Genomic DNA, 144,179 nt, shown 5'->3' with positions numbered 1-144,179 from the left:
ATATATATGAAGAGGTGGGCTTTCTCCTACCCCTGTGATGTTCCCAGTGTCCAGTATCTTCTAACCAACAAGAGAATGGATTGGGAAAACTTTCTGTCAAAAGAACTCACAAATAGCTCCCAATAGCAGGCTATAAAATTCCAGATGTGATTTATTTGTTTATTGTTGTTACTTTTTGCCTTTTACATATAAATAATTATTCAAAACTAGTACTTTTATAACAACATAGACACCTCCTCTGAAACACATGTATGGGATGAGAAATTGTTCTTTTATGAGATTAAGATTCTCTTTGAGGTTCTGAAATGTAGTGTCAGTAATCACTTGCGGCGATTGAGTTTTTAATGTTTTTGACATTTTTCTAAATGCATTCTTCTCTGCTGTCAAAACTGGGATAGTAGCTTGTCTTACCATGTCTCAGGTCAAATGTCAAGGAGAGAATATCCCCCAGGTAAACCCTTACGGGGTTGTAGGCAATAGGATGGAGGCAATTGTGAGGGGGCTGCCAGACACAACCAGCCCGCTATGATCATCAGGTCACTGAGCAGCATTCGGAGCAGCCAGCGTTCGAGCTGGCTCAAGCTGAGCCCCTGGCCACCCAGGCAGCTTCCTTGAGTATATTTTTGAACGAGTGACCCAGACAGCAGCTGCAGAAAATTTGGGGACCCTTTTCCCTTTGAGTGAGCATTTCCAAAAAGAAAAATAAATAAATTGTCAGGGTTTGTTCATCTCCTTGGCAAGGCAGGCTCTCCCAGTCCTCTGAAGAAGGTTGGTGGAGGAATGTTGTGGTTTCTGGGATTCAAAGCTGGAGACAGAGCACAACACACACCTTCTTTGAGAGCAATTCATATCATACATTTTAATAAGGCAAAAACCAGAAAGCAAGCTTTGTTTTCAATCTGTGTTTCCTTGGCAGTAGTTACAGGAATTTGGTGTGTGGTTCATTATGGAAATGCTGTGGGTGGCAAAAGCTATGGACTACAGGTACATGAAATATTTAAATTGAGTGGTTTACTGCGGCTGTGTACTCTGTGCCTAACACCTGTACTCTGGTGATGACAGGGAAGCCTCTTTTGGGGTAATTATGTGAATCAAAGGATGTCCAAGCTGGCAGAGACCTTACTGAGCAAACTTTCTGCACTGGTCCAGACAGTAAATATTGCAAGCTTCGCAGTATACAGCATCCATCACAACTGCTCACTGCCATTCAATTCTGTCATTGTAGAACAAAACCCATCATAGACAATCCATAAACAAGTGAGTGTGGTTGTGCTTCCATAAAACTTTATTTACAAAACAAGTGAAGGCTAGAATTGAACTCCCTGGCTGAAGCTTGCTGACTCCTAGTTTAGAACATCGCATTCCTCTACAAATGATGAAACTGAAACTCAAGGAGTTTAAAAGGGTTTGTCATTGTCATGGGCCAGATAATGGCAGGACATAAAACATCAAAATTCCATGTTATGTTCTTTTTTATTAACATGCAAAAAAGTCCCCATGCTGCCTCAGAAGCCTCAAGAAGTACACAACTGTTCACTCTGTGCATTGCCTTAGTGGAACTAAATGTCTCAACCTATGAATGCTACTGTTCTTTGAAAATATAATCAAAGAAAAAAACTATCATGGAATAGACAGTTATGAATATGTTTATGGAGAACAAATGTGCATTTTAAATGCAGAATTTTTTAGAAAAATCCATAAAAGAGGACATCATTTTTAAGAGAGGAGGAACAAATGATGTAGATACTAGTAGTCTATTTCTGTGCTCACAAACCTGGTGTCCTGAAACATAAGAACTTCCTTCATATTCTCTGCTTTAGTTTGACCAGCCCCTCTCTGTGCTCTGAGAGGCTGTGTGTTTTGCAAAGCTCTAGTTGCCTGAGACCTGACATTTCATACAATTGATTTCATACTTTTACTGTGTAGTAATGTATTACTCTGATGATATCATGGCCTACTTCATTTTGCTATTTATGTTTTAATTTATTTTTTGTAATGGTTGATATGGCAGTTAGAAGGGATTGTCACTTTGATTGGATTTGGAATTAGCCTTGGGGATTGACAAAGTACACTTCCAGCAGTATCTGGATAAGTCATGGAGGCATGGCCTTTGGGTATATGTCTGGTCCCTCTGTCATTCCTCTCTGGTACTGTTTCCCTGCTCTGCTTCCTGGCTCCCATGAAGTGAACAGCTCCTCCCACTATGCTCGTTCACCATGACGTTTCTGCCTTGGAACCAGTCAGCCATGGACTAAATCCCCTGAACCATAAGCCAAATCAAACCTATCTTACTTCAAGTTGCGGGCGTCAATCATTCCCTCCAACAATGGCCTAATATAGTTGATAAAGGAGAATTAGGTAGTAAAAAGAGGAAAAGAAGATAAAGCAAATAATTTTTAATGCTAGAATGAGAGGAAGAGAGAGAAAATAGAAAGTTTTCAATGGAAACATCACTTGTATCTTTTCTTTCTGTTAAGATAATGGGTAATGTGAGTTATGGCCCGGAACAATTATGCTCTGCTTTGGTAAGTTCTAGTTCAGATCATTTTAGTCAGGGCAACTGTGTCATGAAACCCTTCAGTGTGGTGGAGTAAAGAGTACCTGTAAAGGCAATGAAAAGCACAAAGTGTCTTCCCCTCGGCTACACCTGAGTGGATGTGCCCTGAAACCTTACCTAAAGGTTATTCTTCCAGTGGATTCTATAGATCATTAATTCTGAAATAAAATGAACCTCAGCCACATGGACTGAAATGCCACATTTCTCATTCAATAAGTTAGGGAAACGTTGGCACTATACATACTGGCACAAGGCTCTACAAGTTCCTTATATTAGGACTTTGCCATGCCTTTGATGAACCATTGTATATTAGAAATCATTAAGATAGGGCATGTGGTGGCTTCCTAACCTGTTGGATCTTTGAATCATTGAAAACAGAACACATAGTGGGAAATGTCCTTCAGAACACATCTGGGAAATGCTGAATTGTTACATAAATTATTTGGCATCAGAAGAGGCTCACATTCTCCACTGGCTGACTTAACATGTGTGCCCTTCTCCATGTTTGTCTTGGGAACTCTTCAAAAGTCAGGCAATATTACACAGGTGCCCACTAGATAATGGTTGATGGACCACTAGGCCAGTGTACACAGTGAGAGTTAGACTGCCTACACCATATTTACTTTTTTATTTCTTTCCTCAAGTAGTCTTCCATTCTACCCTTGTCTTTCTTCCTGTGTGTAATGCCTCCTTGTCCTTGTTGCCTCCTCCTAATGTACACAAAGTCACAGGACACATTTGGCAGGACACTGATGGCACTGGTGACCCACACAGGTCCTCTGCTTCCTGCTGGACTTTTACATTGCATAACCGAGCAAGACGGTCTCTCAGGAAAATGTGTTTAGCTACTGAGTTAGTCTGTGGCTTCCTTATCACATTCCTGGCTCAGGGCTTTTGTCCTGCTGTTTCTTCCTGTCCTTACTCTTCTTGTACCCAGCAGTCCTTGTTTCCCTTCCCTGCTTTAATTTCTTTTTCCACTTATTCATATCTAAACTATACTATTTATGTGACCCTTAACCCAATTGGTCTTTTCAGTGAATTTCATATATATTTTTTAATTAAATTCTTTTATTGGTACATTGTAGGTATACAACACAATTACATTTCTCATTGGGAATTGTACTTTTACATGATGCATCTTGGTTCTTATTTTTTCCCCATTCCTAGCCCTCCCTTCACGCCCTCCACCCTTCCCTATTTACAAAGACTTTATTTCCATTTTTTCCATTTCTCAGCATTTTTCCTTTCCCTTCTTTCCTTTCCCCTGCCCTTCCCACTACCCCTACCCCTTTGGACCATTTCTTCCTATTTTGCATTATCAATTATTCATTCTAATCATTGGTACATTTTAGGTATACAATATAATGACATTCATCATTGGAAATTTGCACTTTACATAGTCTCTCTTCGTTCTTATTTTTGACCCTTGCCCAGCCCTCCCTTCAACCCCTCCAGTCCTCCCTATTTACAAAGATTTTGTTCCTAGTTTTCCATTTTCTCATATTAATCCCATTCCCTTCTATCCTTTCCCCTAGCCCTCCCACTTCCTTCCCCTTTGCCCCTTTTCTTCCTATTTCACATTACCTATTATACATTTAGTCCTTATTTACACTTTCAGTTTCTCACACCAGAGAAACTATTCAGAATTTATTCATGTGTGTCCTATTTATTTCACTTAAGAGTATTGCCTCAATGTGCATCCAATTAGATATAAATGTCTCTAATTTCTCATTTTTTATGGCTGAGTAGTACTCCATTTTATAAAAAAAAAACACATTTTCTTTATCCAGTTCCCAGTTGATGGGCATTTGGGCTTTTTCCAGGTTTTAGCTATTACAAACTGTGCTGCTATGAACATGGGTGCACATATATCACTTTGGTATGATGCTTTTAATTCTTTGGGGAAGATCCCCAGCAGTGGAATAGCTGGGCCAAATGGGACTTCCAGTCCTAGTTCTTTGAGGTATCTCCATACTGATTTCCACCGTGCTTGCACCAGTCTACACTCCCACCAGCAGTGGAGCAGGGTTCCTCTTTTCCCACAGCCCCGCCAGCATTTGTTATTGGTTGATTTCATGATAGCAGCCATTCTTTCTGGAGTGAAATGGAATCTCAGCATTGTTTTCATTTGCATCTCTCGAATGACCAGTGATATTGAACATTTTTTCATGTATTTATTTGCTATTTCTACTTCTTTGTCTGAGAAATGTCTGTTCATTTCAGATGCCTATTGTTGGATTGGGTCTTTAAATTTGGGAGGTCTGATCTTTTTAAGTTCTTTATAGATTCGTGATAGTAGACCTTTGTCTGAGGAAGAGCAGGTGAGAATTCTTTCCCACATTGTGGGTTGTCTCTTCACACTGCTGGTGGTTTCCCTTGCTGTGCAGAAGCTTTTTAATAAGAAGAGATCCCACTTGTTGATTGTTTGTGTTAGTTTATGGGCAACTGAGGTTTTGTTCATAAAATCTTTTCCTACACCGATGTCTTCAAGGGTTTTACCTAACCTCTGTTCCAACTGGTTCAGAGTTTCTATTTTAATATTTAGATATTTAATCCATTTTGGTTTTAGTTTAGTGCATGGTGAGAGATAGGTCTAGTTTTAATCTTTGGCAAGTTGAGACCCAATTTTTCCAGCACCATTTATTAAACAGGCTATCTTTCCTCCAGTGAGGGTGCTTGGCTCCTTTATCGAAGGTGAGATGGCTGAGTGTGTCTGGCATTGTTTCTGAATCTTCTAATCTGTTCCACTGGTCCTCAAGTCTGTTTCTTTGCCAGTACCATGCTGTTTTTATCACAGTAGCTTTGTAGTAGAGTTGCAGGTTGGGGATTGTGATACCCCTGCCATGTCTCTGTTACCTAGAAATGCTTTTGCTATTCTGGGTCTCTTCTTGTTCCAAATGAATTTTTGGATTGTTTTCTCAAGGTCCATGTAGTATCCTGCTGGGATCTCAATTGGAATTGCATTAAATCTATATAGCAGTTTTGGAAGTAAGGCCATTTTCACTATATTAATCCTTCCTACCCAGGAGCAGGGAATGTCTGTCCATTTTCTGATTTCATCTTCAATCTCTCTTTTCAGAGTGCCATAGTTTTCAGAGAAGAGGTCTTTGATTTCTTTCATTAGGTTGATTCCTAGGTATTTCAGTTTTTTGGATGCTATTGTGAAAGGAATTAATTCCCCTATTTCTCTCTCAGTGAGTCTGTCATTTGTGTAGAGGAAAGCTATTGATTTTTGTGTGTTGACCTTGTAACCAGCTACTTGACTGAATTTGCCTATTAAGCCTAGAAGACTTCTGGTGGAGTTCTTGGGGTCTTCTATATAGAGTATCATGTCATCTGCAAATAATGACAGTTTGACTTCTTCATTACCTATCTTTATTCCTTTTATTTCTTTCTCTTATCTAATTGCTGTGGCTAATGTTTCCATAACTATATTGAATAAGAGGGGTGATAGAAAGGAAAAATGCTGAGAAATGGAAAAAATGGAAATGAAGTCTTTGTAAATAGGGAAGGGTGGAGGGCATGAAGGGAAGTCTAGGAATGGGAAAAAAATAAGAACCAAGATGCATTATGTAAAGGTATAATTCCCAATGAGAAATGTAATTGTGTTGTATACCTATAATGTACCAATAAAAGAATTTAATAATAAAAAAAAGAGTGGTGATAGTGGACATCCTTGTCTTGTTCCTGATTTTAGTGTGAAGAATTTTAGTTTTGGACCATTTAGTATCATATTGACTGTTGGTTTTTCATAGATGGCTTCTATCAGTTTGAGGTAGAGACCATCAATTCTAATTTTTTAGGGTTTTTATCATAAATGCATGTTGGATTTTGTCAAATGCTTTTTCTGCATCTATGGAGATAATCGTATGTTTTTTGTCCTTGGCTCTTTTGATATAGTGTATTACATTGATTGATTTGTGTATATTGAATCATCCCTGCATCCCTGGGATGAATCCCACTTGATCAGGGTATATGATCTTGATGATCTTCTGCATTCTGTTTGCCATTATCTTATGAAGGATTTTTGTATCTATGTTGATTAGTGAGATTGACCTATAGTTCTCCTTTTTGGTTGGGTCTTTCTCTGCTTTGGGGATCAAGGTGATGCTTGCTTCCAGGAATGAATTTGGGAGTATTGCTTCCCTTTCAATTTCATTGAAGAGTTTAAACAGTAGTGGCAGCAGTTCCTCTCTAAATGTCTTGTACAATTCATCAGTGAAGATATCAGGGCCCAGGCTTTTCTTAGTTGATAAGTTTTTAATTACATTTTCAATTTCAATGATTGATGTTGGGATGTTTAGAATTTTGAGTCTTCTTTGTTCAACTTTGGTAATTCATATGTATCTAGGAATCTGTCCATTTCTTTTGTGTTGTCCATCTTATTGGCGTATAGGTTCTGGAAGTAGGTATTGATGATCCTCTGGATTTGTACTGGGTCTGTTGTAATTTCACCGTTTTCATTCCTAATTGCATGGATTTGGGCCTTTACTTTCCTTTTTCTGACAAGGTTGGCTAAGGGTTTGTCAATTTTGTTGATTCTTTCAAAGAACCAACTCTTGGCTTCATTGATTTTTTTTGTATCATTTTCTTAGTCTCCATTGCATTGATTTCTCCTCTGATCTTTATAATTTTCTCCCTTGTATGAGCTTTGGGGTTGTCCTGCTCTTATTTTTCTAGAAGCTTGAGGTTCAGCATCAGGTTGTTTAATTGGGCTTGTTCTGTTTTCCTAATATGTGTATTCACTGCTATGAATTTCCCTCCTAAGACTGCTTTCATTGTGTCCCATAGATTCCGATATGTTGTATTGTCATTGTCATTTAATTGAAGGAACTGCCTAATTTCTTCTTTAATTTCCTCTCTGACCCATTGGTTATTCAGAAGTGTGTTGTTCTATTTCCACGTTTTTATGAATATTTTTGAGTTTCTTTGGCTATGGATCTCCAATTTCATCTCACTATGGTCTGATAATATACAAGAGATAACTTCAGTTCTTTTGTACTTACTTAAACATGTTCTATGTGTGAGTATGTGGTCTATTTTGGAGAATGATCCATGTGCAGCTGAGAAGAATGTGTATTCTGATTTTGAGGGGTGGAAGACTCTGTAAACATCTGTTAAGTTCATTTGTTCACGAGTTCAATTGAGTTCTAGTATTTCATTATTTATTTTTAGTCTAGTTGATCTATCTCTTTGTGACAGTGGGGTGTTGAGGTCCCCCACTACAATTGTATTAGTGCATATATGACTTTTCATGTCCGTTAGTATTTGTTTTATATAGTTGGGTGCACTAGTGTTTGGTGCATAGATATTTATGATTGTCATCTCTTCCTCTTGGATTCTTCCCTTTACAAGGATGTAGTGTCCTTCTTTGTCTCTCTTAATCAGTGTTGGTTTGAAATCTACTTGATCTGCAAAGAGGATAGCTACTCCTGCATTTTTTCAGGTCCTGTCACATGGAGTATTATTTTCCACCCTTTAACTTTCAGTCTATGAGTTTCCTTTTGAATTAAGTGTGTTTCTTGTATGTAGCATATTGTTGGATTTTGCTTCTTGACCCATTCTGCGAGTCTATTTGTTTTGATGGGTGAATTGAAACCATTTACGCTGATTGTTATAACTGAAACATAGTGACTTGTCATTGCCATGACTTTTTCTTTTTGTTGGGTTTTCCCCCTTTACATTTAATTTCTTGTCATGCCAGATGGGTGCATTCTGCTTTGCTTCCTGGGGTTGTGATCCTCAATGGCTGTTCCTAGGATATTGTGTAAAATTCTTTGGAGTGCTGGTTCCATATTCACAAAGGTCCTAAGGTGCTCTTTTTCATGAAAGTATCTTTTTTCTCCATCAAGTTTGAAAGATAGTTTTGCAGGGTACATCAATCTGGCTTGGATGCTGTTTTCTTTTAGGGCTTGGAATCTGTCACTCCAAGCTCTTCTTGCCTTGATGGTTTGTGTTGAGAAGTCTGCTGTGATTCTAATGGGCTTTCCTTTGTGTGTGATTTGTTTCTTTTCTCTAACTGCTTGTAGAACTTTGTTCCTCTGTTGTGTTTCTGGAATCTTAACAATTGTATGTGTATGTGTAGATTTTTTTTGATCAAGGCTATTTGGAGACCTATATGCCTCACTTACCTGTATGTCAAGCTCTTTTCCCCTCCTTGGGAAGTTTTCTGCCATTATTTCTGTGAAGAAATTTTTTTATGTCATCTGCACTCTCTCCTGTTTCTTCATTGGCTGCAATCAGTCTTATGTTATTCTTCTTTACATCATCTAGCAGCTGCTGGATTGTTTTCTCATGTTCCCTTATAATTTTGAAGCAATTTTTCTTTTCCTCATCACTAACTGCAATCTTATCTTCTATATCTGAAATTCTGTCCTCACATTGGCTCATTCTGCTGTTTAGACTTTCAGTTGAGTTTTCCTTGTCCTGGAAATCTATTTGCATCTGTTTTATGGATTCCATTTGTTTCCTATGTTGGGATTCTCTCATGTTCCTGAGCTCCTCTCTAGATTTATTAATCATGTCTTGCACTAGGTGCACGATTTCTCCTGTTATCTGAGAAATTATTTCTGATTTCATTTTTTCCAGATCCCCTTTTGTTGCCAGTTCAGTGGGTCCAGGTGGTTGAGTATCAGAGTGTTCCATCTCATTTCCCTTTGAGGTTGCCAAAGGTGATCCGGAAGTCTGGTTTTGAGACTTATTTATATGTTTTCTCATTTTGATTGGGGCGGGGGGCTGTTAGTGCCTTCACAGATTACCTCCTCTGAGCTGGGAGAGGTGGGACAGGGGCCGGGAGCAGTGGTAGGGATTGTGGCCCAAAAGTCCTTTCCTGTGGGCTGGGAGCTGCAGAATGATGGTGGCTGGGAAGCCCCTTCCTCTGAACCAGGAGCAGTGGGACGTGGCTTAGAAGCCCCTTGCTCTGGGCCGGGAGCAGTGGGACTCAGTACCATGGTCTGGTGGTCCGGTGTCCTCTGGGTCTTTGTAGTTTGGACCCAGGTGGCTGCCTTTCTGCAGCGGGGTGATTCGTAGTCTTCCGCATGACTCAGGACCTCGGTAGGGCATGCACAGATCTGCCTGTCTGCAACGGGCTGATTTGGTATGTTCCCTGTGACTTGGGACCTTGGTAGGTCATGCTGAATTTCATATTTTGATGATGGCATGTTAAATTTTTCAATTCTCTCAATTTTTTGGTATTAATCTGATCTTGTTTGATGACTATAAAATTATTTTGAAGTCCCTTATTTGTCTTCTATTCATTTCCCACATAAATGATAAGTGTTCTTTTTGTATCTCTTATATGTAACTTACTCTAAAAGCCTTTTTCCTTAATTATAGCCTTGCCTTTTTTCTGCCCATATCTCTAGACCATCAGGCAAGCTTAGGGTACATTCATCTACAAGCTATGATACTGAGTAATGATCCCTTTCTCCACCACTCCTGTTATGTGCTAGGTAAGTTCTGGATTTGCAAAGCTTGATTATGAAGAATACATTAATTTGTCATCAGCTTAATAGTTGTCTCACTTTTAATTGCACTAAACACACTTTAATAGATTTTATAATCCAAGGAATTTCATGTGCTTCAGGAGAGCCCCATGGTAAGGCAGTAGTAGATTATCCAGGAACAGAAAACAGAACTATTTTTGCTTTCCTGGGAAATTTATGATTCCATAAAACTATATAATTAACTTTGGTCATATTTCAGGAATTTGGAAGTATGCAATTGTGCAAAAACATACTTTATTTCCTTCTATCTCACCTCTCACTTTATCTAGACACCTTGATTTCACTGCTGTTCCTCCAACATATTGAGGACAATCCAATCAGAGAATTCAGAATTAGCCATTTTCTAAGCCTGTAAATCTTTCCCCTGCCCCATATTTACTTGAGTTTTATGTCAGTTCATTTGGGCTGCTATACCAAAATACCATGGGTTGGGTAGCTTATAAACAAAAGAAACTTAACTTCTGATAGTTCTTGAGACTGGGAAGTGCATGATGAAGACTCTGGAAGATCTGGTGTCTACTGAGAGCTCTCTTTCTTATCAGTGCCCATCTTTTGCTGTAACCTCACATGGAGGAAGTGTGAGACATCACTCTGTTGCCTATTTTATAAGGGCATTCATTCCAATCAGGAGAGATTTATTCTCATTATCTAATCACCCATGGATGCCCTATCTCCTTATAGTATTATATTGGGGTTTAGGTGTAATGCATGAATTTGAGGGCAACAAAAATATTCAGACTAAAGCACTGTAGGTCATCCATTAACTTTCTTTAGGTGAGGACTTCCAGTTCGTTCTTCTAATTAAAATGGAAATGACCCATTCCACACTATACTTCCTAATGATTTTTGTTTTATTTTCTATCATACCACCAGATACAATAAATTCATTTTTTCTTTTGTTTACACAGCTGGAATGACTAAAATGTAACTCCCATGTGACATAATTACACTAATATCTCTCCCCTTTATACTGCTACTATATCCCTAGCATCTAGTACATGGTAAGTTTTCTAGGAACATTTGAATCAATGACTCTGGAAAGTAGGTTTTAGAGCAACAGGCTATAAGTCAATTGTGCTGTAAATCTCAATCAATACAACAACTTAGCCAGGGGCTGGAGAGGCAAGTTGAGAGAGGAAATGATAATTTCTTCTGCTGACAGTAAGAGAAATTGTAACCTGGAAGGAATATTGTGTTTGGGTTACCTCAGCTAGGGCTTTGTTGGAGACAACCCAGAGAGCAATCTCAGTGATTTTTAAAAAAACAATCATTAGATCATGACACTCCTCCGCTAAACCTTCCAATGTCTTTCTACCTAACTCAAGTAAAATCTAAAATCTTTAGTGTTCAATGCTCTGCATAGTCACCTTACTTTTCTATCCATTTTATTCTCTTGAAAGTAATATAAATAATAGATTTCTTAAAGTATACTCTATCTCTCCTCTCCAAACTTTTCTATGTTTTGTGATGAACAAGTCATAAGTTGCCTCTAAGTGTAGGCTGGGGTGTACCTAATTTAATAAATAAATATGTGACTTTATAAATATGCAATATTTTCCTATAGACATTAGTGGGAACACATATGTCTACCTAATGTTACCTACCTCTTTCAACTATCTCAGATTTATAGCTCTTTCAATTTACCGTGTTTCAGTAGAAAATAACATCATCTACTTATTTAAATATTTTTGAGAATACACTATGGCTAGTCTTTAAAGTGGATTTTGAGGTGAACTCCTTAATATCTCTGAAAGTATATTTACTTTAACAAGATGTTCCAGATACATCTTGTTTTATTTGTCCCCAATGTATGTCCAGTTATCACTAAAATCAATGACTCTTTCAAATGGATTAAAATGTAAAATGTGATGCTTAGTTCCTTCAGTCCTTAAAGACTGGAGTGTATACCATGTAACCAATTGGGTATAGCTTATGTGATTTTAATAATATCTCAGGGTGTCCTCATAATTATGAGTGAAGGGGGACATTTTAAAACTAATTCTATGTGAATTATATCAGTATTTTCAAGGCAAATTTTATCTTCATTGCACCTATAACTTGTTATGTGTTCCATGTTCCTACTTTTTAAAAAAATAGTGATTTTGGCATCTTTATGAAACATATTACAAGTGCATTACAGAGAGTTGAAATAGTACAGAAAAGAAATCTTAATACTTACTAACCCCAAATAATCATGGAATTAGCATTAGGTAGTTGTAAAGCTAGAAAGGAATAAGCTTGATCAAAAGGAGATGATCTAAGAAATGTTTTTTACAATGAGATACATTTATTTTAATTTTACTTCTCAACAAAAGAAAAGGAAACATGCAAGCTAAAGGAATAGTTATGGTTGCTTTTCATCACAAACATTATTAGTCTGTAAAATATAAATAAAAATGATTATGAGAGACATTAAGATTATATTATTCAGTAATTTTATCATTTTATATTGTGCTCCAATGTAAAGGGCTCCCAATTCACAGATTGAAAAAATAAGCTAAGCATATTTTTTCACTATGTATTTTCTCATCAAACCATGTAAATCATAATTAATAAGTTATCAAATTTCAAACCCTTTCCATATACTCAGACTTTTTATGAATATCAAAAATCAGTACTCATGGTGCAATCATTTTTATATTTTATTGGACATTTAGACAAGAACTCAAAATATAGCACACCGAGAGAAGCTCAGCCGGTCCCAGCACCCAGATGGAAGCTCCCTGCCTCCATCCCAGGCTCCTAGGGCAGAGAAGCTCAGCTAGTCCCAGTACCCAGAAGGAAGCTCACTGCCATCCCAGGCTACTAGGGCAGAAAAGGTGAGCTGTGTGGGCGCCAGAAGCACCCCCCCCCGGAAATGAGAAAACACATAAACAAACCTCCAAAACAGACTTCTGGATCACCTACAGCAACCCCAAAGGGAAATGAGATGGAACAATCTGATACTCAACCACCTGGACTCTCTGAATTGGCAACAAAAGAGGTTCTGGGAAAAATGAAATCAGAAATAATTACTCAGATAACAGCAAAGATTTTGCTCATGGTGCAAGACATGATTAATAATCTAGAGAGGACACAGATCAAAAAAATACTACAGGATCTGAGGAACATGATGGAATCCCAACATAGGAAATAAGTGGAATCCATAAAACAGATACAAACACATTTCCAAGAGATTAAACACTCCATCAAAAGTCTGCACAGCAGAATGAACCAATGTGAAGATAGAATTTCAGATATAGAAGATAAGATTGCAATTAGTGATCAGGAAAAGAAAAATTGCTTTAAAATTGTAAGGGAACATGAGAAATCAATTCAGCAGCTGCTAGACCATGCAAAGAAGAATAACATAAGACTGATTGGAGTCAATGAAGAAACAGGAGAGTGTGCAGATGACATAAAAAAACTGTTCACAGAAGTGATGGCAGAAAACTTCCCAAGCAGGAGGAAAGAATTCGACATGCAGATAAGTGAGGCATATAGGACTCCAGCTAGCATTAATCAAAAAAAATCTACACATAGGCATATAATAGTTAGGATTCCAGAAATCCAACAGGAGAACAGAATTCTACAAGCAGTTAGAGAAAAGAAACAAATCACATATGAAGGAGAGCCCATCAGAATCACAGCAGACTTTTCAATGCAAACCCTCAAGGCAAGAAGAGCTTAGAGTGACATACTGAAAGCCCTAAAGGAAAACAGCCTCCAACCCAGACTGATGTACCCTGCAAAACTATCTTTCAAAATTGATGGAGAAATAAAATACTTTCATGATAAAGAGCACCTCAGGAACTTCATGAATACCAAACCGGCACTCCAAAAAATTTTAGACAATACCCTAGGAAAAGACAATGAGGATCACAACCCCAGGAAACCCAGCAGAATGTATCCATTGGGCATGACAAATTAAACACAAAGAGGGAGAATCCAACAACAACAAAAAAGTCATGACAAGGCTTTTAAAACTTTTTACTTCATCTCCCTAATGAGTGTACAATTCAATCTTATTATTGTACTGATTAGTATTTTTCTGATTCTAGAGTTGCACACCGTTCCTTGTGCTATACTGGCTATTTATCATCTTCTTATGTCTACATTTTAATTGGATTGTCTATTAATGAGCTCTAAGAATTCTTTATATATTCTGCTCATAGGTTACATGTATTGTAAATATGGTCTGTTTAAGGACTACTTTTCATTTTAATGATGTCATTTAAAGTTCTAAATATTGCTGGAATCTCATTTATCAATTTTTTTTTCTTTTATACATCATGTCTATTGTATCCTAGGTAGTTCTTGCCTACCCTGAATTCATATATATTTTCCCTTATAATTTCTTCTTAAACTTCCATATTTTTAGGATCCCTTCAAGTTATTTTCATGTATGGAAATAAAGGGTTGAGATTAATTTTTTATATGCAGATACCAGGTGTTCTAGTGCCGTTTGCTGAAGACACTATCTCTTCCTTGGCTCTTGAATTGAGTTTATATTCTATAAAATGCTAATGTTAAATAATCTTTCAAAACTCAGTGGACCATATATATGTGGTTCTAGTTCTAGATTCTCTGTTTTATTCAAATGATCTATATATCTTTCCTTACACCAACACTGCCTTGATTACTGTAGCTTTAGAAGAAGTCTTAAAATTAGGTATTAAACGTCTTCTAATACTGTTTTTGTTTTTGTTTTTAACTTTTCTAGGTCCTTTGTACTCCTACACAACTTTTAAATTTCAATATCCAATTCTTCATTTATAGCAAGTATACACAGACCTGAATTTTTATATATACCTTGTGTCTGCTAATCCTGCTAAATTCAAGTACAAGTTCTAGGAGCTCCTAGAGATTTCATAGGATTTTCTCTGTAGATGATCATTTCATCTACATATAAAGATTTTGCTTCTGCCATGCCAATCCTATCCTAGTTGTGTCATTTTATTGCTGGACTATTTTGGTGGGGCCTAGGTTTCAAAGTTTAATGGACAAATAAAGAGTAAACATACCTGCCCTTGTTCCCCATCTTAAGGAGAAAGCATTGTATCTTCTCCATTCATATAAGGTGTTCTCGCTGGAAGTATGGAGTACATGTCTTTAATTTGTTGAGAAGTTTCTGTTCTACTTCTAGTCTGATAGCTTTTACCATGAACAGCTGTAGAATTTAGTCCAATACTTTTTCTCCAACTAGTGACAGGATCATATGGCTTTTTCCTTTCCTCTGTTAAAATGATGACTTTTGGGGGTGGATCTTCCAATGCTGAACCAACACTGCCATCCCTATAACAAAAACCACTTTCTACATCCTGCCAGATCTGACTTCTAATAGTTCTTTTTGTTAAACAACTTTCTATCTATGTTCATGCTTTTTTCTTCTATTATCTTTACCCAGTTTTAGTATTAGCACAATGTTGAGTTCCTAAAATGAGAGGAGAAATGTTCCTTCTTTTTTCTGCTTCAATTGTTTGATATAATTTATCAGTTAAAATGTTTATGAGCCTGCTGTTGTCATATAGGTAGGTTTTCAAGCTAGGAATATACTTTCTTTATAAGTGCTATTCAAATTTTATCTTTCCTCCAGAGTTAGTTTCATTAATTTGTCTTCCAAGGTACTTCTTAGAATTTGTCAAATTTATTTCAAAACAGATTTTTGAAATATGTTTTCTATATCCTTTTAAATTCTGTAAAATCTGTGGTAATGTCTCCTAGATCTTCATATTGTAATTTAAAAAATGTATAACTGATATTGTGTAACAGGAAGAAAAGGTCTAAAAGAGCAGGGGAATTGGGAGGGGTAGGGGAAGGGAAAAAAGGGAAAGGAAAAAGTATGAGAAAAGGAAAAAAATGGAAACAAGGTCTTTGCAAATAGGGAAGGGTGGAGGGGGTGAAGGGAGGGCAAGGGAAGGGGAAAACAATAAGAACCAAGAGACTCATGTAATGGTACAAGATCCCAATGATGAATGCAACTATATTTTATAGCTAAAATGTACCAATAAAGTTAATGGGGAATAAAATACAGCACACCTGGGTATAAGTTTGTCATTTTATATCATTCCGTGAACCCTGTCTTTAACATCTTAGAGTGATTAAGATCAGTAGTTTTCAGACTTTAGTGAGCAGCAGAATCACCTATCCCCACAAAGCTTCCGGTTCTGTACCATTTCTGGCAAGTTTCCTGATTGTATCAATACCACCGGTCTGTGCAGCCTGATTTGAGTTACATGGTTTGCATGGTTTTTGATATCTTCTGGACTTAGCACTTCCTGCATCAAAACACAGAGATGCACCTCCACTCCCACCATGCCAGGACCCTCTTTGATATCACAAAGCAACTCTTAGTGGAAAATAATGAATAACAGACAAACACAAGTTTTGAATACAATCTTTCCATTGCTTTATATTACTTTGGGCCAAGATAGAGACCTAATGTTTTCAACCTAAGCCTTGCCATATTCTGCATATTTTCTTTGTCTTGTAACATTATTAATTCTGTTGTTTATTTATAAGAAGTTTGATTTTAAACATTTCTTGGAACCCTGGGCTATATTCACAGACTTATTTTTTATTATTATTGTGTTTTTTTTTACAATTGCCCAATTTACAAAGGCAAGTTAAAAAGGACATATATATTTTATTAAAATATTAGCAACACATATTGTAAACATCAAAACACCATTCAGAAAATTCACAAGAAAAGACTTGACTATGGTCCAGGTAATATAATACTCTCAGGATTCCTAAAACCATCACTGTAGTAGTTAAGCTTAATTGTGTCAATTTGATTGTTTTGAGAGGCACCTAGGAGATTAATAAAGCATGCTTCTGAATATGTTTTGGGTAGGTTATGGAGGTGTGACCTTGGGTACTAAATATGGTCCTAGGTCCTTTCCTCTCTGTTCCTGTTTCCTTCTCCTCCTTCTTGTTGCCATGAACTAAGCAGCTTAGCTCCACCATACCCTTCCATCATGATGTTTTGGCCTTGCAGCCAGCCAACCTGTGTATTGAACCCAACAAAACCATGAGGAAGATTGACACTTTCCTTTAAGTTGTGGATGTTAGGTATTATATCCTAGGGATAGGCTAATATGACCAATTGTTTAATAAGTTTCCCAGGTTTATATGCCATATGTAGGAGTCCTTCCTTTTTTACCACTGGCTATTTTCTTTACTTCAATTCTGGGACTGTTAATGTGAGAGTTGATCCAGGAAGTGAAGGAAACTTAAGCCTTGTGATTGTGTTATGGGAGCAGTTTTGGAACATTATCTGGTAGAGGTATTTTCAATGAGGTGACAGTAAAAGACTTAGAGAAGAAGGAACAGGAATTTAAGTAGATCCTGATAAGAGCTTGAAAAGAGTCTCCAGAAGAGGACAAGAATTGAACTTCTTCCAGTTCAGTGGAATTTTCTTTTTTGTTGCTGTTTCTGAATCTGTTTTTATCATTCCTATTTCCCTTTCGGCCAATGTAATTGATTATTTTTTTTTGTCTGTTCCCAATCTTATTGTAGTACCTGTCAGGAGAATGAATATATAATACTATTCTATCCTCATTACCATCCTAATATTGTCACTAGAAATAACTAACATGCCATTTTGTATTATTAACAGATTTGTTCCATGAGCAATAAAGAACTAACATCCCTTACCTCATTCTATAGCCCCATTTTCCTCAGGAGCTGGTTCAAATAAAAATTAGCTTTGTGCTTAAGTTGAATTCATTCTGTGAAGTGACACTATTTCAAATGCATTATAGGAGGATTCCCTTGTTTTAAATTCTGATGTGGGAGGATTTTTCTAATGTAAAAATGCTTATGAAATATAAATGGTAATTTCAATGCATTTAAAAGAATAAGATAGGTCTGTAATAGAATTGTTCTTTTTATATGATATGAAATGAGGAAGATAGGACAAAATCTCTGTCATAAATTAAAGACAAAATTATGGGAAGTTGAGCCAGGAATATGTGTGCACATGCATGCTTATATTATGTTTTTGTGTCCTTTACAAACCAATTAGTCTTCTAGATTTAGGCAGCCATGACAAGATCATGTTAAAGGAATATATCATTACCTTCCACGGTTCCTACTGTTGACATAAAACGTAAGCATAGAAACTTGGGGATTATAGAAACTGACTTGTAAAATTTGTTTGAAAGACGTGTTGCTTACCTAAAGAAACCCTTCAGCCCACAAAAATGGGGGAGATTTATATTTAGGGTCCAGAAAAAGGTCAAAAGTGCTGGCATCCAGAACTTTTGGAAGAATAGTTGTAAGTATGGGTGGTTTTGGGTATTTAAACAATACCAAGAATAACCATGTATAGACTGTTTACTAGCCTTGATGATTACTTTCAGTCATGACACACACGTCTCCTTTTTCTTTATGAACTATGTGGAGGAGGATTTTATATCCATATTTTACAGGTTAGGAAAAGAGCACAGGGAGGTTAAGAAACTTCCTCAATGTGAAACAACCCTCAGAGGACAGAAGCATAACTGAAACCTAGTTCATTTAGCTCCAAGTCAGTGCATTTTCTCTTCAGAGATTTTAAAAGCAAACATGCTTCTACTAGTGAGTCATGATAATGAGGACCATGTTAGTGTATGAAGAGTTGGAGACACATACAGATTTATAACTTCTTAGCACATAGGGTATATTTTCTGTACTGTAGTTTTCTTCAATTTTTTCATTATAATCATCACATATTAAATATTCTGAATATAGCACCTAATAGAATGTGCTGACTAAATGATTCAATTGTGTTGCTGCTACTGTTAATAAATTATCATTTTTCATATAAAGGTCAATTCATTTGGTGAACTTTTGGTAAATTAGTCTTGGTGTTTAACAACAACAAACTGTAAATACAGCAGGTAATTACATTTGATAAAAGCCTAATCTACCAAGAAACAGGGATCACTGTGATGATTTTATAATTACAGAGAGGTTTGTGTGGACATTGCATACAGACTTTAATGACTCAAAGATAATAGATAATACTTATTATATAAAACTAGTTAATTCAAAATCATTAAAAGATGGTATAATTCCCAGCCAGACCTTTGTCCGGTGATATTGGGTCATTTGGATATTTCAGCAACAAAGTTTAGGGGTGTCGGTCTTGACTTTTAGATAGTTATAGAAATTAAGGCCCAATTAAATTACTCCTTGGCATGAAACTTTCTTGAGCCAGGCAGACTAATTACTGTAGGGAATGATGGGAGAGCCACATGCTAAATCATACTCTCTGACCTCAGAAGGAGGAACATGTTGGTGCTAAGAACACTGCTATGGAGGACAGTAAATGCAAAGGCATAAAATTTACACCGATGTTAAAACTTACCTACCTGAGAGTGCACTGAACAATACCATATCTCATTCTTGGCTCCATTTGATAGTTGTGTGAAGGTTGAATGGGCATAAAATGTTCTACAAATCCATGAATCTAACACGTAAATCCTTACTCTATTAATATTTGGAAGTCATGGGCCGGGATTTAGCTCAGTGGTTCTGCCGCCTGCCTCACCATCGCAAGGTCCTGAGTTCGATCCCTGGTACAAAAAAAAAAAAGATATCCTATAACAATCTTATATCATAAATAACTGCCTGGAGTGGGTTTTCATCTAAAGGCATGAATTTGGCTTGCCTTATTTGATGCTGAATATTCTCTTTCATCTGCTATATTCTACTATGGTATCATCACATACAAGAAAGGATCACAGAATATTCTTGAACATAATGAAAGATAAAAACTGACATTTTAAATGATTTACATTTAGAGGAAGAACCTATATATAATGTTAGTTCTCATAATTGCTAATTAATATCTATATATTTTTGTTATCTTCCTGAAAGCTGACCTGCTTTTTAGTTCGTATTGCAAAGGTCGGTGTTATCTTTGTAAACAGTAGAGAAAGCTGTGTGGCTAATGTATAACACAGGGTTGCACACTCAAACATGCAGATATTATGTCATTCTGTACAGGGAAAAAGCGTTAAATTGGATTTTCTACTTTAGAAATGACATTTCTGACTTTTGCAAACAGGTAGATTCCATTCAGCCTGGTCTTTTAAGACAGTAACTAGATATTCTTTAACTAAGGAGTGTGGGGAATGTAAAAAGACATTTTTACAATTTTACAAATACTATATTTCCCTTTAAAAGTAAGATAGCTGTATATTTCTTTTAGCTATCAGCTGGTTGACTTTACCTATTAAAAAATGATGAATTTTAAACTGCATAGCTTAAAAAACTGTTGGATATTTTTGTTCAGTTCTGTAGAGTATTTGTTGTTCTATGAGAGATTATCTGGATGCTTTGTCTAACCGCTTCTTTTTTTTAGGGCTCAATTACTGAATTGTATCTGCTGTTCAAAATGGTAGCCACCAGCCGTGTGTGCTGTTGAGTATATGAAATGTGGCTAGGGTGAAAAAAGAAATAAATTAAAAATTTTAATTTTAACTGATTTATATATAACATTTGTGGCTAGTTGCTACAATATTGAGTAGTGTAGCTTTAGGGGAAATTATAAAATTCATCTACAAAATTGGTTTGGATTCTATCTGTGTAGAGTTGTTATATATTTTAAGCTGTACTATTAATTTTCAATGTAATACAGTGATAGTGACTTTGAAAAACAATGTATATTTGTGTATTGTGTGTGTGCCTGTGTGTAACTGACTTTCAAGGACCTATCAATATTGATAGAGACATGAGAATGTTTATTTTTAAAAATATGTTCATCAGTTAAAGGATGCTTAGAAGACAAGATCGTGGATATTTCTTTACAATCTAAGGAATTTCACCTGAACTTCTGTAATCCACAAAGTTTCTGGCATGCTACCTATAAAATTGCATTCTAAAAAGTACCACTTAAACTTTGTGATGGATTAGATGCCACACAGTAATGCATTGGTTGCTTTAAAACAAAGATTCTAGAGGACATTATGTGAGTGAAATAAGCCAGTCAGGGAAAGACAAATAATGCATGATCAGCTAATGTGAAATTAGAAACAAAATAACTGAACTCATAGAAGCAAAGACAAGAATGTTGTTGAGGATCAAGGAACAATGGGAAAATGTTGGTAAAAGAGTAGAGAGTTTCAGACAAGATGAATAAATTCTGAAGATCTATTGTAGAGTAAGTGGCTAAAGTTAATGATGAAATCTTGAAAATTGCTGAAAGACTAGATCTAAAATGTTCTCAAAAGAAAACAGGAGGATAACTATGTGAAGTGAGGGTTGATATATTAATAATCTTTATTGTGGTAATCAATTCAAAAATACATCAAAATGTCACAGCATATATCATATATATATTTGTCAATCGTACCTACTATGATTTATATATAGATATCACCCAAGAGCCTCATGTGCTCATAGGTGTAGTTTTGGAAAGTAATTGGATGATGGGCTGCTATTGCTGACTTGCTGTTAGGAGGCAAGACCTGGTGGGAAGAGACTGCTCACTATGGGCATGGCCTGGAAGGTACCTACCCTTCCCTGCTCCTTCCCGGAGACTCTTCACATCCTGGCTGTCATGAGATGAGCAGCTCTCCTCCTCCATGTGACTGTGCCCTGCCATCCTGCCTTACTATCAGCTGATCATGGACTGAAACATGAGGCAAAATAAACCTCTCCTTTAAATTGCAAGTGTTGGATATCCTGTTGCAGTGAAGAGGAAAGTGACTAAATCCCTCACTAAAGAAAATTTTAAACTGTTTGATTATATAATGATCTGGACTCAGCATGGTACTTTTCTATTTTCTTACAAAAATGATAACACCAATCTAATATCACTGTTTGAATTTTGCATAAAATTCTACCATTTTTGGTACTTGACATATGGAAGATAACAATGATCATCATAAGCGTTGTAAATCTCTTGGTATGTGATAAGTAGTTTATTGAATTCCCTCCTGGAAAGAATGTCCAAATCATGTATCATACCATTCTTAGGTGAATGTGAGTTTTCCAATGAGTTAGAAAATACTTATTTTACCTATCTGTAATAATTTTTAGATGTTTTCACTGGTTTCCATAATAATGTAACATGTGATTACGGTAGGTTTAAAAAATAATGAAATAGAGGGTTTAGGAAAATGTATTAGGCATTGCAAAAATATATTCATTTGCTACTATTAAAAGATCTTAATAGACTAAATATAACATGGAAATATTCCTTTTAATATAAGTAATAAATTCTATGTTTATTTTTACCACTATTATTTTTCTGGAGGTACCGCAAAGAGCAGTGAGGTACAAGACAAAATAATAAATAAAAAGATACACAAGTTTGTATTTGCAGTGAAAATAATTATTCCTATAAGAAATTTTAGAAAACAAATTGAAAATACCAAGCAATTTTAACAATCTGATGGTAATTTACTATATGCCAAAAACTGTAACATATTGACTGGGACTACATGTTTCAAAGTTAGGCTGGTTGAGACATAACAGCACCACTTTGGGTAAGTCACTTATATTCACTATGTTTCAATTCCTTGAGATATTAAATGAAGATAAAAATAGTATTTACCTTATGAGTTACGTGGGGAAAGTGTTATGTTTCATGTAAATTAGTAAAGTGTCTAGCATGTAGTAGATGTCCAATAAATTCTAACTTGTTAATAAATTAATAGCTATTGTTCTTACTCCTTAGTACATATAGTAGAGGGAAAGGACTTCACTTTCAGTAGTAAAAATAAGAAAAATTAGGAAAATCTGTTAATTCAAAAAGTGGTAGTGATTAATTGAGAATGTTTCTATGTAAGACAAAGAATGTAAATTATGTACATTGTAAACTCTACAACAAACACTTTTTTAGAAAGATGTTTCAGTAATGAGCCAAGGTAGAGGAAAATGGAATAATTAATACTGAATTCATTTAAAAAGCTAGTAGACAGGAACAAAGTCAACAAAAGTCACAGAGAAAGAGTAGAACACAATATTAAAATAGTACATATAAATCCAATCATATAAACATTTACATTAAATGCAAATTATCTACCTACACATTTAAAAGGTTGATCTTGTCAAATTGAATAAAATGCAAGACATAACTGCCGAGATTTAACTCAGTGGTGTTACCACCTGCCTTGCAAGTGCAAGGTCCCGAGTTTGATCCCTGGTACCAAAAAAGATCCAAGACACAACTATAGGATATTTACAAGAAAAAAAGGAAACCACATTAAATACAAAGATGTAGACATATTAAAAATAAATTATAATGAAAACATATTATGAAAGATTAATAAAAAACAACAGCAATCATACTAATATAATATAAATTGCAATTCAGAGAAAGAAAAATTACCAGAAATAAAAACATTAAATACGTACCATGGTGCTAAAATAAAAATGAAAATATGATTATATATATATATATATATATATATATATATATATCTGTAGTTAACAAGAGTTTCTTTTATTCAAATTTTATTTTATTGGTACATTTCAGGTATACAATATGATGACATTCATCATTGGAAATTTGCACCTTTACATAATTTCTCTTGGTTGTTATTTTTCCACATCCCCTGCTCTCCCTTCAACCCTCCATCTTTCCCTATTTACAAAGACTGTTTCCATTTTTTCATTTTCTCATATTAATCCCATTCCCTTCTTTCCTTTCCCCTACCCCTCCCACTTCCTTCCCCTTTGCCCCTTTTCTTCCTATTTCACATTACCTATTATACATTTAGTCCTTATTTACACTTTCAGTTTCTCACACCAGAGAAACTATTTGGTATTGATACATATGTGCCCTATTTAGTTCACTTAAGAGTATTCCCTCAATGTGCACCCATTTAGCTATAAATGTCTCTAATTTCTCATTCTTTATGACTGAGTACTACTCCATTTTATAAAAAAAAAACAAAAAAAATCCCAAAACCAAAAACTAAAATGCATTTTCTTTACCCAGTCTCTAATTGATGGGTAATTGGATTGTTTCCAAGCTTTAGCTATCACAAACACAAACTGTGCTGCTATGAACATGGGTGGACATAAATCACTGTGGTATGATTCTTTTAATTCTTTGGGGAAGATACCCAGGAGGGGAATAGCTGGGTCAAATAGGACCTATAGTCCTAGTTCTTTGACATACCTCCATACTGATTTCCACAGTGGTTGCACCAGTCTACACTCCCACCAGCAGTGGAGCAGGGTTCCTCTTTCCCCACAGCCCTGCCAGCCTTTGTTATTGGTTGATTTCATGATAGCAGCCATTGTTTCTGGGGTGAGGTGGAATCTCAGTGTTGTTTTCATTTGCATCTCTCAAATGACCAGTGGTGCTGAACATTTCTTCATATGTTTCTTTGCTATTTCTAATTCTTTGTCTGAGAAGTGTCTGTTCATTTCAGATGCCCATTTTTGGATTGGGTCTTTAAATTTGGGAGGTATGATTATTTTAAGTTCTTTATAGATTTAAGATAGTAGACCTTTGTCTGAGGAACTGCTGGGGAAAATTTTTTCCCCACATTGTGGGTTGTCTCTTCACACTGTTGGTGATTTCTCTTGCTGTGCAGAAGCTATTCAATAAGAAGAGATCCCACTTGTTGATTGTTTGTGCTACTTCAAGTGCAACTGAGGTTTTGTTCATAAAGTCTTTTCCTATGCCAATGTCTTCCAGAGTTCTTCCTAAACTCTCCTCCAGTCAATTTAGGGTTTCTGTTTTAATATTTAGATCTTTAATCCATTTAGATTTTAGTTTAGTGCATGGTGAGACATATAGGTCTAGTTTTAGCCTGGCAATTTGAAACCCAATTTTTCCAACACCATTTTTTTCCCATTAAGTTTATTGGTACATTTTCGGTATAAAATACAGTTACGTTCATCACTGGGATCTTGTACCATTACATCAGTATCTTGGTTCTTTTTTTTCCCCCCATTCCCCTGCCCTCCCTTCACACCTTCCACCCTTCCCTATTTGCAAAGACTTTGTTTCCATTTTTTTCCTTTTCTCATATTTTTTCTTTTCCTTTTTTTCCATTCCCCTACCCTTCCCACTTACCCTGCACCTTTAGACCTTTTCTTCCTGTTACACAATATCAATTATACATTTTTAAAATTACAATATCAAGATCTAGGAGACATTACCACAGATTTTACAGAATTTAAAAGTATATAGAAAGCATATTTCAAAAATCTGTTTTGAAATAAATTTGACAACTTCTAAGAAGTAGCTTGGAAGACAAATTGAAATTAACTCTGGAGGAAATATAAAATTTGGATAGCACCTATTAAAGAAAGTATATTCCTAAGTTGAAAACCTACCTGTATGACAACAGCAGGCTCATATACATTTTAACTGATAAATTATATCAAACAAAGCAGAAAAAAGAAGGAACACTTCTCCCCTCAATTTAGGGACTCAACATTGTGCTAATCCTAAAACTGGATAAAGATAATAGAAGAAAAAGGTATGAACACAGATAGAAATTTGTTTAACAAAACAAACTCTTAGAAGTCAGATCTGGCAGTATGTAGAAAGTGGTTTTGTTATAGGGATGGCCCTGAAAAAATACCATTTATTAAAGAGGCTATCTTTCCTTCAGTGAGGGTGTTTGGCTCCTTTATCGAAGATGAGGTGGCTGAGTGTGTCTGGAGTTGTTTCTGCATCTTGTAATCTGTTCCACTTGTTGCCAGGTCTGTTTCTTTGCCAGTACTATGCTGCTCTTATCACAGTAGATTTGTAGTGTAGATTCAAGTTGGGAGTTGTAATACCCCCTGCCTTGTCTCTGTTACCTAGAATTGCTATTGTTATTCTGGGTCTCTTCTTGTTCCAAATGAATTTTTGGATTGTTTTCCCAAGGTCCATGAAGTATCCAGCTGAGATTTGAATTGGGATTGCATTGAACCTATGTAGCATATTTGGAAGTATGGCCATTGTCACTATGTTGATCCTTTCTGCACAGGAGCAGGGGATGTCTTTCCATTTTCTGATATCATCTTCAATCTCTCTTTTCAGAGTGCTATAGTTTTCAGAGAATAGGTCTTTGATTTTTTTTGTGAGGTTGCTTCTTAGGTATTTCAGTTCTTTGGATGCCACTGTGAAAGGAATTATTTGCCCTATTTCTCTCTCAGTGAGTTTGTTCTCCATGTAGAAGAAAGCTACTGATTTTTGTGTATTGACCTTGTATCCTGATGCTTTACTGAATTAGTTTATTAATTCTAGAAGACTTTTGGTGGAGTTCTTGGGGTCTTCTATATAGAATATCATGTCATCTGCAAATAATGACAATTTGAATTCTTCATTTCCTGTCTTTATTTCTTTCTCTTGTCTAATTGCCATGGCTAATGTTTCCAAAACTATATTGAACAGGAGTGGTGATAGTGGAGACCCTTGTCTTGTTCCTGATTTTAGTGTGAAGGATTTCAGTTTTTGAACACTTAGTATGATATTGGCTGTTGGTTTTTCATGGATGGCTTTTATCAGATTGAGGTAGAGACCATCTATTCCAATTTTTTGTAGGGTTTTTATCATAAATGCATGTTGGATTTTGTCAAATGCTTTCTCTGCATCTCTTGAGATGATCATATGGTTTTTATCCTTGGCTCTATTGATATAGTGTATTACACTGATTGATTTGTGTATGTTGAACCATCCCTGTATCCCTGGGATGAAACCCACTTGGTCAGGCTATATGATCTTCTTGATGATCTTCTGCATTCTATTTGCCAGTATCTCATTAAGGATTTTTGCATCTATGTTCATTAGTGAGATTGGCCTATAGTTCTCTTTTTCAGTTGGGTCTTTCTCTGCTTTGGGGATCAAGGTGATGCTTGCTTTCAGGAATGATTTCAGGAGTATTGCTTCCCTTTCAATTTCATTGAAGAGTTTAGAAAGTAGTGGCTGTAGTTCCTCTCTAAATGTCTTGTAGAATTCAGCAGTGAAGCCATCAGGACCCAGGCTTTTCTTAGGTGGTAAGTTTTTAATTATGTTTCCAGTTTCACTGATTGATATTGGGTCATTTAGAATTTTAAGTCTCCTTCGTTCAATTTTAGTAATTCATACATATCTAGGAATCTGTCCATTTCTTCTGTGTTTTCCATCCTAATGGTATATAGGTTCTCGAAGTAGGAATTGATGATCCTCTGGATTTCTGTTGGGACTGTTGTAATTTCATCCTTTTCATTCCTAATTGCATGGGTTTGGGCCTTTTCTTTCCTTTTTCTGATAAGGTTGGCTAAGGGTTTGTCAATTTTATTTATTCTTTCAAAGAACCAACACTTGACTTCATTGATGTTTTGTATCATTCTCTTAGTCTCCATTGCATTGATTTCTGCTCTGATCTTTATAATTTCCTCCCTTATATGAGCTTTGGGTTTGTCCTTCTCTTCTTTTTCTAGAAGCTTGAGTTTCAGCATGAGGTTGTTTAATTGGGCTCGTTCTGTTTTCCTAATATGAGTATTCACTGCTATGAATCTCCCTGGTAAGACTGCTTTCATTGTGTCCCATAGATTCTGATATGTTGTACTGTCATTGTCATTTAATTGAAGGAACTGTCTGATTTCTTCTGTAACCCATCATTTATTCAGAAGTGTGTTGTTAAATTTCCATATGTTTATGAAATTTTTGCAGTTCTTTTTCCTATTGATCTCCAATTTCATTTCACTATGGTCTGTTAATGTACAGGGGACAACTTCAATTCCTTTGCACTTACTTAAATATGTTCCATGAGTGAGCATGCAGTCTATTTTGGAGAATGACCCGTGTGCAGCTGAAAAGAATGTGTATTCTGATTTTGCAAGTGAAACACTCTGTATGCATCTGTTAAATTCATTTGTTCAAGAGTTTGATTGAGTTCTAGTATTTCATTGCTCGTGTTTTGTCTAGTTGATCTATTTGTAACAGTGGGTTATTGAGGTCCCCCACTACTATTGTATTAGCGCTTATATGATTTTTCAAGTCAATTAGTATTTGTTTTATATAGTTGGGTGCACTAGTGTTTGGTGCATATATATTAATGATTGTAATGCCTTCCTCTTGGATTGTTCCCTTTACAATGATGTAATGTCCTTCCTTGTCTCTCTTAATCAGTGTTGGTTTGAAATCCACTTGATGTGCAGAGAGGATAGCTACTCCTGGTTTTTTTTGGGTTCTTTCACATAGAGTATTATTTTCCACTCTGTATCTTTCAGTCTATGAGTTTCTTTTTGAATTAAGTGTGTTTCTTGTATGCAGCATATTGTTGGATATTGCTTCTTGACCCATTCAGCCAGTCTTTTCTTTTGATTGGTGAGTTGAGACCATTAACATTGATGGTTATAACCAATACATATTGACTTATCATTGTCATGATTTTTTCTTTTTGTTGGATTTTCACCCTTTGCATTTAATTTCTTGCAGTGCCCAATGGATTTATTTTGATGGGCTTCCTGGGTTTGTGACCCTCATTGTCTTTTCCTAGGATGTTGTCTAAAATTTTTTATTGTGCTAGTTTGGTATCCACAATGTTCCTAAGGTGCTCTTTGTCACAAAAGTATCTTATTTCTCCATCAATTTTGAAAGATAGTTTTGCAGGGTACATCAATCTGGGTTGGAGGCTGTTTTCCTTTAGGGCTTGCAGTATGTCACTCTAAGCTCTTCTTGCCTTGAGGGTTTGCATTGAAAAGTCTGCTGTGATTCTGATGGGCTCTCCTTCATATGTGATTTGTTTCTTTTCTCTAACCGCTTGTAGAACTTTGTTCTTCTGTTGGGTTTCTGGAATCTTAACAATTATATGCCTATGTGCAGATTTTTTTTTTGTTCAAAGCTAGTTGGAGTCGTATATGCCTCCCTTATCTTTATGTCAAGTTCTTTTCTCCTGCTTGGGAAGTTTTCTACAATTACCTCTGTGAACAGTTTTTTTTAATGTCATCTGTGCTCTCTTGTCTTTTTTCTTTGACTCCAATTAGTATTATGTTATTCTTCTTTGTATCATCTAGCAGCTGCTGGATTGATTTCTTGTGGTCCCTTACAATTTTAAAGAAATTTTTCTTTTCCTCATCACTAATTGTAATCATATCTTCTATATCTGAAATTCTGTCCTCACATTGTGTCATTCTGCTGTGTAGACTTTCAGTGGAGTTTTTAATCTCCTGGAAATCTGTTTGCATCTGTTTTATGGATTCCATTTGTTTCCTATGTTGGGGTTCCATTATGTTCCTCAGCTCCTCTATTTTTTTTATCTGTGTCCTCTCTAGATTTCTTAATCATGTCTTGCACTATGGGCACAATCCCTGCTGTTTTCTGAGAAATTATTTCTGATTTCCTTTTCTTTATATCCTCTTTTGTTCCCAGTTCATGGCATCCAGGTGGTTGAGTATCAGAGTGTTCCATCTCAATTTCCTTTGGGGTTGCTGTAGGTGATCTGGAAGTATGGTTTTGAGACCTGTTTATGTGTCTTGTCATTTCAACAGGGGGGTGGTTGCTATTGGCACCCATGTGGCTTACTTCCTCTGGGTTGGGAGTGGTGGAAAGGCAGGCCAGAAGCCCCCTCCTCTGGGCTGGGAGTGGTAGAACTGGTTGATTTCTGGATGATAGCCATTCTTTCTGGAGTGACATGGAATCTCAGCAGTTTTAATTTGCATCACTCAAATGACCACTGAGTTTGAACATTTTTTCATATATTTATTTGTCATTTCCACTACTTCATCTGAGAAGTGTGCATTCACCTCAGATGCCCATTTTTGGATTGGGTCTTTAAATTTGGGGAATCTGATTTTGGCATTCTTTCTATATTCTAGATATTAGTCCTTTGTCTGAGAAACAGGTGATGAAAGTGTTTTCCCACTCTATGGGTTCTGTCTTCAGTCTATTGGTGGTTACTTTTGCCATATAAAAGCTGTTTAATAAGATGAGATCCCAGTTGTTGATTCTTTGTGATATTTCCTGTGTGATAAGCATTTTGTTCATAAAGTCTTTGCCTATACCAATGTCTTTGAGAGTTCTACCTATTCTATTTTCCAGTAGATTTAGTATTTCTGTTTTAACATTTAGATTTTTAATCATTTTGATTTTATTTTAGTGCAAAGTGAGAGATATGTGTCTAGTTTTAGTCTTCAGGATGAGAAAAGACAACTTTTCCAGGACCGTTTATTAAAGAGGCTATTTTTCTTCTAGTAAAGATGTTTGGCCCCTTTGTCAAAGACAACATGGCTGAGTATATTTAGAGTTGTTTCTGCATCTTCTATTCTGTTCCCTTATTCCTTGGGTCTGTGTGTGTGTGTGTGTGTGTGTGTGTGTGTGTGTGTGTGTATGTTAGAACAATGCTGTTTATTTTTAATCACAGTAGCTTTGTAATATTATTTCAGGTCAGGGATTGTGATGTCTCCTGACTTGTCTTTGTTGCCCAGAATTTCTTTTGCTATTCTGAAATAGTTATTTTGCTATTCTCTTTTGGTTCCAAATGAACTTAGGATTCTTTTCTTCTGTGAGGTATGCTATTGATATTTTGAATGAGATTACATTAAATATGTATAACTTAGGTGTCTGGCCATTTTCACTGAATTGGTTATTCCTACCAAAGAACAATGGATATCTTTCTATTTTCTGATATCCTCTTTGATCTTTTACTGAGTACTGTAGTTTTCAATGCAAAGTTCTTGTACTTCTCTTGTTAGGGTGATTCCTAGATATTTAAGTTTTTTGGATGCTACTGTGACAGATGTCATTTCCTTAATTCTCTCTCTGTGAGTTTGTTATTCATGTACAGGAAGGCTATTAATTTTTTAATCTTGACTTTGTATCCAGCTATGCTACTGAATTTGGTTATTAAACCTAGAAATCTTTTGGTGGAACTTTCGTTGCCTTCTCTGTAGAATATCATGTCTTCTGAAAATAATAATATGGTTTTTGATTTCCTATCCTTATTCTTTTTGTTTCTTTCTCTTATCTAATGGCTCCAGCTAATGTTTCAAGAACTACATTGAATAAGAATGGTAATAGTGGCAAGCTCTACCGAGGTCCCCAATTGCACGTAACATGCCGAATCAGCCTGCTGCAGATAGGCAGCCACCTGGCTCCACACTACAAAGATGCAGAGGACACCAGACCACCAGACCAAGGTACTGAGTCCCACCGCTCCCAGCCCAGAGGAAGGGGATTCCAGGCCACCATCACTCCCACTACTCCCAGCCCAGAGATTGGGACTTCTGAGCCACCATCCCACTGCTCCTGGACCAGAGGAAGGGGCTTCCTGGCCTCCATCCCTGCCACTGCTCTCAGCCCACAGGAAAGGGCTTTTGGAACACCACCCCTACCACTGCTCCTGGCCCCTGTCCCATCTCTCCCAGCTCAGAGGTGGTAATCTGTGCAGGCACCAACAGAGCCCCCTCCCCGCAGTCAAAATCGGAAAAGACCTAAATAAGTCTCAAAACCAGACTTCCAGATCACCTACAGCAACCCCAAAGGGAAATGAGGTGGAACACTCTGATACTCAACCACCTGGATCCATTGAACTGGCAACAAAAGGGGATCTGGAAAAAATGAAGTCAGAAATAATTTCTCAGATAACAGGAGAAATTGTGCCCCTAGTACAAGACATGATTAATAAATCTAGAGAGGAGCTCAGGAACATGATGGAATCCCAACATAGGAAACAAATGGAATCCATAAAACAGATGCAAATAGATTTCCAGGACATGAAAAACTCCACCGAAAGTCTACACAGCAGAATGAGCCAATGTGAGGACAGAATTTCAGATATAGAAGATAAGATTGCAATTAGTGATGAGGAAAAGAAAAATTGCTTCAAAATTATAAGGGAACATGAGAAAACAATCCAGCAGCTGCTAGATGATGCAAAGAAGAAAAACATAAGACTGATTGGAGTCAATGAAGAAACAGGAGAGAGTGCAGATGACATAAAAAAACTCTTCACAGAAATAATGGCAGAAAACTTCCCAAGGAGGGGAAAAGAGCTTGACATACAGATAAGTGAGGCATATAGGTCTCCAAATAGCTTTGATCAAAAAAAAATCTACACATAGGCATATAATTGTTAAGATTCTAGAAACACAACAGAGGAACAAAGTTCTACAAGCAGTTAGAGAAAAGAAACAAATCACACACAAAGGAAAGCCCATCAGAATCACAGCAGACTTCTCAACACAAACCATCAAGGCAAGAAGAGCTTGGAGTGACATATTCCAAGCCCTAAAAGAAAATAGCCTCCAAGCCAGATTGATGTACCCTGCAAAACTATCTTTCAAAATGGATGGAGAAATAAGATACTTTCATGACAAAGAGCACCTTAGGAACTTTGTGAATACCAAACCAGCATTCCAAAGAATTTTACACAATATCCTAGGAACAGCCATTGAGGATCACAACCCCAGGAAGCAAAGCAGAATGAACCCATCTGGCATGACAAGAAATTAAATGCAAAGGGGGAGAACCCAACAAAAAGAAAAAGTCATGGCAATGACAAGCCAGTATGTTTCAGTTATAACCATCAATGTTAATGGTCTCAATTCACCAATCAAAGGAAACAGACTAGCAGAATGGGTCAAGAAGCAAAATCCAACAATATGTTGCATACAAGAAACACACTTAATTCAAAAGGAAACTCATAGACTGAAAGTTAAAGGGTGGAAAACAATACTCCCTATGATGGGAACCTGAAAAAAAAGCAGGAGTAGCTATCCTCTTTGCAGATCAAGTAGATTTCAAACCAACACTGATTAAGAGAGCTGAAGAAGGACACTACATCCTTGTAAGGGAACAATCCAAGAGGAAGAGATGACAATCATAAATATCTATGCCCCAAACACTAGTGCACCCAACAATATAAAACAAATACTGACAGACATGAAAAGTCATATATGCACTAATACAATTGTAGTGGGGGACCTCAACACCCCACTGTCACAAATAGATAGATCAACTAGACAAAACATAAAAAATGAAATACTAGAACTCAATTGAACTCTTGAACAAGTGAACTTAACAGACATTTACAGAGTCTTCCACCCCACAAAATCAGAATACACATTCTTCTCAGCTGCACATGGGTCATTCTCCAAAATAGACCACACACTCACACATAGAACATGTTTAAGTAAGCGCAAAGGAATTGAAGTTATCCCCTGTATATTATCAGACTATAGTGGGATGAAATTGGAGATCCATAGCAAAAGAAACTCAAAAAATTTCATAAACACGTGGAAATTGAACAACACACTTCTGCATAACCAATGGGTCACAGAGGAAATTAAAGAAGAAATTAGACAGTCCGTTCAATTAAATGATAATGACAATACAACCTATCAGAATCTATGGGACACAATGAAAGCAGTCTTATGAGGGAAATTCATAGCAGTGAACACGCATATTAGGAAAACAGAACGAGCCTAATTAAACAACCTGATGCTGAACCTCAAGCTTCTAGAAAAAGAAGAGCAGGACAACCCCAAAGCTCATACAAGGGAGGAAATTATAAAGATCAGAGGAGAAATCAATGCAATGGAGACTAAGAAAATGATACAAAAAATCAATGAAGCGAAGAGTTGGTTCTTCGAAAGAATCAACAAAATTGACAAACCCTTAGCCAACCTTGACAGAAAAAGGAAAACTTGGAAACAGCCCAAATGCCCATCAACTGGAGACTGGATAAAGAAAATGTGGTTTTCAGTGTGGGAAAAAATCTTCACCTGCTCTTCCTCAGACAAAGGTCTACTATCTCAAATCTATAAAGAACTTAAAAAGATCAGGCCTCCCAAATTTAAAGACCCAATCAGAAAATGGGCATCTGAAATGAACAGACATTTCTCAGACAAAGAAGTAGAAATAGCAAATAAATACATGGAAAAATGTTCAACATCACGGGTCATTCGAGAGGTGCAATTGAAAACAATGCTGAGATTCCACTTCACTCCAGAAAGAATGGCTGTTATCATGAAATCAACCAATAACAAATGCTGGCAGGGCTGTGGGGAAAGAGGAACCCTGCTCCACTGCTGGTGGGAGTGTAGACTGGTGCAACCACTGTGGAAATCAGTATGGAGGTACCTCAAAGAACTAGGACTGGAAGTCCCATTTAACCCTGCTATTCCTCTGCTGGGGATCTTCCCCAAAGAATTAAAACAATCATACCACAGTGATACATGTGCACCCATGTTCATGGCAGTACAGATTGTGATAGCTGAAACTTGGAAACAGCTCAAATGTCCATCAACTGGAGACTGGATAAAGAAAATGTGTTTTTTTTTTAATAAAATGGAGTACTAATCAGCCATAAAAAATGAGAAATTAGAGACATTGATAGCTAAGTGGATGCACATTGAGGCAATACTCTTAAGTGAAATAAATAGGACACACATGAATAAATTCTGAATAGCTTCTCTGGTGTGAGAAACTGAAAGTGTAAATAAGGACTAAATATATAATAGGTAATGTGAAATAGGAAGAAAAGGGGCAAAGGGGAAGCAGATGGGAGGGCTAGAGGAAAGGATAGAAGGGAATGGGATTAATATGAGAAAATGGAAAAATGGGAACAAAATCTTTGTAAATAGGGAGATATGGATGGGTTGAAGGGAGGGCTGGGCAAGGGTGAAAAATAAGAACGAAGAGAGACTATGTAAAGGTGCAAATTTGCAATGATGAATGTCATTATATTGTATACCTAAAATGTACCAATGATTAGAATGAATAATTGATAATGCAAAATAGGAAGAAAAGGTCCAAAGGGGTAGGGGTAGTGGGAAGGGCAGGGGAAAGGAAAGAAGGGAAAGGAAAAATGCTGAGAAATGGAAAAAATGGAAATAAAGTCTGTATATAGGGAAGGGTTGGAGGGTGTGAAGGGAGGGCTAGGAATGGGGAAAAAATAAGAACCAAAATGCATTATGTAAAGGTACAATTCCCAATGAGAAATGTAATTGTTTTGTATACCTACAATGTACCAATAAAAGAATTTAATAAAGTTAATAAAAAAAGAATGGTAATAGTGTACATCCTTGACTTGTTCCTGATTTTAGAGTGAAAACTTTTGGGTTTTGACCATTTAATAGGATGTTGGCTGTTGGTTTTTCATAGATAGCCTTAATCAGGTTAAGATAAAGACCTTCTATTCCAATTTTCTGTAGGGTTTTTATCATGAATGGGTGTTGGATTTTTTCAAATTCTTTTCTGCATCTATTGAGATGATCATGTGGTTTTTGTCCTTGGTTCTGTCTATATGGTGTATTATATTATTGATTTGCATCTGTTGAACTATCCCTCCATCACTGGGAAGAATCCTACTTGGTCATGTGTATAATTTTCTTGATGATTTGCTACTTTCTCTTTGCTAGTAACTTATTGAGCATTTTTGAGTCTGTGTTCATTAAGGAGATTGGCCTGTCACTGTCTTTTTTGGTTGGATCATTCACTCTCTAGTTTTTGTATCACGGTAATTCTTGCTTCTAGGAATGACTTTTAATTTCATTAAAGAGTTTAGGGAGTAGTATCATTAGATCTTCTCTAAATTTCTTGCATAATTCATCAGTGAATCCATCAGGACCTGGGCTTTTTTTGTTGATATGATTTTAATTACATTATCAATTTCATTGACTGATGTTGAATTAGAATTTTTATATATTCTTGATTCAGCTTTGTTAATTCATTTATATCTAGGAATCTTTCCTTTTCTTCTGTGTTTTCTATCTTATTAGAATACAGGTTCTCATAGTTGGTATTAATGATATTCTGGATTTCTTCAGGATCTGTTGTGATTTCACCCTTTTCATTCCTAATTGTGTAGATTTGAGTATTTTCTTTCCTTTTTTTGATAAGATAGGCTAAGGGTTTATCAATTTACTTAATCTTTCAAGGAACTGACTCTTCATTTTTTTTTGTATTGTCTTCTTAGTCTTGATTGCATTAATTTCTGCTCTAATTTTTATAATTTCTTCCCTTGTATAAACTTTGAGTTTGACTTTCTCTTCCTCTTCTAGAAATTGAAGTTCAACATTAGATTATTTCTTTGAACTAGTTCTGTTTTTCTCATGTAGGAACTCACAGCTATAAAATTCCCTTGTAGGACTGCTTTAATTGTGTTCCATAAGTTTTGTATGTTGTATTGACATTACCTTTTAATTGTACAAACTGTCTACTTTCCTCTTTAATTTCATCTGTGACCAGCTGATTTTTTTTTGAGGGAGTGTTATTTAATTTCCATGTGTTTATGAAGTTTTCATGGTTTCTTTTGCCATTGAGTCCCAAATTTATTGCACTATGATCTGATAATATCCATGGGATATTTTCAGTTACTTTGCATTTACTTATGCATGGTCATTGAGCTAGTTTGTTGTCTATTTTGGAGAATGTCCCATGTGCAGCTGAGAAGAATGTCTGTTCTGATGTTGTCAGGTGGAACACTCTATAGACATCTACTAAGCCCATTTGTTCAAAAGTTTGGTTCATTTTTTATATTTCTTTTTTTGATTTTTTTGTCTAATTGATCTATTTGTGAACATTACATCTTTTATGGAAAACGTTTGAGGTCCATCAATTAAACTTTGTGGGTTGGCTTGTGGATGCCCTGAGGGTATATGAGAATACAGAATATAATAAGAGCACTGAAAATTATTTTGATGGAATATGTTTCTACTGACATAATAAAATCAAGGTAGAATCTTACTTTAATTTAAGCACTCAAGTGATTCCAGAGTGCTAAATGGAGACTGTTTCAAAATTTATGTACTTTATCAAAATATGATAGTTATAATACAATGTTTTACTACCCAATATTCCTCTATTTATCCCTCATATAATGTATGAACAAAAGAAATATATATTCAATATATATTAACAGGTTTGGGTGGCATTGAGGGTAGCAAGTGCCATAGTACCACTCCTCTTGCCCTGTGAGTGGCATGAGAGAGGGACTTGGAACTTGGATGTGGCTGCAACAAGTGGGGCAAGCTGCCTTGGGCAGTGGGGACAAGGAGTGGGAAGTTAGCACTTCCTGTCCTGTGACCGGCAGTGCGAGCACCCTTGGGCTGGGAAGTCGGCACTTCTTCTGACTTGTGACCAATAATGCATGCAGCCTTTGGTCATGGAGGTGGGACAGGGGGGCCAGTGCATGAGAGAAGCCAGTGGTGTGAACAGAGGCGGCTGAGCAAGTTCTGTAAGGGCCACCTGTGCATGGGCCTTGGAGCAACCTCAGGCTCTCTGAGGGGCCACGGCAACTGGGAGAGCAATGCAGAGACAAACAGGGCAAGTAAACACAGGCAGGCCAACCAGAAGGGGGCTGGCTGAAGCCTGGCCTTAAGCCCCACCTCTGGAGGCCAAGATCAGCCCTGTACCTAGCACTAATCCTACTGCAGACTTGGTGAGGTTACCCAGCAGAGATTGGGCTCTGACTTGGATGCTACCACAGAACTGTGGACACCAGAAGAATATTTTTTCTTCTTTCTTTTTTTATTAGTTTCATTTTCCTTTTTGTTTTTTTTAATGGGGGGTTATTTAGGTTTTGACTCTTATTGTTAGTTTTGATTTACCTCTTCTGTTTCTCTCCTCAACTGTCTTTCTTGGTATTTTGATATTTTCAAGTAAATGAAAATTGCCATTAGTCTTTCTGGTTTGCTTCAATATTCTTTTGCTTTCTCCTTCATTCTTTCTCTTCTGTCTTCTCCAGTTTCCCAAAGCTTGGGTGATCATCTGTCTTTCAGCCTTGTTTTTACCATATATCTTTTCAGTTCTGACTCTGTTTTGTCCCCTATCCCTCTTAAATACCCGCTCCCCAAGTAAAATCACTCAAGGAAAACTCACTGCATATAAGTTCCTGATTTATGTTGGATGATTAAAAATCTAAATATTAAAACAGAAATACTAAATCTACTGGAAGATAGAATAGGTAGAACTCTCAAAGACATTGGTATAGGCAAAGACTTTATGAACAAAAACCCTGATCACACAGAAAATATCACAAAGAATCAACAACTGGGGTCTCATCTTATTAAATAGCTTTTACATAGCAAAACAACAACCAACAGTGAAGAGACAAGCCACAGAGTGGATTTTCATCACTTGTTTCTCAGAGAGAGGACTAATATCTAGACTATATAAAGAATGCCAAAAAATCAGAACCCACAAATTTAAGGACCCAATCCACAAACGGACATCTGAAGTGAATGCACACTTCTCAGATGAAGAAGTAGAAATGACATATAAATATATGAAAAAAATATTGAACATCAGTGGTCATTTGAGTGATTCAAATTCAAACCATGCTGAGATTCCATGTCACTCCAAAAAGAATGGCTATCATCAAGAAATCAACCAGAGGCCCTGGGATTAGGCTCAGTGGTTCCACCACTTGCCTCACAAGTGCAAGGTACCAAGTTCTATCCCTGGCATCCCCCCAAAAAGAAATAAACCAATAACAAATGCTGCAAGTCCATGGAGAAAAAGGAACCCTTCTCCACTCTTGGTGGGAGTGTAGACTGGTGCAACCACTGTGGAAATCAGTGAGCACATTCTTCAAAAAATTAAAACTAGAGGTTCTATTTCACCCAGCTATCCCCCTTCTTGGTATCTTCTCAAAAGAACTAAAAGCATCATACCACAGTGATATATGCACACTCGTGTTTAAAGCAGCCCAGTATTTAATAGCTAAATCTTTGAAACAACCCATATACTCATCAGCTGAGGAATGCATAAAGAAGATGTAGGGATTTTTATAGAATGGAGTACAAATCAGCCATAAAGAATGATAAACTTAAGACATTTACAACTGAATGGATGAACCATGTGACCACACTCTTATGTGAAATTAATTGGACACACGTGTTCAAATATTGTGTAATTTCTCTGATGTGAGAAACTGAAAGTGTAAATAAGGACCAAAATGCATAATAGATACTGTGAAATAGGAAGAAAATATTGAAATGCGAAGGGGCACAAAGGAGGGGAGGGGGAAAGGAAGGAAGGGAAAAGAAAAAATAAGAAAAGAAAGTTAAAATGGAAACAGAACTCTTGTAAATAAGAAGGTGAGAAGGGGTAGAATGCAGGGGAGGGGAGTGGGAAAAAAGAAAGAATCAAGTTATATCATGTACAGGTACAAATTTTGTCTGATTCTTGTGAGCATTATGTGTATCTAAATGTGCCAATATACCTAATTAATAATAAAAAATAGCTTACCAGGTACCGTTTATAGAAATTTTATATTTATAACAAAATTGAGTGGAAAACACAGACCTCTCACTTATCCTCCTTCTCCTTTCCACACTTACACAACTACCTCTACCACCAGCATCTCACATTAGCATGCCACATTTGTTGCAACTGATAAGCTGACAAATGATTATTCACCAAACCCCATAGTTTACATTAGAGATAATTCATTGAGTCATACCTTCAATGAGTTTTGACAAACGTGTAATAAGATATGTCCACACTTGGTGTGCTAGAGAATGGTTTCACCGCCCAGACATAATCTGTTCTCCACTTATTCTTTTTTATAATCCCCAAACTCTTGTCAATGGCTCTGTTTCTTTGATCTACAGCAAATCCTTGGATTGCAAGTAATTTGTTCTGCAAGTGTTCCACAAGATGAGGAAACTTACCTAAAAATTTTTAAGTTGATAAACAAATGATGTCTTGCAATATGAGTAGTGCATGATGCCAAGCATCATATGATCACAATTGTGTCAAAGGTTCTTCTCTTTCTCTCACTGTAGGATTGTGGGTGATCATCTCCCAACAGAAGCAGATTATGGAGATCTCATCTGCCGAGGTGGAGCAGAAATTAGCAGAGGAATCTCTTACTTCAAATGAGAGTAGGGAGATGTGTAAACTGTGGAAAACAGTGCAAAGTTTTGCAGAAAACACTATTCAAATAATGCTGGAGCAGTGCAAATGATAAATTTGTTTTATGATAATGCAATGTCACATTTCTGTGAAATCTTCAAAAGCAGGCAAAATAAGTATCATTGGAGAGGATCCTTGTGAAATTTGCCCCCCCCAAAAAAAGATTCCATTGAGCCAACAGATGGTAGTGATTCTGTTAGTGATAGTGAAAATTGTCATAGAAAATAACTCTTCTCTCTTTTATCTCCCTCACAACAGCTGCAAAGATTTTCAATGGAAAGTGAAGATTATTTTTATTTATATTTTCTTTATTATTTTGTGTTTTGTTACAGTATTGAAATAATTTTATAAGAACAATTTTGGGTTGTGGATGAATAATTTGAGTTTCTACTATTCCTTATGGATAAATTCCATTTGATACACAAGTGCTTTGGATTACAAGCATGTTTCCAGCATGAATTATGCTTGAAAACCAAGGTTTTACTGTATTTGTTTATTCTTTTATCAATGTCACACTCTTTTGGTGACTGCAGCCTTACTAGTTTTTATGTAAGATAGAATCAGTCCTCTAACATTGTTCTTCTCATTTAATGTTGTATGGCTACTCTGGTTCTTTTGCTTCTCCATATAAACTTTAAAATTTGATTGTACTACAAACTATTTTGCATGAGATTTTGATTGTAATTGTGTTTGATCAATTGACCAATGTAGATTTAACAATATTGAGTCTTCCTAGCCATAAATATGCAATGTGTCTATTTATTTAGTTCTTTTAGGCTACTCTTATTAAAATTTTGTAATTTTTCTCATGTCACTTTCTATAGGTCTTATAAAATTTATATTTAAGTATTTCATTTTTGAGAATAGTACTAAAATGGTATAATGTTTTAACTTTCAAATTTCAATTCCCATTTTTTTATTGCTGATATATGATATATACATGTGTGGAATCCCTGTTAGGAGTTAGGAAGATCACCATGAGTGTCAAGCCAGCCTAGGCTTGATATTGAATTTGAGAACATCCTGAACTATATATACTCATAACCTGTCTCACTTCACCTGACCCCCTTCAAAAAAAGCAGACTTGATGTAATAACTTTATCTCGTATAACCTTGTTATAGTCATTTAGAACTGGGAAATTTTTTGATGATACTTTAGAATTTTCTACATTATCACATCATCAGCAGAGGAAATGTCTTCCTTCCCCTTCTCATTCCCTTTCCTTTAATTTTCTTGTCTTATTGCATTAGCCAGAACTTCATTTACTTTGTCGAAAAGTAGTGGAGATATAGAACATCCTCATCTTCTTTCTGGAGAGCGAGATTATAGGTACAGTGGTACCTCAGTTCACAAATTTAATTTGTTCTACAGTTTTGGAATAGATGGCCACATTTGTGTTTGTGTGAGAAAGATGACTGCAATTGTGTTTGTCATCCAATTCAGGGTTTGCAAACAAAAACAAAATTTTGTCAAACACTTCTGTTTATGAACCAAATTGTTTGCAAAAAAAAGTGTTCATGAACTGAGGCATCAATGTACTTACCACTAAATATGACATTGCTATACAAATTTTCATAGATATTCTTTGTCAGACTGAAGTGGTTCCACTCTAGTTCTAATTTGCTGAGAATTTTTGTCATGAATGGGTATTGGATTTTGTCAAATGCCTTTTCTTCTTCTAGGATGTGATGATTATGTGATTTATCTTCTTTAGTGTGTTGACGTGAAGGGTTATATTAATTTGTTTTCGTATGGTTGAATCAGCCTATCATACCTAGAATAAAACTTATTTGATCATGATAAATTTTTATAAAAATTTATATTTTTGTTATTTTGTCAAAAATGTTTTATCTACAGTTATGAGAGATATTGATTTGTTTCTTTCTCTTTTTGTAATGTCTTTTATTTTGGTATTAGGGTATTTCTGGCCTTATAGAGTGAGGTTAGGTAGATTGAAGAAATTGGTAAAATTTCTTCCTTAAATATTTGATAAAAGTGGGCTGGGGATTTAGCTCAGTGGTTCCGGCACCTGATTCACAAGCACAAGGTCCCAAGTTCAATCCCTGGTACCAAAAAAACCAAAAAACCCCAAAAAATTTGATAAAAGTGACCATAAAACCCATCTGGTAATGGCTTTTTATTTGCTACAAAAGCAAAAAATGCTATTGCCACATGGGTTTATTAAAAAGATGCAGGCCAATTTACATGTTTTATCTCTAAGTGAAGTTTTATGCATTGTGTCTATTAAAGAATTGGCCCATATTATCTAAGTTATCAACTTTGGGAATGAAGAGTTATTCATAATATTACTTTAGTATTTGATTAATATACATAGGACTAGTAAAAATGTCTCCTTTCTATTTCTGTTTGTTGGATCTGTCAAACATTGATACAAGGTTGAGATCTTTATTATAGTGAAATCATCTATTTATCCTTGCAATTCTATCAATTTTGCCTCACGTATCTTGATATAGTATTTAAAATGACTCATTTATCATTATGTAATTACTCTTTATTCCTACTAATCTTCTTTGTTCAGAACTTGTTTTGTCCAAAATTCATATAGTGAGTGCAATGTTTCTAATTAATTTTAGCAAGAGCAATATATATTTCTATATCCCTTCACTTCATAGGTAATCATTATATGTAAAGTGGACTTTTCTAGATTAATAACCATTATGATTTTTAAAAATCAACCCTGAGAGTTCCTATGTTTTAACTGCTTTTTAGACAATTGACATGTAAGAGGATTATGATGTACTGAATTTGTATTTACTATATATTTTTATCATTTTCTGTTTATTGGCTTTTTTTCCTATTTTGTCAAGAATTCTTGTCTTACAGTATTTTTGAGCCTTCTTGCTCTAACTGAATACTATATACTGTATAATTAATTTCCTTCCCTTTCACAATATAGCATTTATACATTTACTTTTTTAGTTATTTATCTAGAATTTGCAATATACATTTATAGCTAATTTAAGTACATTGCAATATTTTGTAATTGTGTTCTACAGTTATGCTGGCAGAGTTTTCTCACTGTCTTCTAGTACTTAATTTGTTGTAAAAAGAATTGTTTTGCCACATGCCACACTAAACTGATCCAGCATAAGAATAAGTTCTAAAATGCACTCAGAATAACACATAATTTATAATTTAAATAATCAGCAAAAATAGTGACTTATACCTAGTACAAGAAAACATTGTGCTGTGTAGTAAAGGTCTATCTATCTATATATCTGTCATCTATCTATCTATCTATCTATCTATCTATCTATCTATCTATATATTAGTAATTTACTTCAGTTTATAACATTTTGGGGGATATAGGGTTTGCCAGGTACTAAGTGATAGATATTCAAAGTAAAAATAAATATAGATTTAGCTTTGCAAACTTCTTACTTATTGAGAGAGCCAGATACATAAGAGATGCCTCAAATTGCCATAGTGAAAGGATAGTTTTTGACAAAGATGTTGAAGATTCACAGAGGATGTATATTCCAGAATATTATTCTAAAAGATAATAACTAACTATATAGATGATAACTAAAATGTCAAAAATGCATTGCTGATGATGGTAAATTTCATTTGTTTTAGGCTTAATTTGTTACTTCTTAGAGTTCTCCTGGGAAAGGAAAGAAAATAATCTCACTTTTAATTTTACCAAAAAGGAGACAATTGTTGGCGATGTTTGGTGACTTTCTCAATAGCATATAAATAGTATGCTACAAGTCAGAGACTAGATCTGAGTCCAAATAGGACATTCTCATAACAATGAAAGGGGAATTCATAAATTTGTAGTAAAGTAGAATGTATGTAAATATCAAATGCAGATATCTGACATATAAAATTATAGCCCAAGTTAGAAATCAGAGAAAGCTTTACTGAGAATAAGAATGGAAAGGATTGGAATCAGCAGAGAAATGGTGGAGAGCAGTCTAAAAATAAGGAATCATGTGAAGAATATAAAGCAGACTGTTCGGATTTGTTTTCAGGAGACAACAAATATACGTGTTTGATGAACTGGCACTTTCATAAGAATAAAGGTAAGAAATGTAGTAAAGATTATGACAATCAATTGTAAAGAAAAGTGTATTGCTTTTGAAGGCTAAGTCTGTTGTACCTCAGGAACAGTTTAAATATTCAGTCTGACTTCAATTGCTGACATATCTGACCTAGTTTATTCATGCTGTCATTAGTAGACTAGTTGGCTTAGTGATTTTATCCATAACAAGGGATACATCTCCATCCACTTGGATGAGTATAGCAGCATTTAGTCTCTTCAGTAACATCTGCTTTTTTTTTGGTATTGGGGATCGAACTCAGGACCTTATGCTTGCAAGGAAGGTGAGGAACCACTGAGCTAAATCCCCAGCCCAACATTTGCTTTTGTAAATACTTCCATACTGAAGGAATATTTGCTTCTTCTGCAACCATCTGCAGAAAAGCAGATGTGTTTTGTCCTTTTAGTTCTAAGGATATTGTCTTTATCCAGAGAAATCCATTTTGGTATCCCTGAAATAAAGATATAGTGGAGAAAGTCTAGCTGCAAAAAATGCACCATTGGAGACCACCTTTCACATCTGGAGCCCCCTTTCAGTCTTCTTCACCAATATACATCCTCCTTTTCTACATTCCAGGTTTCTTTTGGGTCTAGTTTTGTATCAAGCATCCCTTGATCACACAATATCATGATTACAGCAGCTATATGTATTTCTTCCCTGTTTCAGACTTTGACTACAGACATGAATGATCTTTATTCTATTTAGTGATGTTTATGGTCCAGCCACTGATCTCATAGTCAAGAAACATTGTCTTATGATCTGTTCAGTTGATGATAGAGCTCAGCAATTGAAATGGGGGAAAATATTTGTAGTTGCAGAGCAGGTCTCTTACATCTCTCTTTTCTCAAAGCAGAGAACATTTTGGAGAACATGATATATGAGATTCAAAAAAGAAGATTAGCCTCGATCAATTTTACACTTAACATTTCACCTGATACTTAATGTTAAACTTTTGCTTAAGCCAATAATTATCTTCTTGACCCATCACTCAAAAAATATAGATGAAGATAATTGTTCCTTTGATAAATTTTCAATTGGATAAAATTGATACATATAGTTATGGAAGAAGAAGATAACTTTGTTGTTAATTGGATGCCAGCACTGTGGAACTGTGTACCTCTGGGAATTTTTGCCTTAGTAATAAGCTGTGTCTACAAACAAAACTTTACCCTCTCAGTCAGCTATGGAGAAACCCTGTGCTCTACTGGGCAAGGATTTCTTGACTCACATCTCCTGATATGTCTTGATGGATGGGCTGAGTATACGTAAGGAAAGATGTACTCTACTCATCTTCTGAGAACATGAACTCATGATTCTGCTCATCAAAATGCTTCCTATGTTTCCAAAAGAAGCACATTAGAGATTTCTAAACATAAACTACTGTGGGGACTCTATGAATTCCAGGTTACTGACTTGTAACTCAGTTGGTCTGAAGATAAACCAAAATTTGAGTTCTGGATAGGAAGGCCTGAATTGTGGTATATAGGCTCGGCCAACTTCAAGTGGGGGTTGGTGACTTTCTTGCCTTTGAATGCTATGGAAAAGCTCCTGACATTCAGCATGAATCTAAATGATTCGATTAAGCCTGTGTAGATGTCATCAAGTGGCCAGAGTGGATTAAATGACAAGTATGTCATAATTTAGATGTTGAATATTCCCAGAGGCTCACATGTTAAATCCTTAGTCCCCTGTGTGGTACTGGGGGTAGATGGTGTAACATTGAAGATGTGAAACCAAGTGTGAGTTTTTCAGTTATTGGTAGCTTGTCCTTGCAAGGGGTTGCAGGAGCCTGGCCTTCTCCCGTCCCTCTGCTCCTTAGCTTATGAGGAGAGCAGTTTTGCTTACCACATGCTTCTTCCATATTTCTGCCTCACCACAGGTCCAAAGAAATGGGCACGAATTTTAAAAATTGTGAGCCAATATACACTTTTTCTCTTTATAAGTTAATTATCTCAGGTATTTTGTTATAGTGCCAGAAAACTGATGCACAGGCAAAATGCTTAGAATTCAAAGCTTGAATGCTTAGAATTGTACAACTCCATTTGAAAGAGTATGAAGATGGCATATAAATTTTTAACAGAACAATTGTAAATATATCCAACCTACAATCAAATTCAAATTATCTTTAGGACCACTTTAAAATTAAGTTACTTCTAACTTTTACATTTTGGTATTAAAAATGTATAGACTGACATTTCCACAGGACAATTAGATAATATGAATTTAATATTTTATATTCTAAAGTATTTTTATGTATGTATGATTTTTTAAAAAAGTAAAATGGAAAAGAAAAAACTCAGTTATGTTTCCATAAGTAAATAACAGCTGATCTGATTTAACACATTGTAGGGGAAAATATTGGCTATTGTTATGAACAATTTTGTTGCAATTAAATTGCAATAATGCAAAGATGAAGTTTTCATTATGTACCAAAAGTTATGTAGGCAATGTAAATTAAATACATTTAACTGTTTCAGTGTAATATTTGCTTAAGTGAATCTGTAATACATTAAGTCTAAATGCCAAGGTGTGTGAAAACAACTAAAGATTCCTCATCAAAGTTGTTCTCTGCAAAGTTATTTACTAAGCTACATTAATTTAGATCAACTACTAGAACACCCTTTGAAAACTTTGGCTGAACTTTAAATTTATTATGGAAATGAATATGATCACTTTTTACACAAATCTAGCACATAAATGAATTAGTCAAATAAAGTAGTACTTAGTATATTTTGTGTCATGACCCTTTTTGATAATCTGATCCTCTCCCAGGGGAGAAATACACACATATAGATGCCATTTTACACCTAATTTCAAGATATTGAAAGGAACTTGAAAGTCCTGGTTCCAGGTTAAGACTCTTAGTCAAATTAATTAAATATCTGATTATAAATCAGCAAATTTTGATTTGTATCTGACTTTAATGCTGATGAACTTGTGACCTTGGGTAAATTATATATTTTTTATGTATTAAAGCTTTCATCTATAAATATAATTGCTACTAATAGCAATAATTTATTCTTTAAAATAAAGAATATTTTTGGTTCCCTTTAGGCATATCACTACATAAATCCAAGATGTTATCATTATTTGAGGAAATGTATGGCTTGGATATTGTGTACATTGAATAAAGGGAATTTCATTTATACATATGTATATATACATACCTATATATACATACATTCATTTTATTTTCTACATTGGAAGAAAAGCCTCAGACTAATTGGTTTTGGGAGATTTCTATTTTTACTGACAACTTCCTATGACTAATTTTTTAAAAAAATCTATTTTGATATCTTATTAACATATAGGTGATTAATAACATCCATACTTGAGTGTCATTAACAGTTTCCTAAATCTTGGTTTTAGAAAAAAATAATGCCAAAAGACTTTCACTAAACTGCCCTTACAGAACCTTATCAAAGGTTTTCTTTGGCTCATTAAGAGCGATAGACCTTATTTAAAACAGAAATCAAGTGACTCCATTTAGCGAATTCCAAATTGATGCCAGACACCAGCTTGACTCTAAATCATTTCATTGGAAATGATGCTTTACTGCATTTGGTCTCAATTTTCTTATCTGTGTGAATCTCGGTCAAAGGGTGGCTGTGGCTCTTTAAGGTCTCGTGTGTGATTTAACACATGCCTGGAGTCTTTACTTGTTGTTCAGATCCTAGAAGACAGCTCTATTGCTAAGGTCACCACCTCAGTTAAGTATCTTTATTGACTAAATTATGACAAGTAGAGATGAAAATTGGAGTTGTTAATGCAACAGTCGATCAGTAAGAATAATGCAAACCAGCAAATTTAGTGGAACTGGAGATGGTTTGTGGTAGAACGTGAATCAAGATTTGGCTGGACTAGCTGGTCATTTTGGAGGAATGAGGTATCAACAATCGTAAGCGAGAGGTTTGAATGTTGAAATCATTTTAATGCGCTATTAACAAATCCCAAGTGCTATAAAAATCATTGGTAGATATGAAAGTGTGGTTTAAGGGTGGATGGAAATGATTCATTCTTCCTTTGTGGTTCTTGAAATGCTGCAGGCTCAATGGCAAGCTGCCTGATTATTGTTGGAACATTCTATATTTCATTTCAAATAAGGATAATAAACCACAAAGTAAAGACTATATTCTACAAACTTCCTCTGCATGAAAAACTGCCAACATATGCTTTTCTCTGCTATTACAATGTCAAAATATATTAATAGTATTATCCCCTAATTTTACTGAAGAAAACAAAGGGGAAATGTTCTCTTATGATTTTTTCCTGATTTTTAATGTGTCTCAATTTTGAAGTATTTACTATTTGAAACAACATCTTCAGAAAAAGAAGATTTGGCACTTATCTAGTAATATCATTATTTAAAGTCTCAAGATTATTAAATTATTTTGTTCAAAACTCAAAATACGAGAAGGGTCATCTTATCCTAATAATGTGCAGCATGTTTATAATTCCAAATTAGATGTAACAGACTGAGTTCTTTCATTGTAACATTAATTAAAAGTGTAATATAAGAGTTTACAGTGTTGCCATTTGTTTGATATTTTTTTCTCACTGAAAATGGTGATGTTTATGGTCCTAAGTCTTCTAGAACTTATTATTCTCAACAGAGGAATATTTATTGACTGATAGACGGATGTTGAATTTTTCCACCTTTTAAGACAAAATCCCATGGAATGCAGAATATAATTTGGAAATAGAGCCTAGATACCAAATAACAAAACAATGTCTTGTAAAATTATTTTATAAAATTAATTTATTATATGCATTAAATTTGCCCTTCCCAACAGTATGCTCTGCCTACATAATCTTCACATGGTATTAAGATATATGTGATTTATGATATATTCCTAGTGAAACTTGGCCCTTTTAGAACTTGACCCCTGATCTGGAAGGACATGCATAAGTCACCCAGTGAGAGCATTTTCATGTAAAGTCAGCATTCATTAGACGTACCGTACACACCTCCAGTTTTATTGATGACCATGCCGTGTATGAGGAGACTGTGGATGACACTCTTGTTTCAAAATTTACAGCATTCTGTACTTGTTTAGGTATGTTTTCTAACACATTGACACCTTTTTCACTGGGTATTGTCTGGGCTTCTTTGGGTTGTCTGTTGCGTTTACATTGTTTGCACTGTACAATGACTTGACTTAGGTTTCCTGATGGTTTTTTTGTGTCCCTTGATTCCACACTGTCCCCTTAGCGACCCCAGGAAAGCATGGGACCGGGTCCCTTTACTCCATATGGGCATGAGCCTCAGGTGGCATTAACTTTAGTTCAGGTACTTTTTCAGCTTTACCTTGCAAGCTGGGCATTATGTCAGTTTTGTCAAAACCTTTTAATGTATTTTCCCATTTCATCTGGTGAGAACTATTTTTTGATTTGTCCCATTTTTCCAAAGAGTACATGCAAATCTACCGTAATTTTAAAACATGTTACAGTATAATAAGTATAATAAATGTAAAAAATCTTCACAAGTGGTCCAGATAAAGACAAGGAATTCTTCTGTTCCTGTGGTTTTTACACAATTATAAGAATAATGTTGTTTTATGAGTTCAAATTCTTAAGAGCATAAAGACTGAAGATGAAGTAGTAATTGCCAACTAGTAAGTGATAGATTAAAAGCATATGAGAGTTTCTAAAGTGCCTTGATGTATAAAATAATGAACTATGGTATTAGTGTAAAAAGAAAATTGCTGAAATTATGCTATTTTAATTCCGCCTTAGAAATAGCTATCACAGTTGAATCACTAATGTTATGTTTCTTTTTCTCTTTTTAGATGAATATGGCATTATTTTTTTCAAAACTCTTCAGATGGTGTAACAAAAAGAATCATCCAACAAAAATGATCTGTGACATTTATCTGCTAAAGGAATAGAAAATTGTGGTCTTTGGTGGTAAATACATGTATCAAAAACTCCCTTGATTATAAAAGGGCAAATCTTTGTGCAGGGAACATAATTAGAAAAGAGAGGTTCAGAAGAGTAGGGAATCACCTATGTGTAAGTAAGTTACTCCTTTTTTCTTCCTTAACTATTTTTTAGACTGATTTTTGAAGTCTCTTTTAGACTGATTTTTTCAGCTAAGGAATTTGTTTTGAATTTTTAAGCCTGAAATTAGATAAGAATGCCTCATGCTCTTTGGCAATGGTATCAGCTGTGACCCCCTCTTTTTGTAGGAAAGTCAACATGAGAACTATAATGTAGAGTAATACACTATGTCTGCTACTCTATGTAACTAGTACAAATGCTACATGTAAATTACTCCATTCTTTGAAAAGTTTATTCTTTCCCTAAGGATAGGTTAAGGGCAATCATAATTACATCTACTCTAAGCTTACTTTCTTCTCTGATAAAACAGAAAGAGAAAATTTGGAACACAGGGATATTTCTGTCCCTGATGTATTCTATCTCTATTACCAAATTCAAAAGAGATTTTTGAGTTCATAATTTTCTACAGTTTAAAATAGCATTATCTGTGGGAACTTTCCTAAGCACCATTTTTGCAAGTGTTTATCCTCATCCTACTCAAAGATTGTGTCTGTGACTCAGTGTAACACTAGCTTTTCACCTAATTACCTCCTAGAGGAAAGATTGTTCCTGATAAATCATTGCCAGCAATGATCTACAGTTCATCAAAAATATATCTATTAAAATACAATGTTATAATGCAGCAATTAATTCAATTTTTAAATATTTGCACGTCTCATAGTTTAACCTGAAATGTTTATAGCCAATTTACTCTAATAAGCACTTATGAAGCCCTGAAAATATATCTAGTAATATATTAAGAAAAAAATACAAAACAACAGATCCACTGTGGTTTAGAATTTGGAGTCTGGACTATGGCTGGTCATATGTCTTTATAATTGTTACCACTCTGTAGCTTTGAGATATACAGAGTTTAATTCTCTACAATTTAATATCTAAAATTTAGTCTTCTTTCTAAATTTATCCTTAGTGTAGATTAACTTTTACTTACATACTATATATCTCTCTTATATATATATATATATATTCTTTAAAAATTTGTACAAAAACATATATGTAATTACATAGTAGCATAAAAGAAGGCATGAAAGTTTGCAATGAATTATTTATTTCTACAAAATATTGCTGCGAATATCATTGATTATAGTTAAAAGATGAACAAATGAATTTTAAGAAAATTTATACCTTCCTTGCCATACACAAACCCTTTTCTTTTAGCTAAGATAGTCTTAATCAGTAATTATGTATCGTGCAAAAGTGTTTTTATAATTTTGGTGAGTGTGAGAGACAGTTATCTCATATCACCTATTGTATTAGACATGAAAGAGTTATTTTCATTAAATTGTCATTCAGATGAGTCTCCTGAGATATTGTTGAATTATCATACACTGTCAGCTCTATACAAGGTGCACCTAAGTGTTCTGTAGGTGTCATATTACCCTGAAATAGCTGTTCGCTGTCCATTTGTCAGAGAATATCATATCACTTATTCATTTGGGCATGTAACACATTAGTTATTATTAAGACTAAGTTGTAAATATTTTTGTTTGCTTGACTTCCCTAAGGGAAAAAATGTGAGATTCTACTGTGTGATACAGTACATAAATAAACTGCAAAAAGGCAAAATAAGCTGTAAGTAAAATATTTTATTTGGTTTGAAGTTATTCCACCAAATCTATATAGTATGGTTGAGGGAAGCACTTGACTTACGTTTTACAGAGTTTAACTTTGGAGAAAATTGGGAAATTCATTTATCAATCAATGGTACTGTCATTTCAATCTGACTTTTAGGAGAGCTACAAAGTAGGATATGCACTTCTTACAAGTGTCTTAAAGTTAATTAAGGTAAATTTAAACGTATGACTAGTAATAACTGGAAATCAGTGTGGGGTACAAATAATTATGAAATCAAATGTGAAAGTATTTTAGAGAGGTCACTGATAAGTGAATTTATTCTCTGGATATAAAATAACTTCTAACAATTTATTTCCTTTTAGTTGCATGAATGACACATTTAAAATGATGTCTAGTAAATGCACATTTTGAACAGTGGAAAATTAAATCTCCATAAAAATGTTTTAGAGTGAGTTATGAGTATCTGAGTTCCCTGAGTGTTGTTGTAACTCCAACTGAACTAGATCTAAGTCAAGTTTTGGAAACACATTTCCCCCACAAGAACAGCAAGGATAGACTATAAGCACTAAATATAATTATTGATGTTGTGTTGGGATTTATTTATCTCACTTAGGTTTAAGGAACTTGTGACCAAGGGAACGCATTTAAAATAGAAAATAAAAGAAATCATTGAAAATCATTGAAGGTACTAATGCATCATACTGTAATTTAAATAAATGTCAACCATTTTACTCACTGTTTGATAAGATCTCTACAATATTTACAAAATCCTTTAATCCTTCTTAGTATTATAAGGCCATTTTGTATAAAGAGTTCCTGTGTTCCCCTATAATTCCTTTTCGATTTAGAGAAAAATGTCCTTTTCCTACTAAAGGGTAATATGAAGCAATGATTGGATCTGTGTTACATCAGTTCTTTTGAAAATATCTCAGTGATTTAGTCCACATATTTCTCTGCTTGGGATGGTATAATAGTATAATGGTTTCACCTCAATTCCAAAATCTTCACCAAACTCTTTCCTACTCTACTTTGCAAGAGAGAATAGAAGCTTAAAGGAACCAAGCTTCTTGCTTACAGCATAGTTTACAGGAATATGGCAATAATTTTACAGAGTTTATAATCTGGTGAAAATTTTTACATAAAAAAATACAACATAGCTTTGTTGGTTCCAGTTGCTATAGAGAAAAGTATGGAACAAAAGACTATGTGTGCTCTTATTAACTACTGCAAGATACAGAGACATCATTCCCCCAAACATTCTAAATAGAAGTAATTTTGCTCTGAGCTATACAATCTCCCTAGATATTTAATCAGCATACTCTTGAATCTTCACTCTGTATTTTCCAATCCCTACAGCAATAGGTGCTTCAATAATAAAATGAAGAAAGGACAGAGAATATATATTCTAATGAATAATTGGTAAGCTAATGTTATATGAATGATTATAATTAGAAAACTTTCAATTTTTGAGCAACATACTCATTGTTCTTATACTAGATGGGGTTGGGGTTGGAAGCAATAAATGGTAACAAACAGTATACATGAATAATATTTGTGAAGGACTTTATCTTAAGCTACTTACTTAAGGATATCAGGTTGATCATTAGACTGCCACAAAAGACGAATGTTATAATAGTTGGGAACACTCTATAACAAAAATGCAATGAATTTCTTGTGAAATTTCATGTTTAAAAATTAAATGTTATGTCCCTCAATAATAATAAAATCTTATGAAATTCTTACTTTTATGTTTGCTGGATAATTTTACAACACATTTAGTCTTTCATAAATATGGCAGTTTTCTTCTCAAAGTCCTGTTATACTTGTTTTATTATCCTGTAGTCTTATCTTTTTAGATTGGAAATCATTCATGATAATAAATTTGGATAGGCTAGTTGACCCCAAAAGTTTCAAAAGATCTGAAATAATTTTGGATGCAGAGACTATTTAAGTATTAGCTCATGGACTATATTAGGTAACTCCCTGTCATTGTTTTTACTTTTTGTCAGTTTTCAAGTATTTTCTTTTTCTGTCATGTTTATTAGTTTTTGTTCTTATGATTGACAAATAACCATTTCACAAAGTATAAGAAAAAACCACAATGAAGAATTGTTATTTTTCCTCTGTTAGCAAGTAATTTTTATTCATTTTACTGTGTACTTTTTCTATGGGTGAACTATGTTTTATTTATGTTGACTTTATACATAAAAAATAGTCTTGCTGAGTCACAATTTTCCCAAGACCTCATTCATTGAAGATTTTAGCTTTTGTACTGCCATCTTTTCCACTTCCTCTACCTGGCCATTAATCTGGGTGATGTAAATGATCTTGAATTATTCATCTCTAGTGATCTTTGGTTTAACCATTCTGTAACCATTCACACATTTCTCATCACCTCAAATTGCTCCAACTCTAAAATGTTATATAAGGATATGGTTAAAAATATAACCACTGCTGGAACAGGACGTTCTTTTCTCCCTCTCATTTATATTCTCCCTCCTTTCTATTTATCCCTCTTCTGTTCATTCTCTTTCTCCTTCCTCTCTCCTCACTTGATAAACTTCTGCTTTTCAGCCTCACAGAAAACTTGGTGATTTGATCCTCTCGCTTTTCCCTTCTGCCTCACCTTGATTCCTGAACCATTGACATTCTCTATCTCAGCACAATTCTTTGTCGTAAGTGGTTCTTGTGTGTATTGTAAGACATGTAGGAGCATTTCAGAGTTTCACTTTTATAGAAATAGCCCCTTCCCAAATTCTGACAATCAGAAAATTCCCAGAAATTGTCAAATGTCCACTGGGGAGCAAAATTTCCCCTTATGAAAATCCATAAATGGCCGCAAGCAATTTTAAAAATGTTGCCTGTATTATTATTTATATTTACCCGCTATTTGTCAATCACAATTGCCTGGACACATGCCAATTTTTAAAATTCCAATGGTCCAGTTCTTTATCCCTATTTCTGAGTTTCTGAGCATCTCTTGGGAAAACCACAAAATGATTTTCAACTTCATTTCTGCCTAGCAGTCTTTCTCTCTGTTTTGCTCTTCTATTTCCATAGCATCTGTTTCAGTATTTATCCATCCTTTTTAGGATCCCAATTGATTTACCTCTTGTTCTACCTTGTACTGTATGGTGAAAAATAAAGCCATCTGCAAAAAGTCTCTCAACTTTCTGCCCCTTAATCTGAAAACACATCTACCTATCTTTTCTCCTTTCTCATCAGTTACAGGGGAAGAACGGGTCCTCCTCTAGCCAGTAATAATATTCCCATATGCCAACTCTAGTTCTGACCTTCTTAGATCCTTTGCCTTTTAATTACCTTGTTAACAATGTTCAGGCAGTTTCAAACATGTCTGTACAACACAGTTTCTCTTGCTAATTATTTGCATATCTCTTCCTTTCTTTTTTATTTTTTATTAATTGGTACATTTAAGGTATACAACATAATGACATTCATCATTGAAAATTTGCACCTTTACATAATCCATCTCGGTTCTTATTTTTTCCCCTTTCCCCTGCCCTCCCTTCAACCCCTCCATACCTCCCAATCTACAAAGACTTTGTTTCCATTTTTTTTCTTTTTCTCATATTAATTCCATTCCCTTCTTTCTTTTCCCCTACCCCTCCCATGTCCTCTTCCCATTTGGTCCTTTTCTTCCTATTTCACATTATCTATTATACCTTTTAGTCCTTATTTACACTTTCAGTTTCTCACACTAGAGAAACTATTTGGCATTTGCATGTGTGTCCTATTTATTTAACTTAGGAGTATCACCTTAATGTGCATCCATTTAGCTATAAATTAGCAACTTCTGAAACAGTTAGATTTTGTTGTCAATACTTGAATACCATTGAATATTCCTCAAAGAGCCCTCAGTTATTTATTTTTTTTAACAACTTCTCTAGCCAATATCTTGTGATTTATAGGCCATTAACATTTACCAAACTCATATACCAAGAGCTGAGCAAATCATCTTATGACATAAACAAAATATATTTTTCAACTTACATTGAGGTTACATACTGTTAAACCCATCAAAAGTTGGAAGTTATTTTCTTTTAGGGCTTGAAAAATATCTCACTCCAGGCTCTCTTTGATTTGAGGGTTTGTGTTGGAATATCTGCTGTGATTCTGATGGGCTTTCCTTTGTAAGTAATTTGTTTCTTTTCTCTAACTGCCTGTAGGATTTTGTTCTTCTGTTGGGTTTCTAGGATCTTGACTACTGTATGTCTAAGTGTAGATTTTTTGTTGATCATGGCTAGTTGGAGTTCTATATGCCTCACTTATCTGTATGTCCAATTCTCCACCTGTCTGGGAAGTTTTCTACTATTACTTCTGTGAACAGGTTTTTTTTATGTCAATTGTACTTTCTCCTGTTTTTTTTGTGGAATCCTATCAGTCTTATGTTATTCTTCTTCACATTATCTAGCAGCTGCTGGATTGATTTTTCATGACTCTTACTATTTTTAAGAAATCTCTGTTTTTCTGGTTCTTAACTGCAATCCTGTCTTTTATATCTGATATTCTGTCTTCAGATTCCCTTAATCTTCTCTGCATGCTTTCAATGGAGTTTTTAATCTCCTGAGTATCTGTTTGAATCTGTCCTATGGACTCCATTTCTTTCTTATGTTGGGTGATCATGGCTTCCATTTCTTTCTTATGCTGGGCATTCATGGCTTCCAGCATGTTTCTCAGCTCATCTATTTTTTTTTTTTAATCTGTTTCTGTTCTAGAGCCTCTAATCATGTCTTTCACTCTGCTCACCATCTCTGTAGTTACCTGGGAGGTTATTTCTGCTTTGAATTTTTCTAGAGCCTCATTCATCTGTTTTGTTACTTCCTGTGCTATCAGTTCAGGGTGTCCAGGTGGTTGATTATCAGACTTTTCCACCTCTTTTTCTCCAGAATTTGCCTTTTGTGGGGTGGAAGTCTGAGTTTGTGCCTTGCTTAAATGTCTTCTCATTTTTGTTTTTTGGTACTGTCCTTGGTTTAGTTCCTGGGTTGATATTTTGAAGTCGCTTATTATAAGTGTCTTTGTTGATGTATTAAGAACACTTATGGAATAATTGCTTCTCAGAGGTGTCTTCCAGATATAGCTGATCCTTAAGTTTTGAGTCTCTAATGGCTCTGAGGCTATCTTATTTTCATTATTCCAGGAAGGACAACTGATTAGATCAATCACAACACCTTCGCCCAAGTGATACAATCAGCAACCCAATAGCATTTTAGAAAATGATAATTTGTCATGGTTATTAACCTATCACTTTTAACTTTGTGAATTAAATCAAGATCAAGGACCAATCCAACATGTTTATAGTGAATAAACTCCTCAATATATCAACTTTACCCTTTGGGATGGGGAGTTAGAAGGATTTGGGGAGGGACGAATAGGTAGGTAAAGGGATAGAGGAAGGTTAGCAGTGAGGCCAGAGGATACAGGTGAGAGAAGGAGAGAGAAGAAAAGAAAAATAAAGAAGAAATACTAATTAGGGCCAGAACAGGAACACAAAGGGAGATGAAGAACAATGTGGGATAGCAAGGGAGTGGGGGAGAAAGAAAGAGAGAAAGAAAAGAGAAAAAGAAAAAAAGAGAAAAAGAAAAATGTTAGAAGAGTAGAAAAAGAAGGAAAAAATTAAAAATAAGAGCAAAAAAATAGTGGTAAGTTTGAAAATAACAAATAAAAAATAAAAATGAAGGGCCTCCTTCAGGGTATGTCTCTGCTGTCACAATTAAAAATATGGGCAGCAGTGTGCAGTTATAAGTCAATGAGTCTCAGTAAGCCAGTCACAGACCCATGAGATTCAGGCTGATTTCTAGCTGCGATTCCCAAGTTGAGTTCCCTATCCTTCTTCAGGGTTGAACTCTGCAAGGTTCTATTACAGGTTCCAGCTGCCTTTCCCCTGAAGATAGTCCAGGTTCAAGTGGGAGGTGATGATCCCTCCAACTTACCAAGTATGGTGGTCTGGTGTGCCTTTATTGCAGAGATTCTCTTCACCTTTCCAGTGGGATTCAGTGTTCATCAGGGAGCCTGAGAGAGGACCTCTGTTGTTCATTTCTGCAACTCAGAACAATGGCATTTATGTCCCCCTGTGCCTCTGGAGTGTGGAACCAGGTATCTAGACAGCCAAGAGGCCAGAGGCCAGGGCAGGGGGGGAGGGCTGTTGTTGCCGGTGGCCACACGGCTAAGCTGGTGGCTGGTGGGCCTGCCCCGGAGGTGTCCTCACCCAATAGTTGAAAATATCACTAATTTGAAAAAGAATTTAATTACTAACTCACTAAATATCATAGGTTAGCCTTGCGTAATTTAAGTTTGCTTTGAACACATAGCATAGCTTAGAGTTAGATACACTTATCTAACACAGACTTATAATAATATTGAATATCATGTAATTCATTGAATATGCTATTGAAAGTGATAAACAATGATTGTAAAAGTACTCTTTCACACTGTAAAGTTGAAAAATTAGCTAAATCACTGTCGGTCAGGTACTGTCTATTCAACATATTTTAGAACTGATATTTTCACACTCTTAAGCAGTAGAAATATGACTAAAAAGAGACAACTAATGGGTCTAATGGGGAAGATGAAGTTGATAAACAAATCAGAAGCAATAAGGGTTATTATGAAATGTTTTGTTGTTTAATTACAATTTTTCATTGCTATAGAGAAGCATAGAGTGTAGTTACTCTGACGTTATATTCTTGTAGCCACACTGCTTATTGATACTTCCTCCCAAATGTAGCTTATGAGTCCATATCTTTCTGCTTTTAAATGTTTTATCTCAAGTCATCTTCATTGCTTTTGTCTTTTTCTTTTTGGACACTTATACAACTTCTTCACTATCCTGCAAGACTTCTCTAAAATTCAATTTTGTCACTTTTCTCTTTAAAAGCTCTTTTTAAAAATTCTATTTGGGCCTGGGATTTAGCTCAGTGGTTCTGGCGCATAAGCAAAGGTCCTGAGTTCAATCCTGGGTACAAAAAAAAAAAATAGCTATTTGTAGAGTATTTACTATGCCTCACACACAATTGTCAGAGACCTCTCATTTCATCTTTACCACTTTATTAAGTGTTGTGATTGTTTCTATTCTAGAGATGAAAGAACTAAGATCTCCAGTAAATCTGTATCATAACCAAAGTCACATAATAGACGGTTGAACCAGAGAAAGAATGAAAATTTCTCACAGGTCAATCTTCTGCTGAATGTCTTTCAAATGTCATTCTTGCTGTAAGGATGAAACACAAAATAGCACCTATCATACAAGCATTCGTCATATCCTGACTACATTACGTCTCTCCCTCTACATCCTGAGGCTGTGTTGAATGAACTCTATGATTTAACTGCAGTGAACTTATTTCACACTTACATATGCCAGATTTTTCCTCACGTGTGGGATTCTGCTTCTATTTACAGGGAAAACCCCTCCTTTTAAATGTAAAGCTGCATTTGTATCCCCCATTAGAACATTCCTTCTTAGTCCTTATATGGCTCACTCCAACTCATTCCTCTAGGATAGATGACCTAAGACAGTTTTCCAAATCCATACTTGGGTTGCTGCCACTTTTTCCCTTTTCTGGAACATAGTAATTGTATAGTCATTGTTTAACTGTCTTCGTTCTACATCTGAATAAGTTTCCAGGCAAACATCGTACATTTCATGTCAAAAGCTTTACAACATTGCACTACTCAGAACTTGTATCAATGGTGAACAATTTTCTAACTTTTGTTTTGTCCTTGATGAATGTGAGATTCCTCAAATGTCTTTTGAAATTATTTTTGCTCATGTGCCAGTCTATTCTAAGAGCAGGTCTCTCTTTTTCTAATAATTTTATGTTTGGGAATGTAACTAAAACTGTGTTTTCATATGTGGACAGGAGTCTTTCATCAGTCTTCTGAATTTTACCTCATGATGTCTTTGAGCTTTTAAGAAAACATTTATGTGTATTTACATTCCACAGAACATGAAACCAGGATCTTTGGGTAATTTCTGGGGATTACAAACTTAGAGACATTTGTCTTATCCCTTGTCCAGAGGTATGTATTTACATACCAAGGGGGTAAGAACCAAGGGATCACTCCCTTCAAGGAGAATATTCTGACCTTAGAGAGAATAGTTCCTCATGTCTCTGGAGGAGGAAACATCATCTGTGTTAAGTCTCAGATTCCTAATTTCAGAACTCTTTTCTTGTTGAATGATACTTATACATATCAGTCTCTCCAAATAGGTCTCATTGCACCACTGCTGAGTGGGTAAAGGAATGGTGTGTGGGGAAGTGATGCAGTTAATGGGTAAATAATAATAATATGATTTGATCCAGTATCCTCATATTTGCATTCATAATATAGGAACAAATGCAAATATTAAAAATTATCATTTTTTTCTTCTTTTATTAACAGAAGTTGTATTCACTTGAATACTACTGAGGATTGTAAACAATTTTCTTTTTTTGTTGTTGCTGTTTTTAAATTCTTTTATTGGTACATTTTAGGTATACAAAAGAATTACATTTCTCATTGGGAATTGTACCTTTACATGATGCATCTTGGTTCTTATTTTTTCCCCATTCCTAGCCCTCCCTTCACGCCCTCCACCATTCCCTGTTTAAAAAGACTTTATTTCCATTTTTTCCATTTCTCATCATTTTTTCCTTTCCCTTCTTTCCTTTCCCCTGCCCCTCCCACTACCCCTACACCTTTGGACCTTTTCTTCCTATTTTACATTATCGATTATTCATTCTAATCATTGGAACATTTTAGATATACAATAAAATGACATTCATCATTGGAAATTTGCACCTTTGCATAGTCTCTCTTGGTTCTTATTTTTCACCCTCACCCAGCCCTCCCTTCAACCCCTCCATTCCTCCCTATTTACAAAGATTTTGTTCCTATTTTTCCATTTTCTCATATTAATCTCATCTCCTTCCATCCTATCCCTCCCACTTCCTTCTCCTTTGCCCCTTTTCTTCCTATTTCACATTACCTATTGTACATTTTAGTCCTTATTTACACTTTCAGTTTCTCACACCAGAGAAACTATTCGGTATATATACGGGTGTGTCCTACTTATTTCAGTTAAGAGTATCACCTCAATGTGCATCCACTTAGCTATAATTGCCTCTAATTTCTCATTTTTTATGACTGAGTAGTACTCTGTTTTATTTAAAAAACACATTTTCTTTATCCAGTCTCCAGTTGATGGGCATTTGGGCTGTTTCCAAGTTTTAGCTATCACAAACTGTGCTGCTATGAACATGGGTGCACATATATCACTGTGGTATGATTCTTTTAATTCTTTGGGGAAGATCCCCAGCAGTGGAATAGCTGGGTCAAATGGGACTTCCAGTCCTAGTTCTTTGAGGTATCTCTGTACTGATTTCCACAGTGGTTGCACCAGTCTACACTCCCACCAGCAGTGGAGCAGGCTTCCTCTTTCCCCACAGCCCCAACAGCATTTGTTATTGGTTGATTTCATGATAGCAACCATTCTTTCTGGAGTGAGGTGGAATCTCAGCATTGTTTTCATTTGCATCTCTCAAATGACCAGTGATATTGAACATTTTTTCATGTATTTATTTGCTATTTCTACTTCTTTGTCTGAGAAATGTCTGTTCATTTCAGATGGCCATTTTTGGATTGGGTCTTTAAATTTGGAAGGTCTGATCTTTTGAAGTTCTTTATAGATTCGAGATAGTAGACCTTTGTCTGAGGAAAAGCAGATGAAGATTTTTTCCCACATTGTGGGTTGTCTCTTCACACTGCTGGTCATATCTCTTGCTGTGGAGAAGCTTTTTAATAAGAAGAGATCCCACTTGTTGATTGTTTGTGCTAGTTCACAGGCAACTGAGGTTTTGTTCATAAAACCTTTTCCTACACCGATGTCTTCAAGGGTTCTACCTAAGCTCTGTTCCAACTGGTTCAGAGTTTATATTTTAATATTTAGATCTTTAATCCATTTTTTGATTTTAGTTTAGTGCATGGTGAGAGATATAGGTCTAGTTTTAATCTTTGGTAAGTTGAAGCCCAATTTTTCCAGCACCATTTATTAAAGAGGCTATCTTTCCTCCAGTGAGGGTGTTTGGCTCCTTTATCGAAGATGAGATGGCTGAGTGTGTCTGGCTTTGTTTCTGCATCTTCTAATCTGTTCCACTGATCCTCAGGTCTGTTTCTTTGCCAGTACCATGCTGTTTTTATCACAGTACCTTTGTAGTATAGTTGCAGGTTGGGAATTGTGATACCCCTTGCCTTGTCTCTTTTACCTAGAATTGCTTTTGCTATTCTGGATCTCTTCTTGTTCCAAATGAATTTTTGGATTGTTTTCTCAAGGTCCATGTAGTATGCTGCTGGGATCTCAATTGGAATTGCATTAAATCTATATAGCAGTTTTGGAAGTATGGCCATTTTCACTCTATTAATCCTTCCTACCCAGGAGCAGGGGATGTCTGTCCATTTTCTGATATCATCTTCAGTGTCTCTTTTCAGAGTGCTATAGTTTTTAGAGAAGAGGTCTTTGATTTCTTTTGTTAGGTTGATTCCTAGGTATTTCAGTTTTTTGGATGCTATTATGAAAGGAATTATTTGCCCTATTTCTCTCTCAGTGAGTTTGTCATTGGTGTAGAGGAAAACTTTCGAATTTTGTGTGTTGGCCTTGTATCCAGCTACTTGATTGAATTTGGTTATTAAGTCTAGAAGACTTTTGGTGGAGTTCTTGGAGTCTTCTATATAGAGTATCATGTCATCTGCAAATAATGAGAATTTGACTTCTTCATTTCCTATCTTTATTCCTTTTATTTCTTTCTCTTGTCTAATTGCTATGGCTAATGTTTCCAGAACTATATTGAACAAGAGTGGGGATAGTGGACATCCTTGTCTTGTTCCTGATTTTAGTGTGAAGGATTTCAGTGTTTGACCATTTTCTATGATATTGGCTCTTGGTTTTTCATAGGTGGCTTCTATCAGTTTGAGGTAGAGACCATCTATTCCAATTTTTTGTAGGGTTTTTATCATAAATGCATGTTTTGGATTTTGTCAAATGCTTTTTCTGCATCTATGGAGATAATCATATGGTTTTTGTCCTTGGCTCTATTGATATAGTGTATTACATTGATTGATTTGCATATATTGAACCACCCCTGCATTGCTGGGATGAATCCCACTTGATCAGGGTGTATGATCTTCTTATTAAGGATATTTGCATCTATGTTCATTAGTGAGATTGGACTATAGTTCTCCTTTTCAGTTGGGTCTTTGTCTGCTTTGGGGATCAATGTGATGCTTGCTTCTAGCCACGAATTTGGGAGTATTGCTTCCTTTCAATTTCATTGAAGAGTCTAAACAGTAGTGGCAGTAGTTCCTCTCTAAATGTCTTGTAGAATTCAGCAGTGAAGCCATCAGGGCCAGGGCTTTTCTTAGTTGATAAGTTTTTAATTACATTTTCAGTTTCTTTGGTTGATATCGGGTTGTTTAGAATGTTTAGGTCTTCTTCGTTCAACTTTGGTAATTCATATGTATCTAGGAATCTGTCCATTTCTTCTGTTGTCCATTTTATTGGTGTATATGTTCTGGAAGTAGGTATTGATGATCCTCTGAATTTCTGCTGGGTCTGTTGTGATTTCACCCTTTTCATTCCTAATTGCATGGATTTGGGCCTTTTCTTTCCTTTTTCTGACAAGGTTGGCTAAGGGTTTCTCAATTTTGTCGATTCTTTCAAAGAACCAACTCTTGACTTCATTGATTTTTTGTATCATTCTCTTAGTCTCCATTGCATTGATTTCTCCTCTGATCTTTATAATTTCCTCCCTTGTATGAGCTCTGGGGTTGTTCTGCTCTTCTTTTTCTAGAAGCTTGAGGTTCAGTATCAGGTTGTTTAATGGGGCTCGTTCTGTTTTCCTAATATGCATATTCACTGCTATGAATTTCCCTCATAAGACTGCTTTCATTGTGTCCCATAGATTCCAATATGTTGTATTGTCATTGTCATTTAATTGAAGGAACTGTCTGATTTCTTCTTTAATTTCCTCTGTGACCCATTGATTATTCAAAAGTGTGTTGTTCAATTTCTACGTGTTTATGAAATTTTTCCAGTTTCTTTTTCTATGGATCTCCAATTTCATCCCACTATGGTCTGATAATATACAGGGGATAACTTCAATTCCTTTGCACTTATTTAAAAATGTTCTATGTGTGTGTATTTGGTCTATTTTGGAGAATGACCCATGTGCAGCTGTGAAGAATGTGTATTCTGATTTTGTGGGGTGGAACACTCTGTAAACATCTGTTAAGTTCATTTGTTCAAGAGTTCGATGGAGTTCTAGTATTTCATTACTTATTTTTTGTCTAGTTGATCTATTTGTGACAGTGGGGTGTCGAGGTCCCCCACTACAATTGTATTAGTGCATATATGACTTTTCATATCCGTTAGTATTTGTCTTATATAGTTGGGTGCACTAGTGTTTGGTGCATAGATATTTATGATTGTCATCTCTTCCTTTTGGATTCTTCCCTTTACAAGGATGTAGTGTCCTTCTTCATCTCTCTTAATCAGTGTTGGTTTGAAATCTACTTGATCTGCCAAGAGGATTGCTACTCCTGCTTTTTTTCGGGCTCCTGTCACAAGGAGTATTGTTTCCCACCCTTTAACTTTCAGTCTATGAGTTTCATTTTGAATTAAGTGGGTTTCTTATACGCGGAATATTGTTTTATTTTGCTCCTTGACCCATTCTGGCAGTCTGTTTCTTTTGAGTGGTGAATTGAGACCATTAACATTGATGATTATAACTGAAACGTATTGACTTGTCATTGCCATGACTTTTTCTTTTTGCTGGGTTTTCCTCCTCTACATTTAATTTCTTGTCATGCCAGATGGGTTCATTCTACTTTGCTTCCTGGGGTTGTGATCCTCAATATCTGTTCCTAGGATATTGTGTAAAATTCTTTGGAGTGCTGGTTTGGTATTCACGAATTTCCTAAGGTGCTCTTTGTCATGAAAGTATCTTATTTCTCCATCAATTTTGAAAGATAGTTTTGCAGGGTACATCAATCTGGTTTGGAGGCTGTTTTCTTTTAAGGCTTGGAATCTGTCACTCCAAGCTCTTCTTGCCTTGATGGTTTGTGTTGAGAAGTCTTCTGTGATTCTGATGGGCTTTCTTTTGTACGTGATTTGTTTCTTTTCTCTAACTGCTTGTAGAACTTTGTTCTTCTGTTTTGTTTCTGGAATCCTAACTATTATATGCCTATGTGTAAATATTTTTGATCAAGGCTATTTGGAGACCTATATGCCTCTCTTATCTATATGTCAATTTCTTTTCCCCTGCTTGGGAAGTTTTCTGCTGTTACTTCTGTGAAGAGTTTTTTTATGTCATCTGCATTCTCTCCTGCTTCTTCATTGACCTCAATCCGTCTTATGTTATTCTTCTTTGCATCATCTAGCAGCTGCTAGATTGATTTCTCGTGTTCCCTTATAATTTTGAAGCAATTTTTCTTTTTCTGGTCATTAGTTGCAATCTTATCTTCTATATCTGAAATTCTGTCCTCACATTGGCTCATTCTGCTGTGCAGATTTTCAATGGAGTTTTCATCTGGAAATCTATTTGCATCTGTTTTATGGATTCCATTTGTTTCCTATGTTGGGATTCCATCATGTTCCTCACCTCCTCTCTAGATTTATTAATCATGTCTTGCAGTAGGAGCACAATCTCTCCTGTTATCTGAGAAATTATATCTGATTTCATTTTTTCCAGACCCCCTTTTGTTTCCAGTTCAGTGCATCCAGGTGGTTGAATATCAGAGTGTTCCATCTCATTTCCCTTTGGGGTTACTGTAGGTGATCTGGAAGTTTGGTTTTGAGATTTATTTACATGTTTTCTCATTTTGAATCAAAGGGGTGGGGAGTTGCTCTTGGTGCCCACGAAGATCACCTCCTCTGACCTGAGAGAGGTGGGACAGGGACCAGGAGTGGTGCTAGGGATGGTGGCCCAAAAGCACTTTCCTCTGTGCTGGGGGCAGTGGGAGGGATGGTGGCTAGGAAGCCCCTTCCTCTGGGCTGGGAGCAGCAGGAAGGATGGTCACCAGGAAGCCCCTTCCTCTGTACCAGGAGCAGTAGGATGTTGGCTCAGAAGCCCCTACCTCTTGGCCGTGAGTGGCAGGACCCAGTACCATAGTCTGGTGGTCCGATGTCCTCTGCTTCTTTGTAGTGTGGAACCAGGTGGCTGTACAGAGGAGTGGGGGGGGGCATGTCCAGTCAACAAACAATTTTCTTAAGCTTTCATTTTACCATTTTCTCTGGAATCATCCTTCACACAGATAGGTAAAAGTAACATTTTGCCTTGTGAGTTCCAGCTACCTCAGGCTCTGTCTGGCTACTCTATGCCATCCATTTGTGTCACAGAACAGTGGTTAGTAATTTTGGCTCTAAAAAATAATGTTGAATGATATTTATTTGTCCTTATTTTGCAGACAATATAGCCCAATTCATTGCTGTTTCTGCTGTTTTAGTTTTGTTTTGTTCTGAAGACAGATTCTTGAGTGAAACTACCCTTGCAGATGAGGTGTGAGCCACAGAGAGAGTTACATGTCATCTTCAGCCTATTCTGCTGCCTACTGTCTACAGTTTCCAGATGAACTTGAGGATTTATCTCCCAGAGTATGTTGCTAATGGTCATCTGTTTTTGCCTTGAGTTTCTTCCTTCTTTTATTTTTGCCATTCTTTTATTCCAGCCAAATTATACTTTTATTGATAATCACCCTACTTAAGATTGCCTTGTATTCAAAATCATTTGTACTAGAAAAAAGCAGATGGACCAAAGTACTACCAAAATAGAGCTAGAGGATCTTAAACTCTTAATATAGAAATAATTCAAATTTTGGATATACTTAATGTAAATTGTCATTCCAAATACTTTGATGTACAAATGTTTCTAATTGAAAGCACCATTTTGCCTAAAATTAAATAAAATTGTTCTTATCTTGTACTTCATGTAGAAAAGTTCTTAGAATTTAAAAAAATTCCAAATGTGTCACAATTTATTTTCAAAGAACCCAAAATTACAGTGAATCATATTATAATTTAAAAGTACTTCATAGTGCATTTTAAAATCAAAATGCAGTATCACTACTTTCAAAATCTGTCATTATCAGCTTAATAAAAGAGAATTAAATGATTCTGCTTCATGTTCCATTTAAATTTTAGGAAGGTTTTAAATATCTTATTTAGAATTAGAAATATATGCTGTTAAAGAAAATGAATATTATTTATAATAATTGAATGGTGAGCATTCATTAGAAAATATTTATTAAGCTTTTATTTGGGAAGGTAACATGCGAGGAGATTCTGGAATATGAACATCAATATGGAAAGTCAAGAGAGAAATATATACATCAGGAGAGAAAGGGGATTCCTTTTGTTTCCTATGCTAGGATTCTCAAAAGAATTAAAAGAATAATACCACAGCAATATATGTGCACCCATGTTTATAACAGCACAGTTTGTAATAGCTAAAACTTGGAAACAGCCCAATTACCCATCAACTGGAGACTGGATAAAGAAGATGTGGGTTTTTTTTAAAAAATAAAAATAGAGTACTACTCAGCCATAAAGAATGAGAAACTGGAGACATTATAAGTAAATGGATGCACATTGGGGCCATACTCTTAAGTGAAATAAATAGGACAGACATGTAAATACTGAATAGTTTCTCCAGTGTGAAAAGCTGAAAGTGTAAATAAGGATCAAAACATATAATAGATAATGTGAAATAGGAAGAAAAGGGGCAAAGGAGAATGGGAAGTAAGAGGGGTAAGAGAAAGGAGAGAAGGGAAATGAATAAATATGAGAAAAGGAAAAAACAGAAATAAAATCTTTGTAAATAGGGAGGGATGGAGGGGTTGAAGGGAGGGCAGGGGAATAGGGAAAAAATAAGAACCAAGATATATCATGTAAAGACACAAATTAACAATGATGAATGTCATCATATTGTATAGATAAAATGTACCAATGAACTTAATGAATAATAAAAATATATTTGGGGAGAGTAGACCAAAGAGCATGAGGAATTCGTAACTATGTGAAATTAAGCAGACAACTCTACACTGAGCTACACCTCCAGGCCCTGCTTTAAAATTCTGAATAAGAAACTCATTTTTTGTAGGAAGGAAGAGTTCACTGTGGACCAAAGATACTGTGAAAGGGTGAAATAAAAGATAGATTTGATTTGAATGGACTCAGAGAGTGAAGGAATCTAAACAGGGAATGAGACCAAGGTAAGAATAGGATTTTGAGAACTCTTTGAAATTTGCTATAGGTGTATGAATGGGAGTGAGAAGTGGAAGATCAATAGACCAGGGAGAGAGAGGTCTTCTTGGAAGGGAAGAAAGAATGATGTTAACTTCTCTGACTGGGACAACAGAGGGAATGAGATCATTTTCCAAAAAAAGAAAACTCCATACTCAGCACATACACCCATCATCTTCAGGTATCACGACCTTCTTTGCCTTTGAACTTTTCTCCCATGTTCTTCTTTAATATTGTGTTACTAAATTTCTTATCTTCCATTTGATTCTTCTGTTCAAGTGCTTGACTACTGAATATTTTTCATAATGAATATGAATCGGCCTCTATATTGGTTGAAAGTTAAAAAATAGTTGAGGAGGAATGATTTATGGAAAGCAGAATTAGGGAAAGAATATATTAAATAATCCTAAAAAGTAATAATGATGATGGAATGAAAATGTTTGAATAGACTGAAATATCCAGACTTAATATTTTTGTAGTTTAGTTTTCATTTTCTGTTTGTCACTTTAAAAAAATCTTTTGTTGTTGTTGTTCATAAGATACTTTTCCCAAGTTTTCAAGTCATTCATTTCTTCCATCTCACAGGGCTTTAGTTTCTTTTACTATATAGCTTTTGCTATTTTCTAAATTACAAAAAAGATAGTGCTATCCACCTATCTAATTTCCTCTGATTTCCCATTTGAGGTCCTTATGTATAAAATTTTTATTAAACTTTTGTATCACCATTTCATTTATTTTATTTTTTCATGTTATTTTCCCATTATTGTTTTTCCCATGGGAAAGTAAATTAAATAAATTTCTCCTAAAGGAAAGATGTTTCTTAAGGTGAATACAATTGTCTTCTAAAATACACAATACAGGGGATTTAGCTCAGTGGTTCAGCTGCCTCCCCTGAGTTCAATCCCTGGTATAAAATAAATAAAATAAAATAAAATACAGAATATATTAGAAAATTATGAATATGATTGTACACATTATTTTGGTATTAAGAGGATGTGTATTATAATGAGACAAGGCACACACAGAATTTATCTTATACAAGTATTCTAGTAAATGCATTTATTTTTGACTAAGGTATTCTACTCTTAAACCTTTGAATTTATGATCCTCTACTGAGGGCAAGGCTTGTCGCACACAAGTGTCCTCTTTTTAATAAATTAATGCTAAGCCTGCTTAGCGCTTTGGGGATGTAGTTTTAGCAAAAGGGAAATTGGCCTTATTTATTGCCTTTCTTTTGCAGCCCTGAGTGGATTTTTTTGCTTGTGAAAATGAAACACTGACAGCAACCAGAATTAAAAGGAGGAGGATAGTGGGCCCATTTCCTCCTCTAACTCTGCTAAACCAATTTTACCAATAAGTCTTGAGCCTCTCCTGTGCAGAAAATTAGGACAACATCTGAGGAGGTCTAGGACAAGGGCAGCTGTCCACCAGAGACCAAAGTAAGATTGGTAAACCAATTTTCACTTGTGAACAATGCCAGAATTCAGCCCGTATGTCTCCCATGGTGAGGCACTGTAGTGTGTCATTAACCCACTGTGCCACTTAGCAGATTCCCTCTGCTTGCTGTCTTGTGAATTAACATCTCGGCTTCGGCTTCCACCACACCAGACCCCAGGCTTATTTCTGCGAGAAGGCTTGCTGAATGAGTAGCAGTTCTCTGTAACAAGGGATCAGGACATAGCTTTTTCAAATTTTCAGCTGAAAGCAATAGCAATTTGCCATTCAGTCCTATCTTACCATCATAATTAGGATAGGAAATCATAATCTGAAGGTTCTTGCAATGTGCTGTCAACCTTATATCTTATAATTTTAATATGTAATACTGTGCTTAATAATTAAGGGTTCCAACTCTGTAGGTGGGATCTGAATTTGTTTCCAAAAAAAGAAATCCCTCTGAGCTATAATATTCTTTGAGACTCCAACATCTTATGAAGTTTCTTCTCAATCAGCCTCCTTGCCTTCTTATTTAAATGATCTGCCATATAATGAACCTGGATCAAAAGCTGCAAGTTTAAAATGTACAACAAAAAGCTGCTTCTGGATGAAGAGTTTGGATCCAAATCAAAATGCTTCTGTGGCCTGGCCATTATCACATGCAGTTAACTGGTGGGAAATACTGATGTTCAAAAGATATGGGGGAGAAAGGCACCTGCTTTCTCACGCTGGTTCATGTTTGTGATCTTGATAAAAATGCAAGGCAGCATATGCAGAAATTGTGCGGAAACACCATTCACATGGTAATTCCTTTGTATTTGAATAATTTCTTTTCAGGTGCTGGACTGAATACCAGACTCTGGGAAGATTTGAGCATCTCCCTGCCTTAAGTTCTTCCCTGACCATATTTTACTGTCTAGCTCACTTTTTTTTCAATCAAAGAAGATTACTTTGTTGGATCTTGAGAAAGGAGGTATTGCCACTGAATTTTCCTGAATCACAAGCTATGACATGGAGAAATTTGTTACATTTTGTCAGATGAATTTTACTAACAGTGTAGACATGGAAGAAACTGTAGTTCTCTCAGCCAAAATCTTTTAATTAAAAGCTGCTTAACAATGTTTGGGGAAACCTTCAATGAACCAAGCCCATAGTAAATTTGAAGGATATTCCCTTTGGCAAGTTCCAATTATGTTCTGTTTTTCCATAATATTCAGTGCACTGGTTGCTTGCTCAAATAATCTTTACCTGTCCCATGTTTAAATTTAGAAACTGTGAGCAGTAATCTAATTATAGCAAGAAAACCTTAAGTTAGTTAAACAGTAATTTTGAAAATGTGGGGGTCAGCATTCCATTACTGGAACAAAATACCTGACATAATTGACTTACATAAAACATTTATTTTTGCTAACAGTTTCAGAAGTTTCCATCTATAGTGGGTTGGCCTCATAAATTTTGGGACTGTGGAGAGATGGCACATTATGTGTGGTATGAAATGTGGATGGAGCAGTGCTCCTCATCTCAGAGCTGGGAAGCAGAACAGAGCAGCAGGAAAGGGTTAGAATCTCAGAAATATCTAATATTCCATGGCATGAAGACCTCAGTGGCCCCACCACTTAAAGTTTTTTGATCCTAGTTGCTAAGCCAGGAACCAGACTTTAACACATGGGCTCTGGAGAACATTTCAGATTCCAACATGCATGATGCATACAACATTCCTTAGAAAAGCTGAAGCATATTGAACACAAGAAAGAAAATATATATATAAATGTATGAGATATTAGATGAGAGATAGCTTGAAGGCCTATCTTATATTCAATTACAACTAATCACTTGTAGTTTTATGTTGAAAAAGATGGCGAGGCTATGGTCAGCCTTCGAAAGTGTAAATCATTAATGTCTGTCATTGGTGTAGAAGGTGAGAACATCACCCTTATGCTCATTGGTTCTAGTCTGACACTGGAAGGCCATCAGTGCTTGGAATGAAGGGAAAGTGCACATGGCAACCAGCTGGTAAAACAATATTACAAAGGTCACAATATCTCCTTTTCAAGATAGTGTTCTCAATTCCCTAGGTTCCTTTATATGTAGCCAAGTTATTCACGTTTCCAATTCTGCCTTCAGTGATGTCATGTTAGTGATTTGAAATTGGCACAGTGGGAGTGTTTACCTTAAACAAATTGATGAACACAAAGAAAGAGTATAATTTACTGTTTTATTGATTTCCCAGGCCAACAAATTGGCCAGAACAACAAACTTCTGAAAGAGGCCAGAAAGTAAATATTTCAGGTTTTTCTACTGTATATTTTGTCTTTGTTGCTACTATTTTATTCTTGTGTGAAGCAGTCACAGACAATACATATATGAATAGGTGTGGCTGTGTTCCAAAAAAACTGAATTTTCAGAGCTTAAAAGTCAGCTCACTGGCTGTAATCTATGTATGTCTGTTATAAAATAAATAAAGCAATAGAAACATGTTAAACATATCAATTAAGCTTAACAGTACGTCATAGTTGTAGCCATCACATAGCAAGTAGCATAAAATTTGCTATTTATTAATTCCATGTTTGAAAACTATAATTTGATTTAGTAAAGACATATGTCAAAAGGACTCAGAAGCAAATTTGAATGACCTTACACTTGTCAGAATAGAAATTTTGAAATTATTAGATATAGTGCATTGAATTTAATTGTACCAAGATTTACATCCATGTATGTAGAATACTACCAAAGTAAGTACTTGTAGATGATCTATGAGAATGCTAAGAGCCTACCCATTATTTTGAAAACTTCAATGTAATGGAAAACCAGATTTTTTCTTTATGAAATACACTTTGGGGTGAGAAACTAGTTTGTATGTTTACATGTTACACTATTGGATTATTTCAGCTGTTAAGTGAAGAAATGACAGAGTGTCAAAATTTTATAACTCCTATTAAATTAATGGAACTCAGCAATTATCATAGATGGTTGAAAACATCAAGGAGAGAGATAACTCCTGATTTATTTTGTAATTTCTGACTTGATCATACAACATCCTCTATAAAAACAAATTGCCCTAATAATCAAACCTAAGTATGATCAAATCACTACACCTATCTGTAAATTTATTTTAAGAATAAAGTAGACAGAAGCATATTTTAAATTCACCATGGGTGTACAATTCAAAATTCATACTGTGGCAAACCACATAAGATGATGCAGTTTCTTCAACAGTCCTGACAATAATTGCAGGGAAATATAATGAGATGGATAAAGAACTATAGAATTAGTGACAGTTAATCAAATTATTCACCTGCATAGTTGTCATGTAAACTGGATTCCAATTACAGAAAATAAATTGGTGAAATGTGAACAAGTAGTTATTTAACATAAAGTTCACTGCTATTATATTTTAGGCATGTGATTATGGAATGTTTATACAAATACCTGCCATGTAGAGATACCTATGGAAAAATTTGTTTTTAAATAAAATGATATACAGGAAATAGGAATTATATATATATATTTTTTCTACATTGAATATAGTCTCTCTCTATATATTCTCCATATATATATATTCATAGTTATATGTATAATTAGCCTTGAGTTGATAATTATAGAAGCTGGTGATGGCTCCATAAGCATTATACTATTATAATGCCATGATACTACTATACTATTTCCTCTACTTTGTGTATATTTGAAATTTTCTATAATAAAACAGAAAGGTTTAAAAATGCAAACTCTCATACTTTAGTGAACTTAGGCTTCTCATAGCTCTCTGATCTTGAGGGTGGAGTTTCAACCTTTTTCAGCAATGTTCAAACCAGTTTGTTAGGCAAATTTTATGAAATATCAGTAGTTTATTTATTCCTCTTATTTCTTAAGAACCATTAATACCTTATCTTCTTGTCTTCAAAACCTCCTTCCTCATCCTCACTCTTAGCTTATAATATTTACAATTCATAGAAAGCCTGTAAGCACTTACCACCATACTCCCATCTAACGGAGCCTGTATCGGCACACTGGTCCTTCAGTGTTCCTATTTAAATGCTATTCTTCAACTTGAGCATTAGTTATCAACATCTGAAGCCTACTCAAAGCAATGTATTTGTTCCCAATTGTCCCCTTCTCTCTGATGTTATTTTCCCTTAAGTCCATTATTTTATGCTGTCATTTATCTTATATTAAACAGAAATTTATTCTCACTTCCCTTAAGAGCTGCCATCACATTTTTCTGCTTTCTTTTACAATAAAACTTTTTAGAAGATATGCTATGTGTATCACTGCCGATTTTTCTTTTCCTGTAGCCTCTGAAATCTACTCAGTTTGGGCTCCCCCTCCAAGATTACTTCACCAAAAACTGATATTTCTGAGGTTGGCTACAGCTTCACTTTAACTAGACTACGGGTCAGCTTTTGTTTCTTACAATACTTGATGTACTATAGCATTTGACAGGGTTGATTGCTGCATCTTCCTTAATCAAGTGGTCTTGTCTGTGTTCTCCACACTAAACTAGTCATGGGCTTCTGCAACTCAGTCAATGGCAACTGCATTCTGATTGTTGAATTCAAAACTCTTGCAGTCACTTCATGGCCCACGTCCAATACATAGGACATTTTGTTGGGTCTGCCTTTATGATGTATCTCAGGTCTGACTGAGTTCACCTGGCTATCACTCTGGTTTGAGCCACTGTTATTTCTCACCTGAGTTACTTTGATGACTCTCAACTTTTTTACTTAGGGAAAAAAAGTCTGAGTCCAGAAATGCTCTGAATTTCTACTCTGCCCCAGCTACTCGCCTTTCACCTGCTAAGTACTACAGAGAACCTCAACTTTCTTGTTCTTGTCCCTTGTTTCTTTCCTTCCATCTGTTGCTTTAGCTGTTCCTTCTACCTGAAAGTTTCTTTTCCAAATATACTAATTTGGATAGCTTCCAGTCTTTGTTTAAATATCATTTTCTCAATAAAGTCTTGCCTAACCACTCTATTTTATATGGTAGCCTGCATCCTGCTTTCTGCATCCTGCTTTCCTCAACTCTTACTCTTCATATTTCATTCCCGGCTTTTCTTTTCTGTATGTAGTATTTTTCATTTTTTATATAATTTAATAGTTTTGTTATCATGTTTATAGTTTTTTCTGTCTCACTACTAGAATATGTCAAAAAAATCACTTTTGTCTTTCTGCACACATTTATCATACCTACATATTTATCATACGTACTGCTCAACAAATTGTTAAAAATCATTAGATTGAATTTTCAAGTCTTGACAAAAAAATTCAATCAAAAGTCTATTGAGACCAAATGTTAAGTGAAATAAATCAGTTACACAAGCTTAAATATTACATGGTTTCTCTTGTATGAAAAACCCAAAGTATAAATAAAGAATCAAATAAAAGAGATAATAAGAAACAAGGAGATAGATCTTTTGCAAATGGAAAGGGGACCAAGAGTCAAAGGGAAGGTTAGGGGAGGAAAGGGGATGTAAGAGGAATTAAAATGTGTTATGTATATGTATCAACTCCCCAAGATGGATGTAATCATTATGTGCTGCAAACATGTACTAATCAAAATAAAACTTAAAAATATAAGAACAAAGTAAAATTTATACTAAAACAATCCAAAACATTCCATAGTTGTGTTCTTTTCCATGTAGTCATTTTATAGCAGTCTTCCAAATAAGAAGATATACCAAAAATAATTTACATTTCATTGAACAATTTGTTCTGTATTTTCTTTACAAAGTTTATTTTCTAAGGTAAGATTTTAATCATGATTTATAATTTATATGTATTTCCTATGCACGTGGTAATTGGAAGTCAGGGAAAAGAGGTTAGAAGAATATTAAATGTTTGGGCAAGATCTGGCTGCAGAAAGAAATATTTGTTTTAAAGAGTTGAGAAATAATAATATATGGATGACACATTTATGATGCCCTTCAAAATAGGAGAAACGGGGACTGGATGAGAGAAGTCACGTTAAAATGAATTTTTAAGGTACTTCACTCATCATCGCCACAATTTTTCTTGAGAAACTTCTGATTGCAGTGGTTTGCAATGACTTAAGGATTAAAAGTTCTAACACTTTTCTTACAAGATTATGTCACAGTTATATGAAGTTATTAAATTTTAAAACTCTCTTCAAACTCTTTATATTATGCTGGAGATTGCTACTTATACCACAATCATCTAATGCAAAAAAGAGCAGGATCTGAGAACTGGGGGACATACTTTAAACCCTAAATAGAATAGTGTTCAACGAGTATGTGGGAGATATTTGATAAATGAGAAGTGAAGTCGATTGTTTCAAGATACTATCTTTTCATAACTGAAATGATGATTGATAATAGTACTGTAACAATTTTATAAAGCTTTTTCTACTTATAGTTCCCTAAGTTACCTTAGCTTCATGGTAAAATATGGGACTGTCATTCAGCATTTGTTATCTCCTTGGAATGTTGGTTAGATTAGCTCGAAATAGGGCAACCACATTTAACTACATGAAATTAGATATTATGTCTTGTAAAATTGGTTGGATATCAAACTTCTAAGATTGGTTGGATATCAAACTAGTTAGCAGGCATATGGTTAGCCAAATTGAATCATAAATGGAGAAAATGTTTGGTAATTGCTTTGGCAATATTGTGTAGGAATGGTTGTTTAGGGTTTGGCTCTCCATAATAATGTCTTGGAGAAAAAAGTGTTTGCATCCTATGATTACAGTCTAAGCTCTACACCAAGATGTGCTTTACATTTTCAATTTCAATTTCTGTTGGAATACTTACTGTTGCTTTATATTTTTCAAGATTATCTGTGAGAATCCTGCATTTTAATGCCAATTAGATGGATTTCCTAAGCTGTAGTCTGAAGAGAAAGAAACAAATTGCAAAACATTAACCATAATAAATAGATTTTATAAAAGTTTTAAATCCCACTACAGTTAATCAGTTTGAACAAGACATTTAAGCTATAAATAGCATTTTAAAGTAAACAGAGCTTTACATAAAGTGACAGCTAGAATTACATTTTCTGCTTCTGAGTGTGAGGAAATTAATGTACCAAAAAAGTGCCTACTATTTAAAGACATCTTGCTCCAGACATATTTAACAACTGAGATTTGCAGTGGGTAGACCACTGAAGTGTCTCGTCATTAAATGATGCGCTGTACATTAGAAACAGATGTACTCTTGAAAGTCTTCCATAACAACATTATTTTGCAATTTTCCAATTTAGGCATTGTTAAAACTGAAAGCAGAACTGAACCAACAGGTCAACTGTCTTACCTTGGTCTTGGAGAATTAAGGTGGTAAATTTTAGGAAGACCTACTGGTTTTCATTGGTATTTTTATATAAACTTCAAAAGCTAATCTTTTACTTTTTTCTCCAATATCTAAGAAATTCACAAAGTTATTTATTTTAATTATCACCCAAGTTTTAGAACATTTAGATTTTAACAGATAATTTTCATACACTACTTGGAATATTTAATTACAACAGAAATTTTACAAAGCAAACAAAAAATCAGTGAAAAAATTATTTTTTAAATTAAGTGAGAAAATATGTAACTCTGAATGCGTACTGTAAAGAACAAATTAAGGTAACATAAAATAGTAAGGAAGCATATTTATTGGGATGCTATGGGACAAAATACAGTGGTACCAGTTGAAAAACTTAGTTCTTTCTATGGCTCTGGTCCCAAACTGAATTGGACGAGAAATGAATAAAATTTTCCCGTAAGGTCAACATTGAACCTAACATTGAACTTGATTTGGTTCTCATCTGATTTGTTTTGTGACCACAGTAGTGGAAAGAATCAAGTTTGTGAACCGAAGTACCAGTAAGCATACGAGAAAAGGGGAGGTTTATTTACTCTCAATATTACTGCTGTGGTTCACATTGGATGTGATAGTATTGTTATTATTAACCAATTGCCAGTCCAATTATTTAAACACAGGATAACCAAAAATCACATTTTTCATTAATTTTTATAAGATAATATAACAGAAAATTTTAAAATGGTAATTTAATTTATTCAATAATTTTTCTATGTATGGTACATCTTAAAATATTCAATACACAATGCAACATGTTGTCTCTAGTCTCTTTCCGAATTTTTTTTCATTACTATTTTTCTTTGTACAACATGCTTTACAATGTTGTGTTGGCCTCTTAGTTTTTTCTGTGGAATGTCTGCCCACTAAATGTAATGGTGAAGATGTCGATGATGGATGTTCTGGTTGGTATTTCACTATCCTGTATTTTTCAATTATTTACTCTATTAGGCCTAATCTAAATTATAAATGACTTTTGAACCCCCTTGTTTTGAATAAATAACAAAGGAATTCCATACTGTTTAGTACAGAAGGTGCATAAATATTTTATACCAATATTTTTTTCTTGCTGTTTGATTATAGGATAGCTTGTTAAATGTTGGTCAACTCTGTCAACACCACCCATAGAATTACTATAATCATTGACCTCTATTGGAATTTTTTTTAGTTTTGCTTTTTTCATTCACATTCTAGCATTTCTGTATTATGAATAGTTAACAAGATAGAGACTTCTTTTTTGTCTTTCCATTTCATAACACAGACTTTTCCTATTTAAAATGCGAATATTTCTCCCTTTTTCAGTTTTTTCTTTTGCAAATCATTTGGCTTCCTTCCTAGTCAGTCTCAGTATACCAAATGTATCCACTTTGCATTGTAAAAGAATATCATTGAGTTTTGGAGAAGTATAAAAATTATATCTAATGTACTTACAATAAGATTTTTTATAGATTATAGCACAATATTATAGATTATTCTCATAAATAAAATAAACATGAATTAGTAAAAGAAAATAACCTGAACTATTATAGATTTTGCTAGAAACAAACATCAAGGGTAACTACACTGTTTTGAATAAAAAATTGTGCAAAAATAGTAGCTATAAAACAAATAAACAGATGTATGAGTGTATCTCATGCAAACAAAAATCAACTGGTTGAAATGACGCCTGCCTGAGCGACACTGGGGAGTCAATATGTAAACAAATGCATTGCCTGAGTGAAGCTCGAGATAAACTGTAAAGTGGTTAATCTTATTTTATTAACTACAAAGTGTTCTGCTGTTTTTTGAAAATAAAATTTTAATATTCTAGTGAGCTCCTCTCCACAATTTGTTTATAGAAAAAATTATATTCTGACTACTTCAATCAAATGAACATTTTACTGAATCAAAGGGGAAAGAAAAGCTGCAAATTGTGCTTATCTATGGTTGTCATTTTCAAATATGAATCAAGGAAAATTAATTTTTCCAATTTAAAAAATTATGGATCACACATTCTTTTGGCCAACATCTGTTAATTTTCATATGAATTTCTTCTCTAGGAATTTTGAGTTTCAAATAAAGTTCTAAAGTTGTTCTACATCCACAGTAGTTTCCTTAGATCTAAATATATGCACTTTAGATCCATAAGTATTGGGTCTAGAAATGCACATTATAAAAGGATAAACATTCCAAGATATCATTTTCATTAAGAAGATGGGTGATTTTTCAAAATGGCCTGAGATGACTGATTCCTTGATATTCACTGCCCAGTTGTAAATCTTCATGAAGGAAGAGAGAAGGAAAATATTCATTCATTTTTCTTTCCTCATAAACACAGGTTGGAACAGTCTACAACGAGGGAAAATAAACTTAGGTCATATTTTACTACTTTTCACTTTGAAGTTAGGTCAAATGAAAAAAAATTACCCATTCAATTAGTTTATCCTTGTCTAAGTTTTTTTGGATGATTGCAATTTTATTAGTTAAAAATACTTTCAGAAAGGGTTGAGGTTTTTATGGGGAGGGAAAACATACATAATATTATGAAAAACAGATGTATACTTAAAGCATTGACATTTGTTTTACATGAACTGAAAAAGGATGACACATCTATGTTTTGAAGTCTTCAGTCTTCATGAATTACTTTATAAATTGTATGATAAAAAAATCCCTCAAACTAATTTTTCCAGTACTCTATTCCTGTGATCTTTATATTCAAGCATATATTAAGGGAAACTAAATCTTTAAATTTCAAAGTTACATTTTGAGAACTTCATCCAAAAAAGTTCTAGGGCTTGTTATTGTTTTTATTCTACAAGCCTTTTGAATATTTATTTATATATTTGTTTAGAGAGTGCTTTAAATCTATATTTCTTACAGAGACTGGAAATTGCGGAATCAGTACCAAACACAAAAGTATCTTCTGGATTTGGGTCAAATTTCCAAATCTATGAAATTGAATAGTTTCTCATATTTGGAAAATCTGTTCCCAACCATACTATCAAAGGAAAAAAATAAGCCAAGTAGTTTTAGAATTTTTGCCATGGACATATAAATATAACATGATCTTTTTCTCAAAAGTAGTTACTATAGGAAGTTCAGCTACATTTAATTTCAAGCATAATTGATACTTGATGCACTCATTGGCTGTTCATGATTAAAATATTACAGAAAGTCCACCTATTATGGGCAATCTAATAATTATGGTCTCAGTTGGTAAATGATGCCAATTCCATGAAAATCATATTACCATAGTTAGACCCAGGCTAACCACATAGAGCTCTTTCTATATTCATAATTATAAAATTAGATTATTTTTATCTTAAAGCATACTATAAGAAACATTTTCTCTAGGTATATTATTGGAGAATCATGTTTTCTTAAGGTCTCTTTGTAAGCCAAGAAACCCACATGTTTTTTATTATAGAAAAAATGGTTTTCATGGGTAAGTTACCATCAAACTTTAAGCCAAGGTCCAGGAATTATATTACATATTGAAAATGATATTTAGAAAGTGGAGAGAATAAAATTGCAAAATAAACTTTCCTGAAGTAATTGATGAGAAATGATATTAGATGCTAAGAAAAACATGTTTTTATTACTTTCAGTGCTAAACCTGCTCTCTCATGAGTGGAAGTCAATATTTAGGAAAAGACTGAAAAAATACCTTCTATATAGGAATATCATCTACTAAAGAGGAAGGAAGAAAGGAGGCAGTCTAGTTCTTTCTTATGTTTGGTTTCTTTCTTTGTAGACTATATATATATATATATATGTGTGGATTTGTAGGTTTTATATATATATATATATATATATATGCTAAAGAGATAGTCAAAATACATGAACAAACAAGCTTGACATACAAGGTTTGTTATCTATGACTGTGAACTCTGGTAAAATATTTATATTTCTTGTGTTTCTTGTCTTTTACTACACTAGAAATGGCAATTTGTCCACTCCACACTTGTGACAAGAAATGAGTACATATGAGAACCAAAGACACAGTTCATGGTAAGGACAGTGAGCTCAGGTGTAAGATTACTCAACCAAACAGACAGCACTAGTGCATAGCAACTCATAAACAGCTGTGATTACATTTAATTTATATTCTGTGGCACTCATAGGTAAATGTTGAGTTTGAAAAAAGAAAGCCTTTCCATGAAGAACACAAAGAATCTACTATGGAAGGATGTTTGTTTTAGATTTTATCTGAATCTACCAGTGGCTGAATTTCTTACCTATTCTTTTTCATGTATATTTTTGCTTTGTGAAGATCTACAATGGATTTTTGGATAGTTATTCAACCTACTTCTTCTCCCAATACTCAAATACAGCGATAACACAGCTAGAGTAAGATATTAAATTTGTCCTTAGTTCTGACATGCAATGTCTCAGCTCTTCGCAATTTTACTAGGGAGAGTGTTAGAAATAGATATAGTAAGTACCAAATCACTGTTTCATGCTCTATGCTGACTTGATCCATGGAGTCACTGATATCATGTCTTTTCACTTTTAGTAAATTTTCTTTCACTAGCTTTATTGCTTCTCTGTGATACTGAACTTTGAGCATAGGCACTGAATCCCCTGAAAAGCATACTAGGTAAGCTGCATTTGATGTTAGCCTTTTCACTCTAAGAAGGCTTGTAGGTTCATGACACAAATTTGCTCATCCTCATTTCAATAACTTAGAGCCACATATCAAACATTAACATTAGATTTCACCTCTAAGTTAACAAGTAGTTGGCTGTGTAATGAACTTCATTTTGGATTAGGTGAACTTTGACATACGTGGTGATAGATCGGGAAGGTGACATGTGGGTAGCTAATGATGTCCCTCTTCATCTTTTTCATGCACTTTGGTCCTTATATACACGTTCTCTAAGTTGGAATAAGAAATTAGTATAAAATTTAACTATAATTTTATAACTGTTGTTGTGTAATATCTGATGAAAAATGGAATAGTTTGTTTGGGGGGCTGAGACAGGGTCTTGCTTTGTAGTTCAGGCTGGCTTCAAACTCATGGTGATCCTTTTCTCTCTGCCTCCCCAGTGATGGGATTTACAGGTGTGTGCCACCAGGCTCTGCCCAGAAAAATGGAAAAGTTTAAATACTTTTTTAAAAATTCATTTTTCTCATAATATTGAATAGTAAAGCATAAGATAAATGCTATCTTCTGTTTGCGCTCAAGGAAAAGGAAGGATTCCATATGGTTTAACCTATTCTTCTGTCTTTCTTAAATAAAAAATTATAGCCTCACTTGGTAATAGACAAATTCATATTTTCAAAAGGAAAGGTCAGGTATATTTCTTGGATTTTCCAGCTTATGAAAAAACAAAGAGAAATGTTCTAGTTCCTGACTGGCATCTAACTTTGTATTTCCTCTACTGAACACAAATTATAAAAATACATTAATATTATTTGATTATTTTGATAATTTTATCAATATAGACTAACATGGATATTGTAGATGATGAATGTGATCAAGAATAATCATTATTGGTTATTAAGAATTATCAGACAATTATAATTTCCAAATAATGTTTTCCTAATTTGCTAGGGTGGTCACGTGTCTAGCTGTTTGTTGTAAGTGGGAAAAGAGACATCTTCACAGTTTCATGAAGAACTAACTGCTGTACAAATGAACTATGATTAAAAACTGGAAAAATACATGCCAGGAGAGCATTCAGGCTTTGGACTTTTAACAGCACAAGATCATGAGTCCTGAGTGAAGAAAACACATTAAATAACCATGAACACTACTCCAGCTTGATGATCAGAGACACAGCACAAAGGCTGAAATTCAAAAAGAACTGGTGATCTCATAAAGTGAAGAAGACAGAGAGATGAGCTCTGAAAGATTACAGTAGCAACAATTTGTGGTGCAGAATATGAGAATGGATGAAGTCACACAGATAGAAAGGGCCAAGAAATACAACTGACTTTTTGACTAACTACAGGTATGTTCAAAATATTCGGTAAAGCTCCATGAAATTGTAGCAAAAGTAATGGTAAAGCCAAGGGTGAAGAATCTTTGGATTTACATGGAGATGAAAATAATTTGTATTCACAAGAGCCAGACTGGTGAGACCTCAACACACTTGGGGGTATTGGGTAAAGTTTTGTGAGCTTTAGTAATAAAAATTAATTAGCCTTAAAATCAAAGCTTCTCTGGCACATTAACAAAGGTTGAAAAAAAGATTTGTATGTGCTCTGTATTATCACATATCAGGGAAATGGAAATCAAAACTACTATGAGATACGAAGTCACACTCCTTAGGAGGGCTATCTTCAAAATGTCAAAAGATAACAAATGTTGGCAAGGGCATGCGAAAAAGAGAACTCTTCTATACTGTGAGTATGAAAGCAGATTGGTAAAACCATCATAGGAAGCAATATATGGGTTTCTAAAGAAATTTAAAACAGAATTACTATATTAATAGCAATCTCTTTTTTGGGGCATTCACTTGAAAGAACTGAAATTGCTAACTTAAGATATCTGCATTTCCATGTTCTACAGCATTGTTTACAATAGGTACAAAACATAGAAGCAACCTAAATATATACCAGGAATGAATGGATAAAAAAGTTCAGCCCTAAAACAATGAGTTCTTATCATTTGCTACACACATATGAAATTGGAAGACATTATGCTGGTGAAATAAGACATAGGAAAAAAACCAATCTCAGTTACATGTAGAATCTAATTTTTAAAGATTGAGGTGCACAGAGATAGAGAACAAAATAATAGTTATAGGAAGATGTGGGTCAGAAAATGCAAGTAGAATGAGTAAGTCTAGAGATCTATTGTACAACATGGAGGCTATAGGTAATGCAATTATACTTGAGGTTCTTGCTAAGTGAGTGCATTTTAGCTTCCCTTGCCACAGAAACAAGAATAGAAACAAAAGGGCTTCATACAAGATGATGGGTGTGTTAATTTACTTCAGGTGATAGCTTTACTATTTATATGTATCACGTGATTTCATGTTGCTAAAGACACACAATAAAATTTAACTAAAATAAAATAAAATTTTAAAAATTATTGTTTTCTTAAGAAAAAATAAAAGACTGAAATGATCAATACAATCAACATTTAAATCTAGATTAAAATACACGAATCTTTAAAGTAATGCAAAAAGTCCTTACTGTACAATAAGAAATTCATAATGTCCAGTATCCAGTCAAAAGTTATAGCCCTAGGCAGGGGAAGAAAAATATCAATTTTCATTAGGAGAAAAAAATTCAACAGAAAAAAGTGTACAAATGAGAGCCATAAAGGAATTACATAATACACAAAAATCTTTAAGTAACCGTAACACTGCCAGTTTCCAGTAGCATTTAGAAGCTTTCCCTTCATCCTTACGCTTCTGCAAATAAAACAAACAAACAAAAAACCAATAATTTTTTGTATCTATCAGATAACTGGGATCACAAGGAAACCCCAGAACAATTTTAAAACTGAAGACAGAGTTATTTGTTAAGAATCATAGCTTACTAAGAGAAGCAGCCTTCTGCTGGGAACACTTTTCTAGGAATACTGAATTGTCAGATGCTTAGGGTGGACTATCTTGAGAGTTAGAAATTGTGGCAGAACCCAGCCTTACAGCCTTATGGCCTCATGAGAGTTATACACTTAGTAGTTCTACAAAGTTTTCAAGGTGAATGGTGGGGAAAAGTTCCTTCTTGCTTTCAACAGCTTGAAGAGAAAATAAGTGTTTTCAAATATGCCCTGAGAATTTGGTGCTCCTTTTAATAAAAGTCTGCCCTCAAAATAAACCAATGTAACACAGCCAAACCCAATTTGGGTTTTTCTACAGCCTAGCCATCTCAGAGGATGGGAAATGTCTGTCTCCAACTTCCTCTAGCCTTTGAAGTGGGAGAAAGGAAATATTCAAATTCAAAACTCCCTAACCATTTCATCTCACCTAAGAAGGAGACTGAGTATATTAGAAGCCAAAGGCACAATGTCAGTAAAAGACTGAGATTTAATCACAGGATTTGATTAGGATTTGTCCACCCTCATAATTTCTACCATGTCAACAGACTTCTGTATAAGAAAAGTGGATTGGAGCTAAAAGAAATAAAAATTTCAGGCCCTATTTTAAGAAGACTCTCAAGGAGAACACAAACCAGGATAAATACTGAAAGGGTTACACAAAGCATATTATATTCAACCTGAAAAAAATCAAAGAAAAGAGAATCTTGAGGATTCAGAGAAGGGAAAAATTCTAACTACAGAACAAGGTTAGGGACTACACTGAACATTTATTTAAAAGCAGAAAGGGAGTGGAATGAAATATTTAGTGTTGAATGAAAGTTTCACTAACCCAGAATTCTGTACCCTGTGAAATTATCCTTTAAATTTCATAAAACCAAATACTCTCTCAAATAAATTAAACAAAGTTAATGGAATTTACCAGTAGTAGATCAATCTTGCAAGAAATATAAAAAATGTGAAGTGGTAATATCCTAATGTGCACTCTGACAAGTTAAATGTATGTATGCCAAATCCTAGAGCAATCACTGAAAATAAAAAAATGGAGTAAAAATAACTACAGATATGATATAATCATAAAATTAGTATTTTGCACTTAATGATCTAAAAAATAATAGACATGTATTGGAAAAGAAGAACAGATTACAAATAAATATAAGATAGATGAAATGATGATATATTTAACATTAACAGTATTGATATGCACATTGGATATAATGTGTTGTCCAATACTAAGTTACATTTGGCTATTATATACATGATTTATTGCTAGATCAAACTGAAACTTGATAGTAGTGTAAAATATGAAGCAAATTCCTAACACTGAGTATACTTCAGAATATTGACAAATATCTCATTCATATGTATTTTCATTAATTTATATGTAAATGATAATGATTTTTATATTTTTGGGTAAATAAAATGTATTGAAATACTATTTCATCCAATTTTAATTGTCTACTAATATTTCATATATTACATATGAAGATATTTATGGCTCACATTTTTAGTAGGTATCACCACTTACAAAATTCCAATAAAGTAATTCTTTTAAAACACCAGTACATCTTTAGTAATCTTTGTTTGTGTCTTATTACTTAAGATATATAGATTTAAGACAAAGAATAATTCCAGTGATAAAGAGAAATATTTTATAATAATAAAGAGGTCAAATCCTCACAAAGCTATGATAATAAATACAACCAATAAGAGAAATTCATAATATATATATAAAAATTAATAGCAGAATGGCTTTTTAAGAAACACTAAGTCAAGCTAAATCAGTGTACTTAATCTAATGGAAAATAATACCAGCTACAAATTGTATTCTCAGGAAGAGAAAAAGAACACTAGAAATGGTAAGTGTCCAGATAAATAAAAAACACTACTTCCCTATACGTGTAAAGCAAAAGTTGTAACTGATTGGATTTATTTTGTATATATGTTTTTATATATATGTTTTGTATATATATATTGTATATATATATTTTGTAGCATATATATTATAATATATATATAACATGGAAATAACATGCATGAAAGCCTTAGTAGAAATAATGGAGTCTTTGACTAGGGGGTTTAAACATTTGCACTGTTTCTACAATTTATAAAAGTGACACCATATTCATTCCATATTGGTTATTAAAAGTGATGTATTTGCTCGTGAATACCTAAAATAAAAGAAGTCTAGACATCTATAGCTAATACATAAAATTAAATTAAATTAAGTTTCAAAAATACTCAGTGCCAGTGATGCTGGCTTGCATCTCCAGACTCAGCTACTTGCAAGCTGAGGCTGAGGTTAGCTTGAGCTCAGCAGTGTGAAGTCAGCCTAGAAAATATGAGACCTCTAAAAATGTAAGTAAAAAATAGGTACATAAATAATCAAATACTAAAAAAAAAAAGGGTTCAATGGAGGAACAAAACCAGTAAGTGGTACAGATGGAAGTCAAACAATAAAATGGCAGTCTAAATTCAACCTTTACAATAATTACGTTAGTTATGAATGAACTGAGCATCCAATTTACCAAGTGAGTTCAAAGGGATTGAAGCAAGACTGAACTATATGCTGTCTGTCAGAGATGTATTTGAAGTAATAATATATAGAAAATTTCAGAAATTCTAAGACAAAGAAACATGGCCCAATGATACTATGTTGTTTAAAAGCATATGGATGGGTGCCCTGCCAGAGACCCTGGTCGCGCGGACACCAGCAGCCCACTGGACCACACAGCGCAGATGCTGCACCCCAGGACATCCGAATCCTCACAGCAGAGGTGCCAGGGGGAATATAAAGGCCATGGTTATGATCCCCAGAAGATAGAGCAGAAGTGAACAACAGAGAGGGCCTTTCTGAAGCTCCTCAACGAAAATTTGAAGCCCACTGGGAAAGTGAAGAAAAACTCTTCAATAAAAGCACACTGGACCATCGTGATTGGTAAGTTGGTGGGATCAGCACCTCTCATAGAAACCCGGACTCACACAGAGGGGAGGACAGCTGGAACCTGCAGTAGAACCTTGTAGATTTTAATCCTGCAGGAGGTCAGATACCTTAACTTGGACCTTGCAGCCAGAAATCAGACTGAATCTCAGTAGACTACAGCTGACTTGCGAGACCAATTGACTTAGAACCCCGCAGTGCTGCCCACATTGCCTACAGCAGAGACATATCCTGAGGGAGACCTTTTTTTCTTTGTTTGTTTTGATATATATATATATTATATAATATATTATATATTATATTATATATAATATATATTTTATATATAAATATATTTCTTTTCTTTTTTTCTTTCTCTATCCCTTCTGGCTCTATATTTCTCTCCCTCTTTGTTCCTGTTCCTGTCCCATTCTGAATGTTTTCTCTCTCTCTGTCCTCTCGACTGTCACTTTTATAGGAAGGGAATACAAATTTTTAGCTTCCCTGTTGTTGTCAGTTTGTTCTGTTTTTGTCTTTATTCTTTCGCTCTGTCTTCTCCTCCTGTCTTCAACAGATCCCTGCAATTTGTGTGATTTTCCTGTGACCTCTAGCCTCACTTCTAACCTTTCCCTTTCCTTCTATCTCTCTACCTCTCCCTCCCCAACCCTTGCTAAATCCTTATCCCGAAGGATAAATTTGCCATATTTAAGAGTTTACTTAGTATAAACATATTTTGGGCTGGGCCTAGATTTTGATGTAGCTCGCACAGTTAAAGATGATAGATTAGCTGCTACCAGAAATTGTCATTTTCTAAACTGTGTTTGATGTTGATTGTGTCAATTGGGCTAAGGGGTTGTGATTGATCTCATCAGTTGTCTTCCCCGGTATACTGAAAATGAGATTGCCTAAGAGTCATTAGAGACTCAAAGCCTAAAAAGTCCAGCTATACCTGGAAGATATCTCTGAGAAGCAATCACTCCATAGGGGCTCTAAACACCAGTAATAAAGATACTCAAAATAAGAAATATTGGAGTATCAGCCCAGCAATTAAAACAAAAAATGGCACCAACAACAGAATTAAAAAAGGGAAGACACATTGGCTGGACACAAACACAGACTTCCTGCTCACCAAAGACAAATTCTGAGGGAAACAAGGTGGAAAAATATGATAACCACCTGGACACCCTGAACTGATAGCACAGGAAGTAACAAAACAGATGAATGAGGCTCTAGAAAAATTCTAAGCAGAAATAATATCCCAGATAACTACAGAGATGGTGAGCAGAGTGAAAGACATGATTAGAGGCTCTAGAACTGAAACAGATAAAAAAAATAGATCAGCTCAGAAACATGCTAGAAGCCAGGAATGCCCAGCATAAGAAAGAAATGGAAACCATGATCATCCAATATAAAAAAGAAGTGAAATCCATTAAACAGAGTCAAACAGATACACAGGAGATTAAAAACTCCATTGAAAGCATGCAGAGCAGATTAAGGGAATCTGAAGATAGAATATCAGATATAGAAGACAAGATTGTGGTTAAGCACCATGAAAGAGGAGGAGATTTCTTTCTTTTTTTCTTTCTTTTTTTTTTTTTTTTGGTACCAGGGATTGAACTTGGGTTCTTGTGCTTGCACAGCAGGGGGCAAAGCCACTGAGCGAAATCCCTGGCCAAGTAGAGATTTCTTAAAAATAGTAAGGGACCAGCAGCTGCTAGATGATGCAAAGAAGAATAACATAAGACTGATAGGAGTCCATGAAAAAACAGGAGAAAGTACAATTGACATAAAAAAAAATCTGTTCACAGAAGTAATAGTGGAAAACTTCCCAGACAGAGGTAGAGAATTGGACATGCAGATAAGTGAGGCATGTAGAACTCTAACTAACCATGATAAAAAAAATCTACACATAGACATATAATAGTCAAGATCACAGGAACCCAACAAAAGAACAAAATCCTGCAAGCAGTTAGAGAAAAGAAACAAATTACCTACAAAGGAAAGCCCATCACAATCACGGTAGACTTCTCAATACAAACCCTCAAGTCAAGGAGAGCCTGGAGTGAAGTATTTCAAGCCCTAAAAGAAGATAACTTCCAACCTAGACTGTTGTATCCTGCAAAATTATGTTTCAAAATCAATGGAGAAATTAAATACTTCCATGACAAAGAACACCAGAGAAATTTCATGAACACCAAACCAGCACTCCAAATAATTCTAAACAATATCCTAGAAAAAAACAATGAAGGTCACAACTCCATGAGGCCCAAAAGTGGGAAGCCACCAGGTAAGGTAAGAAACTAAAGGGAAAGGGAGAAAAATAAATAAAAGAGCCAACAAAAGTAAAACATCATGACAAGGTTGAATCAATATCTTTCAATTATAACCATCAATGCTAATGGCCTCAATTCACCAATCAAAAGAAATAGACTGACAAAATGGATTAAGAAGCAAAATCTAACAATATGCTGCATACAAGAAACACAACTAACTCAAAAAGAAATTCATAGACTGAAAGTAAAAGGATGGAAAACAGTTCTCCATGCTACAGGAACCCAGAAAAAAGCAGGGGTAGCAACCTTATTTGCAGACAAAGTAGATTTCAAACCAAAACTAATTAAGAGAGACAGAGATGGTCACTACATCCTTATGAAGGTAACCATCCAAGAGGAAGGGATGACAATCCTAAATATATATGCACCAAATATGAATGCCCCCAACTATACAAAAGAAATATTAATGGACATGAAAAACCAAATAAGTACTAATACCATTGTGGTGGGGGACCTCAATACCCCACTATCACAAATCGACAGATCATCTAGACAAAAAATTAGCAACGAAATTCTAGAACTGAACCATGCTATTGAACAAATGGACTTAATAGATGTTTATACTGTTTTCCACCCCACAAAATCAAAATACATATTCTTTATGGCTGCACACAAGTCATTCTCCAAAATAGACCACATGATAGCTCATAGGACATGTCTAAGTAAGTGTAAAAGAATTGAAGTTACCCCCTGTATATTATCAGACCATAGTGCAATAAAATGGGAGATCAATAACATAAATGGCAAAACCCTGACAAGCACATGGAAACTGAATAACACCCTGCTCACCAACCAGTCAATAAATTAAAGAAGAAATTAAACAGTTTCTACAAGTAAATGATAATACCAGTACAACATGCAGGAATCTATGGGACACAATGAGAGCACTTCTATGTGGGACATTCATAGCAGTGAATGCCCATATTAGGAAAACAGAGAGAACTCAAATAAATAGCCTAATGCACAACCTCAAGCTCCTAGAAAAAGAAGAGTATAATAAATCCAAAGCTCATATAAGAGAGGAAATTGTAAAGATCAGAACAGAAATCAATGCAAAGGAGACTAAGAGAACAATACAAAAACATCAATGAATCAAAAAGGTTGTTTTTCAAAAAAATAAATAAAATCAATAGACTTTTAGCCAACCTTATCAAAAAGAAAAAGGAAAGAAAAGTTGTAAATCCATGCAATTAAGAATAAAAAAGGTGAAGTCACAACAGATCCAACAGAAATCCAGAGGATCATCAATACCTACTTCGAGAACCTCTACTCCAATAAAATGGAAAACATAGAAGAAATGGGCAGATTCCTAGATACATACAAATTGCCAAAATTAAATGAATAAGATATAGAAATACTAAACACCTCAATTACAATGAGTGAAATTGAAAATGTAATAAGAAATTTACCAACAAAGAAAAGTCCAGTTCCTGATGGCTTCACTGCTGAATTCTACAAGACATTTAAAGAAGAACTAATACCATTACTCTTTAAACTCATCAAGGAAATTGAAAGGGAAGCAAGGCTTCCAAATTAATTTCTGGAAGCAAGTGTTACTTTGATTCCAAAACCAGGAAAGACCCAACCCAAAAAGAGAACTACAGGCCAATCTCCCTATTTATGCAAAATCCTCAACAAGATACTGGCAAACAGAATACAGAGTATCATCAAGAAGATCATGCACCCTGACCATGTCGGATTTATCACAAGGATGCAAGGATGGTTCAACATTCGTAAATCAATAAATGTAATACACCATATTAACAGAGTCAAGGACAAAATCCATATGATCATCTCATAGATACAGAAAAGGCATTCTATAAAATCCAGCACCCATTCACGATAAAAACCCTACAGAAAATTGGAATAGAAGGTGTTTATCTCAACCTGATTAAGGGTGTCTATGAAAAATCAACAACCAGCATCATACTAAATGGTCAAAAGCTGAAAACTTTCACGTGAAAATCAGGAACAGGACAAGGATGCCCACCATCGCCACTCCTGTTCAATATAGTTCTGGAGACATTAATCACAGCAATTAGAAAAGAGAAAGAAATAAAAGGAATAAAGATAGGAAAGGAAAAAGTGAAACTGTCATTATTTGCTGATGATATGCTACTTTACACAGAAGACCTTAAACACTCCACCAAAAGACTTCTAGACTTAATTGACAGATTCAGAAGAGTAGCTGGATACAAGGTCAGCACTCAAAAAACAGTAGCATTCTTGTATACAAATGACAGACTCACTGAGAGAGAAATTAGGGAAACAATTCCTTTGACATTTGCATCCAAAAAATGAAATATCTGGGAATCAATGTAACAAAGGAAGCAAAAGACCTCTACACTGAAAACTATAGCACTCTGAAAAAAGAGATCGAAGTGGATACAAGAAAATGGAAAGACAACCCTTGCTCCTGGGTAGGAAGAACCAATATAATGAAAATGGCCATAGTTCCAAAACTACTATATAGATTTAATGCAATGCCTATTGAAATTCCAACAATATACTTCACAGAACTAGAGAAAACAATCCAAAAATTCATGTGGAACCAGAAGAAACCTAGAATAGCAAAAGCAATTCTAGGCATCAGAGACATGGCAGGGGTATCTCAATCCCCAACTTGAAACTATACTACAAAGCTACTGTGATAAAACAGCATGGTACTGGCAAAAGAACAGACCTGAGGATCAGTGGAATAGATTAGGAGATTCAGAAATAACTCTAGACATTTTCAGCCACCTCATCTTTGACAAAGGAGCCAACCACCCTCATTGGAGGAAAGGTATCCTATTTAATAAATGGTGTTGGAAAAACTGGATTTCAACCTGCCAAAGATTATAACTACACCCATATCTGTCACCATACACTAAAATAAGATTGAAATGGATTAAAGATCTAAATATTAAGACAGAAACACTAAACTTGCTGGAAGGTAGGTAGAACTCTTGAAGACATTGGCATAGGAAAAGACTTTATGAATAAAACCTCAGTAGCAGGGGAACTAGCACAAAGAATCAACAACTGGGATCTCATCTTGTTAAAAAGCTTCTGGACTGCAAAAGAAACCACCTACAGAGCTAAGAGACAATCTACAATGTGGGAAAAATTTTTAGCAGTTGTACCTCAGACAAGAGACTACTATCTAGAATATATAAAGAACTGAAAAAAATCAGACCCCCCAAGTTCAAAGACCCAGTTCAAAAATGGGCATCTGAAATGAACAGACATTTCTCAAAGAAGTAAAAGCAGCAAATAAACATGTGAAAAAATGTTCGACATCACTGGTCATTCGAGAGATGCAGATGAAAACAACACTGAGATTCCACCTCACCCCAGAAAGAATGGCTGCTATCAAGAAATCAACAACAACAAAAAAGGAAAATTATCCCAGTCCCTTGGGAGATGGACACAAGAAGATTTTATGTCTGAGGCCATCCTGAGCAACTTCACAAGACCCTGTTCTGAAAATGACAGATAAAAAGGGCTGAGGACGTATCTCATTGGTAGAGCACCTGGGTTCAATCCTTAGTACTACAAAAAAAAAAAAAAAGGTAAAAGAGTTTCCGCTGTCTGCTTTGCAAGCACAAGTTCCTGAGTTCAATCCCTGGTACAAATAAATAAATAAATAAATAAATAACAAAAATCACTATTATCCCAGCCTGATGTATCAACCCCTGGCATAGGGACATAAGACAAGTGTCCAGTCTAATTAACTATCCAATGATAGAAAGTTTGCCAGTGGTGAGCCAGACCTTGCTTGAATATCTGCAGAGAGGAGCATCTCACAGCTTTCTAAAGAAGCCCAGACCTTTTGTGGACCATTGAAGTTTTAGTACATTGTCAGTTATGCTAAGCCAAAATGGCTGTGTAAGAGAATGTCCAGCTACCGGTTTTGACTTTAGCATCTGGGAACATGTTGAACAAGTGTGGTCCCTCTCCAGTGTCTTAGTGACAACCCTTGTATTTTGCTAAATCTTCTCTCTGATGGGCATCACATCTGTCCCATCAAGTTCATTAAATAACCTATAAAAGTTCTTTAAAAAAAAGGATATGGAGGCTGAATCACCCCGCCACAGACAGGCAGGTCTGCCCACGCCCTACTGAGGTCCTGAGTTGCACAGAACATGCTGAATCAGCCTACTGCAGACAGACAGGTCTGTGCATGCCCTACCGAGGTCTCAAGTCACGTGGAAGACACCGAATCACCCCACTGCAGACAGGCAGCCACCTGGTTCCACACTACAAAGAGGCAGAGGACACCAGACAACCAGACCATGGTACTGAGTCCCGATGCTCCTGGTCCAGAGATAGGGGCTTCTAAGCCACTGTCCCACTGCTCCTGGTCCAGAGGAAGGGGCTTCCCGGTCACCAGTCCTTCTGCTGCTCCCAGCCTAGAGGAAAGGGCTTTTGGGTCACCTTCTGTCCCGCTGCTCCTGGACCAGAAGAAGGGGCTTCTGGGCCACCATCCCACCCACTGCTCCCGGCCCAGAGGTAGGGGCTTCTGAGCTGCCATCCCACTGCTCCTGGTCCAGAGGAAGGGGCTTCCCAACCACCATACCTGCCGCTGCTCCCAGCCCACAGGAAAGGGCTTTTGGGCCACCATCCCTACCGCTGCCCCTGGCCCCTGTCCCAGCTCTCCCAACTCAGAGGACATAATTCATGTAGGCGCTAACAGCACACCCCTGCCCCCCCCAGTCAAAATGAGAAAACACGTAAATAAGTCTCAAAACCAGACTTCCAGATCACCTACAGCAACCACAAAGGGAAATGACATGGAACACTCTGATACTCAACCACCTGGACCCACAAAAGGGGATCTGAAAAAAATGAAATCAGAAATAATTTCTCAGATAACAGGAGAAATTGTGCCCCTAGTGCAAGACATGATTGATAAATCTAGAGAGGAGCTCAGGAACACAATGGAATCCCAACATAAGAAACAAATGGAATCCATAAAACAGATGCAAATAGATAGCCAGGACATAAAAAACTCCATTGAAAGTCGACACAGCAGAATGAGACAATGTGAGGACAGAATTTCAGATATAGAAGATAAGATTGCAATTAATGACCAGGAAAAGAAAAATTGCTTCAAAATTATAAGGGAACATGAGAAATCAATCCAGCAGCTGCTAGATGATGCAAAGAAGAATAACATAAGAATGATTGGGCTCAATGAAGAAACAGGAGAGAGTGCAGATGACATAAAAAATCTCTTCACAGAAATAATGGCAGAAAACTTCCCAAGGAGGGGAAAAGAGCTTGACAGACATATAAGTGAGGCATATAGGACCCCAAATAGCCTTGATCAAAAAAAATCTACACATACACATATAATTGTTAAGATTCCAGAAAGACAACATAAGAACAAAGTTCTCCAACCAGTCAGAAAAAGGAAACAAATCACATACAAAGGAAAGCCCATCAGAATCACAGCAGACTTCTCAACACAAACCATCAAGGCAAGAAGAGCTTGGAGTGACAGATTCCAAGCCCTAAAAGAAAACAGCCTCCAACCCAGATTGATGTACCCTGCAAAATTATCTTTCAAAATTGATGGAGAAATAAGATACTTTTATGACAAAGAGCACCTTAGGAAATTCGTGAATACCAAACCAGCATTCCAAAGAATTTTACACAATATCTTAGGAACAGATATTGAGGATCACAACCCCAGGAAGCAAAGCAGAATGTACCCATCTGGTATGACAAGAAATTAAATGCAAACTAGGAGAACCCAACAAAAATTAAAAGTCATGGCAATGACAAATCAATATGTTTCAGTTATAACCATCAATGTTATTGGTCTCAATTCACCAATCAAAAGAAATAGACTGGCAGAATGGGTCAAGAAGCAAAATTCAACAATATGCTGCATATAAGAAACACACTTAATTCAAAATAAAACTCATAGACTGAAAGCTAAAGGGGGGAATACAATAATCCATGTGAAAGGAACCTGAAAAAAAGCAGGAGTAGCTATCCTCTTTGGAGATCAAGGAGATTTCAAACCAACACTGATTAAGAGAGCTGAAGAAGGACACTACATCCTTGTAAGGGAAGAATCCAAGAGGAAGAGATGACAATCATAAATATCTATGCACCAAACACTAGTGCACCCAACTATATAAAACAAATATTAATGGACATGAAAAGTCATATATGCACTAATGCAATTGTAGTGGGGGACCTCAACACCCCACTGTCACAAATAGATAGATCAACTAGACTAAAAATAAGTAATGAAATATTGGAACTCAATTGAACTCTTGAACAAATGAACTGAACAGAATTTTACAGAGTCTTCCACCCCACAAAAACAGAATAGACATTCTTCTCGGCTGCACATGGGTCATTCTCCAAAATAGACCACACACTCACACATAGAACATGTTTAAGTAATTGCAAAGGAATTGAAGTTATCCCTTTTATATTATCAGACCATAGTGTGATGAAATTGGAGATCCATAGTAAAAGAAACTCAAAAAAATTTCATAAACATGTGGAAATTGAACAACACACTTCTGAATAACCAATGGGTCATAGAGGAAATTAAAGAAATCAGACAGTTACTTCAATTAAATGACAATGACAATAGAACATATTGGAATCTATGGAACACAATGAAAGTAGTCTTAGGAGGGAAATTCATAGCAGTGAATACGCATATTAGGAAAACAGAATGAGCCCAATTAAGCAACCTGATGCTGAACCTCAAGCTTCTAGAAGAAGAAGAGCAGGACAACCACAAAGCTTGTACAAGAGAGGAAATTATAAAGATCAGAGGAGAAATCAATGCAATGGAGACTAAGAGAATGATACAAAAAAATCAATGAAGCCAAGAGTTTGTTCTCCAAAGAATCAACAAAATTGACAAACCTTTAGCCAACCTTGTCAGAAAAAGGAAAGAAAAGGCCCAAATCCATGCAATTAGGAATGAAAAGGGTGAAATCACAACAGACCCAGCAGAAATCTAGAGGATCATCAATACCTACTTCCAGAACCTATACGCCAATAAGATGGAAAACCCAGAAGAAATGGACAGATTCCTAGATACATATGAATTACCAAAGTTGAACGAAGAAGACCTAAACATTCTGAACAACCCAATATCAACCAATGAAATTGAAAATGTAATTAAAAACTTATCAACTAAGAAAAGCCTGGGCCCTGATGGCTTCACTGCTGAATTCTACAAGACATTTAGAGAGGAACTGCTGCCACTACTGTTTAAACTCTTCAATGAAATTAAAAGGGAAACAATACGCCAAATTCATTCCTGGAAGCAAGCATCACCTTGATCCCCAAAGCAGAGAAAGACCCAATTGAAAAAGAGAACTATAGGCCAATCTCACTAATGAACACAGATGCAAATATCCTTAATAAGATAATGACAAACAGAATGAAAAAGATCATCAAGAAGATCATACACCCTGATCAAGTGGAATTCATCCTAGGGATGCAGGGATGGTTTAATATATGAAAATCAATCAATGTAATACACGATATCAATAGAGATAAAGACAAAAACCATATGATTATCTCCATAGATGCAGAAAAAGCATTTGACAAAATCCAACATGCATTTATGATAAAAACCCTACAAAATATTGGAGTAGATGGTCTCTACCTCAAACTGATAGAAGCCATCTATGAAAAACCAACAGCCAATATCATACTAAATGGTCAAAAACTGAAATCCTTCACACTAAAATCAGGAACAGGACAAGGATGTCCACTATCACCACTGTTGTTCAATATAGTTCTGGAAACATTAGCCATGGCAATTAGACAAGAGAAAGAAATAAAAGGAATAAAGATAGGTAATGAAGAAGTCAAACTGTTATTATTTGCAGATGATATGATACTCTATATAGAAGACCCCAAGAACTCCACCAAAAGTCTTCTAGCCTTAATAACCAAATTCAGTCAAGTAGCTGGTTACAAGTTCAACACACAAAAATCAATAGCTTTCCTCTACACCAGTGACAGACTCACTGAGAGAGAAATAGGGCAAATAATTCCTTTCACAATAGTATCCAAAAAACTGAAATACCTAGGAATCATAATAATGGAAGAAATCAAAGACCTCTTCTCTGAAAACTATGGCATTCTGAAAAGAGAGATTGAAGATGATATCAGAAAATGGACAGACATCCCCTGCTCCTGGGTAGGAAGGATTAATAGAGTGAAAATGGCCATACTTCCAAAACTGCTATATAGATTTAATGCAATTCCAATTGAGATCCCAGCAGCATACTTCATAGACCTTGAGAAAACAATACAAAAATACACTTGGAACAAGAATAGACCCAGGATAGAAAAAGCAATTCTAGGTAACAGAGACATGGCAGGGGTATCAAAATCCCCAACCTGCAACTCTACTACAAAGCTACTGTGATAAAAACAGCATGGTACTGGCAAAGAAACAGACCTGAGGACCAGTGAAACACATTAGAAGATGCAGAAACAATGCCAGACACACTCAGCCATCTCATCTTCGACAAAGGAGTCAAACACCCTCACTGGGGGAAAGATAACCTCTTTAATAAATGGTGCTGGAACAATTGGGCTTCAACTTGCCAAAGATTAAAACTAGACCTACATCTCTCACCATGCACTAAACTAAAATCAAAATGGATTAAAGATCTAAATATTAAAATAGAAACTCTGAACCAGTTGGAACAGAGGTTAGGTAGAACCCTTGAAGACATCAGTGTAGCAAAAGATTTTATGAACAAAACTTCAATTGCCTGGGAACTAGTACAAACAATCAACAAGTGGGATCTCTTCTTATTAAAAGGCTTCTGCACAGCAAGAGAAACCACCAGCAATATGAAAAGACAACCCACAATGAGGGAAAAAATCTTCACCTGCTCTTCCTCAGACCAAGGTCTACTATCTCGAAACTATAGAGAACTTAAAAAGATCAGACCTCCCAAATTTAAAGACCCAATCCAAAAATAGGCATCTGAAATGAACAGACATTTCTCAGACAAAGAAGTAGAAATAGCAAATAAATACATGAAAAAATGTTCAACATCACTGGTCATTTGAGAGATGCAAATGAAAACAATGCTGAGATTCCACCTCACCCCAGAAAGAATAGCTGCTATCATGAAATCAACCAATAACAAATGCTGGCAGGGCTGTGGGGAAAGAGGAACCCTGCTCCACTGCTGGTGGGAGTGTAGACTGGTGCAAGCACTGTGGAAATCAGTATGGAGATTCCTCAAAGAACTAGGACTGGAAGTCCCATTTGAACCCGCTATTTCACTGCTGGGGATCTTTCCCAAAGAATTAAAGAATCATACCACAGTGATATATGTGCACCCATGTTCATAGCAACACAGTTTGTGATAGCTAAAACTTGGAAACAGCCCAAATGCCCATCAACTGGGGACTAAATAAAGAAAATGTGTTTTTTTATAAAATGGAGTACTACTCAGCCATAAAAAATGAGAAATTAGAGACATTTATAGCTAAGTGGATGCACATTGAGGCGATACTCTTAAGTGAAATAAATAGGACACACATGAATAAATACGAAATAGTTTCTCTGGTGTGAGAAACTGAAAGTGTAAATAAGGACTAAATGTATAATAGGTCATGTGAAATAGGAAGAAAAGGGGCAAAGGGGAAGGAAGTGGGAAGGCTAGGGGAAAGGATAGAAGGGAATGGGCTTAATATGAGAAAATGGAAAAATAGGAACAAAATCTTTGTAAATAGGGAGGAATGGAGGGGGTGAAGGGAGGGCTGGGCAAGGGTGAAAAATAAGAACTAAGAGAGACTATGTAAAGGTGCAAATTTCCAATGATGAATGTCATTACATTGTATACCTAAAATGTACCAATTATTAGAATGAATAATCGATAATGCAAAATAGGAAGAAAAGGTCCAAAGGGGTAGGGGTAGTGGGAGGGGCAGGGGAAAGGAAAGAAGGGAAAGGAAAAATGCTGAGAAATGGAAAAAATGGAAATAAAGTCTTTGTAAATAGGGAAGGGTGGAGGGCGTGAAGGGAGGGCTAGGAATGGGGAAAAAATAAGAACCAAGATGCATTATGTAAAGGTACAATTCCCATTGGAAATATAATTGTGTTTTATACCTACAATGTACCAATAAAAGAATTAAAAAAAAAAGAATCATACCATAGTGATACATGTGTACCTATGTTCATAGCAGCACCGTTTGTAATAGCTAAAACTTTGAAGCAGCCCAATTGCCCATCAACTTCATTCTGGATAAAGAAAATCTGTTTTTTCTTTAATAAAATGGAGTACTACTCAGCCATAAAAAATGAGAAATTATAGCTAAATGGATGCACAGTGAAGTGATACTCTTAAGTGAAGTAAATAGGACACATGTGTAAATACCGAATAGTTTCTCTAGTGTGAGAAACTGCAAGTGTAAATAAGGACTAAAAGGTATAATAGATAATGTGAAATAGAAAGAAAAGGGGCAAAGGGGAAGGGGAATTGGGAGGGGTAGAGGAAAGGAAAAAAGGGAATGGAATTAATATGAGAAAATGGAAAAATGGAAACAAAATCTTTGTAAATGGGTAGGGATGGAGGTGTTGAAGGGAGGGCAGGGGGATGGGGTAAAAATAAGAACCAAGATGGATTATTTAAAGCTGCAAATTTCCAATCATGAATGTCATTATATTATATACCTAAAATGTACTAATAAAATTCATCTTAAAAATGTAAAAAAAAAAAGGATATGTATAAAGATGAAAAATATGTGCCATGCAAATAATGAGGAAAAAGAAGAGTATGATGGATATATTAATTATAGATATAAAACCTCAAAGCAAAGAATTTTGCTAAAGATAGTTTTTAAAATAATAAATTTCTTTTCAGTAGAAAAACATAGTATTCTCTACTATGTAAATGTTAAAATACAGAATTTTAAAACAAATGAAGTAAAAATTGACAAAACTAAAGAAAATACCCAAATAATTCCAAAGGAAAATGAATTTTAATAGAAAAAGGTTTTCATTTCTCTCAGAATTAATAAACTAAAATTTAAAAATAATTTACGTATACATATCTGACCAGTATCAACTCATTGACCTAACTGACTTTGATAGTGCACAGCCAACAGTTAAAAGTATTCAGGATTCATTCAACAAAATAGATCATGTTCTGGGCCATAAAATACATCTTAACAATTTAAAAAAGATTAAATTAGGACAGACACCTATTAAACCCCTTTTATAATGTTATAGTCTAATACCACAGTAAAAATCAAAGTGGAAATAAATAGCAATGAGGTGTCTAATAAAACTCAAATATTGGAAAGTAAATGCAACCTGTCTAAGTAGTACATGGGTGAAACAAAAAATACCAAGAGAAGTCAGAGGGTATTTGACCTTGGCTTCTTCTTTCCCAAACTCCTACCTGATATGCCCTAATTTCATAGATTTTGCAATGGACCTCTTCCCTGCCTAGAACACTCTTCAACAGACATCTGTATAGCTCTGCTCTCTCATTTCCTTTAGGGTAGTGCTCAGTGACCATCTCAGTAAAATTTTCTTTCATAATTGTTTACAACTGACTCCTTAGTGTTTTCTATCTCCTTTGACAGCTTTATTTAACTCTGTAGTACTTGACATCATCTAATATACTATATTGGTTTTATTTTAATTTTTGTTTGGCTATTCAAACAAAATTTTATAGGGCCAGGGGATTTTGTCTGTTTCCTTCTTTGGTATATTCTTTCCTTTCTAGCAGACTCTTAATAAATTAATGAATATAGACATATGAAAAATATACAATATTTTTAGATACAATATTTTGAGGTGCAGAGAACATAGTCAATATGAAATGTATTCTTCTTTCCTGATTATCTGCATTTCCTAGTTCTTTTATAATGAACACAAGTCTCTTGTTCAATTGTTTAAAAAGAAAAATGTCTCATCTAGAAATATCCAGAAATAAACTGTGAAATATACATTTCCTAGCATTTAACATGCAGGAGAGAGAGTAGCAGAAGGCATAAAATTCCAGAAAATCTTTCTACATAATATCATGATCCCCAGTGAAAAGATTTTTCTACATATGTTATGCCAAGTATATAGTAGGTAGATAGGTAGGTAAATAACAGATAGATAGATGAATGGATAATATCTGATCAGTGGTACAAAAATATTTTGATTTTCAATTGCACTACCACCTTTGTCTTGTGGATGAATTTACCTTACAATGCCTAAGCAAGTATAACCTTCACTTTGTCTCCAATTTTCTTTTGTTCAGGCCACCTTATTAGTTAGTAGTTAAAAGTGATTGGGGTCTATCAATGACATTATAATTGCCTTGTAGAGCTACAACTGTGCTAACTTTTCTTCTTGTGTCCTTCTACAATGAAGATTCATGCACATACCTATCATCCATTCAGAACTTCAAAATTTAACACTAAAACCAATTCAGTTTCAAGGAGACTGACATGCAAAGTAGTTCAATATAACCATGTGGAGATATGCAAATAAAAATGAATCTTCAAAATGTTGTTCCTCAATTCTCCCTGTTAAATAAAAGAAGGTAACAACTCTTTTATGTAAAATTTCAAGAATTTGATTTGTCCTTTTTTACTTGAGCTCTTTGTAAAAAGCTCTTTTCTATTTTATCTTTGAGAGCAAATATCCATCATAATGACAAAATGAATAACAAAATGTGACATTTTATGAAATCTCTTGGTAAACTAGGTAAAGCCACCTTTGCTCAATAATTTTATTTAAAAGTCAGTGGCAAATATACAATTAAAAGTCTCAATAGCTGAATGGATAGTTTATATTTCAAGATGAAAATTACCAAAAGTACAAATTTAAAATCTTTTAGGAATAAAAATATATTTTTTTTTATGTCTTCCTGTCCAGCTGGAGTGTTTGTTTTTAACGAGTTAAGTCTGGGATGCATCTGATGGCTGCAATGTACCATGAATATTTCATATGGGACAAAAGGAAAACTTGATTATTGTACAACAGTCAGCATTCCAGGGCATGTCAGTCGGCAAAAAATGAGAAAATATATTTTTCAAAAATGTCACCAATGGGCATAAGGATTTGTGGGCCTGTGCTGGTAATTAGGCCCAACATTTGTACAGTTTTCCTGTAGCCTGATTTCTTTTCTCTTATCTATGTGGTTGAAACAAAACTACCCTTTCCTTTCTTTCCCCAGCTTCTCTCCTGTGCCCTTTGAGAACTGGTATTCCTCGTTAGATTTTTGTTGTTGTTGTTGTAGTTGTTAAAGTTAACCTGTTACCAGTCCAGATTCTGGTATTATTTTTGACAATCATTTTAACTGGATTTAACCCAAACATGTTAAAGGACTGAAGTAAATTAATTGTGCTGCCTATTTCAATAATGGAGTCACTGCAGCCCTGGAAACACAAACAGGCTATAACATTAATGGCCAATTTAAAGGTTCATTAACAAATACCAGTGGTAGCACTGTAATTCTTAATCTCTCATCACTCACATATTAAACAATGGGCATTGGAGACACCAGAAAAGAGGCTACACAATATTTAACAGATTCAGTTGGCTCAGATTATTTACTTATCATTATTAGCATACAAGTACAAATTAATTTTCAGCTCCATTCCATATTATCAGATTTAAATGTGCCCCTGAATGATGGCAATATTAAAGATTTTCTTTCTTTTTTGTAAATGTTTTCTCCTTTTGTCTTTTCTGGCCAACACTTCTCTTGACTTCTCACTTTCTTTTTTATTACATTTGGTTTTAGTTGTTGAAGATGTTTGGCATAATTTGAGTAGGATTTGGAGTGTCAACTTTGTTGCAGCGAGATAGCTGATAGATAGATGTAGAAGAAACAGAATGTAGAAGGTGACAGAATATTGTAGAATTGACGCATTGTTTCTGTTCTTCCACCTGGGCAGAGAAGAAGGCCTTAGCTACTTTGATTGACATCTTACAATAATATTCAACTGTAACTGTGTACAAAAAAGAATAAAATTTAAAATGACTACAAATAGTCATACAAATAATTACTTCTCTACATTTTCCAAGGATTCTAAACATATATATATAGATATATAGATATATATATATTCTTTAATCAAAAAATATTCATAGTAATTTTAAAAATTAGGAATCTAAGCGAGGCAGAGTTGAATCATATCTTATTGTCTACTTTTACTTTTGAGCATTTAATGAAGCTCCTCTGGACTTCCTTCCTCATGTGCAGGAGTTCTTTGAGATCAAATTTGGACAATAAGTAAGAAATTCATTTCTTGGATGTAGAAATGGATAACTTCAAGTAAGAGTAGTAATGTTTATGGGTGCATCCTTGTTTGGGGGAAAAATTGGACAACGGAACATATTTCTAGATTCATAATGTAGCCATTCACACTGCCTATACATATTTAGGTTTTCTATAAAAAGGAAGAAAAAAACTTGGTAAGAATCCACAGTAAAGAAGATCAGACTTCTCCTTCATACATTAATTAATCAAGTAAGAAAGTGCTAATGAAAAATCAGTGCCAACCAGAGGTACCACGTGGAGACAAGAATAAAGATGCCAGGAACTCTTTTCAAAAGGTTATATTTTTTAGCCCAATTATATTTTTCCTTATGAATTGCAGAAAGATGAGAGAGAGAGAGAGAGAGAGAGAGAGAGAGAGAGAGAGAGAGAGAGAGGAGAAGGAGGAGAAGGAAGTGAGGAAAGGAGAGGAGGGGAAAGAGGGGAAAGAGGGAAGGAGAGGGGAGGGGAGGGGTGGGATGACGCAAGGCGAGGCCAGATCATGCCTACTCCACAGCCAAGGTTCATCTTATTAGGGAAAGTCATACAAATTTGACATACAAGTCTATAAGACAAATTTCACGGTTGAACATTACATTTAGCTAATCACAAATTTGTCAGGAGGTGGAGCCTGGTGGGAAGAGTGCTGTCACTGGAGCATGAAATAGAAGAGTACATTCTTGTCCGTGGCTCCTCCCTACTCTCTGTGCTTCCTGGATGTTGTGGGTTGAGCAAGTATCTTCTGCTATGCCCTTTCATCATGGCTTGGAGACAGCCAACCACGGACTGAATTCCTTCAAACCATAAGCTAATTACACTGCTCCTTTTTTAAGTTGTAGGAGTTCAGTAAAGTCTCAGTAGTGGGAAAGCTGACTAATACAGTTGGTGGATTTGTTTTTCCTGGCTTCAGGAGCCTCTTTTGAAAAGAGAAAGTGCACTTGGAGTCCTGGAAACCTTTATTTTCTCCAGTACACTCGTCCGCCTTTCATGGCTCAGGTGGCAGAAGTGGTGGACAGTATCATCCATAGCACATGTGAGTAGAAGAATTCTCAGCAAAGAAGTAGAGACCTGTTTGAAAGCCCGGTTGTTGTAAATGACAGACCCCATTTCGCACTATCTTTTCCTCTTTTGTTCCCATTTTGTTTTTTTAAAAAGTGTTCAGTTGAGAGGCAGGCAGCAGAACCACTGAGCTAAATCCCCAGGAAGGGAAGGGGAAAGGAAAAGAGGGAAAGGAAAAGAAAAACTATGAGAAAAGAAAAAAAATGGAAATGAAATCTATGTAAATAGGCAAGGGGGGAGGGAGTGAAGGGTGCACAAGTAATGGGGAAAAAATAAGAACCAAGATATATCATGTACAGGTACAAGCACCCAATGATACATGTAAACGAATTGTATACCTAAAATGTACCATTAAAAGAACAACAAAAAAGTGTTCAGTTGAACAGCCCAATTATATTGAACTGTAATTTACATAAAAGAAATTCTTCAGTTTAAGTATATAGTTTGATAAGTTGTGTCAGATGTAATCATCGACATGAATAAAATTAATTAATTGATTTTTCAATTAAAGTTGATAAGTCAACTTTGCAATCTTGTTAGAAATTCAACTTCCTTGAGGTTTATTGTCCTTGCATTGTTAGATTACATTTTTTACTGTATTTTAAGTACTTTTAAGCCTGAGTTATATTAGACTGAAATATATTAGACTGTGGTTTCGTGACTTACAGTGTCTGTCTCAGTTAAGAATCAGTGTAGTAGACTAATTAAAATCAATTAGTATCAATCAATTAGAATTAGTAGACTAATTAAAATCAGGCAGGAAAGATTCCTTTAATATTTATTTTTCTTAAAGTTTTTATACTGTTTTGCCTTGAAAGTTTGATAGAATGCACCAAAAATAATCATAAAGCCTGGAATTTTCATTCTAGAAAAAGCTATAGAAAGATTTTTAAATAAAAATTCAATTTCTTTAATAGATATAGGTGTTATTTTTTCTATTTTGTTTTTAGTCATTTTTGGTAATCAAAATTTTACAAAGAACTTGACAAGTCATCCAGTTTGCAAATATGTCAGCTTAAAGTTTTCATAATTGTATTAACATTTGTAAGTTCTTTAGTTATATTCTCTATCTAATTCCGAAAAAGTGAAGTTTGCACCTTCCCCCACTGTTTTCTTGATGTATATAACTGATGTTTTTTCAAGTTTATTCATTTTTTAAAGTACTGATTGGTGGCTTTGCTGAACATCACTATTTTTGCTATTTACTATTTTGTTAGTTTACACTATTGTCTTTATTACTTCCTTCTACCAAATTTGTATTTCTTGGTCCTTTGTTCTTTTCCCTCTATAAGGTAAAATCTTAATGTCATTGGTTTTATACTTTTTATACTTGTATATTTATACATAGATAATATATAAAATCTATGAATTTCCCATTGAAGAGTGATTTAGCTGAATCCCACATATTTTACTCTGTTTTTAAATTTTCTTTCACTTTAAATTATTTTCTAATTTTCATTCTAGTATTTTCTTTGGCCAATGAGGTATTTTGAAGTCTAACATCCAAAGTTTTGGGGTATTTCATATATCCTGCTTTGTCCATCTCTGGACAGTGATATTATCCATATTTTCTATTGCATTAAGTTCATTTTACGTATCTCCATGTCTTAGAGTTCTCCAGTTTTTCCTCTAATACTTTTTTTTTTTTTTTTTTTTTTGGTACTGGGGATCGAACTCTGGACCTTGCGCTTGCAAGGCAGGCAGCAGAACCACTGAGCTAAATCTCTGGCTCCTCTAATACTTTTATTGCCAGTTATTTTGTGGAATGTCTCATCACAGTGTGTCTGATGTTTCTTCATGATTAAGCTATTAATTATTTGAGGGAAACAAGGTTATTATGTCTTATTCAACGAATTATATAAGAAACTACTCAAAGTTAATTTTTTTCTTGTATCGATTATGTATTTTATTAGTACATATTTATAGTACATAATGCTTACATTTATTGTGGGGAGCTTGTACATGTACATAACACATTTTAATTCCTTTTGGTCCTCTTACCCTCCCAGCCCTCCTTGTTCCTTCCAACTCTTGATCCCCTATTAATTTATATTATTATTGCTAGTATTAATTTTGATTTCTTGTTAAGGTGATAACTCCACTGTAAAGTTAGTATTTTTTAATTAAGTATCTTGTGGGAAGATACATTAACACTATGTTAATACCTTGCTTCTCAACATATCTTCACCCCCAATTTTTTCAAATATTATTATTATGATGTGTACAAAATGGTGACTTTTATAATTTCTTCACATCTACATTTAACAAATTTTAATTATAAAAAAGATCTACCTTTTTTGTAGCTCCTTAGTTTATATTTTCAACTATTTATTTATGTCAGTATGGATTTATGGATATTTATCTTCTGTAGATTATAATCTCTCACTATTATTATTTATTTTACTGCTCAAATTTTCCAAAATTTTTCTATAGAATTGCCTTCAACTTGGGATCTGTGTCTTTTCCACATCTCTCCATCAGTCTATGAATCTTTCCTTGCTCTCTAGCATAACAAAATGTTCCAACCTAATTCTATATTTTCCCTGTCCAAACTTGATCTCAAAAGTTTCTCCAAGGAGTCTGGATTTCTTCTAATAGGAAAATGTTAACATTGTTACTGGGATGTCACTATTTCTAAACCCATTTTTAAAAGAATATGGAAATATAAGCATGTGTATTCACACTCATAGACATCTATATTTTTTACATTTATCCATTTGTGTGTGTACTGAAGACAATGCTGTCATACCAACACCTTTGATTCCAATCCAACAATTCAGGATAGGTTATAATTTTTCCTCTTTCTCTTTTTTGTAACTCCATGTTGTTTTCCAGTAGAAAATCTGGCTTCCATTATGCTCAAAATATTAAAATTTTCTCAGTCAGTATGCACAAGGCAATTTCATATTTTTAAAGTCATACCTTTTCAAAAACACACATAAACTACAATATGTTGTACACACAGTACTTTTTTGGTTGTTGTTTTGAGCCTTACTACTATGGATGTTTGTTTTTAACTTACTTTAGTTCACTCTTTTCTACCCTACTTCTATCAGTGTGGTTGTAATTATTTGCCATAAAGTTCATCTGTTACTTCTTGTATTCCGTTTTGTATTCCCCCACATTCTGGTTGATTTTAATTATTTCTTTGTTTGGGGGGTATGTGAAACCATGTCATAGATCCAAGCATCAGAACTCAGAAACTCTCTACAGAGTGAAGTGCTCTTCCCTTCTCTCTACTATCATATTTGCATTTCTCCGATGTTTCTATCCCATTCCTTTGGACTCTCTGTAGCGAAGTAATCACATTTGATTTCTGAACTGTTTTTCCTTCAATTCTTTTGTAAAATGACGTAGTGTGTGCATATTTTCTTAAACACTATTCTTTCTTACACAAAGCATAATACACTATAAAGACTCTTGTACTTTGTGCTTTGTACTTGCTTTCATCATGCTATAGTTTATTATATTTACTTTCTAAATAGTGAAACATAGTTTTATGATTTCTAATTCTATTGTTATTTGAGAGTGCCATGGTCTTCTCATTTATGATTTTGTATCTGTTGTCTGATGCGCTCCTTCTCTTCTTGCCATATCTTGTCTTTTATTTAAATTCTGGAATTGTAAATGACTGCATTGTTTTCTTTTCCTTTAAAGGATGATGTATTTTCCTCTGGCAAGCATCAGTTTGATCAATTTAAAGGTTCCCTTTAAGTTTTTACGTTTGGTCTCGAGTAGGCTTCACATCTGTGTCCTTAGCTCTACTGCTGAGGCCTGGCCCCATGAGCTGTCACCAGAGGCTCTCAGTGGCTAGATCTCATATGTCCACTTTGTGTCACATCTGGGAACTATTCAAGTTGCAAGTTTCTAATTGTCCTCTTCCAGCCTCATCCACTTGAACTCTGTATCAGCACGGATTCATTTTCAGCAAAAATGCAAAGGGTACTCTAAGCATATTTCTGGAATTTTTTTCTTTGTTCCCTTCTTTCCTGGAACTCCATAGTGCATCTGTGACCCTCTCACCTCTGGTTTCTAACCCCTCATCTCAGAACCTTTTATGCTCTACTTGAGCTCCTTCTTCCTATGCTTATGATTCAGAAATTGCAAGTAAGTGGAAACTGGGATAACCATCTGGCCAATTCTGTTTGTTTCCTTTCTGTAACGGCTCATTGTTTGCTTATTGTTGAATGCCTGAAACTAACTGGTACACACATTTAGTCTAGTTGTCTAATTACTTACTCAGAAAGGTTGACTTAGTCTTTCTTAGTCCAGCAGATTTGAAGGAGAAGAGGTTGGCCATACTTAGTTTTTGTTATCAAGTTATAAGTAGGACCCACTGGCCAGTATAGCACCCTTGTGTCACTTAGAAATAGTTGTCATCTTTAAGACAACTGGTCACCATTTGTAATAAATAATTTGCCAATCTATCATATCTACAAGGCAAATAGTGCCCCTTCAACTGTACATAGTAAAACTTACATATGTATGCTGTGCTCCTCTGGAAAATGTCCAGAAGTCGAGACAAAAGTGGCTGTGGCACATCTGTTTGCAGAATAAAATAGGCTAGGCATTCTTACTTAAGCTATCATGACTTCAGGAAATTCTTAAGACAGATGGAAAATATGTTGACCACTAAAGGAAATAGAAATATAATTCAAGAAGTGTGCCATTCTGGCAAATATGTACATTGAGAAATTTATAAAATATCAGTCAAATTGTTAGATGTTGGACACGAAATCCCAGCGTGGGATAGGATCCTCTGCATGTATATAATCCATGTTATTTGTAAACATACAAGGTGTGATCAAAATGCACAGTGACTATTTAAATTAAAACTTTTTATTACAATAAAAGACATATTGTCTTTAATCTCTCTCAAAATATTCTATCTTACTTCAAACACATTTCTTACATTCTTTGCCACATTTTTTTCTTTTTTTTTGGTACCAGGGATCGAACTCAGGACCTTGCGCTTGCGAGGCAGTTGCCGGAACCACTGAGCTACATCCCCGGCCCTCTTGGCCACATTTTGATGCAGTTCTGAAAATTCTCTTGTGAGCTCATTCAGTCAGTTGCTCTGTTTTGTCTGCTTAGTTGTCCTAAGACGATTCAAAATAGTCACCTCTCACAGTCGTTCTGACTTCGAGAAGAACTGGAGGTCCCTCCGTGCCAGCCAGCAGATGAGGCAGATGAGGACGTGCTCAGCACTTTCATTTGGCGGACACTGGTATGACTGGTGTTTAACACTGTATGATCGAACACATGCTAAACTGTTCAATTAAAAAAAAGTTTCAGTGAAATACACATTGCTGTTAATCTCCCTCAAAATAATCTCCCTCTCCCTTTGCTTCAGACACACTTATCGCATCATTCTTGGCAAGGTCTCTTACTATAAAATTATTTTAAATTCAAATATTCATTGTAGTTTTTCTTTTTTTTGGTACCGGAGATTGAACTCAGGACCTTGCACTTGCAAGACAGGCGCGGTGCCACTGAGCTAAAAATCCCTGGTCCTTCATTGTATTTTTAGTCACCCTTGTATATATTAATACAAACTCATAATGTCTGTTCATTGGCTCTTTCCTATCTAGAAAATGTCCATTTAAGTAAGTAGCAGGACTTCTTTCGCTGGAGAAAACTGAGCATGCACCTGAAAGTATGGACGAGTGTTTCTCTTAGTAGTTTGGAGGCTAGTTGACAGGTAAGAAGCACTGAGAACGTTTTTATATCCACTAGCATAATCACATAAATTTTTGTCTTTAGCAACATATGATTTTTCTCTGTAGCACTTATAGTGTGGAAGTTCTGTAACTTCATCCGTTATTGACCACCATCCAACCATCATGACAACAAAATAATACGAAATGAATTTAGTAATTGATCAGTAGATAGCATGCAGGAGGGTGAGACACACGAAAAATAATTTCACTACATTTTATACTCCATCAAAGAGAGAGATGTATAAAAGATGAAACTTTAAACAGAATTAGTTGAATAGAGACATCCTCGGAAATCATTATAAACTGGAGGCACTTCTCTGTATAAATGATTGCCATTCGACCATGTATGCACACATGCACACACTTAAACTAATTCATTTGGTTAAAGCACAGATATTTACACATTCTTATAAATTAGTGAAAGAAGTTTCAAAAGACTTGCTTCAAATTAAATATTCTTTAGCCTCATATGCAACTATTCATTTTGCTGTATCAAGTATATTTAATTTTAGTAACTACCATGCAGTACTATCACATGTATTAAGCTTTATTTGGTGAGATTAATGCAGTCTCCGTTAGGTAAAAGTTTCCTGTCATATGTTGCTCAACAATTTTTTCAGTAAAACACAGTGAGCTTCTTCTACTCTTCCTGGAGAAATTTAACATATTGGGTGCATAGCTAAAAGAAGACTGTTGAGATTCCAATGGAATACTGAATCCTAAGGGTCTAAATAAGTATTGAGGAGAGTTAGAAGGTTTTACTATGACTTACATCATGTTATCACTGATAGAAAAACAATGATGATTCCAACTAAATTACATCCATGGTTCTTGAGAGAACACTACACTGATGCTACTTTTCCTTTTTTCTTTTTGTCTCATTGCAGGAAAGACTCGACTTATTGCATGGAAAAATAGAAGAGAAGATCTTGCAGTGTGATAATAATGAAGAACTATGTTAAAACTTAATTTACAAAAAGGAAAATTGACCTATCATATTAATTACCTATTGCTTCTGGAACAAATTACACAATCAGAGTGGCCTAAAACAACAATAACATATTAGTTCACAGTTCTAGAGTTCAGTCTGAAATGGGCCTTTTGGAAGTAAGATCAAGTTGCTGACAGGGCTGTGTCCCATCCACATGCTTGACGAGATAGTCAGCCCCGTGCTGTTTTCTGCTTCCAGAAGCCTCCCTCATTCCTTGGTTCTCATCCCCCTTTCCACCTCTCTACCTTTGCTATTTTCATTATTTCTCCTTCTCTGACTCTCTTCATGCCCGAGTCTTTCTCTTGCAAGGAGCCTTATAATTGCCTACGGATAATCTTCCCATCTCAAGCACATAAGTGATGTCTCCTTTACCATGTCAAAAAAGTAAGGATAACTTTAAAAATGTTAAGGTTAAGGTTAAAAATGTAAAGACAAGTCCAAGCATCCTGATTAGGAGAATTGTGTTTCACTGTATCAGGGGCTGAGTTTAATGAATCTCTCCCAAATATTTATCATAAAAGTAGGAAGCAAAAGATGATCCCTGGACCCTGTGACTATGTCACTCAACATATAAAATGGGATTTTGCAGGTATAATTAGATTAAGACTTGAGATGAAAATATTATCCAGGATTATTCACATGGGTCCGTTATTTTCACCTGGATCCTTCAAAGTGGAAAGATGGGAAAGGAGTAACAAGGAAATGCAGCTAGATTTAAACCGATGTGATATGACACCCAACCTGTTGTTGTCTGACATAAGGATGGAAGAGGAGGGGCCTTGAGCCAAGGAATGTGGGCAGCTGCTAAGAGCTGAAAAAAAGCCAAGAAACAGAATATTTTTCAGACCCTCCAGAGGGCGCCCCATGCCTGCCAACATCTTTAGTCTCCCAGAGCCATTTTGATTTCTGAACTCAAGAACCATAAATAAGAAATTTATGTTATTTTAGTCTGCTAAGTTTATGGCAATATGTTACATCAGCAATAGAAAACAAATGAACATCAAACAGAGTAATTAGAATTATTAGTTTTTGTTTTACATGATGAGAGCCACTAAAATCATCTTTAGTTGAAAATGAATTACATAACCGTCTCTTTGTCCCAAGAGAAAAAAGAACTCTAAAACTTAGTAGCTTTATTTTACATAACTTTTAGAGATTTAGGAAACTCATGTAAGCCAAATTTTGAAACTAATTTAAATTTAGAAAGTTATGAATTTCTAAAAGCATGCAAATATTTTGAAATTTCAACATAGATGTTCCCCACAAATGTGATTTATAGCTCAGAAGACATTTCTGATACCAAATGTTCACATACAATTTCACAAACTTACATTCTCCAGCTTTTAAGTAAATCAAAGTTGGTCAATGAAATGTTTTTGGCAATAAACCATTTGTGCATAATTTTCAAAAAATACAGCCATTCTCAAAAGTTCATCCTGTACGTGCTCCTTTTAATTTTTTGTTGACTTTGGAAGCCTGACTGAAGATACTTTGTGAGAAGGAAAATTACAGTAAGTAGTCTTCTCTGTGGTTCATTTGTTATTTGCATAGTATGTTTTTAACTACTAGGTTCATCATCACTGTAAGAAGATAAGTCTTTACTTTGAAAGCTTTGTACCTTGTAATGGAAAAGAAATATAAACAATTCCTAGGAAATTTGATTCCAAGCACATTCTATAATTCTAAGTACACTTTAAAAAAATCCTTTCAAATGAATAAATTGTGCCTGCTGGCTTGTAAGAATACACCATCGTGACTCCTTGATTTTGTAACCCAATTTAAGAGACAATACAAGCATCCCATAGGATAGACAACCAGGAAGTTGTCATAAATCTACCACATTCCAAGCTGTCTAGGTACCTCAAAGTTAAACTGAGTGCATACTTTATGTTTTTATTTATGTCTATTTTTCTTATGCTTTCAAATTGTTTAGACACAGAGCTATTGGCATAGGAAAGATAATGTTAATCAATTATTTTTTACAGTACTGTGGTTCTATTACAGTGCCTTCACATTGACCTACATCCCCATCCTTTTAAAAAAACATATTTCGAAACAGCACCTCACTAAATGGCTAAATTGCCCAACCTGGGCACAAATGTGTGATTCTCCTGCATCAACTTCCCTGAGTGCTCGAATTATAGGTGTGTGCCACCTTAATTCAGAAAATTAATCATGAATCATTAAGGGTTTTTTTTTAAATTCAACTTTGGCTCCTTTTAGGCTCAGGTGATCCCTGTTCCGCAGTTACTCCTACCTGCACACATTTTAAAGTATGTAATCATATCTGAGGCAAAGACCTATGCCCTCCACTCAGTCTATCATCGTAATGAGAGAGAACTGAAAAACAGAGACTGACTCTACTTCATAATACAGTTTTATGCACAAGGATGGAGAACTGTGCTTTCTGGCACTACTGTCCACTTTGTGAATAAAATAAGATCTAGCATTTGCATTTTTCCAGTCAAAAACCTAGTTCTTTCATTAGAATTGTGGTTATGTCACAAATATTTTACATCATTGGTGGAAGAGCAGTTGTCTGCCTAGGTGTTAAAAGAAAAAGTATGTTATAGTGATCCCAGTGTTGTTTCAAAGGTTTATTTTCACTGAGTTTGTGATTAGGGAAGATTGTCAAGTTTTTTTACAGCCTTCCACATTGGTGAATTTCGAGAAACAGTCTGTCATAAAATACTAGCAGTTGGTGGATGAGCTAGCAAATGTTTAAGCCTAGGTAGTCACAGATCATGACATAAATGTGGCTTGTACCATAAACTTTCAAAAAATAATTTAAATTAGCTGGTCAGATCTTTATCCAAAGAAAAATTAATTTCTGTATTATAAGAGCCTGCAATAACCATACTAAGAATTAACAGGAAATATCCTACATCATAGAGCTATTATCATGGCCACTAAAATAAAGAGACAAGGAATAGAAACTATTCCAGTGTACAAAGATGACTCCAGCTGTGCCATTTCACAATCACTAAAAGATAAACAAAAGGCATCAGAGAGCTTGTAGTCATAAATTTCCTCTATGAGACCATACCCTCACTGAGAGGTTGAAGCCAGAGTTCTCTTGGTTCAAATATCTAAAGACACAACTTAGACCTTTATTTTATTGGAGGAAAAATAAGTTTTGCCAACAAGACAGTTTTTAAGAAGAGAGAAAGGACGCATGTATTTAATTTGTATTTATGAGCCAGCTTTTAGTCTTAGTCTGCTTGCTGTTACTATAACAGAAAACCATGACTGTATACTTCATAAAAGAAAGGAGTTTACTTATTTCATGATGCTGGACACTGGAAATACAGAATTGGGCAGCTGCCTCTGGTGAGGGCCTTTTGCTGCAGCACAGCGTGGCAGAAAAGCACAAGGGAAGTGGGTGCTTATGGAAGAGACAAAACAAGAGGCCCAGCCCCCCTCTCTGTGCAGTAGAATTAATCCAGTCCTGTGAGAAGATCATTGATATGCTCGTGAGGTCAGTACCTTACAACTTTATTGTCTCCTAAAGGTCTCATTGCCTTTCAATCAGGCAATGTGGCCTGATTTTTGAATGTATAAATTCTGGGGAATATATTCAGACCAGATACCTTGTAATGGGCATTTGACATAATCTAATCTAATATAAAAATCTTAAGTGGTTTTGTCTCTCATTGTATCAGCCAGAAACCAGTTTGGGAAACAGAGACTATCTCATGTAATCCAATAGAGAAAATTTAATATAGGCTATTGGTACATAGGTGAGCTGGTTTGCCACATGAGAAAAAGGGAAGATGAAAGTAATGTAGGAAGCAAGTCCCATCCCTAAGGCTGGAGAAATAAATGAAAGCAGTTAAAAGTGTCAAAATGTATAAGCTCAAACAATCGGTGACAGGAGTTGGGAATCAGACTTCTGGGAAACCCTGCCTACCTGCTGCTGATACCTCCGAAGGGACCCAAGACTCACCATACGAGGGCCAGGAGGAGAGAAGCACTGGGAACAACTGTCTTTGTCAGAGGAAGAATTACAGCTGGGAAGATTCAAGGAGAATTGCAAACAAAAGGGAAGAAGGAAGCATAGGCCTCTTCTTCTGAATAACCTATCGAGAAGCCAGCCGGCACTGAAGAAATGGAGTTGGTCGAGTCCCAGTTTCTGTCATACAAAACAGGGTATAAAAAGGTGAATTAAAAGGCAAGAGACATAGCAGAGTAACTAGCACGAGTATTTTACTCATAAAATGCATGATTCTTAGAAACAGCCCTGGGTGAGATAATCAGTACCTGGCACAGACAGAATTGAGGCTCCTGGTTGCCACACACAGATCGTGCCGTTCTGCATTCCCTCATCACAATTTGCCTTGTTGTTTGAGGGAAAGTCCCATTAAAATGCTATTGTTACAGTCTCCTGTCTGGGCACCTAGGAGCCTCAGACTCCCTGTGGTAACAGCACTGCCGGACACTTAGCTTCCGCCATCAGGGTCTGCAGACTTTTGAAAGTAGGTTTGAATGCAGGACAGTTTAGCAAGGCCTCTGAGGCTGAGCCAGAGACAGAAATTTGCTCACGTCCTTTGGGATTCATCTTGCACATCTGGAGTGAGATTCATGCATAAAACACTTCACATTCCATATAAAATCGTCCTAAACATCATATATAAAATGATTGTTGAGGATGATATCTTGGTTCTTTTTTTTTTTTTTGGTACCCGGGATTGAACTCTGGTCCTTAAGCTTGTGCAGCAGGCGGCGAAACCACTGCGCTAAATCCCCAGCCCGATATCTTGCTTCTAAGGAAGTGTTTTAGCCAAATTACATCTGTAACAGTAGGCTCATAGGCTGTTGTATTTTTATTTTGCTTGTGTGAATCCCCATGCCCAACTAAACGAGCATTCATTTTGCCAAGTTTTAAAATGTAAGCACAGACAAGTTGACCTAAGTTTTTTTTTTTTTTCTGTAGTATGAAATGCAGTTTCAGACAACTTGAAATACTCTCATTGGTGAAATGTTAAATGAGACCTGCCTTGCCAACTAAGAGTCATTCTTAAAAATTTCCCATGCACAAGGATTCTTTTCTTTCTAAGTGCTATTCTCAAATAGAAAATGGAAAATTCATAGCATTCAAAAATCTAAATTTCTGACTTTAAATTCTTTATGGTAACTCTAAGAGAAATAGCAAGTGGTTTAACAATTGCCCATTTATAAATGTTGAGTGTTTAAAAGAAAACACAGAGTTAGGGTTTCAAGTCAGTGGGAAAAGTTTCATAAGCAATAACATTAGTCAAAATGTGTTTGCCTTCATAGTTGGTAGAAATGTGTGTGGTAGAACATTTGAGACAAGAACATGTATTCAAGTCATATACATTGCACATTTTCAGTCAAAAGAAAAAACAGTTATAAATCAGGTTGGGTATTTACTGTTTTAATGTCACTAGAAAGTAATTTCTCAGAAGTTGCTGTTGCATGGAATTTTTGTTAACGTTTTTTGTTGTTGTTAGACTTGATACCTTGATCTGTTCCAAAGAATAATATTTACTACAGGAAAATGCTTCTTCTCGTCGTTTTTCCAAAACCTCTAAGTACCAAAAGCCCTTTTAGAAGCTGTTTCTTTTGGGATTCTGACTGAGCCACCTACTCATTGGAGGAAACCTACTCCTACACCAAAAACAAATAAAGTCAATTAGGAAACATTGTGGCTGGGTGATTGGTCTCTCCACCTAGAGGCTCGTAGTTAGTACAGTAGAATGACCAACTCGCACAGAGACCTGAATAAAGATGCCTTTCTTACAACACATCGCTGGTCTGACTGATCCTACAGTCCAAGTGCCCATCCTTGAAATTCAATGAACTGCCTGAACCCTGCATACATTTCATCTTACCCACCCAGGGAGTGCAGTATGGATTTGTTAATTGATATTTGCAATGTGCTTCAAGAGCCCACCAGGAAATAGATGATTACAAAATGACTGGGTACCGGGGTGTTCATGCAAACAATTTATAAAACTGTTTCACTTCAAATTGTTATCTTTTCTGAGGTCTTTTTATTTTTTGGCTTTAGCTATGGACAAGTATTCTCTGTATAGGCATTTTAAAGATATCATTTCTACTTTTATAGTATTACCCCACTAGCTTATATTTATTTTGTGGCTTGTGGTTGCACCTTATGTTTATTCATGGAAACAATTTCAAATTAATCTTCTGGGGTGGAGGTGTAGCTCAGCAGTATAGCACTTGCCTAGCATGTGTGACCCCCTGAGTTCCATCCCTAGGACTGCATTAAGGAATAATATAAAATAAAATACAATGAAATATCCAAATTAATCTTCTAATTCTAGGTTCATTGCCAAAAGTGCATCTAGGATATTTTCATGATGAGATAAACAAAACGAAGAGCTTTTCATCTGAATTATGAATATTTAAGAAGACAAATGTTTAAAAAAGTAAAAAAAATATGAAGAAAAACTGTTCAGCTAAAGTTCTTGTTAGAAAAATAATCTATTTTACACTGGCTACCTCTAAAATTGCCACAAATTCAAGGCCAGCCTAGGACACATAATGAGTTCAATGCCAGCCTTTACACAGTGAGACCTTGTCTCAAAAAAACAACAACAAAAAAAAAACCCCAAAAGAAGTCTATTTTAAAGCAAGGCTTTTGATCTTAATATATTGATTACCAAGGTCTGAAATAAATTTGGGCTGATTTTTGTACAGTTGGAATTAAAATTAGAAAAAATGAAAGTATTTAGTTATACACATACTGTACAAAGTAAGTGCTCTATATTCATACGCTCTCACATTGTACTTAGGTTGAGTAATTTCCAGCTAGTTAATTATCTTTTGACAGCAAGTACACCTGAGGTACAAGAGCAGTTGATACAGTTTTGGCCTCTTGCATTGCCAGCATTTCAACGTACATAGGTGTGCCAAGAAAAAGCTAAACACACACGTACATGTGCAGGCCAGTGTGCGTGAGTGCACACACACACACACACACGCACATTCCTGTCTCTGAGGTCATGGTTACATTTTGATCAGAGGTTTTGCAAAACAGCCAGCTCTGAAGGAAACCATGAAGTTTGAGTTCCATTTGTAGGTTCTGACAACCTTCCAAGCTTCCTGGTGGGAATACTTTGTGATCTTTTCCATCCTGCTGGAGGAGAGTAGTGGTTTATGAACAAGCTCCTAGGCAATTAGATTTCCATAATTCAAATTAATAACCTCATAAAGCACTGCATATTATGTACTTGGTTTTTTTACCCTATAACCAAAGTACTATTCTGATAGCAATTTTGAAATTACTTGGAACTCATCCCAGGCTTGCTAAAAATAATTTTTAAAAATGTTAAAGGCATTTGAAGTAAAAAAAGATTTTATATAATGAAGACTTTTTAAAATTTACAATTAGATTTTCAGATTAGTAGCACTTGGAAAATATTTGCTTTCACTGGTTTGCTTTGCTGGGAAGTGGATTTTTAAGGTCATGTTTTTCTCACGCTGACCTTTCTAAGTAGAAAAGGGGAAATGGCAGAAGGAGATGGAAACAACTTCATTTTCTCATGTACCTCTTATGCTTCATCAATTGTCTAGTGAAATGCATGCATAAATTAGGTTTTGGGTTTCATGTGCTGGATTATATGTGTTATATATTCCCCTACTTTTAATTTAGTGAGACAGTCCTTTCCATTAGAAGATGGGTCTCATTAAAAGAAATGTTATTATGGAACTGTATGCATTAGGTTTAATTTTCACTCAATTTAAAAAGAATACTTATGAGAGCAGCACATTGAAGCAAACAAAAATGATTAGTTGGGGTTCCTTTTAAAAAGAGGAGCCAAAAGTGCGAGAAGTTCTGCCTCTGGGGCAAATGAAACAATCAAATAGTCCGGAATGAGGTTGGAGGCTTTGCATAAATGACCAGACTGCTCTATTTTCAGACCTCCTGCCTTTCTTTAATGACCATTTCTCTTTCTCTTCAGGCAACTGATGGAGAAGGGTAAGGGTAGGAGGAGGAAGAGGGCACTGGCCCAACTAGACCCAGACCCCTGAATGGATGCCCTGGAAGGTTTTTCCCGTGCTCCTCCCCATAAGGGATGTTCGACACAGAAGTGAGGAATCCCATTCTGGTCCAAGGCTTTGCAGAGAAATCTCATTGAGCACCAGAAGCACCCAGAGGACTTGTGAAAAAGCGCACCACAGGGCCCATCCCCTTGAGAATAGGTCTGACAGTGGGACCCAAGAATTTTTTTTTTAAAAATGTTCCCAAAGGGATGCTGATGCTGCCAGTCCTGAGTTCACATTTTGAGAATCACTGACTCAAAATATGCTATGAAAGACCAAATGGCTCCAAACAATTTAAAAGTGCATCTCCAGACAGGAATGGATAAAGTAGATTTTTCTCACAAATTCATTGGTTATGTCCCCTTGCCTGAATACTGCAGTTACTGGTGGTTAGCTGATTTTCATCTGCAGGAAGAATATCTACATATGTTTAGATCTCCTTCATTTCTTTTAGTGCCTCACTCTGAAGAATTCTTCAGGTTACCAATGGGTTTTTCAATCTTGGCTGGCAAGCTGATGCTGAGGGTTATTGGAAGAGGCAGTAGAAGAACCATGGAGATGTGCTGATTGTCTGGAGTCTTGTTAATGTTCTTGGTACTATGAGGATTTTTTTTCCTCACACAATAGCAGAAGCTAGCCCTGGAAACCTGAGCTGGAAAGTGACCTTGCTGTTAGGTTGTAAGAGTGCTGGCAGATAAGACTGAAAGGATGAAAAATAGTGTGCTCTTGGCTCCAGGGAATATAATTTTTGGCAAATGAATTTCAAGGTTGTCCGTACTTTCTTTCCTTAGCTAAAATGCAAATAGAGAGTGAATACCTAATTAGTTCAGCTTTGTTGAAGTGCTCACCTCTTCTGGAGGGAGACAAGAATACTTTGGATCATGATTCCACTGAAGTGTGAGAGCTTCCCCAGAAAAGACTGGAGAACTTCCTCAGAAAAGGCTAGACTACTTTTATAAAAAGAAGGCAAAATAGGCCCCTGGGTAGTCACAGCTGTCCACCATGTGCTCTGTGAGCCTGTTCTGTGTGGCCAGCAACTTTCCAAAGGCTTACTCTGAGTGCTGTCACAGAACCACAAAGTTAGAAGGGTGGGAATTCACCTCACCAGACTTTCTTGTAGAAAGGTTAACTAAAATAGTGGTTCCCAACCTGCTCCCCTCAGAGAAGAAATGGGACCTTTAGGAACTATTCAGTGTACTTGAAACCTAACCAAAAGTTTGTTGATTTCACAAGTAAAATCTCAAGTTTCTTTACAAATGTACATTTACTAAACAAAACACCCCCACATTTTAATTATATTAATAAATTCTGATTTGTAGTTATAGCTATCTTAATTTGAACCCCAGTAAACAAAATAATTAAATTTTAAGCATGTGTTTTGTGCCTGTGTGTTGGGCATGAAGAACGTATAATCGTTAGAGTTCCTTGGTGAACCATGGTAACCACCACTGGCTAAGTCATCTGCTATGAGGTAATTTGTGCAGCTCTAAAATTTAAATATTGAAGTCCTAACCCATGGTACCACAGACTGTGACTGTATTTACAGATAAGGTCCTTCAATTGGTAATTAAACTTAAATGAGACTGTTAGCATGAACCATAACCAGTTTGTTTGCCATCCTAATAAGGAAAAGAAACTGGGACACACTGCTCCCAAATGCTGTGTGACAATCACATCACAAAGATAGCTATTTACCAGCCAGGTTGTGTTAGGAGCTATACTAAGCATTTTGTGTACATGATCTAATTTAATCTCAAAATATAAATTCTGACAGATGTGCTAGTCAGCTTTTCATGACTGTAGTGAAATACCTGAGATCACCAACTTTAAAAGAGGAAACATTTTTTTTGGCTTGCGATTTGGAGGTTTCAGTCCATCATCATTTGGGTCCATCTCTTGGGGGCAGCACATCACAATAGAAGCATGTGGCACAGCCAGGAACAGAAGAGGAAGGGGAAGAAACAAAGGTCCCAGAGCTCCCTTGGAGGGCATGTCCTCCACAGCCTGAAGATGTCCCACCTGGATCCACATCGTTAGGACTCTACGACCTGCCATAGTCTGGAGACCAAACCTTTCATACATTTAGCTTTGGGATTGCTTCATTCTCATCTGAGATTAGAGGAGGTGGGTAACCAGACTGGTTCAAACTCATTCATTTAGAAACCATTAAACTATGATTTCCTCCTCAAATTTGTGTCTGATGTGCAAGCTTTAGGCAAAACTAGGTTACATCCACAATGTTGTTCTTTTATTCATTAATTTTGACTTCTTTCATTTAAAACTAACATTGATTTTTCTAAGGGCCAGCATCTCATTTGAAACTCATAAATCACAGGGGAGATTGACTCACAGTGTATTGGTCACTCTTGTGGTTAGCTTAGTGGAAATATGTAGAAAACACACATTCCTCAGATGGCTAAATAATCCCTAACTTCTCAAGTTTTTCTAAGAAGTAGCTCTAAATTAAGAGGGAAATATGTCTTAGATGTTCTGGATGACTCACTGAAGATAATACCCCTCATATTTTATCTTAATGATTCTTTCATATTTTACATTCTGCTCAGAAATATATTTGTGCTTGGTTTAGTATGAATTATTTATATGTTTAAATGCTATTGCTTACCCTTGGAGAAATTGTTTTCTGTGTTTCTTGGTTGTTGGATAAGATATGATGGCATGGGCTTTATGAATTTTAAAACTGAAATGGACTGGAATAAGGAATCCATCTTGGCATTACCATCAAGAAGGTGTGTGGATATATATGAGGAGCAAGATCACAATTCTTTTTTTTTTTGCTACTGATTTAGGAATTCTGTTGTAATAATCACTACATAAAAATGTCAATAATTTTTCCAAAAAGTTTAACTGTGTAGATAGGCTTAGTTTTTGTTGAAACATTATGAATTTTTTTGTGTTTTTGAGACGTATGATAGGGCTAAAAGGTCTCTCCACCAGACATTCTTTTTTAGTGTTTGCTCTTCAAAGGATTCTTTTCAGTGAGCAAAGATAGATGATGATGTTATTCTTATCTCTAACAAAGACATTATAAACATCATTACTTTTAGTTGAGTAAAAATACTCAAACATCTCCTCATCCCCACAAGCAATTCCTCTATTTTAGCTCTCAATATTCATGTTAATTGCAATGATCTTGTCATAGGCACTAAAAACTTTAAGAGTTTCTTTGTGCAATTATTGATTGAGATTATTTAACCTTGAAAAAGTGTCTGCTAAATAAGACAATTTTGTTATATATCCTTTATTATTCAGGACAAAGAAGAATTAATTCATCCTATCCAAATGCCAACATTTTTTAAGATGTCTTTTTTGTGCCGGGGATAGATCTCGGGACCTCGCACTTGCGAGGCAGGAGCCGGAACCACTGAGCTAAATCCCCGGGCCTGTAAAATGTCTTAATTCACCTTCTCTCTGAGAAATGTAATCACAGGAGTTAGAGTTAAAACAGTGTGGTGCCCTGCTGCATCTCTGGGCTGTGATTTTCCAGATTAAACTCCAGTTCATTTGTATGGTATGTTTTCAAAGCCACTTCCTGCTGCTAAGAAAAAGAAGTTATTCAAATTCCTGGACTTTCATTTTTTTTTAAGGTAAAAGTTTCTATTTTTACCAGCCCCTTTCACTCACACACAGAGGAAATTAGGAGGCAGACCATTTGAGGTGAGTATTCTTGGTAAATGAGGCGGTGGTGGCGGAGTCATTCAGGATGAGCAATGTTCTTTTTTGTTTTTTTTATTAAATTCTTTTATTGGTACATTGTAGGTATACAACACAATTACATTTCTCATTGGGAACTGTACCTTTACATAGTGCATCTTGGTTCTTATTTTTTCCCCATTCCTAGTCCTCCCTTCCCTATTTACAAAGACTTTATTTCCATTTTTTCCATTTCTCAGCATTTTTCCTTTCCCTTCTTTCCTTTCCCCTGCCCCTCCCACTACCCCTAACCCTTTGGACCTTTTCTTCCTATTTCGCATTATCGATTATTCATTCTAATCATTGGTACATTTTAGGTATACAATATAATGACATTCATCAACAGAAATTTGCACCTTTACATAGTCTCTCTTGGTTCTTATTTTTCACCCTTGCCCAGCCCTCCCTTCAACCCCTCCATTTCTCCCTATTTACAAAGATTTTGTTCTTATTTTTCCATTTTCTCATATTAATTCCATTTTCTTTCCTTTCCCCTAGCCCTCCCACTTCCTTCCCCTTTGCCCCTTTTCTTCCTATTTCACATTACCTATTATACATTTTAGTCCTTATTTACACTTTCAGTTTCTCACACCAGAGAAACTATTTGGTATTTATACATGTGTGTCCTATTTCTCAGACAAAGAAGTAGAAATAGCAAATAAATACATGAAAAAATGTTCAACATCACTGGTCATTGGAGAGATGCAAATGAAGACAAAGCTGAGATTCCACCTCACTCCAGAAAGAATGGCTGCTACCATGAAGTCAACCAATAACAAATGCTGGCAGGGCTGTGGGGAAAGAGGAACCCTGCTCCACTGCTGGTGGGAGTGTAGACTGGTGCAAGCACTGTGAAAATCAGTATGGAGATACCTCAAAGAACTAGGACTGGAAGTCCCATTGGACCCCACTATTCCACTGCTAGGAATCTTTCCCAAAGAATTTAAAGAATCATACCACAGTGATATATGTGCACCCATGTTCATAGCAGCACAGTTTGTGATAGCTAAAACTTGGAAACAGCCCAAATGCCCATCAACTGGAGACTGGATCAAGAAAATGTGGGTTTTTTAAAAAATGGAGTACTACTCAGCCATAAAAATGAGAAATCAGAGACATTTATAGCTAAGTGGATGCACACTGAGATGATACTCTTAAGTGAAATAAATGAGCAATGTTCTTGATGCAGGTTACCACTCCCAAAGTTTGATATGAGCGCCTGTTTTCAGCTTGGCTGCCTCTTTTTTATCCAAAACAGATTTAGCCATGCTTGCAGCATGGACTCTGTCAAATATTCTCCCTTTACATGAGTTTCATTTTTAAAAGTATTTTTGAAAATAACCTTGAAAGATAACTTTGAAAGATATTTTATTTGCTTATTTGTATTTTTATTGAATTGCTTCTAGCAAAGTCTTCTATTTTTTTTTAATTTGGAAAAAGTTTAGTAACTATTCTTAAGACTGTATTGGTTGGATTCTAAATATTAGTACAAAAGTGATGAATGGTATCAGAGTACCATGTCTCAAGGTTTTTTTAGTGAAATATATTCCAGGTTTAGGTTTGCTCTTTTTCCATCATGAAACCCACATTATAAATAAACATCAAAATATATTTTATTTTGCTGATTGTTGCTATTCATGAGGTTGTTTTAATTTTAAATATCATTGTGAATCTCTGGAATATATTTTCTGAGATAACTCTCAATACTTTCAGATTGTTGTAATTTGATTTTTATTGTCTCATATAAATTTATAGGTTTTAATGCTTCCAATTAGATCTTTCAATTTGAAGCCTATAATTCAAAGTTTTATCCAATCACCCCCAAATATTATTTAATAAATGAGCCAAAGATGACAATATGAAAATTAAAATTTTGATAATTTTGTGATATTATGGCACTCACTGTACTAAACTGAATTGTATTTGTGCATATCTATTTATATCATGAATAGAAATGTTTATACGTCTGTGCTTTTTATTGCCCATTTTTTATTGTTTGTGACCTTTCCCAGCTAGTGAAGGACATTCATACTGCCTAGAAGAGAATGTTATGTTAGCATTTAAAAGATTTCTCAGTGTTAAGGATTTTTGACTTCCAGAGCATGATTTTATAATCAAAAGGGGAAAACTGATGGAGGGTCAATCCATGTGAATGAAATGAGGATGGGAGACAAATCTAAGACTCTTACCACCACATGGCCTGGTGTGACTAGGCTGGAGGGAAAGATGAGAAGTCAGAGATGGGGAAGGTTCAGCCTAGAGTAAACCACACAAACAGATTGAAGCTCAGCATTAGGAGACTCACAATGCCCATCTCAAGGAAGCTGTCCATATGGTCCCCCAGTTCCTTTGGATCATCTGAACTATTTTGAGGAAGTCATTTGTTTCATTCATAGGAGCTAGTGTCTCATTAATGGATCATCCAGCAGAGGACAGCTTCTTTACTCAAAGCTTTGCAGAATCCTGATCAAGTTGTCCTTGGTAGATCTTCAGCAACTTCCTCTCTTAAAAGCTCAGGTAATTTAAAAGTCCCCTGAAAATAAAGAGTGATGGTCTTTAACAGCTAAAGAAACAGATGAGTAAAAAGGAGCATGAATGGGAGGAACTTTTAAGGTCATGAAATTCATCCTAAGCACATAAAACACAGTTGTAATTGTGTAGTCAATTGCTTGACTATGTGAATTCAAAACAAAACAAAAGCAAAACAGTGGTTTATAACATACTAATCCATAAAATAAAGAGGAAGCCTAAATGAGCTGCCAATAAGAATTATTTTCAAATTTCCATGTTGTAACTTATTTGCGCAGACAAGAATTAGCCTTGAGGGCCTGTGACATTTGCAAAGTCTAGCTTTGTCACAGCAGCATTCTGTATTCATGATGTAAATGGCATGCTGGGTTTCTAATTATCACAAAAATGGTAACTTTCTTATTCAACATTCTGTTCTTTTAGCTTTTGTGAAAAAGCAAAAGATTAGCTAACATGGAATATGTGTTCTGCTGATTCTTCTGTATGAGTAAAGCCAATCTCTCAAAGACATATACAACATGACAAGAGCAAAAGGGAGCCTTCCCTAGTTTCACAGGAAACTTCTGTTGTGAGTACTGATATCATCATTCTTCCAGAGGTTGGAGAATTGAGAAGGCAACCCCAGGGATGCAGACCCCTAAACAAGAGGGGTCATTTGGTTTTGAGAATACCTAAAGTTTAAACTGCAGATATTTTTATGGATTTCCTGAGTGAAAGTACAGATTTCCAAGAGGTTATTTACCAAGTCAAACTCTAAAAATATTGAAAATAAATCTCATTTAAAAATAAATCTTATTAGGGCAAGGCTAATGACAGAGAATGGAAAAATAAATAGAACACATGGGTTTTTCAGTCCATAAGTTGCAAAGTCAATTTTCTTGTTTCTTAACCCTGAGTACCCACCCCTTATTTGATTTGCTTAGTTCCCTGTATATAATAATTCTACCCATATTTTACTGTCCTATTAAAACATAATCTTCACCACAGAGATTTCCTGGAGGTCTTGCCTGAAGATAATTATTCCCTCTGTTATTCCCTTCTAGAATGTTATTTGGTATTTTGCAATGACGTTATTTTCTAGTTCACATTTTACTTGTTTATACATTGGCTGATTTGTTTTGCCAGAGTGAAAGGCCCCTGAGCAAAGAGATAATATATCACACAACCTCTATCCTCCAGACTCAGGGAGCAAGAAACACGTAGTATGTTACAAGTATATGATAGAAAACACTTTTGGATTTTGGCATCACATGTGATCTTTGTCCCACAACCTCACTTTGTACAATCATTTAAAAATTTGAAACATTCATAGCTTGGAATTTGTACAAAAATAAGTTGTGGACCAGATCTGACTGATGAACTGTAGTTTTTCAACCCTTGTTTCCAGATACTGGAAACATGCCGTGTTGATTCTCGAAAAGTTTCCAATTTTGGAGCAGTTCAGATTTTAGACAAGCATACTTAATCTGTAACTATTGAGTAAAATACTGTAGTATTTAACAATATTCCTATTCTAATCTACATATGTAACAATAATAAAATATTCTTACCCCCATTAAACAATTTTACCAGGTCATCTGTTTTCTGCCAGAAGCTGTTTAGTCATAAAACAAACAGATCTGACATTTTTATAGTACTTGATTTAGTTAATTATTATTCTCTCTGGGTGTATATGATGATGGATATTTAAAAAACCATATTCAATGTGTATAAAATTCATATAGAACAAAACAGTAAAAAATGGCATAGAGCACTGTAAAGGAGCAAGATTTACATTCTGTGAGTTCTTCAGTTATGAATCCATCACTAAATATTTATTGAGTCAATGTTCTCATATGAGGAAAGTACTAGGAATGCTTCTGGAAGGAATGATTGAAAGATGTGGTGATGTTTAAATTTAGAAAAAGAAGTTATTACAGTGAGGGACACATTGCTAAAATCAATGAGATAAGTGTATTCAAAGCACGTGGAAGCATTTTGAATATTTCGAGTGATAGTAATGTCAATGTGTTTTATTATAGTCAGTCTTTTAATTATTCACTGTATTTAATTATCAACCCTCATGGATTAACCATTTACAGCAATTTCTGTCCTCATCCACCTAATTCACCAGATGTGACATTGTGCAACTTCTGCCTCTTCCCCAAAGTCAAAGTGACCATGAAAGGTAAATGTTTTTACTTCATCAAGACATCAAGGCAGCCATGACAGAGCAACTAAACACTCATAAAAGAGAACTTCACAACTCCTTTGGAAAGTGGCAAAAAATCTGGGGATAAGTGTTTGCAGGAGGAATATTTTGAGGAAGATTAATGGCAATGTGTCTTTTAATCTAATAATTTTTTAAACTTAAATAATAACCTTATGTTATGATCATACCTTATACTTCAAATATAGAAAGTCATGGGAGTAGTCCTCCCTACCCTAATGACAAGAGAGTGATGGATATCCTATATGTGTAGCCATCCTCTGAGGTTATAAGATAGTGAAGGGAATTAAACTCCACAGAGGGATTCAGTTTTCTAGGGAGATACAGGAAACATGACCTGTTTCATCTTCAGTAGAGCAAGAGGAGGAGGTAGCTGCTGTAGAAATCAGCTAATGAATTTTAAAGGCCAATTATGGGCTAGTTCATTGGTTAGCTTATCTAGGAGCTCCAAAGATATGTTCATTCAAGTTCTACTTCAACTACCTCCAATTCTGTCTCTCAAGAATTATTGGAGGCATACTTGGGAGGCTGAAGCAAGAGGATCACAAGTTAGTTTTCAGCCTGCATAACTCCCTGAAACTCTGTCTCAAAATTAAATAAAAAAGGCCTGGGGATGTAGCTAAGTGGGAAGCCCTAGTCCAATCTCTGTTGCCTGCATTAAGGTAGAGCTATCTTCCCATAATAGTAATCTTATAAATGAAAGACTTACACTTTTGGGAAAAGGGCAGAACACCTATTGTACATAGGCCCTTGTAGGGGTGTACAGAAAACACCTATGCCTCTTATGGAGTGGTACAAAACTCTACTTCTTGCCTTCAGAAATCAAAATTCTCACTGCTTCCAATAAAGCCTTCTGCTTCCAGAAGAAGAACAAAAAACCGTGTTGAACCAATAATTGTGCAACAAACCAAAGAAGATTTCTTATAATGCCAAGGGGAGAACTAAAAACTTTCTCCTGGTCCAGAACCTCCAGAGATATATAGTGAAAAAAGAAAGCCCCATACCCAAATACCCAGGATCAAAAGCCTGCCTATGTTAAACTAGAACAAGCAGGCGGGACCAACCGAGCTCCACTGTGAGCCTAGCAGAAGTCTAGGCATGAGGAAAGAGTGAAAGAAAGCACTGGCAAAGGACAGCCTGTAGGTTGCTTCCACCACATAGATTCATTCTATATATTTGGGCTAAGAAATCTCTTTTATAGACCAAAAAGTATATAAAGTAAGAACAAAGAAGAACCTGAGACAAAGACCATGGAAGCCTAAAAAGACGAATTATCTTCAAAAGAAGTTTGCTGACATTTGGACAAAAGCATGGGAAAAGATTCCTCTGTTACACAATTGTATAAAAATGTCGAGAAATCAGGGTGGGGAAGGAAGTCACTAAAAACTCTGCAGCACACCAGGCCCACACTGAGTCCTAGGAGGTACTGAAGTACCAGGATATACAAAGAAGCTAAGAAACCTGAAGCTCAGGAAGCATCAAGAGTAACGGTGGGAACACAAAATCATCACTGGCTCATCTCACTCAACTGATCATTTAGATCAACAAAACTCCTGCAGGGTAATAGCCTAACTGAAGAGTTGTATTGATTTCCAAGTGTAACCATTATTTATTCCAGATTTTTTTCTCAACATAGAATTCCCATAATTCAGTTTTTAATACTATAAAATATAAAAGTAGCAAGTAAAGAGAATGTACCTTCAAGTGATACTGAAAAGAATGGGAATTGTAGATGATCCTTGTTCGATTGATCAGGAAGTAACATTATAATAGCTACAATTAATATGTTAAAGTAGGTATACATGAAAGATGGAAAAGTTTCATGAGTGCAAGCTGGGAAAAGCATGGAAATAGAGATTTTTAGAAGGAACACAGCCCTGTTGAGACCTTCTTTTTAGCTCACTGAGACTTATTTTGGACTTTTGACCTCTGGAGTGCAAGATCATAATCTTGATATTGATTTAAGCCATTAAGTTTGGGGTAATTTTTTAGAGCAGGAATTGGAAATGAATACAAAACATAAATTGTTTTAAAATATTAGCAAGTCAAATATGGCAATGTAAAAAAAGTACTATATCATGACCAAAAATGGTTTATTCTAGGGATGTGATGTTGGATCAACATTTGGAAATTAATGTGTATAATTTATCTTGTAGGAACTAAAATAGAAAATAAGACTGCATAGGATAATTTCAGTAGATGTTATGTAAAGGTTAATTTTGTGTGTCAACTTGGCTAGGCCACAGTATTTGGAAATACTACTCATTTTGTGAAGGTATTGTTTAGATAAGATTAATATTTAAACTTTGAATAAAACAGCTTGCTCTTCATGATGTGTGTGGGCCTCATCCAATCAATTGAAGGTCTTACAAGAAAAGAACTGACTTCCCCAAGAAAAAAGAAATGCTGCCAGCAACTGCCTGAACAGGTGAGACGCTATGGTTTGGATTGAAGATGTCTTCTGAAAGGTGCATGTGTTGAAGGCTTGGGACCCAATGTAGCAATGTTCAGAGATGGGGATGTGGCAAGGGATTGGATCATGATAACCTTGATCTCATTAATGAATTAATCCATGAATGAATTCATAATTGATTGGGAGGTGGTGGATATTGTAGGCGGTGGGGAGTAGTTGGAAGAAGTAGGTCACAGGGTGAAACCTGGAAGGGTATCTTTTGTCCTCAGCTCCTTTTTTTTTTCTCTCTCTCTGCTGCCTTCCTGTTTGCCTTTAAGTGAGCCATTTTGCTCCCCCACAAGCTCTGTGCCCTATTGTTCTGTCTTCCCACAGGCTCAGAAACAATGGGGCCAACTAATCATGAACTGAAACCTCTGAAACCATGAGCCAAAATGAATATTTCCTCCTTTAAATTAACTTTCCCAGGCATGTTGTCATAGTTAGCGAAAGCTGACTAACGTAGTTGTAACATCAACTTTACCCTGGCTTTCTAGTCCATGGCCTTACCCAGAACTGGATATTTTAACCAGTATAGCTGGTACAAAAATAAATGGCATCAATACTGCAAAGAAAGAAGAGAAACTGTCTTTATTCATACAATACAATCATCTACATTGAAAATTCCCCAAATCTACAATTAATTACAAGAACTAATCAAAATGTTTAGCAACATTGCAAAGGACAAGATCAGTATACAAAAGTACAAAATGTATTTTTCTATAGTAGAAATGAACTGTAGAAAATTGACATTAGATTTATTTTTATATCATATACATAAAAGTATTAAAACATGAAATAAACATGGATAAAATATATCAAACTATATGTGCAAACCTGTAAAATATTGATTGGGAAATTAAAGAAGACATAATTGGAAAATATATTTACTATGATAATCAATTAGAAAACTCCATTTTATTTAGATACCAGTTTTCTCCTAATGTATACAGTTTAAATCAACCTAATAAACTTTTTAGCCGAAAATATTTTCTAAATGTGTCTGTAGGAGAAAGGATCTAGTAGAACAACTGTGGATATCTTATGCTGCTTTATTACAGACTTCAGTGAAAATTGTAGTAACCAAGAGAATGTGGCATTTGTAACATGAAAATGTTCAGATTGAGGGAATACAGCAAAATAGTCCAGAAGGAAAGCGACATATAAATGGTGAGTTACTTTTTTATAAAATTGCCAAGGTAATTAAATATAGAAAAGATAAGTTTTTCATTATTTTTTCTGGGAACATGAAACATCCAAATGCAAACAGTGAACTTTATATATCATCAATATACAAAAAGCAATCCAAAACAGATCATGGATTAATTGTTAAAAAAAAACTGAACAAAACTTCAGGATAAAGAATTCTTAAGTACAATACATGAAGGGTATACCCTGAAGTGAAGCAAATCGAACACACCTGTTTAAATAGCACATTGTTTCTCTGGTGTGAGAAACCAAAAATGGGAATAAGGAATAAAATGTGTAATAAATATTGGGAAATGGGAAGAAAGTGTTCAAATCGGAAGGGAAACAAGGGAGGAGGGAGGGAGAAAGGAAGGAAGGACCAAGAAAAAAAGTGAAAATAGAGGGAAAAAAGGGCCGGGAATTTAGCTCAGTGGTTCTGTCGCCTGCCTTGCAAGAGCAAGGACCAGAGTTCAATCCCTGGTACAAAAAAAAAAAAAAAAAAAGAGGGAAAAAATGGAAACAAAGCTTTTGTATAGAGGGAGGGGAAGGGGCTTGAGGGGAGGGAGAAACGGGAAAAAGGAGGTGGGAGGTACCATGTTCAGGTGCAAATTCCCTATGATGAGTCTTAGTATTATGTATGCCTAAAGTGTACCAATGAATGTTTTGCTATTTAAAAAAAGAAAGAAACCCCTCAATACAGTATATGAAGCTCAAACACAAAAGGAAAAATTTAGAAATTGTAATTCATTAAATTTAGAACTCTTGCCTTTAAGAGTGTACAGTCCACAGACTATGAGAAAGTATTTGATAAATATATATCTAATAAAATATTTCTATCAGCATATATGGAGAGCTCTTATAACTCAATGATAAGCATAGAAAATAAAATGGGCAAGATATTTTAGCAAATATTTCACAATAGAAGAGGTATAGGTGGTAAAGAAAGAAAAAGTATGCTTCAAAAGTTTAGTCATTAGGAAAATGAACTTGAAATGACAGTGAAATACCCCTACATACCTCCTGCTGTGGGGCAGGGGGCAGAAACCCACAGGATGGTGTGAATGTGGAGTTTTTAGGATTCTTATACATATCTAGTGAGTGTGTAAAGAATGGCTCAGATATTCTGGAAACACTTGGTAACTGGGTCTGAATTCAAACGTACTTTTACTATATGACTCAGCAGTCCTACTCTTGGATGATTACCAAAAATTAAAAAAAAGCATTTGCACACAAAATACACACACACACACACACAAATGTTTATAGAAGCTTTGTTTATAATACCCTACAACTGGAAACACCCAGATGTCCATTAACTACCACTCGGTAGTAAAAAGAAATGAACTATTGAAATGTGCACCAACACAGTTGAGACTCAAAAACTATTTTGGGTAAAAGACACCAGACAGAAAAAATTTATGTGCTATGCAATTCCATTTATAGGATGTTCCAGAGATTTCACAATTATAGGAACAAAATATCAGATCAGTGATCATCATGGGCTGGGAAATGGAGCAAAGATTTTTGACTTCAAATGACATATGGGAAATTTTGGTGGGGATAGAAATGTACTATATTTAGTTTGATTGCAAACAAAAAATAAAAAGAATTTTGCTATATGTAAGCTCTAGGTCAAAAAATCTAAATGTTATAAGGAAAAAAATAAGCTAAAGAGAGTTGAAGATCTTCTTTGAAGAGTAGTAGAAATGGATTTGGATATTTATGGCAGAAGCAATGTATATGGAGGCCTTGCAACTCCGACAGACGGAATCCAATGTTATATTATTGGAAATGGGAGACCATTAGATATTCTTTAAACAAGATGATATCCTTCAATGACAAGGAAATGTAGCTCCAACAGAACTTTGGAAGAGCCTGCCACCACTTATAGAAATAAACTCTACCTACACCAGACTGGTTAAGTTACATTTTTAAAGTCACATAGATAAGAGAAATTTTTAGGTCCTCTCTAGATAAAAGATTGAGTTTTGATTCATAGAAGAAAAAACATGTTGGTTTGTGAGGTGATAGGTAAAATGAATTGAGCATATAAAAATTAAAGTCAAGGAGTCTAAAAGAAGCAAACAGTCATACCATATTACTTTCTACAAGCCCTGGAATATATTTTTCCTGATTTATGATCAACGGACAAGAGCAGAAATACACATTCTTTTGGTAATTCTGACTAGTTATGAATGAGAAAAAATATCAAAGTTTCAGAAAACATAGGGGTTTACCCTATTTGTAGTTCTAAGAGCTTAGGGTGCAGCTTGCTTGCTTCATTTTCTAAGCCATGGCCCCATGAAGCTATGTCAATAGTAGTTCAGTAGACTTTTCCTCATCTTCTTTTTAGAAAGTTTATTTTTGTTTGTTCAAACAATTAATAAAGATATCAAAAAGGACAGACAACTGTGCTCTCATTTACCTTAGACACATTTCTCCCAGTACCAGGAACAGAACTCAGGACTTTTTGCTTGCCAGGCAGGGCCGCTGAGTTACATCCTGGCTCCCTCCCTCCGTCTCTCCCTCCCCTGCCCCCCCCACTTTCTCTCCCTCTCTCTCCATCCCTACCTCCCCCTTTCTTTCTCTTTCTTTCTTTCTTTCCTTCTTTCTTTCTTTCTTTCCTTCTTTCTTTCTTTCTTTCTTTCTTTCTTTCTTCTTTCTTTTTCTTCTCTCTCTTCCTTTCTTTTTCTTCTCTCTCCCTCCCACCCTTCCTCCCTTTCCTCCTCCTTCACTTTTCTGTATTTCTTCTTCATCTTCTTCCCCTTCCCCTCCTCTCTTCCTCCTTTCCCTTTCCCTCCCCCCCCTCCTTCCCTGCCTCCCTCCCTGCCTCTCTCCCTCTGAGGAAGGGATAGGCTGGATTATTTCCAAAAATTTTCTATGCATAAAAATATGGACTTTGGAGTGGGTAATATGCACAGATTGTTCCAACCTATATAATTTATATTTTTTATAGTGCACATACTGAAAAAAGTCCAGTTTAACAGGTTTTGGCATGTTCATGAAACTGTGTGGTTATCACCACAGTAAATTTTAAAATATTTTTAATCTCAAAGTGAAACAACAGGCACAATAGCAGTCAATCCAAATTTTCCCCAGTTCTAGGCAACTCCTAACCCTAGACCATGCACTGTGCTTAGAAATGTTTCTATTTGGACATTTTCTAGAATGGGACTCATACAATACATAGGTATTTTCTGCCTTCTTTCAGAAAGGATAATGTTTTCAAGGTTCATCTATTTTTTAGCATTATGTCATATTTCTTTTTTATTACTAAATAACTTTTCATTATGTAGATATATCACATTTTATTTATCCACTCATCAGTTGTTGGACATTTGGATTGTATCACTTTGTGGAACAAAGAGCAGCTATGAACATTTCTGTACAAGCTTTGACACCTCTGTGTTTAAGCTTTAGAGGAATTTATAGACCTTCCAAAGAAGCACCTGCAATATTCTTCATGCATGTCAACAGTGCATGGGCTTCCAATTTCCGTGTCTCCTTGTCAATTATGATCATTACCTGCCTCTTTGATTGAAATGATCCCAGTTGGTATCAGAAGTGTCAGAAGAATTTTATAGTGGTTTTGTTTTGAGTTTTCTGAATAGTTAATATTATAATGTAATAAGTGCATTTTCATGTATTTGATCATCTGTATATATTCAGTGAGGAAATTCTATTCAGATAAGTTTTTCCACTTTTTAAAATAAACTATACATTTTTAATTAATGTGTAAGGATTCTTTATCATTTACAAGTATTTTCTCCCATTCCATGAGCTGCCATTCTACTTTCCTAATAGTGTTCTTCGACATACAAAGGTTTTTACCTTTCACAAAGTCCAGTTAATCTATATTTTTTTATTGCTTGTGCTTTTCATGTCCTCTGTAAGAAGCCATTATTAGTTATTGAGATATATTTCTGTGTTTTTTTCTAAGAGCTTTGTCATTTTTGTTTTAATTAAAATTTTAATCCATTTTGACTAAGTGTTTATATTTTAAGGTGGAGCCTAATTTCATACATGTCTAGGTCAATTCCACACTGTCTTAATTGCTTTAGATTTGTAGTAAGTTTTGAAACTGGAAAGTTTGGATCTACAACATTCCTTCATTTTTGACATTCCTGGATTATTCTGAGTCCTTGGAATTTCTTCAGGAATTTGAGGATCAGCTCATCAATTTCTGTAAAGAAGCCAACTGAGATTTTGATAGAGATTTCCCTGACAATATAGATCAATTTGAGAGCATTCTTATCTCAAACATATATAATCTATAAATGTAAAATATCCTTCTATACATAGGCTTTCAATTCCTTTCAACAATGTTTTGTGGTTCTCATAATGTAAATACTGTATTATTTTTGTTAAATTTACCCCTAAGTACCTTATGTCTTTTTATGCTATTGTAAATGTATTTGTTTTATTGATTTCACTTTTATGTTTTTGTTACAAATAAATAGAAACTATTTGCGTATATTGATCTTATATCCTGAAACCTTGTTAAAATCATTTATTACTTTTAATGGCTTCTTATTTTTTGTATTTTGCATATTTTGTATTTAGATTTTTAAGTTAATTTTTAAAACTTAAGCAAATAATATTCTCCTGGTTCCCTTTATATATATTGTTTTCTCATTGACACTTTATATTTATTCATGGTTCTTTATTCATTTTATATTTGCTTGTTCACAAATGGATCATGTATTTCATCTTTTTCTATCCCTGACCAACTTTATCAATTCTTTTTCTGCTCTCCATCGCATTAATTTGTATTTTATCTTTTATTTTTTATTTATCTCCATTAAATTTTCTTATTTCCTTTTAAAAATTGCATTCAGTTGCTCAACTCTTGGTTTTTAAATTTGGTTTAATTTAATTTCACTCTACCTAGTATCTATACTTGTATGTTTTCCTCTGAGTATTGCTTAATAATATCTCATAGTTCAGATGTTATTAATTGCTTCTAATTTCTAAGTAATCTGCAATTTAAAGTTGTCAATTATCTCTTTAGACTCAACAATTTAATTAAATTGTGAAACATCAAAATATCTTGGTTTTATTGTATGTCCAGTTTTTATTATTATTTCTGGTTTTATGGGTCTATGATAAAAAATTAACAATACTGAAAATTTTAATTAAAGGATAGATTTTGATGCAAACCTTTACACCAAGACATCTTTATTTTTCGTTTTTACTTTTTGCATTTCTGGGTGGAGGATTAAACCCAGAACCTCTTGCGCTGAGGCATGCACTTCACCCCTCAGCTACGTCCTCACCTCCAAACTTGTATTTGTTAACGGAGATGAAAAAGTTAGAACAATGAGCATTCTTCCAGTCTCCTCATTACAATCCTCACTTCCCAGTGTTAGGCATGTTCTGTTTGTCTACTGTTCTAAGATTTATTTGTATTTCTGCTATATTTATAGCTAGTATTTGGGTTTAGTTCCATCCTAATGAGATTTTATTGTTCCTCAGCTCTTTTATTTTATTTTTATTTCTTAATTTTATTGGCACATTTTAAATACACACAGTGATCACATTCATCAAAGGGAGTTTGTACCTGTCCAGGATACAGCTTGATTCCTCTTTTTCTCCCATTCCTCTTCCCTCCCTTCAACTTCCTCTCTCCTCGTTTATAAAAACTTTGTTTCCATTTTTTCCTTCTTTTATCAATTCTTTCCCCTTTCCTCCCTCACCCTTTCATAAGTTTCCTTTCCTTTTGAACAGTTTCTTTCTATTTCACATTATCTATTATACATTTTGGTCCTTATTTACACTTTCAGTTTCTCACACTACCGAGACAATGTAATATTTACACATATGTGTTCAATTTATTTCACTTAAGAGGGTAGTCTCAGTTTGCATCCATTTAGCTAAATTTCTCAAGTTCATTTTTCTTCATGGCTGAGTAGTACTTCATGGTGTAAAAAAATGTACATCTTTCTTATCCATTTATCAGTTGATGGGCACTTAGGGTGTTTCCAAGATTGAGCTATTCCAAATTGTGCCACTATATAAACATGAATATACATATATCATTGTGGTATGATGCTTTAAATTCTTTTGGGAAGATACCCATCAAGGAAATGGCTGGGTCAAATGGAACCTCTAATGCTAATTTTTGGAGAAATCTCCACACTGATTTCCACAATGGTTGCACCAATCTACACTCTCACCAACAGTGGAGAAGGGTTTCTTTTCCCCTACAGCCTTGCCAGCATTTTTTAGTTCATTTCTTGATAATAGCCATTCTTTCTGGAGTAAGATGAAATCCTAATGTTGTTTTAATTTGTATCTCTCAGATATTCAGTGATGTTGAACATCTTCTCGTATAGTTGTTTATCATTTCTACTTCTTCATCTGAGAACTGTCTTTTCATTTCACATGCACATTTTTGGATTGGGTATTTAAATTTGGGAGGTCTGATTTTTTTTTAATTCTTTGTGTGTTCTAGATATTTGTCTTATATCTGAGGGGCTACTGGCAAAATTTTTTTCCCACTCTGTTGATGATTTCTTTTACTGTGCAAAAACTTTTTAATAGGATGAGAGCCCAGTTGTTGATTCTTTGCACTATTTCCCATGCAGTCTGGGTTTTCTTCATGAAGTCATTGCCTACCCCTATGTCCTCAAGAACTCTACCTAGTCTCTCTTGCAGAAAATTTAGTGTTTCTGTTTTAATATTTAGATCTTTGATCCATTTTGACTTTAGTTTACTGCATGGTGAGAAATATGGGTCAAGTTTTAGTCTTCAGCTTGTAGAAAGCCAGTTTTTCCAGCACCACTTATTAAAGAGGCTATCCTTCCTTCAGTGAACATGTTTAACTCCTTTCTCAAAGGTAAGGTGGTTGAGTGTGCTTCTTGTTGTTTCTTCCTTTTCTAGTCTGGTTCATTGATTCTCAGTTCTGTCTTTTATTTTTTGACAGTACCATGCTGTTTTTATCACAGTGGCTCTGTAGTATAGTTTCAAATCAGGGACTGTGATGCCCCTGACTTATGTTTGTTTCTCAGAATTGTCTTTGATATTCTAGATTTCTTCTGGTTTCATATGAATTTTAAGAATGTTTTCTCCAGTTCTGTGGGGTGTGCTAATGGTAATTTGATTGGGATTGCATTAAATCTGTATAACTATTTGGGGACTATGGCAAATTTCACTATGTTGGTTCTTTCTATCCAAGAGCTGAAGATATCTTTCCATCTAATATCCTCTTCAATCTCCTTTATAAGAGTACAGTAATTTTCTATATATAGGTCCTTTATTAGATTAATTCCTGAGTACTTCATCTTTTGGTGCTTGTGAGTGGTGTTTTTTCCTTAATTCTTTTTCAGTGATTTTGTTATTTGTGTACAGCAATGCTATGGATTTTTGAGTGTTGGCTTTGTATCCAGCTATGCTATTGAATTTGATTATTTAATCTGGAAGGTTTTTGGTAGAGGTTTTATGGTCTTCTATGTAGGGAATCATGTCACCTGCAAATAATGATAATTTAATTTCTTATTTTCCTCTTTTTATTCTTTTTATTTCTTCTTTTTTTTCTAATTGCCCTAGCTAATGTTTCCAGAACTATGTTGAATTGGAGTGGTGATAGTGGACATTCTTGTCTTGTTCTTAATTTTAGTGTGAAGTCTCAATTTTTGACCATTTAATGTTATGTTGGCTATTGATTTGTTGTAGATGAATTTTATCAGATTGAGGTAAAGACTATTTCTATTTTCTGTAGGGTTTTTTAAAATCATGAATGGGGTTTGGACTCAGTCAAAGGCTTTTCTGCATCTATTGAGATGCTCATGTGATTTTTGTCTTTGGCTCTGTTGATGCAGTGTATTGAATTTATTGATTTGTGTGTGTTAAAGCATGCCTGCATCCCTGGGATAAATCCTACTTCTGCATGTTGTATAATCTTTCTGATGATTTGCTATATTCTGTTTTCCAGTATTCTATTGAGGATTTTTGTATTTATGTTCATTAGGGAGATTGGCCTGTAGTTTTCTTTTTTCATTGGCTCCTTCTCTGGTTTTAGTATCAGGGTAATACTTGCTTCTAGCAATGCTTTTGAGTGTATTGCTTCCCTTTCTATTTCATTGAAGAGTTTGAAGAGTAGTGTCATTAGATCTTCTCTAAATTTCTTGTAGCATTTAGCAGTGAATCCATCAGGATGTGGGCTTTTCTTTGTTGCTAATTACATGTTTGTAATTATATTTTGTGTTTAATTACATTTTTATTTCATTGACTGATATTGGATTGTTTAGAATTTTTATATCCTCTTGTTTCAGCGATGGTAATTCACATGTATCTAGGAATCTGTCCATTTCTTCAGTGTTTTCTATCTTGTAAGAGTACAGGTTCTTGAAGTAGGTATTGATAAACATCTGGATTTCCCCTACGATCTGTTGTGATTTCACCCTTTTTGTTTCTATATGCATGAATTTGAGTTCTTTCCTTTTTTTGATAAGATTGGCTAAGGGTTTATCAATTTCATTTAATCTTTTGAAGAACCAACTCTTTGATTCACTGATTCTTTGTAAGATTTTCTTAGTCTCAATTGTGTTAATTTTTGCTCTGATCTTTATAATTTCCTCTCTTGTGCAAGCTTTGGGGTTGACTTGTCCTTTTTCTAGATGTTTGAAGCTCAACATTAGGTTGTTTATTTGAACTTCCTCTGTTTTCCTGATGTGAATGGTCACTGCTATAAATTTCACTCTTAGCACTGATTTCCTTGTGTCCTCTAAGTTGTGGTATGTTGTATCATCATTGTGATTTAATTGTAGATACTGTTTAATTTCTTCTTTAATTTCATCTGTGACCCATTAGTTGTTCAGGAGGGTGTTATCTAATTTCCATGTATTTATGGATTGTTTGATTTCAACCTGCCAAAGATTAAAACTAGACCCATGTCTATCACCATGCACTAAACTAAGATCGAAGTGGATTAAACATCTAAATATTAAAGCAGAAACACTAAATTTGCTGGTAGACGAGTTAGGTAGAACTCTTGAAGACATTGGCATAGGAAAAGACTTTATGAACAAAATCTCATTCGCAAGGGAACTAGCCCAAAGAATCAACAACTTATTAAAAAGCTTCTGCACTGCAAGAGAAACCACCGACAGGTCTAACAGACAACCTACAATGTGGGAAATTATGTTTACCAGCTTTACCTCAGAAAAAGGACTACTATTTAGAATATATAAAGAACTTAAAAAGGTCAGACCTCCCAAATTTAAAGACCCAATTCAAAAATGGACATCTGAAATTAACAGACATTTGTCAGACAAGTAAAGCAGCAAATAAATATATGAAAAAATGTTTCAACATTAATTCGAGAGATGCAGATGAATACAATACTGAGATTTTACCTCACCCCTGAAAGAATGGCTGCTATCAAGAAATCAATCAATATCAAATGTTGGCGGGGTTGTGGGGAGAAAGGAACTCTTCTCCATTGTTGGTGGGAGTGCAGACTGCTGCAATCACTGTGGAAATCAGTATGGAGATACCTCAAAGAACTAGGACTAGAGGTCCCATTTGACCCAGCTATTCCCCTGCTGGGTATCTTCCCCAAAGAATTAAGAGAATCATACCACAGTGATATATGTGCACCCATGTTCATAGTGGCACAGTTTGTAATAGCTAAAGCTTGAAAACAGCTCAAGTGTCCATCAACTGGAAACTGGATAAAGAAAATGTGTTTTTTTAATAAAGCGGAGTACTACTCAGCCATGAAGAGTGGACAAACTAGAGACATTTATTGCTAAATGGATGGATATTGAGACCATACTCTGAAGTGAAATAAACAGGACACACATGTGTAAATACCAAATAGTTTCTCTAGTATGAGAAACTGAAAGTGTAAATAAGGATTAACATGATTAAAAAGAATAATTGATAATTTGAAATGGGAAGTAAAGGTCCAAATTGTTAGGGGAAGTGGGAGTGGAAGGGGAAAGGAAATAAGTGAAAGGAAAAATTATGAGAAAAGGAAAACACGGAAACAAAGTCTTTGTAAATAGGGAAGGGTGAAGGGAATGAAGGGAGGACAGGGAATGGGGAAAAAATAAGACCCAAGATGCAGCATGTACAGGTACAAGCACTGAATGGTAAATGTAAATGTGTTGTGTGCCTACAATGTACCAATGAAAGAATTTAAGGAAAAAAAAAAAAGATGAATACAACAGGCCAAGTCCAAGTGTGTAAAACCTAAACAAAAACCACAGGAAAGAACAAAAAAATACCACCCAGGCAGATCAAAGCAGGGAAATGAGTCAAAAAGCAATAAATAAATAAATAAAGATAATAAAAATACTAAAATTCCTCTGGTGACTGCAATTCTGTGTTAGTGTCTGAGACAGAGCCTGTAAATGTGCTGTGCATCCCTGTCAGGTCTGTAGTGGGGTCAAAACTGGCTATGGGGCTGTTTCCGCAGTGTTCCCTATGACCCTTGCCCATCTCCCCTCTGTGACCCTATCTGCGCAACTCTCTCAGCCCCGTCATGCCCTTTCCTCCTTTGCGTGTGTAGGCTGTCCCAGTGCAGGGGGAGTGTCGTTTCCTGTCACTGGCCAAGGCTGCTTGCCCACACGGCAGAGTGGTTGTCTCCAGCCATTTGTAGACAGGACCCTGGGTGGACCTGGGAGCAGATTTTGGCTGGAGTCAGTCTCTACTTCTTAACACAAATTCCCTCGATCTGTTGACCAGCTACCAGAAGTCCTCTAGGGGTGAACGTATCTTTCCCTCCTTCTCTCAGGGTAGCAAAGAGGCCCTGGGAGGAGAGATAAACAACGAAAAAAGAGGGGGATGCACCCGGGCTAAGAGAATTCAAGTTTGCAACTCTGACCAGAACACAGCCACAACCAGGCTGCTGTTAATTTCAGATGTACCCGGTTTCTACTTGTCAACTTAAATTTCATGTCTGCTGACCCACTGCTGACAGTCCACCACGGCTGGATGGCTTTTCTCTTTTATTTTTCCTCTGGCAGCAGAGCAGCCTTGGAAGTCTGCATATTTCTTTCTTAATTGCCTAGATTTTATAAGTAATATTTTTTTCAAAAGTTCACGAATAATTTGTCCCCTGAACCTTGATGTCTCTTGCCTTTGTATTTGCAGAATTTGGTTCAGTTTAAAACTATTAAACTGATCTTTATTTCCACACTGTTCTTTATTTCTAAATGTTACAGCCATGTGTATAACAATATTCAATCCTTGAATTGTCCCAGAGAAATCTGAGACCACCCAGCTTTTAGAAATTTTGCCCTTCCTCAATTCAAGAACTTCAGTCACTTTTTCTTTAAAGCCTAGAAGAATTATCATTATCCTTGATGTATGGTTATATCAGCAAATCCTCACTCAATGTGGAATATTCTGTGCTAGGTTTTCTGGGACACAGTGCTTACTTCTTTCTAAGTAGTTACTTTTCTAAGTATTTTAGCATTTTTATATTTCATTCAATAATCTGGATGTACTTTGTACTGCATGAGTTTTTTAATCCCCTAATGTTTATGATTTAAATTTATCTTACTGATATTCTAAAGATTAATGTTTATGCCCTTGGCTTATTTTTTTAAGTCTATTTTTCATGAGTGCTTCTAATGCCATGAAATCAGAAGTCTGAAAGAGTATTAATAAGGAATATTTGCTCAGTGTTGCTCTTCAGTACATTGTATTTGCACAAGACTGGGTAAAAACTGCAGGTGGCCCAGAATCTATAGACGTCCAGCACTCTATGCTGTGCATATCCTCCATTTAGCCTCTGTTGTGAGTCTGGGTGGAGACACAGGTTTTAAGTAAGTAGGTCACAACAGAAAAGATGGAAAACAGGACAAATTTGCATGAGGTAATCTAATGATTTCTGTGATTTTAAATGACTTAAGGAACAGTCATTATAGATTTTCCTCTATAAAACCATAAAACCAACATTAAAGTCTGGGAAATGCATAGAAAATTAAATCAAACCATAAGAAAGCTCATAATAAGAAAAAAAAAAAGTGCACTGAGTTACTAATTTTAACTTTTTGTTTCAGTGCCAAATAGATAGTGGGTTCTGGATGGTTTTAAGTAAAAACCTAAGTCAGAATGCTTGAGTTCCAAGATATCACAAACATAAAATATTTCAATACATGGTAACTTATTTCATTTATACTAGTTTCTCTTACTTCATTGAAAAGGAAGTTTGTGCTATTATTTGTTTCTTTTTTGTAAGAGAGTTATTTTTGCCTATGACTTGTACCGTGAGTAACATTTTGGGCAAGCCTTCAATATTATGGTACACCATGTATTAATTTTGGTTATTCTCTAGTTATTTTGCTGTGAAATTTTTATTTATTTTTCAGAAGAAGAGTGCTTTTTTTATATTTTCTTTATTAATATCTAAACGTATTACATTAAAATAAGAAACATTTTATTAAAGAATTTAAGAATATTCATAAGTAAATATAACACTAGTCAAAAATTTTATAAAATTATGAGTCGTAAGAGTCAATCATTTTTGAATTTTTAAGTGTGTGAATACACAACTTTTTAAATAGCATAAAGTGCACAGAAAACAATTTACTTAATGAAAAACATGCAAAGCTGAGTGATATAATTATGTAAATCAGTGCAGTAAAGCAATAGTAAAAGTCCTTTTCTAAAATTTATTTACTTTCAGTGTCATAAAGTTTGCAACTTAAAAATTATGAACTTATTTCATATGTTAAAAAATGCTTTCCAAGTGATACACTATGTAGCAATTCTATCACA

Source organism: Heterocephalus glaber, unplaced genomic scaffold, assembly GCF_053883595.1.
Source record: "Heterocephalus glaber isolate CG9 unplaced genomic scaffold, H.glaber_assembly_v1.0 deba00001481, whole genome shotgun sequence".
Lineage (NCBI taxonomy): Eukaryota > Metazoa > Chordata > Mammalia > Rodentia > Bathyergidae > Heterocephalus > Heterocephalus glaber.
Note: the sequence above shows the minus strand (reverse complement) of the source record.